The 144,179-nt window shown below is 36.8% G+C and overlaps 7 protein-coding genes across 13 annotated transcripts; 2 read left to right on the forward strand and 5 right to left on the reverse strand.

The window, feature by feature from the left end:
- Nucleotides 1-3,511: 3,511 nt before the first annotated feature.
- LOC129281203 (galactosylceramide sulfotransferase-like) lies at nucleotides 3,512-20,139 on the reverse strand. Its single transcript, XM_054917146.2, has 4 exons — nucleotides 19,913-20,139; nucleotides 12,372-12,567; nucleotides 9,800-10,149; nucleotides 3,512-6,366 (listed from the first exon to the last, which is right to left on the reverse strand). Exons 2-4 carry the CDS (start codon nucleotides 12,539-12,541, stop codon nucleotides 5,579-5,581), a joined length of 1,308 nt encoding a protein of 435 aa, XP_054773121.1. The 5' UTR covers nucleotides 12,542-12,567; nucleotides 19,913-20,139; the 3' UTR covers nucleotides 3,512-5,578.
- A 7,730-nt stretch (nucleotides 20,140-27,869) lies between these two features.
- LOC129281770 (uncharacterized) lies at nucleotides 27,870-38,453 on the reverse strand. 4 transcript variants are annotated; one of them, XM_064113214.1, is made up of 5 exons: nucleotides 38,356-38,453; nucleotides 35,694-35,842; nucleotides 34,476-34,523; nucleotides 33,210-33,320; nucleotides 27,870-32,546 (listed from the first exon to the last, which is right to left on the reverse strand). In XM_064113214.1, exons 2-5 carry the CDS (start codon nucleotides 35,799-35,801, stop codon nucleotides 32,433-32,435), a joined length of 381 nt encoding a protein of 126 aa, XP_063969284.1. In that variant the 5' UTR covers nucleotides 35,802-35,842; nucleotides 38,356-38,453; the 3' UTR covers nucleotides 27,870-32,432. The 4 variants fall into 4 exon arrangements, with proteins under 4 accessions (XP_063969284.1, XP_063969283.1, XP_063969285.1 ...); XM_064113213.1 differs by having other exon boundaries at nucleotides 35,694-35,830; nucleotides 38,309-38,447; XM_064113215.1 differs by having other exon boundaries at nucleotides 38,309-38,447.
- A 9,568-nt stretch (nucleotides 38,454-48,021) lies between these two features.
- On the forward strand, nucleotides 48,022-58,568 carry LOC129281951 (small ribosomal subunit protein eS24-like). 4 transcript variants are annotated; one of them, XR_010296500.1, is made up of 6 exons: nucleotides 48,022-48,084; nucleotides 50,783-50,848; nucleotides 51,253-51,462; nucleotides 53,538-53,648; nucleotides 54,134-54,189; nucleotides 58,455-58,568. XR_010296500.1 is itself a non-coding variant. In XM_064113306.1 (5 exons), the coding sequence occupies exons 1-5, from the start codon at nucleotides 48,082-48,084 to the stop codon at nucleotides 58,455-58,457; spliced, it is 393 nt and encodes a 130-aa protein (XP_063969376.1). In that variant the 5' UTR covers nucleotides 48,022-48,081; the 3' UTR covers nucleotides 58,458-58,568. The 4 variants fall into 4 exon arrangements, 2 of the variants coding, with proteins under 2 accessions (XP_063969376.1, XP_054773852.1); XM_064113306.1 differs by lacking the exon at nucleotides 54,134-54,189; XR_010296499.1 differs by lacking the exon at nucleotides 48,022-48,084 and having other exon boundaries at nucleotides 50,774-50,848.
- A 4,508-nt stretch (nucleotides 58,569-63,076) lies between these two features.
- On the reverse strand, nucleotides 63,077-95,247 carry LOC129281164 (nuclear factor NF-kappa-B p105 subunit-like). The gene is made up of 20 exons (XM_054917106.2): nucleotides 94,795-95,247; nucleotides 90,532-90,796; nucleotides 87,653-87,751; nucleotides 82,385-82,533; nucleotides 81,649-81,938; nucleotides 80,896-81,095; nucleotides 80,444-80,582; nucleotides 80,008-80,133; nucleotides 79,378-79,470; nucleotides 78,308-78,625; nucleotides 77,487-77,621; nucleotides 75,769-75,919; nucleotides 75,185-75,299; nucleotides 74,490-74,712; nucleotides 73,292-73,380; nucleotides 71,151-71,483; nucleotides 70,407-70,650; nucleotides 69,293-69,468; nucleotides 68,862-68,967; nucleotides 63,077-66,555 (listed from the first exon to the last, which is right to left on the reverse strand). The coding sequence occupies exons 2-20, from the start codon at nucleotides 90,748-90,750 to the stop codon at nucleotides 66,461-66,463; spliced, it is 3,300 nt and encodes a 1,099-aa protein (XP_054773081.2). The 5' UTR covers nucleotides 90,751-90,796; nucleotides 94,795-95,247; the 3' UTR covers nucleotides 63,077-66,460.
- Nucleotides 95,248-109,067: 13,820 nt separating this feature from the next.
- Nucleotides 109,068-109,460, forward strand: LOC129281511 (sphingosine 1-phosphate receptor 3-like). The gene has a single exon (XM_054917443.2). The coding sequence runs from the start codon at nucleotides 109,068-109,070 to the stop codon at nucleotides 109,458-109,460; it is 393 nt and encodes a 130-aa protein (XP_054773418.2).
- An 11,222-nt stretch (nucleotides 109,461-120,682) lies between these two features.
- LOC129281510 (D(2) dopamine receptor A-like) lies at nucleotides 120,683-121,598 on the reverse strand. The gene has a single exon (XM_054917442.2). The coding sequence runs from the start codon at nucleotides 121,367-121,369 to the stop codon at nucleotides 120,683-120,685; it is 687 nt and encodes a 228-aa protein (XP_054773417.2). The 5' UTR covers nucleotides 121,370-121,598.
- Nucleotides 121,599-131,309: 9,711 nt separating this feature from the next.
- LOC129281516 (somatostatin receptor type 5-like) lies at nucleotides 131,310-132,780 on the reverse strand. The gene has a single exon (XM_054917446.2). The coding sequence runs from the start codon at nucleotides 132,761-132,763 to the stop codon at nucleotides 131,501-131,503; it is 1,263 nt and encodes a 420-aa protein (XP_054773421.2). The 5' UTR covers nucleotides 132,764-132,780; the 3' UTR covers nucleotides 131,310-131,500.
- Nucleotides 132,781-144,179: the final 11,399 nt, after the last annotated feature.

Here is a 144,179-nt window from a genome sequence, read left to right on the forward strand (position 1 = left end):
AACAGTGCAATAACTTCTATGGGAAACTGCATGGTGAAAACACGTTTATTTAATGAAATTATGGAAATACAAGCATTGTTTCGAGGGAACAGAACATTTTTACTTCTTGACCATTTTCTGTGATTAAGGTATCAAATACAAGGGCAGATATTGAACTTTTTAGGCATGTGATTTTCTCTTTGAAATTCAGATACCCCCCCCCCCCCGCCAAATGAGTTTTGAAATCATTTCTTTAAATTGTTTTTGCTCACTCATGCGTGAATTAGGAATAAGCTAAGTAATTTCAGATGAAAGAGGAGATCCTAAGCTTTATGTTGGTAGGTCATTTGTCTATCGTATTTATGATTAAGTTCCGGGATTAAGTTGTGATAAATCATCGCTAAATCTCGGTTTTTTTTGTGGGACGCGATATATATATGTATATATGCATACATATATAAGTGTATGTGTATGTGTGTGTGGGGGGTGTGTGGATGTATGAATAAAGAAAGAGTCACAAACAAAAATAAAAACATGTTTAATCTGAAAACACCCTTCCCGTAAGAGGGCAGCATATCAGAATTTGCAATATTTCTTATACACTGTTGGTCATAAGGTGGAATAAAATATTTTTGAATAAAAATCGACAGTTTTGTTGGTATTTGAAAGGCTACGCGTAGACAGAATGGTAATTGAGTGCTTACATAATGTTTCCCCATTACACAGGTGAAATTATAACATGAGAAATTTGGATTACGTAATACAGGGATATCTTGGAGTTCCACTGTCTTCCATATGCAAGACGAGTGTATGGGCACAATTTCCGACTGCAGGATGACAACGCTAGACCGCACAGGGCCGCTGCAGTAAGGGAATTCCTGGAGGCAGAGGGCGTCGTACAGTTGCCATGGCCAGCTTGTTCGCCGGATATGAACCCCATAGAGCATGCATGGGATGCGCTAGGCCGAGCCATCAACGACAGAGAGGTCATTCCTCAAAATCTGCAGGAGTTGGCAGATGCTCTGAGCATGGACCTACTCCATGCTCTGAGGGAAGAATGGGATGCTATGCCTGTTGACGTCATCAACAAGCTAGTGGACAGCATGCCACGACGTCTGCATGCGCTGGTTCGTGCCAGGGGTGGACATACCCGATACTAGTGACTGAGTAAGAACAATGACTCAAGTTTGATGCAAATTTGTCCATGAAATCACAAAAAAGAAGTCATCTGGAAAACTGAGAGAGATTGAAAATAAATATCTTATGATCCTTTAATTTACTGTAGGGCCTATATTGTCGTCATTGTTGTTCTATGCTCATGACATCCATCGCTTAGGACATAAACTTGTAAAATATCACTGTCAAGCGTGTGTAAAAGGCAGAATAATAAAGTAAAGTGGTCATCATGCACCATAAATGCCATATTCAAATCATGTTGTAATAATTACGCTGTGAAAATTTGGTGAAAAAAAATATTCCACCTTTATGACCAACAGCTATATTTCTCGAAGGACGCACACTAATAATAGGATCCGGCAAAATCAACAGTGCATTATGGTGTCTGAACATTTTTTTCATATGGGCATCGAGAGGGATTACTACTGGATCTGTTCACTCGACCAAAAAAGTAGTAGGTATGTGCCGCGGGCGAGACAAAAAACGGGGGCCTTGGAGCGGGCTTATTGTAAAAAGACGGGTCCTCGGAACGGGCTTCGGAACTACAATGTTTGTGAAAACGGGGTCCTTGGAACGGGTTGCCTGCGTGTGAGTGCGTATATGCATCCCTATGGAACGTGCATGCAGCTAGCCCGGCGGCACGGGCGCCGGGTGCGCTAGCGCAGAGGCGATGGTCGGACAGCGCTCTGCGGCCGCTTCTCACCAAAATTGCGGCTCATTGTAGCAGATCAATGTGGCCGGTGTAGCGGCGGATTTGGTTCCACCGGCGGATACCGTATCCGCCGGCAGATATGGTTCTAAATGGCCGATATCGTTTTTAATCGGAACCATATCCGCCGGGTTTGACGCGGCTTGATGCTTGCAGATTTGGTTCCTCGGCGGATTTGGTTCTATTGACTATACGTTTAATATTGATTTGGACAGACAACCTCGGCAGCGCGCGCATGCGCGGCTCTGCAGGCAATGTCGATCGCAAGGGGGGGGGGGTTTCGTCCGCCTTTAGTGAATTCTTATTCAGGGGCGGATCCATACAGCTTTTGACAAAGGGCTCGATGGGGATGAGGATTAATAGGAGAAATGATGTCTCGATATTTCATGTATTACATAGACTTGGCACATACGCCAAAACTATGCTATTTATTATAAGATTTTGATGAAATTTTCATCATGATTCTATTTTGTGAATTTTTATACTTTTTTCAGTCCGCAGTATGCATCGACCTCTTTAACTGTGCTTTTTCACACCATGTTTAGTGTCAGTTTGCCAGACTGTTTGGCGAAAATTTGCACTCCATATAGGCCTATAGGTTTTTTAAACTACAAATGTTTAGAAAAATTTCAACAAGTTAAAACTTCATATTTCAAAATAAATAATGCAAATTATGTATGAAAATAATTATGTTTTGCTGTTCGCTCATAATATTATTGCTTGTAGAATGCTAATTTTTGGTAAAAACATAAATTTGATATTTCTAACAAACATCAAAAAAGAATGTCAAAACGTGATCAATTTCTTATGTAGTTAATTGTAAGCCTATTTTTAATTTTTCATGTATTTAAAAAAAGAATTAAAAAAAACATTCTTTTTTTTTCAATGTTAGGGAATCTGAATTAATTAAAGGGGACCGGAAGTTCACCCGGACAAAAGTTTGATACGCCACGTACCGTTTGGTGCTCCCTAATTTACCTCTCAGTCATCTAATTTTAAGATCAATATGGGATCTTTAGTGAAATATAATTTCTCCTTTATATCTTTTGTTTCTCACTATACCCCTCCTGGTTTTCATTTCTTTATTTGTTTTGCCTTTCTTTCTATCCCTGCTCATTTCGCCCCTCATGCCTCTTTTCCAGTTTCGTAACCTTTCTGGCACATTATGAATAATATATCTGGGGCGTATACGCGTGGGTAATATAGCACCAAAAAGAAGAAACAGAAAGAGGAAGGGGAGGGAGAGAAAATAAAAAAATATATACGAGAAAATGTGGAGGAAATAATAGTAATACATTGGAATTTCGTAAATCAAGAATTTCATTTGCAGTGATCATTATTTATACTTCCCTTTAGAAAGCTTAAAGGGATGGTCCGGGCTGAAAGTATTTATAGCTTAACAAATAGAGTAGAATTCACTGAGCAAAATGCCGAAAATTTCATCAAAATCGGATAACAAATAACAAAGTCATTGAATTTTAAAGTTTAGCAATATTTTATGAAAACAGTCGTCATGAATATTCATTAGGTGGGCTGATGATGTCACATCTCCACTTGTTCTTTTGTATTTTATTATATGAAATTAGGTTTATTCAAATGTTTTCCCCTAAGAACTAGAAAAATTGAATTGACAATTGATTTAGTGCATTAGATATTTATTGCTGCAACTTATTTCATTATAAAAGAGACATATTATTCACACAAGTATGAAATAATGAAAAAAATATGATTTTATGTAATAACATAAGAAAACGGAAAGTGGAGATGTGACATCATCAGCCCATCTAATGAATATTCATGACGACTGTTTTCACAAAATATTGCTAAACTTTAAACTTCAATAACTTTATTATTTGTTATCCGATTTTGATGAAATTTTCAGCATTTTGCTCAGTGAATTCTACTCTATGTATTAAGATATAAATATTTTCAGCCCGGACCATCCCTTTAATACAAAATACTGATTTTAATTATCGAACTGCCATTGTTTGCCTTCATTTAATACTCTGTATTAATCGATGCATATTGTGCCCAATTTATCCCTAAAATTGTGATAAGGAGGATTTTTCATACTGCAATAAATTAATAGGTATGAAATAAATTAACAAATGCATGTTATTTGAATACAAGCATTATCTTGGGGGAAAATTCTTTGTATACTAGTAGTGCAGCAGACATTGACAGTTGAATGAAGACTAAGTGTGGACTATTTAAAGACCCAGACCAGACCCCAAAATTTAATTGACAAATCAGACAAATCGAAAGCTAATAATTTAAACTAAAAACAGAAATGCAAGTTTCATGCAGTCATCGCTTACAGCTGAATATATCGGGTTTCGAAAATGCTTTCACCGGCCTCGCAATGTTAGAAGTGGTGTAATTCCATAGAGTTGTAACAAGAAAATGCGTTATTTTCCCCTTTCAGATTACGCATTTTATTTTTTCACTCATATCACATAGAGATAACATAAATATCTTTTTCTGCAAGCTTTAATTGATGAAATCTACCGCTTTTGACTAGTTTTCTCGTACCACGTGACGTATGTGAATGAAGGATATCGCGATAGCGCAAGAACGATATCTTCCGAAGAGAGTGGTACTGAATCCGCCAGAGTAGAATACGATCCGCCGGCGGATTTGGTGCCTAGAACAGTATCTGCCAGGCGCAGGATCCGCCGGTACACCGGAACGGCGTAACGGAAAATATGCGAAGCTTTGGAGCGGATTTCTTTCTTCTTTTTTCTCGATAAGAAGAAAATGCTATGCTTTGGAGCGGCTTTCTTTGTTCTTTTTCTCAATAAGACAAAAATGCTATGCCTTGGAACGGAAATTTGAGTGTAAAAATGGGGGTCCCCTCCGCGGCACATACCCACTATGCATTATATACTGAGTGCCCCCCCCCCCCCCGGAAAACCCCCTTTTCATATTTTTGGCGTCTGAAGGATATTGGATGAACTACCAAATGACAAAGGTTTGGATGGTGTCATTATTATTATTTTTTTAAATAAATCTCCTTTTTAACACATGAGTCTATGGGAAAATAGTTAGTGGTGTGTGCCCCGAAGCAGCAAATTTGGAGTACATGTAAATATTGATTCTGCATGTATATTGACGAGGTCTACCCGTCGTTAACATGGGCGCATGGCCCTGAGAAGCGGGGGTGCTGAAGCACTCCCAAGATTTTCCTGGGGTCGCTGCGTGTATTATTCTCCATAGGCAGCACCCCCTGGAAGTCTGGTAGGTGTGACAAAATGGCGTAATGTAACCAAAATGACCTACATTTTGTGTTGACACCCCCCCCCCTTTTTTTTTGCGTGAGAAATTTGTATGTCCCGAAATGACTTCGATTGTGTCGTGAAACCTTCTATTTCTGCATGTCAAATTTCTCATGACCAAAATGACTTTCATGTTATGAAACCCTTTTTTTCTTGTCAAACTTACGTCAGCACCCCCTGTAAAAAAAATCGTTCCCAGGACCCTGCATGGGCGTCAATCCAGATGAGGGGAGAGGGGGCACGCCCAACCCACCCCCCCCCAAAAAAGTTTCTAATCAATTTGTAGATTAGAAATCAGTTATGTCGGGAGGAGAGACACACAGGTCAGTGACATTTCGCTTTTAATTTTCCAGGCACGTCTCGCCAAATCAAATAATGAAGATAAATTAATGATAATGACAATCATAATAAAGTCAATGGAAATCCTTCCATTATACATTTATCCTTGCAGTCGTGTTTTTTGTTTCTTTCGTAGATGTGCAACAAACTCCGGTTCACTCATTCCGAGTCTTTTGCACGTCATATTGTGTTCTTTCTCTTTCTTTAACACGTACTCTTTTAACCCGATCGGTCCTGACCAATAAGATATATCCCGGATCTTAGTCCCACTCATACATTCTGCTTCATACCTCTGAGTTAGAACATTCAACTCTGCAATTTCTCTTGCCATGCGCTCACGTCCATAAGCTTCAACCTTTTTCCATAAAGTCCGATTGAAATGGTCATACATTTTGTAATCACCAGCATTCCACTCGTTCAGACGGTCCGTCAACGCGTCCGCTTTTGTCGAATTTGTTTGCGAAGTTTTCGCGCCTTTTTCTTTCCCAAGGGGTACCCGGATTTTACTGTTGAGATGAACGATCGTCTGCAGATCCCAACACATAAGATCCTTAAGGAGAATCACTGACTCTTGGAAGAACTCCGTCAGAAGAACAAGATCCATTTTCTCGTCAAGAAATTTGATATAATTATCCACTTTGATGGGGTCATACATGTCTTTCTTATTTAAGCCCAGGTCGTAGAGTTCCGGATCCCTTCCACTGAATCGCCCTTTCTTGTTGAGGTCGTACTTCTCGAAATATAATTTGGGATTTCGCGAAAACTCGTCCAGCTCTACTTTGTATTGGCGCTTCAGGACGCGGTAAGAGTACTGGCTGGAAAAGTGGCTGGCTGCTTCACGGATTAAGGTGACGTACTTGGTGTCCGCAGGCATCACTTTCTTGAAATCTATCAAAGAAATGTGAACAGGGGAGAAAAGATGAGACGTGTTGAAGAATAACGGATTAAGGTCAATGTCTTTACAACAATGGATAGCGTTCGTGAACACCCGGTTCTTACCGAATTGTTTCAAAACATGCCATGGGCGGAAATCTGTCCCGAAAGGTAGGGGGGACAACAGGGGCTGATCCAGCCTTCGCCAATAAGGGGGGGGGGGGGCGAAAACATTTTCAGCCATATGTTAATCCCCGATCGGCCGCTCGAAGGTAATTTTTGTCTGTTTCATTGAAGGAGTAGTCCTCATGGTCACTTTTTAGCTTTATCCTTATAAATCAACATAAATATATGATATCATTGTCCTTATTTATATAATGCGAGCGCGAAGCGCGAGCAATTTTTTGGGGGAAAATTTATGTATTTTTTTCCTAAAATCTGAACATTCTGGGCAATGTTTGTTATCCTGAAAAAGATGTATATACAACTAAATATTTACTACGACCGCGAAGTGCGAGCAGAGGTTAACTGATGGAAAAGGTACCTGTTAAAGACTGCTTGCAATTAGCCATGAAGACGTTACATATTTCAACAATCAAATAATGCGAGCGCGAAGCGCGAGCTGAAATTTTTTGAAATTTTTACCTAAAGACTGGAAATTCTAAGCACTTTTTGTAACTTAAACATATAATAGGTATATAAATAAACAATTGATGCGAACGCGAAGCGCGAGCGGAAATTTTTGAGATTTAGACCTAAGAACGAGACATTCTATTCATGTTTTGTAAATCATGAAAAGGATGAGTAATTGGGGTCTTTCTTAAACCCGGTCCTTACATTAATAAAGCGAGTGCGAAATGCAGCCAGAAAATGTTCATATACGTTTAATTTGAATTGATCGAAAAGGTACTTGTTAAGGACTGCTTGCACTTAGCCATGAAGACGTAACATATTTCAACAATCAATGCTAGCGCGAATCGCGAGCTGAAAATTTTTGACATTTTTTCAAAAAGAATCGAAAATTTTAATCAATTTTTGTAATCGTGAACAGGGTAGCTATATAACTAAACAATTGATGTAAGCGAAGCTTGCGCAGAAAAATTCGAGATTTAGACCTAAAAACCGGGACACTCTACTCATGTTTTGTAAATCATGAAAAGGATGAGTAATAGGGGATCTTTCTACATTAATAATGCGAGCACAAAGCGCGAGCAGAAAATTTTCGATATTGTGATCTGAAACTGGATAATGATTTAAATAGAGAACAAATTGAATATCTGAATAAACATGAGCGTGTTTCAGATTTAGACCTAGAATCTCGGCATTTTACACATCTATCAGCGAGCGCGAAGCGCGAGCTTAAACTATTTGATATTCCGATCTGAAAAAAAGAGTCAATTTCAGCTATATATTTCAAGCACTTTGTAGGAAAATTGTGAGGTGGATATGAATCACACTTAATAAAGAGCTGATATTTTTCATTATTATTTGAGTTTTGACATAGGACCGGGACATCCTTAGGACAAGTCGTAAGAAAATGATGACTATCTTCCTATTCCTCTTACTAAGCGCGAGATGAAACAAAAGGGACAATTTAATCATTAAATTTATATCTTATTTATTAATGCATAATGCGGGCGAGAAATCTGATGATATTATGGCCTGAAAACTGGACATATCAAGCACTTTTGTAATTAGGAATAGAATGCATCAGTTAAAATATTTTTAACCATCAATGCGAGCGCAAATCGCGGGCCACAATCTTTGATAAACTGTCATGAAAATCAATATTGAGACATACATAAATCGCCAATTAAAATACGAGTAGCACTATCTGCTACGTTTTGACAATCAGACTTGAAAAGGGATATTTTCAAACTAAATGGAATACACAAAAATAATAGGTACTGAATAAATCGAATTTTGCGAGCGCTCAGTGCGAGTTGAAAATGTCAATATTCAGACCATAAAGCTGTAACTTTTAAAATCCGTTTGTAAATCACACAAAATAATGAAAGTTTGATTTCCGAGGTGAAACGTATAATGTGTATTGAAAAATCACCTAACAGGCAATGCGAGCGCGAAGCGCGAGCGAAAATTTTATATAGTGACATGAAAGATTCTTTTTATTTTCCAAGTTTTCCCCTCATCTTATTTTATTCACTCTGGAAAATTTGACAAGCAAAAAAAACAAAGGTTTTCACCCAAAATGTAAGGTCATTTAGTCCAAAATACATGTATTATTTCGAATGTGAATGATGCATTTTCTCCATCATAAAAGACCAAAAATAGTAGGGGGGACATTTGATATTGTGTCCCCCCTACTATTTTTGGTAGGGGGGACACGTCCCCCCTGTCCCCCCTGGGATTTCCGCCCATGTTTCAAAACATGCCATCGATTAATTCGACCTTATAGAAACTTAAAAGTGCTACCCAGAAGTTGAGATAACTTTTGGGGGGGAAGTTGATGCCTTACTATAGCGACAGATCAGATGACGAGATCTTGGATCTCCCATTAACTTCCTTTACGAAATAAATTATGATAGGATGGCATGATGCTTGCCCACTTGCTGTGTATGGTGAAGGAAAATTAGTCGCAATGATAGACTTCAACGAACTCGTTATCAGTTCATCTCCAAACAATGTCGACATGACGAGCTCCAAGATATTGTCATCTTCTCGTCACTTCTAAAGAAGAGAGACATGTTGGTGGGATCTGAGATCTTGTCATCTGGGGGGCGTTTCATGAAAGGACTTGTCGGACGTTTTATCCGACAAGTCCCATTTTATCCGACAGTTACCATAGAAACAGTACCTCTCAGCCAATCAACATCAGAGAAAGATGTCAGATCTGACAACTTGTCGGACGAAAATGTTGATGAAACGCCCTCCTGATCATCTCATGTAAAAATCTATTTCACAGGATGATGACGTCACGAGACAATGATCTGAATACACCTCATGTCTGAGTGGCACCTGTAACTACTTCCATACATGACAGTTCATGAGGAGTCAGCGAATTGGACTTATCTTCCTTTTATGTGTCATGGCCGGCCTGCATCACATTCCTTTAATCATCAGTGGTGTCGGTCAGGGGAAAGCATTAAATTCGAACCCCACTACCTGACGCCGAGCCAGAACTCGAATGACACCCCTTCAAACTTTGGGCGTTCGTGAGATGAAAACGTTGAGGGGATTTAACCCCCCCCCCCTCCTCCACGTCCCAACGTTTGTCTTCTACCGCGGGTACATGCCCTGCAGATACGCCACTGTATCTCCAAGATTTTAGTTATATTATAAACAAGACCATTTTTGTCAGTTGCTCTGGCTACTGGTTCCCGGATTGCATAAAAATTTGGGATCAATTCAAGCTAAAGAATATTATGACTCAAGAGCATCCGAAAATAGTGTCATCTTCCCCCGCATCTTCCCGAATCCCATACTGTACCTTCGTAAAAGAATCGTGCATGGTTCGCCAGAATGTTGTAATGTTTTCCCGGGGGCGGTTTCAGGAGTCCCGATGGTTTGAATTTCTCCACTCCCTCGATGTAATAATCCCGCACCGGTAGCATGAAAGTCAGATCCTTCTCATCCCCAAAACGATAGAAGATATTCTGAAGGGTGGAACTTGCCGTCTTATGTACTTTGATGTACACGATGTCATTGGCAGGCGTGCACGTGGAGCCATAGTTTTGTGACGTCACGGATTCTGAGACGCGTTTCGGCGCCATTTCGGGAAGGTCATTTTGGTTGTCGAACTTCGCATCAGAATGCCTATCTAGTGCTAGTGGTTTGATGCTGCGTGATATATAAAACAATGTGAATTAAAACGACTTTATATACCAAAAAAAAAACATTTACTTGTTTATAGGCGACATAATAGGCCTATTTTAGTAAGCATAACCATGATGATGCAGACATTGCAGTTCAGTATACAGGCGTATTCTAAATTAGTCATGCTATATCTCCGGGTAGCCAAATGTGGCACAAAATTCTCCATTATTGTCGATGCCTCAGTTTTGCATGAGCACTGTTGGCGCTCAAAATATCAACGACTTTCTTAGAACAATAAAATCGATTATTTTCATTCTTCATCAAAAGCATGGGAAAATGATTGAGGGCGATATGTGTTTCATAACATGATCAAAAGATAGCGCAACCGTAACACAAAGCTTGGCAGTTGTCGTAGAACATGATTCTACGATTGATTACATTGACTACAATGTACAATATTATTAATCAAGCAAAATCGCTAACCTATTGTGTTACGGGACTCAGATAATGTGCATGCGTTCAGGGTAGCGGATGATTTTATGTTTAGGTCACAGACTGTTAAATTGACAGTGTTATAGTTTAACACCTATAATTGTTATTACAACACCATGTGCTGTTACATTTACACTCTTTGGTGTTATGTTCAATCTCTAGGGTGTAATGTTAACACCTTAAGGTGTGGTCCTCTATAAACATCAACTGGTGTCAGTTTTAACACCACAGTTTTTTTTATTTACAGTGTATATATGTAAATTTTAAATGGGGAACTCCATAAGTGAGAAAATAATGGAAAGTTGAAGGGCTAACTTTCCCATATAGGCAGTAATCTAAATATAACCAAGGTAGCTTGTCGTTTTTTGTCCTCATGAAAGATTTTGATTGACAAAAAACTATATATTTAAACCATTTAATGTATAAGAGTATATATAAGAGTAGTCCTTGCCGTGCATTACTATGACATTACCAATACGACCAATTTGAAGTCACCATATGTATAGTAATTTTTACAACTTTAAAAATTGACAAGTTTCCTTTTGTTTGTCCGACACTAATCAAACTATCGCCTTTCAACTTGCCTGATTTTTAATTTTCCTCTAAAAAACCTTTGCTTTTCTATTAACAGTCAGACCGCAGGTCCCTATGCTAATGAGCAAAAAGGCCAGATTCATCCAAATCATCTCGTGGCTGAATCCTCCTCCTTGCAAAATCTCGTGATTCGTGAGATTTTCTTTCTCTAAGAATTTACCTGTTTTAACCTCAAGTTAAATGAAATATTATTGCACCATCAGATAGAGTAAAAGTTACTCTTTCATATTGGTCATTTATTTTGTCTACAATATTTTGTTAAATAAGTAAATTTCTGGCCTGAAAATGTGCCTCAAAACTGAATTTTCTTCCTCTGTTTTCTTTTGCAAATTGTGTAAAACTTTTTATTTTGAGCCTCAATGATATCTATATCACCATAAAGCTGAACTTCTGTACTTTCTCACAATGCCACTCTTGATATGAGGCACCTTTTAATCGAGTCAAGATCACACTTTTCCCACCAAGGTACAAGACGAGATTTCTGAAATTTTGTACTTGCATGAAATCCAGAGTTCTGATAGGCTGGATAAGGTTCACAGAACAACAGGTGCGGGGTATTTGAGGAGATTACCACATGGGAAGTGTGACCTTCCCACGAACCCAGGCACTGGAACCGTTGGAATTTGCCATTGTGTGGTCTTTTTGACCAATCAGAGTGCAGTATTCTTGTTTTCAAGCTGCTTTATGTACTTGGCAAATGAAAAGTGTGATCTTGACCCGATTAAACCAATCCTTATTTTGAAACCTATATCATTTCAAAGCATACATATTCAGCTTTATCATGATCTAAAAATCATTTGGGCTCAAACAAAAATAAAGTGTGAAAATAGCAGCTTTTGTCAGGTGAAAATATTTATTTTGTAGCATATTTTACATCAAAATTTTAACCTATATTACAAAATCTTTGAATAAATCCAAACACATGACCCGAAAGAATGATTCTTCTTCTTTACAATGGTACCAAATTCATGAAATTCGATGCACAATTAGAGCAGCAATGACCGAATGAAAAGAGGTGTTTTGGTCCGCATCAAGCTCATTAAATATGCAAAACATCTCAAGTCATGAATATCACTTGGATGAAAGATTAAGCCACTTTCTTGGGACCTGCACTCTGACTGTTAATGCTCCGGTTAATCAATTATACGAAGTTTGCTTACTAGTTTGGGCTCTTTTCACTCTTGTAGGACTCAATAGAAGCAGCGATCCCGACGTCGTGTCGTATCGTCTCCGTCGAAGATTGACCTTCGGAATCCGTCTTTAGAAGTATCAATAGGTAAACGACGGCGACGACGAGCAGGGCGATGATTTTCTTCCTATACATCGACATTCTGACGTCGCACGGTGGTCACTGACCTTAAAAAAAATCAATTAAGAGGTGATAAAACGACGATAGCAGGAAAAAAAGCTGATTATAACAAAAAAACTTGATGAATCCTTTTATAAAGTTCCATCCGTCGAAATTGGTTATTTATGAAAGTTTGAAGTCTCAATTTACATTCTATGGCAAACTCCTATATTGACAATAGTGATTACAATGAGGGTTCAATTGTACAACTCGATCTGTACACAAATTCATACATCCTCTTTAATCTCTGAATATGCTGCTCATTTTTATTTCTAAATTCAACACATTATGTTACAGTTCGAAATGTTTTGATACTTTCACCAATCCATCTATTTTTCATGGAAACAAAACATTGAAAATGTACTCGAAATTTTGGTGGTTTAGAAGAGTATACCCTATCCCGGTAAACAGACGTTATTCATCCTAATCTCGAGTAATGCGTCACCATTTGGATAAAAAAAAAAACTAACCCACTCTACATCCTCGAAAAAGCTCAATAAAAACTATTTACCGACCGTCGTCATAAAAAGACTCTCTTACGACACAATTTCCATCGATTTTTCTTTTACGTAAAGATAAGAAAAACCTGATGATTAAGATATTTAAATTAAAAAATTATTTGCTCCCTAACGTTTTAAGCTAAAAAAATATTCGGTAACAAACACTTCCTTAGTCAGAGGCGGCGATACTGGAGCAGGGGACATTGTGCCCCATGCAACTTTTTGAAGCACTACAAAAAAAATTCTACCAAAAATAAAAAAGCCACCTTACAAACGTCTTCAGTGCCCCTTTCATCCTTCTGAGAGAGACCGTTTTATGAGTTATTAAAAGGATGCTCCAGGCTGAAGATATTTATATCTCAATAAATAGAGTAAAATTCACCGAACAAAATGCTGAAAATTTGATCAAAATCGTATAGCAAATAAGACGTCTTTAGCACTATGCATGCATGTTTTGCCCCGGTATCCATGAGTGAGTTTTCGTAATGAGCGGCGGGGACGGATTCTGCAACATAGAAAATCTATTGAAAATGCCCGTCATATCACAATGAACAACGCGAGGTCTTTGTCGAAAATTTGTGAACCGAGACAGCTGATCGTTGTATACGATTCTGAGCTGAATAGAAACTGCAAATATGTCGTTTATACAGGGTCCAGGACGCGGAAACTGCTATTTTGATTCAACGATTTTCGACAAAGACTATACTTTGTCACGAACCCGTCATGAAGGGCTTTTGACAATAGATTTTCTATGTTGTAGCTATTCTTTATCAAGGGCCATATACTACCGCCATCCTCGTAATCAATTTTCTATGTTGTAGCTATTCTATATCAAGGGCCATATATATACTACCGCCATCCTCGTAATCAATTTTCTATGTTGTAGCTATTCTTTATCAAGGGCCATATATATACTACCGCCATCCTCGTAATCAATTATTTTTGGGGGTGGAGCTTTGCTCTGACACTTTTTTTCAATAGTGACACCATCAGCTGTTTCCTAAACAGTGCAACAAAGAATATTACACCTAGAATCAATACAAATTACGTTATTCTCATTTTAAACATGAATAAAGATACATAATACACATGCTATGAGACAAACCACGAATATAAATACATGTATATAAATTTAAACGGCGCTTATCATGAACGCAGAATCCGTTTTGATGTTATTGTCTCTCATATTTTTCCATCCGAACCGATGCTGAAAAAATATACTTAAAGATCCAGACCGGACCCGAAAATGAAATTGATAAATTATATACCAATCGAAAGCTTATAAGCTACTAAATACAGCAAGGTATGCTTTATGCATTTTCACCGCTTCCCAGCTGAGTATTTTGCTTAAGAATATTCCAATTATCGGACTTCGAACCCCGCTTAGAAAATAGGCTTTATTGTGCTTTTCACCTGCCTCGAGACCGTGACGTCACGTTGTGTAAGAAGCGTCGTGATTCCATAGGTTTGTACACAGAAAAACTGGGTGATTTTTTTGCTTTTCAGATAACGCATTTCATTCTCTTCACTTCTATCACAGAGGGATATCACATATATTTTTACCCACAAGCTTGAATTTATGAAATCTACAGTTTTGAACTAGTTTTTGCCATATTCTATTTCCTGCTTATTTGGCGCAGATTTCAATTCTATCTGCATTTAGATTATGTATAACAACTTTTCCTGACATAGCAATTTAGGCCCAATAAGAGCCAAACAAAGAAATCACAAAAAATGTAGTGAATAGTTGTAGGTTTACAACAATTTGAACAGTGAATAATTTTGAGTGCCATTTTCATCTGAAAACGAAGAAAAAAATGGATTCATAACATGGAAAGGGAAGAAAATACCCAATGCTTTTGTACACAAACCTATGGAATCACAACCCTCCTGACACAACGTGACGTCATCATTTCCAGGCGACGTGGGGGTGCTCAATCCAAGCATACTTTGGAGGAGTAGTTTCTTTGATTTTATTTAATATTTTTAACTATTGGAAGGAGATATATGTAATATTTTTGGTATATTTGTATTGTATGAATCATTACCTTTATTTTGATATATGATTGTTTTTACACCGGTCAGGGTCTTTAAAGGATATCATAGAAGAAATTGTGAGGCCTTCTTGAATCTATTCTAAAAGTTGTTGGCGCATTGATTGCAATGAAGGGTGCAGTGTACTCTGAACAATATAATTAATTATGCATCCCTATTTTTAGGGAAGCATACAAGCGTACCCAAGAGAGAGAAAAATCAATATCAATATTTTTAGCTGATAACGTTAGAAACAAAGTTTCACCTCCCTCCCCTCTCTCTATCTCTCTGTCTCTCTATCCTCACCCCTTTCTGGGCTTGGGCATTTTTCAAATTAAAAAGTTTTACATGGGGGCAATTCCATAAAATAACCAACCTTTTTGTACGTCCGACCCTCATTTTTCTCAAGTATTACTTCACTTCATAAACTGACCAAGTCATGGTCATTTGAGAGCATTACAGACTTTCAAAAGAACCAGAAATCAGAGACAGAAAATTTCATGATTAAGGTTCCATATATAGGGGGTCGGACGTACATATTTTATGGAATTGCCCATGGGTATCTGGAATTGACAATGGGTATCTTCAATTCGTAGTGGTTGGGGTGCACTCTGAAAAATGTTGGGCAACTTACTGTCCACACAACAATCGGTTAAAACTTTATCCAATTCTGGGTAGTTTTAAACCAATAATGTGTGCTGTGGGTGAAAAATACACAGTATTGGTTGAAAACTACCGAGAGTTTGATAAATAAGTAGGTAATTTAAAGGTAAAACAGACGACCGAAGTCCGTGGTATTAAACCCAATGAAAGTAAAGGTATAAAGCCGACGTCCGTGATCACGTCCGTGACATTACAATTAAGATATCGTTGTAATTTATAGGGGTTCAATTCAGGGAATACTTGCCAATAATATCGTTTTGTTTCCAATACTTGTTAAGGGGTGCAATTTCAGAGTATGGAAAATACTTGCTTAGGATGCTTTTCGAGACCCCATGGTCGTGCATAGTATCCACTCGTCAATGGAAGTACCCACCCCCTCCGGAGTAGACTACCGCCAAAAGCGGTTGGCCAAGAGCTGGCAACTGTCATGGTTATAGTTTATACACTCTTTTAATTTTCAATTCTAATTTCTTTTGTATTTATAATACCTGGATAAAGAATAATCACAAAAATAATGTGACATTCAAAAAGGTGGTAAAATTAACAGGGCACACCCCATGCGCTTGGTCGCGGGGAGGGGTAAATTTTGAAAAAAAGATAATGCCGTGTATAATAATCATTGACATGTTATTCTACTTAATTCAGGATTTTTTCTTTCTTTTTCCATCCATCTGTTTAGAACTAAGATCTTTCTGAAAGGATTTCTTTCAACAATAAACATAAGAAAATTCCGAGAGAAAAAAATGATGGTCGTCATAATGACGATCATACTACCACCATCGTGATCGTGATCATTATCATGATCATCTTGTACGAAGTAAAAACGCGGTTTATTTTATTTTGTATTATACAACGCGGTTTAAAATATGAATCTTACAGTATGATAGCTATTTAAAGGTCAAGTCCACCTCTGAAAAATGTTGATTTGAATCAATAGAGAAAAATCAGACAAGCACAATGCTGAAAATTTCATCAAAATCGGATGTAAAATAAGAAAGTTATGACATTTCAAAGTTTCGCTTAGTTTTAACAAAATAGTTATATGAACGAGCCAGTTACATCCAAATGAGAGAGTCGATGATGTCACTCACTCACTATTTCTTTTGTTTTTTATTGTTTGAATTATACAATATTTCAATTTTTACAAATTTGACGATTAAGACCTCCTTGCCTGAAACACAAAATGTTAAAATAATGGAATTCCATGTGTTCAGGGAGGAATGAAACTTCTTTTCACATGACAATGACGAGAAAATAAAAATATTTCATATTTCATATAATGAAATACAAAAGAAAAAGTGAGTGAGTGATGTCATCAGTTCCTCATTTGCATACCGACCGAGATGTGCATATAACTGTTTTGTGAAATTAAGCGAAACTTTAAAATGCCATAACTTTCTTATTTTACATCCGATTTTGATGAAATTTTCAGTGTTATGCTTGTTGAATTTTTCTTTTTTTATTCAAATCAAGTTTTTGTTGGGGTGGACTTGTCCTTTAAATAGTTTAAACAAGTGTTTGAAATCTTAATTTTCATTATATAATTTTCAATAAAATTAAGCATGGTTGTTTAAACTGGTCTGAGGTTATTTAGAAAACAGCGTTGCATAAATTTTTAACAGTTTTTACTGTGCGGTTGCTTGTAATCATGAACATGCTTGACATAATTATGGCTCATCATAAGAATGATGTTCGACGATAAATTAGCCTATTGGGGGAGGATTACACAGGCCACCGGCCCGGGTCCCCCTCGAAATAGGCCAATGAGGGATATACTCCCCGATCCCAATTAGTAGTGATTAACAGGCAATTTGTAATGATTAACAGTTGTCGCAGTGAATTTTTGAAGATAAAATCAGGTGTCCCACAAGGATCTATACTGCATGGGTCCATTGATATTTTGTATTTTTATTAATGACATGTGTAATTTGAAATTGCATGTACATTCTAAAATGTCTCTTTATGCTGATGATACCGCCATTTTTAATCACGGTGAATCAATTAAGGAGGTACAAAAGTATTTGCAAGATGATTTTGATTCAATAAGTAAATGGCTAGACTTAAATAATATGCATTTACACCCGCAAAAAACAAAAGCCATGGTATTTGGTCAAAAGAAAAAGTTGAGGGGTGCTCATTTGTCAGTGAAATTCAGGAACATACAATTAGAAAATGTAAAAAAGATTAAATACTTAGGTGTCATGCTCGATCCGGGCTTGACTTGGTGCGAACATATTACTAATATCGTTTGTAAAATATATCGGGCAATAGGTTGTGTAAGGCGGATTAAGCACTTACTGTCCTTTGATATTATGAAGAAGCTGTACTTTTCTATGATTTAACCTTACATTGATTACTGTATTACATATTGGGAAAGCAGTGCAAAAATACATTTAGATAAGATACAAAAACTTCAAAATAAATATGCCAGAATGCTTTTGAAAAAAGATTATAATACATCACAAATTTCTTTGTTGCAGTCACTGAAGTGGCAATCAGTAGATCAGCGTATAAAATATCAGTATTGTGTTCTTGTATATAAAATAATGAATGATTTAGTTCCAAATTATTTAAAACCTTTAGTATGTAAACGGCCCGTGAAATACAGGACATGGTATTCTTTACGATGCCCCCTTCAGCTTCCCAAAGCTAGAATTGAACATAAAAGAAAATCTTTCGCATATGTCGGACCCAAATTATTTAATGCACTTCCTTCAAATTTACAAGTTTGTACCTCCTTGTTAGTTTTTAAAAAAATATGCAAAGCCTTTCATACGAATTGATAAAGAGCGAAATGATATTCCATTGATTTACAATGATATGTATGTTTAAATTGTCACTTCCCACTCTATATTTTGGTGTTAATCGTTTCTGATGTTAGATATTTTGTATTTTGTATTTTTGATGTTGTTTGTTGTTGTTCATAGTTATCTTGACATGTATTTTAAACTGCAGGGCGCCTTTGTAAAGCAGTTTTAAGAACTGAACAGGCCTACCCTGCAGTATAAAATAAATAAAACAAAATAAATAAATAAATAAATCCCTGGTGAGTAAGCTAACATGATATCACTATCTCGCTCTTTCAAAATTCAGCAAGCAACAAGTAAACATAATGAGTAGAACGTAATTGTTTTATCAATTCACGCTATGTAATCAAATTCAATTAATCATTAAGTTTTAAGACCGAAAACTATTTTTTTAATGAAAATAAAAAAAAGGTAGGGCAACATTTTTCTTAAATTCTGTTCATTTATTTTACTTGACTAAGTAGCGTTCTCCGGGAACAGTAAATTTTATTAATTTCTCTCTGAATACGTGTTTCCAGTCTTTGGTCTTCAGACTTCCGTCTTCGTTTTGTGAACACCCCTTGAATAATGATTTTGTGAGTGGGCGAATGTTGATAAAAATAAAAAAACGAAAAATATATCTGGTGGTTATATAGGAAGATTGCAATAAACATCTAAATTGATGGATTTGCAAAAATCATTAAAGGGGAATCCAACCCAAATAAAAACTTGTTTTCATAAGGAAATTAAAAATTAGACAAGTTGAAAGGTGAAAGTTTGAACAATATTGGACAAACAACAAGAAAGTTATGATTTTTTAAATGTTGTAAATATTGGTAATCACTATACCCATGGAGACTTCAAATTGGTCGCATATGGGATGTCATAGTGATGTAAGGCAAGGACTACTCTTCCGTGTACTCCAATACATATTATGGCTAAAATGTCATTTTTCCCAAAAGTTTTATTTCAAATTATATTTTTCTTTCATGAGGACATAAAACAATATACTACCTGGGTTATATTTAGATTACTGCCCCAGGGGAATGGGTACTTGGGAGAAAACCACAAATCCCTGATAATAAAGTACATGGCCTATGGGAAAGTTGTCCTTGCCCCTTGTCATAATTTACTTACCCAGTTGCCAATTTGAAATCTACATAGTATTAGTAATCTCAATTTTAAAGCAGCTATAACTTTCTTATTGCTTGTCCGATTTCTTTCAAACTTTCACCATTCTGTTTAATTTATTTTTCTCCTTCCCAACAAAACATTTTATGGCCAAGGCTGGATTCCCCTTTAACAACCAACTGACCAACTTAGGTGTGTGGCGATATTAGAAATCCGTGAACGTGTTTTTTTTTTCTTACCTTAATCAGTCATGGAGCTGGAGACACCTCAATAAAAATAAAAAAGAGTTCCGCAGGAATTGCAGTTCTTCCAATTAATGTTATATATCGTCACAACTCCCAACCGTACGTTGACGAATCATTGCAAAATATTGACATCCTTGCCAGCGAAGACTCAAGTTTAAAGTGACGAACAACGTTTATACACCAGTTTCTGCTGGCCATTGCATGTATACCAGCCTTATGCCAGCATTCTTACCATTTTATCGATTTGCACAATGTAGGCCTATACAGTGCGTATCAAAAAAAGGGTTTACACTTAGAAATAATCCCGGGAAATAAACCCGTAAATTATATATAGCTGTAATATCCTGAAGCTTTTCCACATTTAAACATTGATACAGATCTATTAAAGCAAATGACGATAACTTTAACTATCGAAAAATCTTTCCGCTTGAGTATAAGCACAAGTTATTTTTGAAAAGTTCGTGAAAAATGATTTGCGCAGAACTTCGTATGACAATAAGTAGACTTTACTCATGAAGAACACATTGACTTTAGCTAGGAAAATGGATTTGAAGATAGTTTAACCTTTTTAACTTGTTTCCTTACCCAAAACACTTCATAGAGCGCCATTGCACCCCCTCCCCTGGAGATATCTGAAATAAACTTTTGTTTACAATCAGTTACATGTAATTGTGTCCTCCAGCTGGCACAAAAAGTAAAATTGTGCTTACCTAAAATGTTAATGTGGGTGACAAAGTTGTTTTAAAATGTTTTTTTTTTATTTCAATTGGCTAAAATGCAAGAGAAATATATGATAAATGTTCCGCACGGTCAACTAATTAGTTTTTGTCTTTTTTTCCTGGACACAGCTTCTGCTCAAACCGATTTCTGCATGCGAGCTTTACAAAAATGGACAGTGCTCACTTAAGTGTAACATTCTGTCAAAATGTTTACTTTCATTTGATAGACGAGACCCAAACCCAAGAATATAATGTGAAAAACTTATCATCCCATATATTGCATGTTTTTCGATTCCCGGGACTTTTTCAGAGTGTAAACTTTTTATTGATACGCGCTGTACAATCATTGATCATGTTACGTAACTCACAAAAGATTGTGTCGGATCAAAGAGATCGGTTATTGATTGAACAGTTTGCCACGGCGAAGCTTTGCTGCCATACAAGCACCGGTTACTTTCTAGTCTAGATATGGACGTAACTCGTAAGTATTATTTTGCAAAATACTACATCAGTCCCCTCTCCCTTTTCACCTAAGTAAAAGAGGGTGGACTGATGTAGGGTTTTCGAAACAAATAACTCCTAACGTCCAGATCTATAGTTACTTCCCTGCAGACGCTGTATATCTCTGGAATTACACGCGCCAAACGTTATTCTGTCAGAAATTCTATTACGTAACATTCGTATAAGTCTTCAGAGGATAGCATTTCCCAGGTGTTAGGCAGTGAAATTCACACAATGCAATTCAAAGCAATCAAAATTCCGCACAGGGCCAGTTCTCTATAAAAGGCCCTAACCAATGAATAGGAACCATCTTTTTCAAGTGTGACGGCAGTGACTACACATCTTTATCTTCATGGTGAGTATTGAGGAGACATGAGCCTATGGTCTCCTTCAGCCCTGCTCTCCGTTGGGGAGCAGGCATGGAAAGCCGCCTGGAGTTGAGTAAAAGCGGCAGCTATCATGGCAGTCTGTGATTTTTTTAGGCATGCGAGTCATGCTGAATTGGGCAGGAGGGCTCCTCCACCCATATTTTTGGTATGTGAGCCATACCTTTCTACATCAGGGCGCTGCCCTACACTGTTTCTTTATTAGGGCGCTGCCCTATCTTATCTACTAGAAATTCGCTGATTCAGCACACCTTCACATCCCTATCTTATCTACTAGAAATTCGCTGATTCAGCACACCTTCACATCATTTTCAATGATTACAATAATTACTCTGTAAACTCTTCGATTTATCGAATTAAGCCGTATGCTGATATGACATCGAACCATGTCATTTGATTTGGATTGCAAGCCTTACCCTTATTACAGCCTTATTTTGACTTCAATTCATCCGAGTAATTGCTTCCAACTTTTCTTACTTGGCATTGCCAAATTTACTACAATACTCGCTCTAATGCATGGTTAGTATACCAACCAATAACAGCAAATGTGCTGGACCAAGGGATTTAATTTAACCCGTGTTAAATTTGTTGTCAAGTAATTGCTACGCCTATATTCCAATCGGATTGTGTACAGAAGAAATACGACCCCGGAGCTCCGATAATGATGATGGTCATGGCCAACTGTGTATTGGATATACTCTTATTAGTTAATATGCTCTGAAAGTCGATTTTGTTTTCACCATCCCAAAGATGGAGAGTTTTTTACTCTACAGATGCTACCATTCCTTTGCCATAGAATGGCATGAATCTTTTGCCATGTAATAATGGGTGACATTCCCGGATATATTATGAACATGTGTATCTATGTATAAAAATTGTTATGCCTACATTTTGAATTATCTCTCATAGGGAAACTTTTAAAAGAACCATTTCGTTAAAACATGTTTAAAAAGCATCGATTTGGAGTACTGACATCGCTATAACATGGACTTGCGCAGGCCTCTCTTTATAACCTAGAGTACATTGTACACAAAAGGCATTTTGCACAACGCAGGGAATCTTCTTCACTGCTTATAAAAACGATGATCGTTATGCTCTTGTGTTAAATTTTAAACAAGTTAAGTTGTACCAGGAGCTTCACAACAGCGATATTATCGCTAGATATCTCACAGCTCGCGTGGATAATGCTTAGACTTCCTACTGTGCCATTTTACATTTTGGCATAACCCGATTGGTTAGTGGCCAATTCACAGTCATTTGATATAGTTTGCTATTAATCTTGGAAAAGTCAAGTTTTGACACGAAATTTAACTATCATCAATTTGTTGCTTGTAATATTAAGCTTTACGTTCCTCAAAGGAAAAAAGCCTGATAAAAATGCTTCATTAAAACATGTTAAATGATTATGGATCTGGAAGGAACTTCATGTTGAAATGAAAAATTCTAATTGCCAAGATGTAAATCTTGTCTGAGGTTTACCAGACAATAGATAATACACGCAAATTTGTTCCAATGAGTAGTTCATCCGTGCAAGGCGCTTAAATGAATAGCTCATTACTATTCTTACATTAAAAGAGGTAGCTAGTATATTTTCACGAGACTTTGTAAATAGGCTACATGCCCAAGCATGAACATTCTTTTGCTGATAGACCTTCCCATTTATTCACGTTGTCCTTGACAACCTACATTGAAGATTTGTCAGACCATGGACCTACATGTATTCTTGTTATCTATTCATTGAACAAAGAAGAAACACAATTTAAACGATTGGATTTTCTAGCTTGACAAAGCACCTAATTATCCTTTCCAACGCAAGCCGTTGATACTAAGAGTATTCCAAATTCCCGAAGTGTACAACAAGTTGGATTAAGTAAACTTTCAACCTTTCACAAGTTTAGAATGTATGCAGACATGCATTCCGACACTTTTGGTATTTGGAAAAACACAGGACAGAGATCCATTGTTAGTCTAATCTGCAAAGTTGAAATTTCTTCCACCCTGTACTCATCTTGTACAAGTCTATCAACCGTGAACCATCATCCTTGTGTCATGCAGAATTTATACAATATGCTACATTTGAAGTAACTTTATATAATACATGGATTCTCAAGAGAACGTATTACTGAATGTTAACAATCAGTCATCTGATATAAAAAATATTGTATAAGCCTTTATGATCCCTAGAGGATGCTGCTTTGATTTGTACATTTTGTATCGCTGAAATTGAGTTTTTTCATTACTAACTCCTCGATCACGAGGGAAATACAAAAAAAAAAAAAAATGAACTTGTGGTGATAAATGGTTTTAAAAATAAAAATGAATAACAATAAAACTGGGATTTCTGGAAGCGAGCTCCCGAGGTCTGTTTTACAGGGGAGAGTTTAAAATACCTGACTTGGCACATCTAGGACCTAACCTGGTTGGTTCTTTTATTGTTTACATTTTATTATTCAATCAGACGACAATGTTATGTCATGTATCAAAAATTGGAGATCGAAGTGTCATAATTTTGGACTCGTATCTCAAATTGATTTCTGACAATTATCAACATAAAGATTCATTACTTATTATTACTTATTATTTTGCCAGTCAACTATGCATATACTCCAACCGGATACTCCACAACTTATGATTAATCTCAATCACTGCTAATATCGTTAGCATGTTAATAGGTGTCGCGATCATGTTTTGTAAGGTATCTGACCTGCCAACTACCAACATAAATGTTTAGGAATCGATTTCTTGCACGGCACCTATGCCCTAGAACAAATTTTTTTTTTAACATGTTTGTTTTTCACAAACAAATGAATACTAATATCATTAACTATTCAAATTGATACGTAAGTTTGATTAGAAGAATAAACTCCAATGTATCTTTGCAAGCTGTGCTGTAAACTACATCCCCGACCTCGACCACCACTATGCTGATAATCAAGTATGATTGAATTAAGGCAATTTACTGCCTACAAATCCTTGTTGAGCTCCTTGTCTCAGTTACAGTGTTTGACAGCAATAGAACTCTTTATCAATTGTAATGATAAAATTTATTAATCGAACAAAATTTGAAACATGAAATTTCATTTAATCTAAACCATGGTTATCAAGTTTATAAATCTTTCAGGAAGCTATTCTTTTCAAGTATGCTTACATCTAAATTCATTACAGCCTTTTTATGGACTTCCAATTCGGGATAATATCCTTTTAATTGGCACACCAAATTACAAGGAAGTTCGATTCAAATTCATTGTACCATTGTTGAATGTTAATCTTTTTTTGGACAATCATAAATTATATCTTTTTATTTTGACGTCAATAATTCTGCTCTTCTCTGCTGACAGCAATTACGTCCAGCGTGCTCAAACGCTGAATGAACCATCCAAATTTCACTTTCAAAAGTTGTCATGAAAGTTATTTTGTACGATGAGAAAAGTATTTGAACATCACTACTTTGTTCCCTTCAACTATGAATTCATTTTTGTTGATTGCTTTTTCTAAACTACTCTTCTCAGGTTAAAGGTGCACAAAGAGTACTTTCTAGTACTCACCAATTGGAACCCCCTAAAAACATCTAGTAACCTTGTCTCAGATTAAAAACTGAATTACAGTTTTTACACTTTATACCATCTGACCATGATGCCTCAGTAATTGTACCTCGTTTCATCATTAATTAATTACCTCCTTCATCACTTAAACTTTTGATTTGATCATAGAGAAATATTTTGACTTGATATCTGAAGCAAGATATTATTATTTTCATCCTACGATGAATCTTCCAACATTAGTTATTCTTATCTTAACGTCGATTATTATATATGGCTCTTTCAGTGAGACCATTTTCGCCTCTACTGCTGATGATAAAATGATATAAAATTATTTGAAAATATTTCACATTTATATCAATGGATTATATAGAAGTATGATGTACTTGATTGGAGATAATTTGCAAGATGAATCGATGAGGAATATTTCAATGATTAATTTCCTCTGATTGTTCATTGAGATACAATTGATTAATAATTATATATATAATCATTGGCTGATTCAGTGTTCCTTCATTACATTTTCATAATGTCAATTCATTCTGAAGTGTTATAAATCTTTCTAATTTGGCAAGTGGCAACATCGTATGTCCATGTTGAGATAATATGATCTTTACGAGATCATTATGGGAGATAACTTTCAAATTGTTTGAAATTGACTTCTGATATGTGGCTTTGAACATGCTATCCTCTGAAGACTTATACGAATGTTACGTAATAGAATTCGTAAATTATACAAATAGTATGAAGTATAATTAGAATTCTATTAGTAATAATGAAGTATAAGTCGAGGAGGATCCCACCCTGCATCAAAACAATTTTATTCCCTCCCGATTATACAGAAGTCAATTTTGAGATGCAGACCTTATTTTGTGGGAATACAGCGCCATCTATCTAGAAATAATCTATTCCGATGCACATTGTTATTATTATTATCCCCGACTTAAGCACGAGCTGCCTTTTAGCGCTCAGTGCAATCAAGGAGTTGATCCTATCGGGTACCCATTCACCTCAACAGGGTTGAGTGCAGCACATGGTGGGTATATTTATTGCAGAAGGAAAACACATCATACCTGGAATTCGAACCCACGTCCGTCTGATTGAAAGACGAGAGTCGTAACCACTAGACCACGGCGCCCCATTAAAACACATACAACAAATGTATACGAACCAAATGATTATTTGGTGTGTACATCTTGAAAAATTACTTAAGTGGATTGGAAAGCAATCCTGTTTTTAGTTGTTTACATACAAGATCTTTGTGTTTTGTATGACCTTAGCCGTCTTTGAAAAGATGGTTCCTATTCATTGGTTAGGGCCTTTTATAGAGAACTGGCCCTGTGCGGAATTTTGATTGCTTTGAATTGCATTGTGTGAATTTCACTGCCTAACACCTGGGAAATGCTATCCTCCTCGACTTATACTTCATTATTACTAATAGAATTCTAATTATACTTCATACTATTTGTATAATTTACGAATTATATTTAGTGCAGTTATTAATAGACTAGCCATTTTAGGTTATTCCTGTGCTAGAGCCGTCAAAATGCTGATTTGTTTTTCAGTAAATTTGCTTGTTTTGTTTTGTTTGTTTTTTGCCGTATAAATTAGAATGAAATCTTTCTTCTTGTTAATCATTCATTTAATTTACTATCATATAGATTTAGATCGATAGTGGTATATCAAAAATAAAGTCTGTTGGCGAAGCTTCCCATGAATATAGCCGATTCTGTGCCTTTCGCTTTCTAGTGTCCTCGGGAGTGACCTCTCTTAGCTTTCCCTCTACTTACTCATCAACGTTACCCTTACAAACTTTCTTCCCCCCCCCCACACGCACTGCCCCTTTCCCCTCCTCCGCTCTCTCTCTGTCCTTTTTTCTCCTCCCCCCGCTACCCCTCCTTAAACTTTCCTTAATTCTCATACCTTCAATCAACCACCCCCCCCCCCCCATTATCTCTCTCAAGAAATGGGGCGTTAAGGGGTAGTTCACCCTCGCGAAAACGTAATTGTAAAAATACCAGAAAAATTGTTTCAAAATGCTGAAGGTTTGAATAAAAATCCAATAAATTTATTAGAATTTTATATTTTTCTTTGTGACGTCATATACGAGCAATTGTCCGTAATTTACATGTATGTAATATAAAATGATGCCTAACATTTTTTTCCCTGGAGCGGGCGTAACATCATGTCTGTTGATATTCTGAACTTCAACATAAACCATTCTCATTTTTAATGACATTTCATTGTTGTTGTTTTTTACTACACGATATAAAATCGGAAAGCTGCTTGCATACGACGTCACAAATTAAAAAAAATCTAGTGACTTTTTCAATCTTTTATGTATTTCCTCAAACCTTCAACAATATATTTTTAGTATATTTTTTTCTGCTCATATCTTTCTACAATAAACTTTTTATCAGGGTCAGCTCATTTCCAAAGCCAGCGTCAGTCCCTCAAATCTAAACATGATTGGGCATTTCAAGAAAGGTGATTTGTAATTAAACTACAAATTCGGATTTGATTGATTGATTTATTTATTGATTGATTGATTCTCTAACACTCTCTCTCTGTGACTGTCTCACTCACTCACTCAGTTACTTCCTCTCTCAAAAACACTATATCATATCTGCTTCTATCAAAACAAATGTATTCATTATAATTGGAGATTTGAAAGTTCATCTTAACCAACATTCAATTATGTGTGGACTTTTTTTGTTCTTCTTTAAAACAATTTTGATAGCACGTATTATCAGGCATTTTCATGAGATTTAAAGACCCAATTAAGCAGTTTAACACTAAAAAGAGGTACAAAGTATTAGCAATTTTTAATGATTCAAGAAAAAATAATTCCCAGTGCATAAAACATCACCATTTCTCATTCAAATCAAAAGCAAACGAACAAAAATGTTAACCAACGAAACATATGGCTAATTATTTGTGACCAAACCCGATGATAACATTTAACAATAAGAGGATAAAAATCAATTTCTTACCATCATTTTAAACAATAACATAGACGATCTGAAAAAGCCTGGTCATGGCAAGTGGCACCACAAGGGATTAATGAATGAGTAGTTTGAACTGAGTAAATCAGGTGTACATGGTTCGGTGGCATATAACAATAGTCGGGGAAAAATGAACATGGGTGTTGCCTTAAGTAAACAAACTGGTTGCAGAGCCACTGAATATAATCAAAGAGTTAGAGCAAGATACTGCCAATTCAATATGAAACTACATGTAAATTGTTTACATTATGGCATTTCTTTCTATTGCACAGGAATCTCCAATTGAAATAATAATAAAAAATACATCAGGACACCGTAACATGCCCTTCCTTTCAAATAAAACTTAGCATTGGTTTTCAAAATCTGGGCAGGTACTCGAACAGCGTGAGATGAAAAAATGTCAGCTTTGACAGTGCTCCTTTGCAAGAATGAAAATAAAAATTATGGAGAATAACTACATGGAACCTCTATGCTATAAATGATCATATAAAAGTCACAATCTTAAAATATAATAGATTCACATTTTATGCATATGTTGCAATATCAATCTTGTGATGCAGGGCCCCTTCGTACATCAGTTTGCTAACTGAAAGGGCTACCCTGTTAAAATAAAACATGAATAAATAAATTCATAACAGCAATATTTCTCTATTTTATACAGCAATAGAATAAATATTATCAATCATTTGGTTTGTCAGGACAAAATGATAACACTTGAAAATTTGAAAGTTGAAAAAAACAATAAAAATGTACATGTACTACTGAAAATGATTTTCATGTAGATTCATGTCTTAATACCTTATGTCAGGAACATATACCAATAAAATATAATTTATTAAATTTAATGACAATAATAATAATTATAATAATATTCCGCTTTTATATAATGCTTAATACATCGGACTGATGTCTCTAAGAGCTTTACAGATACACTATTACCCCGGCCATCGGGTCCTTGCATGCCCGCATACAATGTGTACCCTTTCTCCACTCTCTGGGGAGCATTCCAACAAGAGTTCCAAGACTCAATTGCTAGGCATACTACATAGGCTTTCGCATTCTACCGTGTACCCATTTAACACCTGGGTGGAGAGTGGCAAATTGTGGATTGACGCCTTGCCAAAGGATGCTAGGCCGTGTTGGGATTTTAACACACGACCCTCTGATTGCGAGGCAAGAGTCAGAACCGCTACACCATGACGCTTCAGCATGAAAATGGAGTATCCAACACATTTTACAAAATACCTCTTGCATATTGTCACTCCAAGGCAAATGTGTGTGCCAATACTGGTGAGCATTGGACAAAAAATGAGGAAGTAGTTTGCTCTGTACTTTTTCCAGAGAATTTCTGTCACAATATGCTCTAATAATGGAATCCCAGTGCCCAGAACATTCAAGGCAATGCAGTAATTGTTTTCAATATACAATACTTCACATAGACTACTACAGTTTAAAGCCTTACAGAAAAATAATTAACTCTTTGAACAAGTTAGCTAGTATGAAAACCGCAAACTCAAAGAATAAGACCGGCAAATGTTTCAAACAATGGACAAATGATAAGAAGGCTATGAACATTTTAATGTTTGATCATTAATGATATGGGTATCTTTCTATTGGCAATGTGGCAAACGTGTGATTTTGGGGTATGTTTTCAATCTACAAAGAGGAAATTTGTATGTGTGCGACATCACAATCTTTCGTCGCATTGCCAATAAGAACTTCTCCATGGCAATAATGATTTTGACATTCAAATGCTCCTAACTTTGATACTGTTGTTCCAATTGTGCTCAAACTTTTATTGATATTATTCTTTTGATTTGTCTGCTTTCATACAAGCTTTCTTGTTCCAAGAGAATATTATTTTATCATAAAACTTGAAACAATTCTAGTCACTGTTCTACATTTCCAAAATATAGATTTTCACTAACCTGGGTCCTGTAACACAAAGGCTAAATCGCTAAATGAAATGACCTATCAAGATCATCGTTGCATTCGCATTTTGCTCAGTAGACTGACTAGGAACCAATCAGAATTGTTCTTTCAAATTAGCGATTAATCACTAACCTTTGCGTTATGGAGCCCTGATCACTTTCTCTACACAATGTTTACATTTAAATGACAATTGTGACCAAAAATCAATTTTTACATCAGTCTACGTTTGTGTAAAAATAATTTAAAAAATTTGCAGTGATTTTGTGAACTATCATTCTGCCACAATTGCAAGCATTTCCCATTGGAAATTACTGGTGTTAATGATCATGAAAACAAAGGTGATGTCAAGAATATAAAAAATAACTTCACCGTTTTTTGGGGGGTGGGGGGATAATTCAATACCCATGACAACATGTCTACCAATATTGCCTATTTAAATACAAAACATATGTGTTCTTTATTAGCTGACAGATGTTTGGAGGTACTAGAATTTGTTTATGAAATTGCATAAAATTTCAATCAAATTATCTGATGTCTGAAACAACAGTTTAAAGGAAAAGACCACCACAGCAAAAATGTTGTTTTCAATAAATATAGTACTAAGCATTATGCTGAAAATTTCATAAAATTGGATGTTAAAATAGAAAAAGTTACTCTTTTAAATTTTCTATGATTTGTTTTAAAAACATAGTAATGTGCACAACATGGTAATAAACAAATGAGCGATCATACGACGTCAGACAGATAAACAGACATCCATGATTTCTTTTGTATTTTATTATATGAAATAATGAAATATTCAATTTTGCAGATTAACCATAAAGAAGCTCTTCAATGAAACACAATAACTTGTCACAATCGCAATAACACATGTTCAGCGAGAGATAAAACATTTTCATCTATAAAGAGCATTTTAGCCATATATCAAAAACGCGAATTTTGGTCTGCATCAATTGCCTGTGCAGTATCAAAGCTTATCGCTAAAATGACCGAAATCCGACAAATATCCCATAGGTTCCTGTACAAAATTTACCGTTGAGTACGAGACCATATATTTAACAGTCTAGTGCGCATGCCCGAATGTGTGAAATATACAACGCGTACAACATGAAAGCAATGTGATGAGCAGTGTAGATCACAATTAAGTTCAATGACATCATAATGAACTACAGAACTACATGTAGGTCGCATGTCAATGACCAAAATTGATCCTAAAGTGACAATGCCATAATGTGATAAGTGATATGACTTATTAAATCAAACTTCTCCCTCTTTTTTTTTGGGGGGGGGGTGTATAAATGATAATAATTATATTGGATGGTTTTACTTCATGAAATACCAGAAATATTCCACTCGTTAGGGCAAATATTCCAATCATCTGCGATTCGTGGAATATTTTCCCAAACTTGGAATATTCTGAACATTCTGAGCCATCCAATATGATATAATTGTTTCACATCATAGCAAGGAAAAAAAATGCAACATTCCATGTTATTCACATGATAAAATACAAAAGAAATGAGTGGGTGACATCACAAGTTACTTCATTATTATACTGATCATGATGTGCATATTACTTATGGGGGAGTGTTTCACAAAGACCTAATTGTGTAAATAAGAGTTATGCTTAAACGCCAACGCGCACATGTAATTTAATGTTTGTTCAATCTGATTGATAGATACGCGGTAGTGTGCGTCCCGTGCGCATGATCTGACCAATGCGGTGATGTGTTTTGCATACGTGTGACTCATCAAGCCACTTAAATCTATGTGAAACACCCCCCATCATGGAATATCTTTAGAAAGGTAAATTTTACTAGAAATAATGAAACCATTTCCATATTTTTTTCCATTACTACTATGAAACAATGAAAATGGTCTAAAAAATGAGCATAGTTGCCAATTTGAGGAAAAAAGAGGATCTATGCCATCTGAATGTACTACGAGTCTAGTTCATTACCGGAATATCTGTAAAAATGTATTGATAATGAAACCATTTCCATAATTTTTTCAATTTTAACTATGAAACAATGAAAGTCGTCTAAAAAAATAAGCATAGTTGCCAATTTGAGGAGAAAATGGATCTATGGCATCTGAATGTAGTAGGAGTCTAGTTCATTACCGGAATATCTGTAAAAATTTATTGATAATGAAACTATTTCCATAATTTTTTCAATTTGAACTATGAAACAATGAAAGTGGTCTAAAAAAATAAGCATAGTTGCCAATTTGAGGAGAAAAGGGATCTATGTCATCTGAATGTAGTAGGAGTCTATTTCATTACCAGAATATCTGTAAAAATTTATTGATAATGAAACTATTTCCATAATTTTTTCAATTTGAACTATGAAACAATGAAAGTGGTCTAAAAATAAGCATAGTTGCCAATTTGAGGAGAAAAGGGATCTATGTCATCTGAATGTAGTACGAGTCTATTTCATTACCAGAATATCTGTAAAAATTGATTCCAGGAGGATGCAGAATCCAAAGAAGTAAAGAAACCATGATTTTTCTTTCACCAAATCTCCTCTTCTCAACATAGGTATCTACAGGAGAGAAATAAACAGAGGAGATAGATAGATATGATTTATAAAAAAAAAATTTTGTCCCCCTCCTCCTTCTCCTCTACTACTTCTCCCTCCTTTTCTGCTCCACCTTCTTCTCACTCTCCCCCTTAGTAACCCCTTCTCCTTCTTTTCCTCTTACTTCACTTCCCTTCCTCTCCCTTTCTTCTTCTTCTTCTTCCTTATCTTCTTCTTCATCTTCCTCTTCTCGTTCTTCTTCCTCTACTTCTTCTTTTTCGTCTTCTTCTTCCCCTTCCCCTCCACCCCTTCCTACGCTATATCTTATTCTTCTCCTTCTCCTTTTCCCCCTCCTTATTTCCACTGGTTTAGTACCATTAATGTAATTACATTTAAATTTTTGTAAATCATCATCAATCTATATCATAATCATCATCAACATCAATATCATCATCATCATCAACATCATCATCATCCTCCTCCTCATCTTCATCCTCATTTTCACCTTTTAATAATCACATTTTCTGTGATGGCCAAAAATAATTTGATGGTGGTAATTTATCTGATAATTATGTATAATTACTCATAATGAATATTGTTAAATTAAAATCACTCATGGCATAATCATCAACCAATGAGCATTTTGTTACTACCCTATCATTATCATTGTAATCCCATAATACTTACTAGAATGATTTCAGCTGCTACGAGACCGATCAGACAGCAAGCCATCAAGAAATACAAGAAACCATCTCGTTTAGTTCTTGCTCCTTGATAGAAGCATAAAATCAGTGCGATCTGTAGGAAATTGTAAAAAAAAATTAGGAATAGTCTGAATTGTTGACATGGTAACAGCAAGTGATAGTATTGCTTCTCTCCCCCCTTTCCCTTTTTTCTATTCCTTACTGAATCCTTCTCTTTTCCCTGCCTCCTCTTTCCTTTTTTCTTCTTTTTTTATCTTATATTTTCCTTTTCTTTTGTCTCTGTTTTTTTTTTTTCTTTCTTTTGGGAATTACTTATTTCTTTACTGTTCAAGTTTGAACTTACACCTTGCACACATTTTGCCATTTATCTCCTCATGTGCAATAATAATCACAGTATGTACCCTTCTTGCATGACAATAATAATGGTGATGAAAATGTTAAAATGTTTGTCCGTTTCCAGGGAGTCTCTATCTTGATCTCCATTCTCCCTTTTATTTGTTTTTTTCAATTACTATAGAACTTACATTGCTAAAAAAATGTTGCCCCCCCCCTCCTTTGGTAATCAATGTTAAATATCTTGTATTGTACAATACAAGACTTATTGTTTGCTTGCCTTTTCTGATCCTCTTCCTCTCCTCTCTCCCCTTTCATCCTATACCTTTTTCTTCTTTTTTGGCACCTCCGCTTGGTTTTCTTTAGACCAATTTGGGGTTCTTGTTAACAGTCAGTTTTGAGGTCCGGCTCCCCCCCCCCCATCCCCTCTTTCCTTTTTCTCTTTGGGTCTCATTTCCATTCCTTCATTTCAAGTATTCACGATACAATTATTTTTTTTCATTTGTATGAATATGTTTATTGTATTTGAATATTTACTTATAATGTTTACTTCATATTTTTGTTATGATTCTAGTTGTAAACAGTCACATATTCCAGTCTTTGGACTGCTTGCGATTGTATATTTTTGATAGTTTTATTGCAATAAAATCCAATTATATATAGTATGCTACAGCCAAAAATGATCCAGTGCAGTGCTGAGGGATTACAAAATAACTGTCACACATCCCAAAAGAAAAAAAATCATTGTGCAAAAGAATGTCCAAAACACATGTTCTTCATTTATTAAATATAAAAACAGCCTAATCAAAAGATATTTCCAGATTTTCTTTTTTTTTCATCTTCAAATCATGTAAGATGTATGTTAACTGTCATGAAATAATTGCATGGTTCTTTTTAAATCAAGGAAGATACTCACAAGAACATTGATGATGATGACCCCAACAAAACTATACAGGATACATTTCTGTAAAGGAAAGCAACAACAAAACAGTTGATTAATTTTCATTGCACAGTTCAGAGTACTGTCATCATGGGAACAATATGGTGTAGTGGTTCAGGCAGAAGTCTATGAAGTTTCTTTTCTGCCCACTGAGGAGTGAATTTCCTTGAACAAGAAATTTTCCCTCATCGTTCAGCACTCAACCTTCAAGACGTACATGCACTGTATATCAGCCAGGACTAATTCCTTGAATACACTGAACACTGAAAATCGAAGTTTTAAAGCTGGATAACTAAATATCCACATAATTTGTAGCACAAAGAGAAGTTATATCATGTGATATTGATTGTAGGCACTGCTGAAGGACTGGAATCCATTACACAGGATTGCAATCACTGATACTGGCATACAGATTTGGGCTGGGGGGCATGCTTTCCCCAATGGTTCATAAACTAGAAAAAAAAATCATTGTGAAAGTGAAGTAGGGGACTAAGAGCTAACCATTTGTAGGCTATATTGCAAGGTCAACCTGATTTTATGGACACGATTTCAATTGTTTTGAGTAGATATAAATGGTTTTATTCATGTTCTGATGATATAAAGTTGATAAAATCTTTCTAGATGAGTAAAAAAAATAAAACTGCCACAAAAAAAATTGTCAATCATTGTACACGTTTCAATGGAAATGATTTAAATCAATTATTTTTTTTTAAATCAGAAATTGAAATCGCGATTTAAATCATGATTTGAATCAACGTGATCTAAATCAGCCAACTTGGGTAAATTTGGTGTCAAAAATAATTCAAAACCTTCTGGGAATAATCATTACACTTCTTCATCATCAAAACATGAGGAAGGAATAATAAAGTAAATATAGCAAATAAACAATGTAAACAAAACTGAGATTTTGACTTCCTATAATCATAGCAGAGTTACACCATGGCCATGTTATAATACAAGTTAATATGACCAATATACCACTCAATTTAAATATACAGTCAAACCGGTCTATTGAGGTCATCCAGGGGAAAAAGAGGAAACGAGAAAAAGTGGCCACTGCAAAGAGGTGATCTTTATAGACAGGTTCTTGAACACATTCCTTTCAATTTCACAACAGACAGGTGGCCACTAACTAAGACAGATTTGACTGTACCAGTTTCCACCCCCTCCTCCTTCAATTAGACTACAACTTACAGCACGAGGGCTCTGCGTAGAATCGTAGTACATGGGCGATTGTGATGGGGCTCCCTCTTCTGCCCCCTTTGGGGCACCAAAGATCGGTTCTTTTTCTTTCTCGCTCATGACTGAATCCTCTCAAAACAAGAACAGCTCTGAAAGAGAGTCTTAAAAAGACAACAATAAACATAAAAATGATGTAATGGTCACAGAAGTGCAAGAATTAACAGAAAGCTATCCCAGAGTAAATCAAATATCAGCTTCCTTCGAGCTTCTAAACCTGCTGATTTATAATAATTGGCATGTAACAAACTTTAAGTTTGTATGTAAACATTGGATGGGTGGCAGTTTCCATGAATATATATTAGACTTCAAAATGTATATGTGATAGACTGAAAGAAAAATGTTATTTCGACTGGGGATATAATTACAAATATTTGACAGAGCTTTATAGACAATATATTTTGCATTTTTGACATAAAGTTGACAAAAATAAAACCAACCAACAAAAATGTACTCTGATGTATTTTGAATAGGGCTTTAGGGATACTCTCTCTTTTCGGTAGTATCTGTAAAATTTGATTACTTTCAATCAATGATAAAGAAATAAAGATCCATACTTCACTTGTAGCAAGTCTGAACTGAAAATTTGATCTTATGGCATGGTTTCATTCATGCAAGTCAAATAAATGATTAATCTGTATTTTTCATTCAAATCGAATCAATTCTGATTTAAATAGTGGCCTGAAATGATCAATGAAATTTAATGACCTCCATTTTGTAGTGAAAACCTTTTGTTTTTGCTTGTCAAATTATTCACGACATAAATCACTTTTTTTTTTGGGGGGGGCTTGTTAATTTTATTTGTAAAAATAATCCCCTCCCCCCCCCCCCCCCGTTTGAAAATCCTGGACCTGCCCCTCTTTCAGGCCACACGAGGTTAGATTCCTGTATAATAGCACAAATGATACAAATTATAAAAATGGCACAAAAATGTTTAAGTCAAATGAAAGGGGCAATGACTGAATGAAATTGAAAATTAAATAGGCATCTGACTTCTGAGGCCTCGCATTGATTTGAATCTAGATTCATTGCTTATTTCAAAGCCGTTTAAGAAACGGCAATTTGCAGCTCACTTCGCAAGTTATTACTTTTTTAATTTATTACCCGATGATTTTGTTGGCTGTTGCAAAATTGTTAATCAGTTTTACGTAACTGTAATTTTGACATATTTTAAAGGGCCTGGCAACTGACAAATCATGGGGAAATTGAATCAATATGAAATTTGCAAAATTCAGACAGCACACGAATTTGACCGATGGTTATTTACTTCGGGTCGTCGCAGTTCTAGCTTCCAACAATCCCAATTCCTAGACTCATAGCAGGTCTCTTGATTGCTAAAGCAAAATAAACAATGGCGCTAATGCAGTTTCGCACCGGCCGATTACCAGCATACCTCGACCTCGTCACCAATACTTGTTCCCAAATGTCATGACAAGTCTCTCAGTCACATTTCGAGGTCAATACAATATACCCACCTCTTTTCAAATATCGCGATCGGGAACGGCTGTATTTCAGCTTTGATCTCGATGTCGTTGTTCGAAACCTCAGACATCACTTCACGGATCGCTTGGATTCGCCGTGCGCCGTAATGTTGATAAAGACTAAAGTTATGCGACCAAAAGATTCGCCTGCAGCATGCTGGCAGTTTTTTCGCCACATGTTCGCATGGTTTGGTTGCTAACTTCAGCCCATATCAACATTACGGCGCACGGCGAATCCAAGCGATCTGCGAAGTGATGTCTGAGGATTCGAACAACGACATTGAGATCAAAGCTGAAATACAGCCGTTCCCGATCGCAATATTTGGAAAAGAGATGGGTATAATGACCTCGAAATGTGACTGAGAGACTTGTCATGACATTTGGGAACACGTATTGGTGATGAGGTATGCTGGTAATCGGCCGGTGCGAAACTGCATTAGCGCCTAAATAACCTCTGTGAGTACATGCTTCAAAGTGAAAACATGCAGTTTACTTCTGGTTGGTTAGTCTACCAACTATTGCTCTCCTAAGATTAGACCTCCCAGACACGCCGGCGTCTATAGTATTACATAACACCCCAGGCATGCAGCCGAGTGAAAGACTAAAATCCCTTCTCTGTTTTTTTAGATTAGCCTTGATTTCCCCATGATTTTTCAATGTAAAGTCGCTTTAAGAAGTATCTGAAACAATACAATCCCGGTTGGTAATCTCGAAACAAAGTTGACAAAAAAAAGATTGGGGATTTGGCTCCTATTAACGCTATGTTCAATGCCATGGGCATGGCATTGCCAGCTCTCTGTGTCATCGGTCTTTAGCGTTAGCCTCCATATTGCAAAGAATTACTAAACCAAGAACGACTAGTTAACACACAGGGCATGAAGATCGAGCCCTGAAAAAATATATAAACGAAGTGAACTAAAAAAGTGAGCCGTACCCACGCGAATATTCATGCGTGGGACTAAGTCTTACTGGGGAAAGCAGCACTGCAAGTGCAGCTGCACTGCAACTAACATTGAAAGTGTGACGGCAAATTGTCATAAAATAAATTGACTCTGGCCCTAACTCTCAAAAGATCGAGTCTGTGCTTACTGTAAGTAGTAGAAATGATGTTAAACTGCCTTATTTCATGTCCATACCTCACAAATATGCAAATCGTCCGCTAGCTGAGCCTGATCTGAGAGCGAGAGTGAAGACAAAAAGGCAAGGGTTTGTTTGGGTTCCTCTGCACGCACGTGACACGTTAAAATCACGTGACACAGTTCCGCAATGAGAGGGGGGGCCAAGGGGGGGGGGGGGGGTGGCACGGAAATAGAAGAAAGGTGCATAATTCCGTGAGGGGTCCGCAAAAATTTCGTTCAGTGCCATTGGAGGGTCCAGCCACAGAATTTCGTTGATGGGCGCTTGCGAGATATGGAATAGTATCAGGGTCCCTGGGCGGGGAGGGATCGAGAACTCAGTTTGGAAAAAATTTAGTCTGAAAGAAAATGTATATATCGATCTGTTCGGGAGTGAATGGGAGATATAGGCCCATATACAAAAATCATGACCCCCTCAATAAAATCTTGTTTAATTCATCGATCGCTGACCATGCAACCAATTTAGCCTATATATGAGAGTATATATTTGTACTATTCCTGTAGGCATGCATATGCTGCAGTATATCCATAAATGGGGCCGGAGAAGGGCGGGGGTGGTTAATGCTGCACATTTAAGGAAATCCCATGCTTCAAGAAAAAATAATGTGTCATTGATAATATTTATCAAATCATTTGCATTGAGATACAAAGGATGACTCCATATTTTCAACAATATAGACCTATATCCTATATCATGATGGCTATAGGCCTAATTTTAATCAGGTCTTTCACTGCACTCCCTATAGATCTGATTTTTTTTCAGATCAGTGTATACCCTCTACTAGTGCCAATTTTTACCAAAAATGCCTCCTCTCGAACGTGTTATGCGCCCCTTTCTCCTGAATCCACGTTTTGTGTGTGAGCAATTGCCCACTTGCCATCTTGTAAATGCCCTTTCTCGAACCAGCTGATGCCCCTTGAATTTTACCCAATAAAAGTGCCCCTCACGAACATGTTCTGTGCCCTTTTCACCTGAGAAGGACCCGTTTTATGTGTTAACGAGTGCCCCTATATGAAACAAGAAAACAATATTCTCACGTTTACGAAAATACCTGTTAGAATAATTCTACGTACCTTAAGTTTCATGAGTCATGTGAGTGGGGACATAGATAAGCAATGGCGTACAGATGGGGGGCACTCCCCCCCCCCCCCCCAAAAAAAAAGGGGGGGATCACAACCAAGAAAAAAAAAGAGAAAAGGAAAGAGAGAAGGGTGAAATGCGATTATTTTCTTTTGAATATGAATTTCAAAATCTATCAAATCACATTTCATTATAAGACAATTGGGCACAAATTCATTGTTAGTTTTTAAACTTGAAAAGGGCTTTTCCAAAAGTAATGGTAAATATAATAAGAAAAACAGACTACGCAGCACTAAACAGAAATTGAAGGAGAAATGCTTGATATCGTCTGGTGATATTATCAAAGTAAGCACATCAGTGAAAGCAAAACATATACTGACTAGCTTGATGACTAAGAACAAGAGAACCCACTTCAACTGCCATTATAGGTAATGAATGGAAGTGCTAGATTTAAAATCGAAAAATATCAGAGATAACAAAGCAAGACAATTATTTTGATTTCAAATTAATCTTTGAAGATCTCGTCAAATATTGTTTGCTCACATTGTAATGAAGCTGCATTCTCTATTCGTTAAAATGTCACCAGATATATGATTTTGGGGAAAAGATTCATAAATTAGTATTATAGGTCCTAAATTGTTTTCAAAACGAAATTGTAATTGATTTTAACATCAGTGAGTCTAAATTTACTGTGATCAACCTATAATATATACTTTATGCGCAAAATGCAGTTGACAAGGTATACATGTTAAATTACTTTCGAAATAATAATAATATAGCCACTCAGTTAGGACGGTATTTCAAAACGATAAGAAGGAAATCTTGCTATGTTTCTGTTCTAGATATTCTGCAATTTCTGCATCTGTATTATGAAGAGTTTAAATTTTGTAATGTAAAAATACCGTTTTTTGTTGTTGTTTATTTTGATTCATAGGAATGTTTTTCAGTTTTGGACGCGGGCAGCGCGTGCACCCGTTTAGGGTATCAAAAACACCAATTTTGAAAGACTGCATGGTCAATGGTCCATCGCAAGGTCAAAACGTATATATAGGGTATGTTTTTTTTTCAAAGCTTTTTTTTAAGACTAGCCAAACACGTTTAGGGTATTTTTCCCCCAAGCTTTTTCCCCGGGGTCATGTCTGGCGACAACTTGTTTAGGGGCCAAACTGTATAAGCCCGCGAAAAACTTGTTTAGGGGGTGTTTGGAAATAATTTGGCCATACGTGTGTACAGCAATACATTTGACTGGCCCCCGGGATTTTTTTCGAGTACGAAATTCCTTAAATGTTGGTTTAAAACCCTTTTTTTTTGCTTGTCAAATTTTTCATCGGGAAATTGTGCCCCCCCCCCCCCTTTTGGAAAATCCTTGATCCGCCCCTGAATGGAGTGATGATGTGAACTTGTATCAACATGATGTGGACCTACAAAAAAAATTAAATGCATATCTTTAGTAAAATTAATCAATTTTAAATGACCCGGTAGTGGATTTAGCTCCTTTTGGAATAAAACTGTTTTTGATTTAGCTCCTTTTGGAGTAAAACTCAAACTTGCAATCAATTTTTTACCAACCTTCCAATTTTTTTTCTAATGCAGCTACTTGGTGCATATTTTGATTCCCACGTATGCACGTCTAAGATATATAGGCCCGTGTGCCTACATAATATATTAAAAAAAATCAATATTGGTCAAAGGTGGATACAGCGGGGACATCCCGATAGACCGCGGGTCCGATAGACCGCGGGTCCGATAGACCGCGGGTCCGATAGTCCGCGGGTCCGATAGACCGCGGGTCCGATAGACCGCGGGTCCGATAGACCGCGGGTCCGATAGTCCGCAGTGTGTGTAAAATTATGATCAGATGTATCAAATGTCATCGAGAGGTCCAAAGGTCAAATGATACGAGACCATGGGGTTCTATCAGGTGCGGATCCATGGGGGGCCGAGGGGGAACTGCCTCACCCCCCCCCCCCACCCCCAGCTCAAAAAAAAAGAGGGGGAAAGGGGGAAAAGAGAGAGAGGAAGATGGGAAAAGAAGAGAATAGAAAAGAGAGTAAGGGGGGAGGAAGGAAGAAAAGAAAAAGAGAAAAGAGAGAGGAAAAGAGAGACAGAAAAGACGGGAAAAAGGGAGAAGAAAAGGGGGAAAGAGAAGAGAAAAAAGAGAGGAGGGAAAAGGAAGAGAAGAAAAGAAAGGAGAAAGGAAAAGGAGGAAGAAGAAGAAGAAAAAAAGAGGAAGGAAGAGAAGAATATTTAAATAGAGAGGAAGATGGGAAGAAAGATAAGAAAAAAAGAGAGAGAGAGAGGAAGAGGGGAAAAAAGAGAAGAAAAAGAGAGAGGGGGAAGGAGAGGGAGAGAAGAACAAAAATTAAAAGAGAAAAAGGGGGAAAGGAAAGAAAAAGAAAAAAGGGGGAAAAAGAAAAAAGCGGAAGAGGGAAAAGAAAGGACAAAGAAAAGGGGAAGGAAGAGAATAATATTTAAAAAGAGAGGAAGATGGGAAGAAAGATAAGAAAAGAGAGAGAGAGAGGAAAAGAGAAGAAAAAAGGAGAGAGTAAGGGGGGAAGGAAAAGAAGAAAAAAGAGAAAAGAGAGAAAGAAAATCGGGAAAAAAAAGAAGAAAAGTGGGAAAGAAAAGATAGGGGAAAAGAGAAGAAAAGGGAGAAAGGAAGACAAGAAAAAAGAGAAGAAAAGGGGAAAATAAAGAGAAGAAAAGGAGAGAGAGAGAGAGGAGGAAGGAAAAGAAGAAAAGAAGAAAAGGGGAGAGGAAGAGGGGGAAAGAAAGAGAGAAAGAAAGAGAAAGGAAGGGGAATGAGGATAAGAGAAAGAAAAAAAAAAAAAAAAGGAGATGGGAAACGAAAGAGGGAGATGTTGACCCGGACGTCGATTTGATGTTCGAACTAGGCGGCGCCAAAATAACATTCGAACTATGGGGCGCCGAACTGATGTTTGAACTGGGAGGGGGGCGCGAAATTGATGTTCGAACTATGGGAGCGCCGAATTGATGTTCGATCTAGCGGGGCACCAAATTGATGTTCGAACTATAGAAGAGCGCTAATTTGAATTTTGACCATATTGCGACAAATACATGTTTCAGAGGGGGGGGGGGGGGGAGGGCAAAGTTATATTTCACATGGGGGCGCCAAGTTTATGTTCAACAGAGGGTGCCAAATTGACCTTGAACTTAGGGGGCTTCATGCAAATTCATTTTCGACCGGGGGCGCAACATTGCTCGTATTGCCTGTTTATAGTGAAATATATGTCCTGCCCAAAAAGCTTAAATTAATGCGGGTAATTAAAATATCCCGTTTTTACGATAATAGACAAAAACAATGTTTTCGAGTTTTAAGTCTGTTTAGCGAGATAGATATCCTGTTCAGGGTCACAAAAAGGGGTTATTATCAAATTCAGCTCGCGCTACGCGCTCGCAATATTTCATCAATGAGGTATGCATCCTCTGCATCAATCTATATATACATGTAAGTGTTAGTGTTCTTCAAGTCAAAATACATAGGCCGATCCACGGGGCAAAGATTTTGCCCCCCCCCCCCCATGGTGGCGCAAAAAAGGGGTAAGAAACAGAAAACGAAGAGAAAAGGGACAAGCAATTAGAATAGGAATTATACCTTAGTCCATCTTAAGTCAGTATATAAATAATTGACCTCGCGCTTCGCGCTGGCATCAATAAATTGTTTAGTTATATACGCATCCCGACCTCACAGTTTTTTTTAAGAGAACGAGAAGCACAAGCTGAAAATAGTTGATATTCTAACCTGACAACTGAAAATGTATTTTTAATTTTATCATTATAAAAGTTTTCAGCTAGCGCTTCGCGCTCACATTCATTTCTTAATAGATATGCATCGTGTTCATCATAACAACTACTAACATAGGCGAATCCAGGGGGCCCGAGGGCCCCTCCCCCTATTGACGGAGCAATTGGGAAAAACGGGGAAAGAAAGACAAAAAGAAGGGGAAAGATAAAAGGAGGAAGACGAGTGAATAAAATAAGGTCAGGAGAAGACTTGAAAAATAATTTTTTAAATTTTCGCTCGCGCATCACGCTCGCATTGCCTGTTCGATGAGATACATATCTCAGTCAATATAGGCTGATATATAGTTCAAAAGATAAAGTTTTGAAGTCAATATACAAAACATAATTCAGCTCGGACATCGAGCTTTCATTTTTTTTTGTTTTATTTGCCAATTTGTTTTTTTTAAGTGCTCTGGAAAATGTCAATTTTATGGTGTAAATCAACATTTGCAACATTTTGTGCGCTCGCATTATTTGCTATGTAGGCCTACCTTTTGCCTTTTTGTATTTCATATAAGATTATCTAAATATTCCTTTTCAGGTGTGTCGATTAAAAAAAAAATGAAGGCCTATGCTCACGCTGTGCTCTCGCATTTTGGTGAGTTATGTACACCTATACTGTATATTAATTCTATAACAAACTACTTAAATCCCCCCCCCCCTCATTTAAACATTTCGGATCGCGATTTGCGCTCGCGTTATTTGCTAAAAATATATCAACCAATGAATCCTATTCATGATTGTAAAAATACTTAAAATTTCCAGTTTTCAGGCCACATACACTGTCAACAAATTTCACACACTCATTAGGCTTATTAGATTAATAAATATGAAATAAAATTTTTATGAATTCATAACTAAATTGTCCCTTTTTCATAAATAAATATCGACACGTTTTAGGAAAAGAAATAGAAGATATTCATCATTCTTATATGATGACAAAATATCTTTAGGCTTAAAATGTCTCGATCCTAGGTTAAAATAATAATAAAATATCAGCTCACGATTCGCGCTCGCATCATTTATTTAGTGCTATCCACATCGACGTCACAATTTTCCTATATACAAAGTGCTGTAAATAGTGCTTAAATTGACTCATTTCATATCGGGATTTCAAATATTATTTTCAACTCGCGCTCTGCGATCGCATTATTGATTTTCATGATGAAAAATGAAATGTATTCAGAATGCAGATTCTGTCTTACTCTAAAACACGCGCACGCATGTTTTTTTTTTAGATACGCAGCTTGATCTTATTCAAAACGTACTAAAATTATCCAGTTTCAGATCAGAATATCAAAAATTTTCTGCTCGCGCTTTGCGCTCGCATTATGAAGACACTAAAAATTACCCATCCTTTTTCATGATTGACAAAACATGACTCGAGCGTCCTGTTGGGGGGTTTGAAATCTCATCTTTTTAGGTTGGAATATCAAAAATGTTCAGCTCGCGCTTCGCGCTCACATTATTTAATCGTTGAAATATATATCGTCTTAATGGCTAACTGCAAAACGTCCTTAACAGGTCCCTTTTCGACTAGGCCAGAATGCATATTTAAAGGTCAAGTCCACCCCAGAAAAATGTTGATTTGAATAAATAGAGAAAAATCAAACATGAATAACGCTGAAAACTTCATCAAAATCGGATGTAAAATAAGTTATGACATTTTAAAGTTTCGCTTATTTTTCAAAAAAACAGTTCTATGCTCAACTCAGTGATATGCAAATGAGAGAGTCGATGATGTTACTCACTCACCATTTCTTTTGTTTTCTATTGTTTGAATAATACAATATTTCAATTTTTATGAATTCGACAATTAGGACCCCCTTGCTTGAACCACAAAATGTTAAAATAATTGAATTACATGTGTTCAGGGAGGAATGAAACTTTGTTTCACATGACAATGACGAGAAAATCAAAATATTTCATATTTCATATAATAAAATACAAAATAAATAGTGAGTTGGTGATGTCATCGGTCCCCTCATTTGCATACCGACCAGGATGTGCATATAAATGTTTTGAAAAATTAAGCAAAACTTTAAAATGTTATGTGTTATGTTAACTTTCTTTTTTTACATCCAATTTTGATGAAATTTTCAGTGTTATGTTTGTTTAATTTTTCACTTTCTATTCAAAGCAACTTTTTGTTGGGGTGGGCTTGTCCTTTAACACTTCTGATCGCGCTTCGCGCGCATGGTAATTATCTAGTTACATAACGCGTTCTGTTCAGGTTCACAAACATTGCCCAGAATTTTCAATTTTCTGGACAAAATACATGAAATTTCATTTTTTTAGCTTGCATAGGGCTTATGAGATTATTACACATTTATGTTGTTTATAAAGTAAAGCTAGGAAATGACTGTTAGGACATGGGCGTTTTGCCCCCCCCCCCCCAAAAAAAAAAAAAAAAAAAAGAGAGAAAAGGAAAGGGATTAGGATGAAATATGATATTATTTTCCAAATATTATGTCAAAATCTATCACAACCTTGTATTTTTGTAATAAAAATGTCAGCATATTTGCTTGCTCGCTTCGCTCACTGGAAACTTCTTATCAATTTTATGCGATACGCCATATCGAGCCCCCTCAAAATTGTTGGCTCATTACGCCACTGGAACAACCCCTTCAAAGAAACAAAAAAAAAAATCAACATTGAGCGGCCGATCGGGGAAAATATGGGTGAAATTATTCGCCCCCTCATTTGCGGAAGCTGGGTCCGCCCCCGGAATTAGGCTTTCAGGATAAAATACATCAAAAATAACAAAAAATCAGATCGCGCTTCGCGTTCTCATTATATATTTAGGCCTTGTGAAATACCTCAATGTGTTTTTTAAAATAAAATATCAGATATTCTTTAACTTCTACCCCCCCCCCCCCATTTCATTGATTGTTGTTATCTTGGTGCCCTCTACAAAAGTTCAACAAGACCCCCCCCCCCTCGCGCACCCATGCTGAATAAATACGCCACAAATGAGGAGAATGAGTCGATTGCTTCGTGATTGCATTATTCCCAAGAAGCTATCATCAATATTATTGAAGGCTATTCTAAAACAACTAGCAAAGAAACTACAGCTCCCGTTCACACAATATTCTAGTAGGGCCTACTCTCGTGAGAAATTAAACCAAATTGAACCCCCCCCCCCCAAATCGCTCGCGCTTCGCGCTCCCATTGATATTTCATTATTATATTCATGGATTTTTTTTTTAAAGAACACATTAAAAGAGTGGTCTTTAATTACCTTTTTAAAATGTGATTATAAGATAATTCAAAATCCATTTAAGGCACTTAAGTTAGCCTGGCTGGAAGGGAGTGGGCGCAATTTTTCGAAAAGTACACATGGGCGCCAAGAATCAGGTCAAATTTGGGCCCCCCTTCTCACCAAATCCTGGATCCGCGCCTGGGTTCTATAACAATAACCAAATTAGGGCAATCATCCACTGACAACTACTTCAAGGAAAATATGATCCCCATATTTTTACCGCCGGGGACTGTTACCCCCAGAAATTTACCCTCGAGACAATTACCCCGGATAATTACCCTTAGTACGGAGCCTTTAAAATGCCATCGACGTGACGACATGGCGTGATACTTTATCTTGCCATGTATAATTAATAAGCTTATTATTTCGACATGGCGATATATTCTAGCTTGTCAAGTCGATATGTCGACATGGCGAGATCTGAAGTGTACAAGTCCCGGCCAGAATCCCGATATATCGCCATGTTGACATATAACTTGTTACAAGTCGACTTGGCAAGATAAAATATCTCACCATGTTGACGTATAACTTTTATATGTGGACTTGGCAGGTATCTCGCCATGCCGACATAAGCTTATTTAGTGGATATGGCAAGATAAAGTATTTCGCCATGTCGTCAAGTCAGTGGCATTTGAAAGGCTCGTACTAGGGGTAATTGGCGTCTATAGAGGGTAAATTTCCGGGGGGGGGGGTAACAGTCCCCGACGATAAAAATATGGGGATAATATTTTCCTTGAAGTAGTTGTCAGGGGGCGATTGTCCATTCGGTCATCGTTATAGAACCCCATGGACTCGTATCATTGACCGTTTGACCTCTTGATGACATTGGATCTCACTATATCCTGATCATAATTTTACACACACCGCGGACTATCGGACCCGCGGACTATCGGACCCGCGGTCTATCGGACCCGCGGTCTATCGGACCCGCGGACTATCGGACCCGCGGTCTATCGGACCCGCGGACTATCGGACCCGCGGTCTATCGGACCCGCGGTCTATCGGACCCGCGGACTATCGGACCCGCGGTCTATCGGACCCGCGGACTATCGGACCCGCGGTCTATCGGACCCGCGGTCTATCGGGCTGTAACCGGATACAGCACCTTTGATTGGAATCAAGCTCTTCATATATTTACCTTACTTTTTTATATATTTTTTACACCTGATGACTGATTTTGTGTACATGTAAATTATATTGTCATTTGATTTCATGGCATAAAGTACCTCGGAAGAAAAGAAAAAAAATACACTTTTGATAAAGTACGTTTCGCCCTTTTTTTTTTTTTTTGCTTTTCTTTCTTTTTCTCATTTTTTTTAAATGATGTTTTTTTTTTTTTTTTTTTTTTTTTTTTGGGGGGGGGGGGGGGCATGGCCCCCAAACCCCTCATCTATACGAGAGTACCCCCCATTTATTCTGTTATTTTCGGTGGGGGGGGTGAGAATAATGAAAATGAAAACAGCATCGTGGAAAGCGCAAAAAACATTAGTTTTCAGTGGAAAAAAACGAAATACACGCCCTGGCCCTCTATCGAACGGCAAAAGACAGTCTCTTTTCGGTCACTCAGATTACCGTGAAAATGGTAAATGAACTCATGAAAATATATCAGTAAAATCACTTGTAATCTTATTACTTAAGTTATGTTTGAATTATCGATTGTAGAGATAGAAATATCTTGATATATTTTAAGTGGATTTTGTCCAATGTCCGTGCGTTTGTGGACTAGAAAAATTCTGGTGATTTTAGTCGCTTTCATTTGACCGAATGATATTATACAGTTCGTGGATCCGAGTCTGTGGGACTAGGCAAACACATTTGCACATTGCGACCATTCCAGAATTAATCTAGCAGGGTTGTCTTTATTTATCGCACTATGCGGGGCTTACCCTAAGGCCCCTAACTGACTAGAAGGCATTTAAAGAGTCTCCTGAACTTTCGTGATTTTCTTGTGTGTTAGCACCGTCTGAGCTGTGTATGTGAAAGTTTGGAAGAAGAAATCAAACAATTTACAAATAGGCTACAATCAACAATGTCGGTCAACTCGACCGACCATGTCCATATGACAGCAGACATCTTTTTTTTGTTTTGAGAAACTGCCTGTTTAGTGTTGAGTTGATTAAGTAGTGCACACTGTACTACTACTACTAGTACTACACTGCAAAAACAGTATAGGCCCTAGGTCTAGTGAGTGATTGTATTAGTTTACGACCGGCCTTGTAAATTGTAAATTGCTTTGCAAAAGAACAAAAGAAACAACATCAACAAAATACAAATGCATGATTTTTTCCACCCAAAATTTTGTCTCGCGCTGAGGTCAGAAGCCCATTTGTTTTGTGTGTGGATGACAACAAAAATCCTCATCAAAACAAAAGTAGATCATTAGATGGTGAAAAGGGGTAGGGCCTAGGCCTAATTTTTCATGAGGAATCTGCTTATCAACGTTTTTATTTGCCGCCAAACCAATCCTTTTTGCAGCAAATGCAAACAAATAAAATTGGTCTCCCAAACTGGAGACTATCTCTGAAATTGGATACCTAAAAAAAGGCTAAATTCTTTACAAAAGTCTATTGGAGATAATCTCTCTCCTGGGAGACAGTCTCTCATATTGGCCGTGCGCCTCTACTGACTGGTATTCAATTACCAGCATGCCATCTGGTAACCCAGGGAGCTCCTGCCCGCGCAGCGGGCAGGAGCCCAGGGGCTTACCGTGTATTTTACCATACTCACGGGACTAGGGTGAATTATGGTCTGAATATTTCTCCAAATGAATTGTGAAAACAGAAATTATGCACTTACCACGATTATATGGATGAAGGTCTAACGAGTGGCAGTTTCCTGACATCTGGGCACAGACTGGAACCTCAAAAAACGAAAAGTTCTCTCCTTCTACCCCGTCTCGATCGGCCATTTTTGTTATGAATTGTAATCATCATCCATTTAAGTACAGTAAAAAAATATAAAAAAATAAATAAATAAAAAAATAAAAAAAATAAAAAATAAAAAATAAATTAAAAAAATGCGCAGTCTTAGCGCAATTGGATTTTCTGCACCTCAGCCTTGAAGCTGGCTACTGAAGTGCAGTTAACTGTAATGGCAGGGAGAATATTCCACAGTCTAATGGCATCGGGAATAAAAGTTTTCTGATAAGTAACAGTGCGAGCATGTGGGATGTGTAACCTCATCTGATGACCACGAAGCGAATAATAAAATGGCCGATCGAGACTGGGGTAGAAGGAGAGAACTTTTCGGTTTTTTTAGGTTCCAGTTTGTGCCCAGATGTCAGGAAACTGCCACTCGTTAGACCTTCATCCATATAATCGTGGTAAGTGCATAATTTCTGTTTTCACAATTCATTTGGTGGAATATTTAGACCATAAATCACCCTAGTCCTGTGAGTATGGTAAAATACACGGTAAGCCCCTGGGCTCCCTGGGTTAGCCATCTGGCTGATCATTAACCTTGTAAGCATATGCGAGATGTCTCAACAAATGTTAAAAACTTCAAAAACGTCAACAAATGATCTTTGAAATTTGACCTACAATGCTTGCAATATAAACCTTATTTATTATTAAAAGCAAAGGATTATTTGCCAATTTTTCCGGGGGGGGGGGGGGGTCACTGACTTTCATTTTTTAATTCAAATGCTGTTATTTATAACTTATCAGGATAGATTTCCCCTATATTAACAATTTTGGAATTCCACAGCTCCTGAGCAGCATAAGTCAAAACAAAAGTATGCATGTAAATACAAAATTTAACTTGTGTTTTTTAATATCTAAGTAATTAAAAATAAAAAAAATCACAATTTGGCAATTTTATTTCAAGAAATTATTTTAGTAGACTTCAAATATGTAGGCCTATTCAAGAATAATGAACCACATTTCAGGGATATAAAGTTTATTTGAAGGATTGCAAGATATTGAGGTAACATGTTGCTGAAAAGAAAATAGAAAATTTTCATGAATTGGAGGTTAGATCTACTATGAGATACATTGTTTTTGTTTTTTAGAGACCTGTCATTTATCAAAGAAGATGATCTAGATTTTAGAATAAATATGTTCTTGGATTATCTAAAAATTAGATTATATTATTTTACTTTTTTGTGCACTGGGACATGAACCCCAATGATGACTATATATTAATAAGAGAGAAGTTAGATTCATAACACATCAATGCTCTTTAAGAATACAGGTATTGAGCAACGGTGGAAAATCTGGAAGAAGTTGTGATTGGAATAATTGTTGAATTATTTTGTTTGTATCTTCTCTATTATGCTACAGGGGGAAGCTATCACGATCAGAACAAGGAAGTTTATGACCAACCGCCTTCTCAACAGAAGGCAAATGGTAAGTCGAACTGGAGAATACCTGGGGGGGGGGTGGGGATTCCTCCCTTTAATTTACACATTGCAGATGTCAATCTATGGCTGATGTGTCATTTTCTTTGTTAAGCCAGAAGTGTTAAACTATCAAAACTTTTTTTCTGGAGCTTTCTTTCCTGGAAGCATAGATATTAATGTAGACATGTACATAGGTCTCATTTTACTAGTACTGAGTAAACCACAATACTTTGAATCTGGTTTGCATACTTATTGCTATGTCTGGCAGGCTCATGGCAAGTTTAGTAAAAAACAACTTTGTTTAATGATTGCATAAAATCCTAATGTTGATAGACATTTTGTAATAAGAACATGGTGAAAGTTATCATAATTGTCTTGATGTTTAACGTCCTCCTTTGATTGCCTCGATAGGTTGTTGATGTGATCCATCCAGGCCAAGCCACCGTCAAGAAGACGGAGATCCGCGAGCGCCTTGCTCAGGCCTACAAGACCACACCCGATGTCATCTTCGCCTTTGGCTTCAAGACCCAGTTTGGTGGCGGACGCACCTCAGGATTTGCCCTCATCTACGACACCCTGGACTTTGCCAAGAAATACGAACCCAAATACAGATTAGCCAGAGTAAGCTCTTGTTCCTCACTTGTTTGCGTTAGTTTAAGCCTCATACCTTCGCTATGGTGTTAAAAAAGCAGCGGAGAGGCAGGGTAGCCCAGTAGGTTAGAGCCCCTGCTTCAGATAAGATGGTAGATTTCAATGTGAGGCATCATACTGAAACACGTCTTACAAAACTATGATGCTGTAGCATTGTGTGTGAGCATGCCTCATCGCTGAATTCATTGCAGGTGTGATTGTAGTTGGAAAGCACTCCGTCCATCGGAAAGAAGGTAGATGTTGGTCGCACGTATGGAGAGTCACAACGTTAAAACCAATACACTACTCGTCAAAGAGTAGGGTTAGGGTGTTCATGCACCTGCCGGCCCCAGAAAAAATCTGTAGGTCAAGTCAATCTTGACGTTTAGTTGCCATAATAATCAATATAATGGTTGTGGGCATTAAAGGTCAAGTCCACCCTAGGAAAATGTTAATTTGAATGAATAGAGAAAAATCAAACTAGCAAAATGCTGAAAATTTCATCAGAATCGGATTTAAAATAAGAAAGTTATGACATTTTAAAGTTTTGCTTATTTTTCACAAAACAGTGATATGCACAACTCAAATGAGACAGTCGATGATGTCCTTCACTCTTTCTTTTTTTTATTGTTTGAATTATACAATATTTCATTTTTGATAGACTTGTCAATAAGGACCAACTTGACTGAATCATAGTATTATTAAACAATGCTCATTCCACATGTTCAGGGAGGAATTAATCGTTGTTTCACTTGACAATGAGGAGAAAAATTGAATATTCCCTATTTCATATAATAAAATACAAAAGAAATAGTAAGTGGATGACGTCATCAGTCTCGTCATTTGCATACCCACCAGAATGTGCATATAACTGTTTTGTGAAAGTAAGCAAAACTTTAAAATGTCATAACTTTCTTAGTTTACATCCGATTTAAATGAAATTTTCAGTGTTCTGCTTGTTGGATTTTTCTCTTTTCATTCAAATCAATTATTTGTTGGGGTGGACTTGTCCCTTAAGGGAAAGACAGACAAAACTTTGCCAAAAAATGGTACCCAAATTACAGATGAGCAAGAGGAGCTCTCTTTTCTCACTTGTCTTGGTCTGAGCTTTCTAAAAACAACCCATGAATTGAAGTTCACCAAATATTATCTGCAGCCGGTGTCCTGCAAGTTTAAAGGCCACAGCTGGCCGATAGATTTGTATTCTAGTTTGGAAACAACCCTGGCACAACTGAAACCATAAGCTAACTTTAAAACCTAGATGTTAGAGTGTAAGTGGTTAGGCAGACCTGCCAACCAGTACGTTTTAGCCGTATTTAGTACGTTTTTGCAACCAAAATACGGCAGTACGTTTTTTCTTTGAAAAATAAGTTTTTTTTTTTTTTTTTAACTAAATCGTAATTTATTGAGAAAAATAATCTCTATATGTCTCTATTTCATAAAACGTGCACAAATATGGTTATTAGATCAATGTAATTTCAGGTAACTTGTTTTTTTTTTCAATCATTTTGTTCAAACCAGGGTGAAGATATACACATGTTTTAATGTTTTTTTTTTCATCTGCAAGAGCAGTGCGCATTTTAGCTTGCATGCAGCTTGAGCGCCGCGATGAGCGAGTGCGCCAAGCATTTTATTATGAAATACCCTTTTTTGGGGAAAAATACAGTTTTTTTATCACAGAATACAGTTTTTCATTCCCAGAGGTTGGCAGGTCTGGAATGGGTTTAATATGCATTCTGATGTGATTAACAATCCATGTGCTATTTTGACCCACCTTTGTGAATAAAGGAAATTCTGACACCCAGGGATTGAAATAACCCGGAGCATCAAAAAATGTCATTTTAGCCATACCTTTGTTATTTTGGATCTTGAACGACAATCACAATGTTTTGGAGTCCTCATGGGAACTTTATCACACTTTTGATGTGCTATTTGATTTCCAAATTATTGATCAGAATCTATCACCTTTCTCATTGAAGTTTGTACTGTAGACAGAAATGGGAAGGGGGCCTGAAGAAACCTGTAAAGATAAATTTTTATTTTCTTTATTTCTCTCTCTCTCATAGCATGGACTTTACGAGAAGCCCAAGACCTCGTCCAAGCAGAGGAAAGAAAGGAAGAACAGACAGAAGAAGGTCCGCGGAACCAAGAAGACGAAGGTGACGGCAGGCAAGAAGGTATGATTCACGCTCCATTGTTATTCTTTATTTCTGAACTTAAGCTAAAACTGTTGTTGCTATTTTGAGGAAAATTCTTAATTTACGAGTAAACATTCAATTCTGGAATAGTTTTGAGTTTTTAATCATTTGTTCAATTAAAAAGCTAATATTTTCCAAATGTTACTTTGGGCACAGTAGTACAAAGATATGCTATAATGTAAGTGTATAGTATAACATTTAGAAAACATTACAATAGATTGTAAATGTTTATTGATTAATGGGTTTTTCTTATGTTTTTGTGAATCAAGAATTTGTTTTGTCTGCGATTAGAAATTACGCATCATGTAATTTGATAAGGAAGAAAGTAAACCCTGGTAAAAAGTGGAAATAGTGAATTACTTTATAATGAATACTAGCATTTTCATTTCAAGAAATGTATTCAGTGGGTTTTAGTTTTGTTTGAAAGTGAAGTTGACAAACTCCCCTTTTCTCTCTTTTTATAGCGTTGATCATTTTAGAGTTTTGAATATGATCACGGACTGTTCCTATTCCACTTCAGGTATAAGTCTATATTTGCATGACAGCTATTGGTGTATAAATTTATATATTATATTGTGACAGTGCGTCCATCAACCTGCAAATTAGTATTGACACAACTGCAATACTGGCACAACTGCAATGCTAGCACCGCAGTTCATGTAACTCAGTAGGGTGGGCATTGGTGTACATGTAATCGTGTTGGGTGCTAACCTCCCCCCCCCCCCCCCCCACTTAAGTTATCATTTTTGTAGTAAACCCCGTGACAATTGTGTACAGCATACAAGGGCGGCTGTTTTTGACACTTTAATTTTGGCCTACACCTGAAAAATGGCATTATGATTGGGGTCCATATTCGTCTGTGTCTTGCAAAGATAACCCTGGGGGAGGGAGGAGAATTGTTCAAAAGAACCCTTGGAAATACCATAAGAGCCCAGAAAAATCCCCATTCACTTTAATGCTAAAACAGGGTTCCCACAGTCATGGAAAAATCCTGGAAAAATTTGTGGTCAGGGAATTTGGAAAATTTGTGAAAAGTCATGGAATTGCATTTGCTTTTTGGTTATGGCAGCTTTCCAGTTTGTCGTGTCTTGCAACTCTCATACTCTGTGATCATACTCTGCTATCATAATTGATGCTCATGATTACCATTTTACCCAGTTTTGTGACATCCCAAATTCTACATAACTCCCGGGACGTCACAGGAAGTCATGGAAAGCAGCAATTTTTTCATGAATGGAAAAGTCATGGAATTCTGTTTTCAAATTTCTGTGGGAACCCTGTAAAAGCTTATCCATCGTTTCAAATTCTGGCAGTAGGTTATTTTTTTTTTGCTTGATCCTAGTATGGTGAAATATGTCTTTAAAAGGCCCCCCCCCCCCCTCTCCCCTATCTCCAGTAGACAAGAAAAATGATCTGTGTTAGCAGCTAGAGCTAGTCTAATGGCCAGGTTAATTGTGAAATTTATCCAAGGCAAACCAAACCTTTGGTCTTTATAGACAGGTAGTTCTTTCTCTACAGGTGGTTACTAATTTTCAAAAATGCAAACTTGTCCACAAAAAGTAAGAAATGCTGCACAATAACCATGCTGAAGTATTTGCTTGCAATGGCAATTTTTATTCACCCCTCAAGTACAAATGTTTAATGGGGTTTCGCTTTTTAAGCCAAGTATCCAATCAGATGAATACATGTGTATTTTGTTCATTATTGCATTAAAAGATTAATACAAGTTTTTATTTCAATATAATTTCATATTTTGTTTAAATTTTATTTTGTTTTGTTTTGTTTTTGTTTTTTTGTACTACCGTTAAAGTGAGACCAATACAAAATATGTGCCATTGTGGACTCGCAGGCATGAAATCTAGTAATTGGTCTTGTGCTATAGCCCATGGTAACATTGAAAGTGGTCCTGAATGTTAACTTGACATGAAAAGTGATAAATGCAGTACATGTCCATGTACAGTATAGGCATGGAGCTACTACGGATGGAGATCTGGCTCTCTCGAATGCTTTGCCCCATGCGCGGCACTGCTAATCCCCTCACAGCAGGGTGGTCCATCACGGCCCTTTCACACTTACAGGCGCAGGCCGCCTGTAAATCAGCCCTAAATCAGATTGGGAAAGTTGATTGAATGAAATTTAAAACGCTGATATTCGGGCCCAATGGGTAGATCTATCTTTTCAAATGCGTCAATTCTAATATTTTTCCGGAACGGTCCAGAGCTGAGGCCTGTACTGTGTGAATGAGCTGAGCGCACAAGCTCGGAGCTCTGGCATCACACTCACCTTCAACTTGAGTACATGGGGCACCGGAGGATACTCGACGATGCGACAGTCGCCATAGAAATGCCTCGTATATTAGTAGTTTTATTTTCAAGGCGAACAAGACGGAACAAATAATCTTAGCATCGAAATCAAGTTCGAAGTATGCTTTTTCTCATTATAATTTCTAAGACAGGAGCGTACAGGAAAAGGTTTAAATAAAGAAAGAAAGACAGACATGTATAAATGACTAATATCCACCAACTTTCTCCGTTCGTACTGTGGCTGGATTGAATCAGATTGTAACGTGTTTGGTATGTTTGCAAAAGGGATCATCTCAGAAGTTCAACCATCAAAGACCTACATCAGGAATCCGTACAAAGAGATATGGACATTGGAAGAACAGCAAGTCGGGTCCTGATTTTGAAAAACTAAAGCTTCGAGATGAAGTTGTGTGGGAGAATGTCATTTACGGCGGTGCATCGCAGAGACTTTCAAAGAATCTGTGACCTCAGATTTTACGAGCGGGCTTATCGTGTTACGTAAGCAGGCTCTTATTTTCGCCTGGCGGCTCGCCGATTGGTGTTAGATCTCGTTTCTTCGCCTGAAAGAAGCGATAACAAACGATTAACAGAGGAATTGGAAGAAGGATCTCCATCTGTGTTAGCTCCATGGTATAGGCATTGAAAAGCTTCATGGTTACATGTGTCTTTGACTGCCTTTAATTTTTTTTTTTTTTTTTTGTTATTATTTATTAATAAGAGCAGGTGCCCATTTGATAAAGAGTTCCGACTATATGGTACCTTTACCATTATGGCAGTTACTATGGCAACACGGCTTAGCGGCCAATTACTATCAAGATTTCCATGGTAGTTACCTTAATGGCAAAGTCACCACAGTTGTAGGTCTGGATGAAACATGGCACAGCAATTACACTTGTCGTTTTTTATTTTGCTCTGCTCTTGACGATGAATATTATGCTTTTTTATTTTGGCCATGGGTTTTACGCTTCCCTTCGTGTATACTTCATTTCATTGAATGCAGTCTATGATTTTTTTTCCTTTGTAAATGCATGGTGATGATTTAACTAACCCCAGGGTAACCAGGGCCTGTATTCAATTCGATACTTCCGCCAGAATTTTAAGTATTTTACTCAGTATTGTGCTTGAATAAATTGCTTAACCATTTTTTGTATTTTGGCTATCTAGTTTTTTGCTTAAATCAGCCGCCTACCTGGCTGAGTCGCGCGTCTGTGCAGTTTACAAACTTTGTACACACACAAAGTCAACCATGCTGCGCACGGCTGGGTACATGCATTGTGCTTTCTTTGGCTTATGACGTCACAGTAATTCTGCTTAAAGTTGGCTCGATAAAGAAGTGAATTGAATACGACTACATGCATTTTGCTTAGCCAAGTAAAATGCTCTTGGAATTGAATACCGGCCCAGGACCACATATTACAAAACTTAGCAAAAGATCATACATGTACTCAGGGTGCTACATGAGCACTTGCCCGATTGCCCAGGGCAAGTTAAAGTTAGAGTCGGGCAAGTGTTTTGAAGTAAAGACCAAAACTACTTGCCTGAATTGGGCAAGCAAAATTCTCACAGTAGAATGACCAAAATAAGGGTCAATGATATGAGATTGACCCTAATTTTGGTCATGGCAAGCAAGATAAAATCACTTTGGAAAAAGAAATGCAATATTTAGATCAGTTCATGTCAAAAGAGAGAAAAAGGTCAATGGTTTATAAAACCGCAAAACTTTCTTTTGAAGAGGTAAAAACTTTTTTTTCAAGGATTTTTTGGGCAAGTGAAATAGATTTTTGGGCAAGTATATTCCAACTATTTAAAAATTGACTTGCCCGACTGGGCAAGTGCTTCTAAAAAGTTATGTAGCACCATGCATGTAATACTGATTTCTTTTTCTATAATTGATTATATCGATCATTATCAAGCAATGAATTGTTCAAGAATCTCAGAATCAATTGCTAATCTATGTTTTTGCCAGATCCTTGATCCCGTAGAATAAAGGTTTGTATTTGTAATCAGTTGCGAAATCAATATGGGATTAATTACAAACCCACATTACAGGGCCAAGGCCCAAGGGTGTTGTGCAGTATAACGTCGACAGTCACTGGTAAAAGAACTTTTTAAATGTCTCGCAACCCCAGTTGTGTTTGATTTTTCACCTCAAGCTGGTATTTAAGTCTTTGAAGTCCCTGACACGTGGGGAAATGAGATGCAAAGAAAATTTTGAAAAAGATAAACATTCACCCCCCCAAAAAAAAAAAAAAAAAAAATTGACACTGATAAAATGGTGTGAAGTCTAAAATATCAAAATCCCTTAGCAGGGCCCATTGCAAAAAAGTACCATGAATAAATTACAACTCAATTTGAACTGGTCAGTTGAAAGCTTGCATTTAAGCACAACCATTTCTTTACATACCCCTACTACACCTACATGTATTTGTATATCAGATGCTTATTATGTATTTTTGTTTCTTTTTCTCTCTCATTTCTGCAGTAAACTGGCATTCCCCCTACACATCATGCAGCCGTATTCTGAGATCGACACTACTCACCACACATCACTCAAAATCAATGTGTAACTGTTAATAAATGGATTAACTAGCAGGAATACTTTGTCTTGTTTATGTCCTTTTTTACTGTGTATATTCGATCGGGATGTAGTTTTTGCCCTATTTGCCGGCCTCGGCCTTGACCCGAGTCACGTAATGTGTACGAAGTCTATGGGAGAAAGTTTTCTCCAGCGGCCCGTGACTCGGAAGTACCGGCCTCAACTACATCCACAATTATTGGACTCCAAGGCCCCGTCCTACAATGAGTTGCAATCGATCTGATCAATCACAACTATGGAAAGCCAGCAATGTAAACATCTAAACTGCATGTTTGTTCAAAATATTTTCCAGATATGATGTATATTTATAGTACATCATTGTTTTCTTGAAAATTCAGTATGCTTCTCTTCATTTACAAAGAACATTGTGCAAAATTTCCTGTAGTAGAAATTATGACAAGAATGGGTTTCCATATAGCTGAGTTTGATCGGATCAATCGTAACTCTTTGTAAGACGGGGGCCCCAGCCACTTAAAATTGTAGTATACATGTAGTGTCAAATGACAGTGCTGCAGAAGTCAAGTCCAGGGGAGTGTTTTCATGAAACATGATTATCACAGATTAATTTGATGTGAGCCAATCAGATGCTAGGATTGTAGTAGCTTATAACAATAATCACTGAAAATCACTTTTTGTTTCATGATTCACTTGCCAGATTCAAACTCTGACCCAGCTGGTCTCAAATCCTTTTATATCACGATTTACTCTTGAAGTGGGGCTGCAAAATCCCGGTTTCAGATGTAGACTTCGACGAGTGATTCACTTTTAAAAATAAGCTGCATTTTCCCTTCTCTTTTAAATTTCAGCCCATTAAATTAAGTTTCAACCAAAATCAGGTTACATTTTATGAACAGTGCTCATGTTTATTCTTAACATCCATTGGATGAGTATTCAATGTGAATGATGTGGCATGAGTATCTGCATTCTAAGATTTTCCATGTTTGGATTTGGTCTTTGAGTTTGATGGAAAGGACTTGACTACTGCACTGCGGTATTGGATGCTTGGTTTTCCTTTAGCAAAGTGCTAGTGCCTTATTGTTGAGATTTTTGTTTGACAGCGATAACAAAATAATTTGGGAATACATGTGTATGAGCTGCATGTGAGAAGGCAATGATACTGAACATCGATTAAAGAAGACTTGGGTGATGTTTGAAGGTTTGTACAGTGGTATGAACAGTGGCGGAATTGGTTTACAGTACACCACGTGTAAAGTCCTTGAAGGACTGAGATAAAAGTGAAATAAAGAGGTGAGAAAGTGGATGTTAGGAAGTAGAGTATCTTTTGGACAAGAGTGCAGTCCTGAAAAGGACTCTAAACCAGGAGGAGTGGAAAGCTTGAGTAGTAGGCAGGATGAGAGGCTTGAGTAGAAGGCTGGCTTGAGTCGGTAAATGGAGTTGTGGAGTAGGAGAGAAGACTCGGATGTTTCGGGCAGGTTGACTTGTCCGTCTTCAAATCCGTTTGGATCTTTTGCATAATTCTACTTTAACACTTGCAAAACTGACTCAAAACTTGCAGCAGACCTTTGGTTGGTTTTGGAGTTTGTTTCATTGGCTTGACTAGCATGAAGATTGAGGTGGTATGTGTATGAGTGACTGGTGCAATGGAATATGTTTGTGTAAGCTGCTAGTATCAAGGGGGTACTCGGCTCAGAAAATACATCAAAAATAAAGTAAAATTCACTGAGCAGTTCTCGAATTTTAAACTCGAGAAATATTTTGTGAAAACAATTATATGCATAGATATGCAGTACATGAGCTGATGCCCCGATTTCAGTTTGATAAAGTTTATTACATTAAATATTTTCATGCATATCTCCCTTGGAACACTCCCATCATCTCTCCTAAATATTTCTTAAAACCTCTCAAAACACACCTGTATAAACTATTAATCATAGCTTATGTCATGTAGAGAGCTTTGTATCCTCTGGAAAAAGTGCTATATAAATCCAATTATTATTCATTGACCGATTTTGATGAGACTTGGCCCGAATTTAGTGTTGTGTTTTGTCTGATTTATCTTTTCTGTTCAAATCATATTTTTAGCCTGGAGTACCCCTTCAACTATTAGATTCCATATATGTATTATCAATGTCCGGGATGATTCCAGAGGAGATGAGGTACAAAAACTCATGAGAAGATGGCCCAAAAACTGTTCTCTCAAAAAAGAAGTGCACTGGGTGCAAAAGAAACTTACAAATAAATGGGCTATTTTTTAAAATCAAGTATTACTGAACATCATGCCTGAGTTTCAGGTCACATGACCAAGTTCAAAGGTCATTTAGGGTAAATGAACTTAGACCATGTTGGGAAAATTATTTTCAAAATCTTAACCAATTATGAGATACAATGGGAGCACCTTCCCCACCTTAATTGATTCGTGTCCGAGGTGGAGAAATATGCATTATGGTGTGCACAAGCAGTCTTGTGGTTGTGACAACCCCCAAAAGAGGGGGGGGGGGAAGAGGCTTTGTCTTTTTTATTCTTTCTCATTTTAATGTTCTCGATATTTGTCAGTGATCTGTATACCTTTACTTCCCATCTACCTTCTTTATTTTCTTCTTTGTTCCATCCCCAGTATGTATTCTCATCCACCCGCATCTTTCTCATTCTGAACCCCCATCTAACATGTCATTCTCCCATTCTGTCCTCGCATCCCCTCCCAAAGTTACTCCCTAGTTTAGTTCCCCCTATCCTCCCCCCTTTTACCATCACCTTCAGCTCTTCCCCACCCCCAAATTTCCCTCTCCCCTTATCCCCCTAACTTGTTCATTACTTTCACTGTTGCCCGCCCCCCTTCTGCACTGTCTCCCCCTTTTTCTCACTCTCTCACTCGCCTTCTTTTCCCTCTCCTTTCCCCTAGCCTAATTTGGATCCTTAAAGACCAACATTGAGGGAGACTCACAACAGTCGCTGCCCCCCCCCCCCCCACTGCCAGTCAACTCTGCTACTTAAAGGTCAGGTCCACCTCAGAAAAATGTTGATTTGAATCAATAGAGAAAAATCAGACAAGCATAATGCTGAAAATTTCATCAAAATCGGATGTAAAATAAGAAAGTAGTGACATTTTAAAGTTTCGCTTATCGATGATGAGAATCGATGATGTCCCTCACTATTTATTTTGTTTTTTATTGTTTGAAATATACAATATTTCATTTTTTACAGATTTGACAAAAAGGACCAACTTGACTGAAACATAAAACGTTTAAAGGAGAATGAAACTCTTGGAGCAAGTTAGCTTTTGTGAAAGCAGAAAAATCAAAGAATAAGATCAACAAAACTTTGAGTAAAATAGGACTAGCAATAAAAGAGTTATGAGCATTTGAATGTCGAGATCACTAATGCTATGGAGATCCTCCCATTGGCAATGCGACCAAGATCTGTGATGTCACACACGTACAACTCTCCCATTTGGACACTGAAAATATACCCCAAAACATCTCTTTTTGCTCATTCTAATCATATGACAAACGATTCATCAATGATATAATGTTGTGAAACCTCTGTACTTGTCATCTCATAAAGAGAACATCTCACCTTGTGATAGACTCTATAAAAGTGAGAATATAAGTGAAATACGTACTAAAGTAATGAGGGAGTTGTACGTGTGTGATATCACAGATCTTGGTCGCATTGCCGTTGGGAGGATCTACATGGCACTAGTGATCTCAATATTCGAATGCTCATAACTTTCTTATTATTCATTCAATCTTCCTCAAACTTTCAACAATATGTTTCTTTGATTTTTCTCTTTGATATGGATTCAGCTGGTTTCAAGGGTTTCATTCTCCTTTAACAATGATAATTCCACATGTTCAGGGAGAAATAAAAAAAAATTTACAGGACAATGAGGAGAAAATTTGAATATTTTATATTTCTTATAATAAAATACAAAAGAAATAGTGAGTGAGTGATGTCATCAGTTCCCTCCTTTGCATACCGACCAGGATGTGCATATAACTATTTTGTGAAATTAAGCGAAACTTTAAAAATGCCATAACTTTCTTATTTTACATCCGATTTTGATGAAATTTTCAGTGTTATGCTTGTTTGATTTTTCTCTTTTTATTCAACTCAACTTTTTCTTGTGGTGGACTTGTCCTTTGTTGAGTGGATGGGTGAGGGGGATAATGTGACTTGCGAGTCTCTCGATGTTGGGCTTTGAGGAAAGGAGCTCCCCTTTCACAAGGATCCAAAGTGGGGCGTTTCACAAAAAGTTTGTGACTTTTTAAGTCGCTCTAAAGTTCTGTTGCTTGTCGTGTAAACGACGTCACTCATTGGTCAAATCCTGCTATGAGAACGCACACTACAGGGAATTACTCAATTGCACGATACATATCACGAGCACGTCAGCATTTAAGCATGAATTAAATCACAACTCTGAAACACCCCCCCCCCCCCCGACTATCTTCCCCCTCTCACTCGCCACCCCATCGCTGTCCTCTACCCCCTCCCCATAATCTATTCAACCAATGAAATTCAGCAACAAACTGGGTATTTCCCCTCAAATGTAGTTTTTTTCTCAAGCCTTTAATCTCAAGTTACAGAGTATCAACTTTACAAATCAGCATAGCTTTCTTTAAAAAAAATTAACTGATCACATAGAGGAAATATATATACAAACAAACATCCAAGAAAATCACCCCAGATGTGGATTTATATGACATGATAACATGCATCCCTCAGAGAAAAATCATAATTTCCACTTCTTTATTAACACATTGCTAATATCAATGTATGTATGCCATTTGCATGTTCATCATAAACACTAATGCCCTATTCTGAAATGAACATATTTCTCAAGGTTTCAAAGCAACCTTACCTCATCTCTTGAATTTTTTCTTAAATAATATTTGTTTGTTTGTTTGTTTTATTTTATTTCTGCGTTCACAATACATTATAAAAAATTATTTACATTGTTTGCAATATATAAAACAATCCATAATGTTTACAACATAAACATAATAATTAGAAGAAAAAAAATGGTTTGGGTATATACTTCACATTACATAATTAGAAAAAAATGGTTTGGGCATATACTTCACATTAGGATGATAATAAAAAGCAGCATAAACAAATGAACGCAGGAGACCGCCATCGTGAGCGGTTAAGCTTGTAGTTGATGGCGGCCTATTTGTTCCGATTATATTTCAATTTTAGCTTAACATATTTTTCAAATTAATGTTACTGAATTAGGTGCATCAATATAGGATAATAAACCACTAAGGCTTTTTAAAATATTAATAAAAAAAAAATTGTACACGAATGTCTGAAATCGAGAATGTAATGTTTATAAAAACACACATAAACATTACTTATTCAATAGCATGTAAGTGGAAATGCATTTAAATGATATCATTCCATAAAGGCCTTACACAGTATTGTATAGATGCTATGTATACAGAAGGTTCCAGAAACTCAATTTCACTATTTACATAAAACTTAATTTTGAATTTAACTCACACATGCATTCACCGACATACCTTACGAAACCCGGTAACAGCAAAAATAGTATGTCCATTTACATGTAAATACAAAGGCATTCAAAAACCAAATTAAACATATTTATACATGTAAATGAATGTCTTAATATAATTTCATTAACAAATATAGATATATTAACGTTATATATCTGTTGACAAACATATTCATTCAGTTCCCTAGTTGGCTGTGTGCATTTACTTTATAAACAGAAGATTCTCTTGAAGGAAGGCATGTACCGGCATCCCGGTAGGATGCAAAAGATATTGTGTTTGAATTTGCCAGCGCCATAATGAGGCTGCGATGAATGCAAGGAATGCTCCCCAGGGAGTGGAAATTGTGCACTTTTCTTGCGGGATTGAAATTAATCCAATGACCGAGGTAATAATATGCTGTAACGCGCTACGAGCCATTCTGGGAAAAGCGCTATATAAAAATTTACTATTATTATAATTATGTAATCTGGACAATTCAGCTGAGCTCTGGCAGCAGCTCAAGCTAAATCTTGGGTAATAAAAGTGTGGCTTGGATTTTTTTCCCCCTCAGACAAAAGGTGCAATATAAATGCCTGATATCATTCATAATGATTATACTATCATCATTAATATCAATCGGGAAGGGAAAATGATATAATGCAGCTTTTAATAAACAATATCTCTTATTTCAATTTAAGCAGTTTTCTCTCATATTTACTTTATACCATCATACACAAAGATCATGATTGGAGCTCTAAAAGTACAACTATATACATTGATTTGTCATAATATACTTCATACATAACATGTATTTCAATCCATAACAAAAAGCAAGCAACAACAAAAGTTGAAATGCACTATATATTACACGACGAAACAAATAAAAACAGAATAATAGATTGGAATTTAAACAAGTCTCTCCCAAAACCTCAATAGTACTGCTTTAACATTTCATCTTGTAAAAGACCTTGTCAACGAACGTCATATCATTTATAATTATTTACATATTTATCACATATCGGTTGCTATTAATGCACAACCTTTCAAGATTGATTTACAAGTCAAGGTAGACTTTTACAATTCTACTCTTCAAAATATTTTGCATATTACTACATGGGGCATATAGCAGATAGAGTTGCATTAAAACTTTAACTTTGAATATCAAGCGCAAGACCCAATGCACGATTTGGATTGGTTGAAAATCAATTTGCGAATGAGACGATCCATTGCAACTCTTTCTGCCAAAGGGCCACAGGATAAGATTTTCAAACTGAAAATTTCATGATTTCTTATCTCTCCATGCATTACACAATGTTAAATATATATGCAATGTAATTTGTTTTGGCAAGTTATTATACATCGATCATCATTTATCAATTTCCTTCCCTACTATCAAAAAATTAAATTCAATTTTTAGAAACTGTCTTGAAATTACATTTCAACAAATGATACAAACAGTAAACATTACAAAATCTCCAATTTAAGTATCAGATAAAGAAATAATATCCACTGGATTCTAAAAAGAATTTGTTAAATAACATCTTTTACAAAAAAAATAAACATTTCCATTAAGGAGTTTGACCTGCAGCTCAAAGAGAAAATCAAAGGAAATTCATACATGGAGATCATCGTACAAATAATTGTCCCCACTCCCAAGCCGTGAAAATGCAAAAAATGGGGAAAAGTTCTTACTAATTTTTCCTTATCGCTTGAGAGCTACAACTTTCCCTATTCTACATGTCTAAAATTTGTGCAACATGTACACTAAGCTAAATTTTATTATAAGCATAAACAGGATAAGATCAATGATTCGTTCTTCCAGTAAATTCTTAAAATCTCTGATAAACTTTCTACAATGTACATTTTCAGTTTAAAATTTATATTTTCACTATCTTAAGTGAACATCACAAGTGAGGTAACGAATGTCTCTTTTACAGCATTCAAAGCACATTTCATTTAATAAGTATGACCAACAAAAAGTTGTCTGCTTAAATTCACAAACTTAGAAATGCCAACCTAGCAAACAAAACAGCAGTATTTTGAACAATAAAAGCATAAATTCACCCTAATGATAAGGATGTTTTATCAGAAGCAGAAAAAAAATAAAGGAAATATATTGCTGATGGTTTGACGAAAATCCTCTACTATCCAATAAAGATATGTAAAAAAAAAACTGAAAATACAGGTCATTTCAAACCAAATTGTAGAGGTGTCGTCACAAGTTTGCTATAAGCTGCATTCACTTTGCTCCTACCACAGGGCTTGCAGCAAAGCAGATTCTTGATTTAAGCATTCCTGGCATTATTCAGAACTTCAAGTAATTCCCTTGTTGTACTTTCATATTAAATGCAAAAGGTGATTTGCTAAAGAAATTGGGTTCTAGTCTCGGATCGCATATTGTGTAGCAACTCAATCGTAACGTTGGACAGGATGTACGTCTCAATGAACGGCTTGATGTTGAAGCTGATGACCGTCGGATAAATTCATCGTTGCCAAAGACTGATGCATTGAACTGTACCTCTGAACCTCTTCAACTGTGAAATCAACATAAGAGAAAGATAGATGAGTCAACATACAATGATAAGATGTTTAATCAAGTGGAGTGCCATCGGCAATCTCATTTGCATTGTCCAATTCCATATAGCCGGATTAACAATTTTCTTGCATTAAAATGCTTATTAGTTTTTTTTAATCTATAACCCTTGTTGTGATGAAACTAATGTGTGAAATTATGCACATAGACTTGATTTAAGAGACCCTAATAATTTTATAATATGGACATTCGTAATGCGCCAGTATCTATCACAAGAAGATGTTCATGTCCAAGATGCTCATAGCGCAGTAAAAAAAAAAAAGAAATAACATCTATCTTGTTCTTACACAAGTTTTTTTCCCCATTAGAGCTGATCAAAAACTTTTGAAATCATAAGACCTCAATTTTTTTATATGCTTATGGACCTGAATTATAAATACACTGTCCAAGTTGCACAGAATACAAACTTGGGATTTCAAAATTAATCTAAAGATTTAAAATCTTAAGGAGTACGAGGATGAAAAAAGGTAGAAATAGATCAAAAACTTTTGAAATGATGATAAGACCTCTATTTTTTCCATGCTTATGGACCTGAATGATAAACACCATGTCCAAGTTGCACAGAATACAAACTTGGGATTTCAAAATTAAAGGACAAGTCCACCCCAACAAAAACTTGATTTGAATAAAAAGAGAAAAATCAAACAAGCATAACACGAATAAAGAATAAACAAGAGTAAATCTGAAAATTTCATCAAAATCGGATGTAAAATAAGAAAGTTATGACATTTTAAAATTTCGCTTAATTTCACAAAACAGTTATATGCACATCCTGGTCGGTATGCAAATGAGGGGACTGATGACATCACCCACTCACTATTTCTTTTGTATTTTATTATATGAAATATAAATATTTCAATTTTCTCCTCATTGTCATGATAAACAAAGTTTTATTCCTCCCTGAACATGTGGAATTACCATTGTTTTAACATTTTGTGGTTCAACCAAGAGGGTCCTTATTGTCAAATCTGCGAAAATAGAAATATTGTATAATTCAAACAATAAAAAACAAAAGAAATAGTGAGTGAGTGACATCATCAACTCTCTCATTTGCATATCACTGAGTTGTGCATATAACTGTTTTGTGAAAAATAAGCGAAACTTTAAAATGTCATAACTTTCTTATTTTACATCCGATTTTGATGAAATTTTCAGATTTATTCTTGTTTGATTTTTCTCTATTGATTCAAATCAACTTTTTCCTGGGGTGGACTTGCCCTTTAATCTAAAGATTTAAAATCTTAAGGAGTACGAGGATGAAGAAAGGTAAAAATAGATGATCAACAACTTTTGAAATTATGATAAGACCTCAATTTTTTCCATGCTTATGGAACTGAATGATAAACACCATGTCCAAGTTGCATACAATACAAACTTTGGATTTAAAAATTGATGTAAAGATTTAAAATCTTAAGGAGTACGAGGAAGAAAAAAGGTAAAAATAGATGATCAAAACTTTTAAAATTATGACCTCAAATTTTTTATACGCTTATGGACCTGAATGATAAACACCTTGTCCAGTTTTACAAAATACAAACTTTGATATCAATATTATTGTAAATATTTGGAATCTTGAGAAGGATGAGTAAGAGTAAGAAAAGAAGGAGGAAATGGAAGAGATGAGAAAAGGAAGGAGCAGGGTGAGGAGGATAATAAGGTTCCATGTCATTAATCGAATCGAATGACCAACTTCAACCCTGGGTTGAACACTACCCTACTCTAAAGCTAACCCTACAATTAAACCGTATTGCAACCCTAACCCTACATCTTATGACGAAATTAAGCCCGTAGCAATTGTCGCATGAGCAAATGTTGTGTCACCAATAAGAATAATGGTACATTCATGTGAATGATCTTCCTTTACCTTTCTCTTGCCTCCAAGAGATGGCCTGGGGCCCATTGCTGAAAGAGTTGCAATCAATCGCAACTCTAAAAATCATGTGCAACTTGATTTTCAACCAATCAACAGCACGCATTTGGGACTTGGATTGATGTTTTGACTTGCGTTTAAACGCTACTCTTTCTGCAACGGGCCCCTGATCTAGTAAGATCCACACACTAATCGAATGACCAACTTTAACCATGGGTTGAACACTATACCCTACCCTAAACTTAACATAAAACCCTAATGCAACCCTGACCCTACATCTTAGACAAAATTCAGCCCGTAGCAATTGTCGCAGGAGCAAATGTTTTGTCACCAATAAGAATAATGGTACTATATTCATGAGAATGGTCTTCCTTTACCTTTCTCTTGCCTCCAAGAGATGGCTTGATCTAGTAAGGTCACGGCTTCAAAGTGATTCATCGATGACAGGACATCTCGCAGCTCTTTGATTGTACCATCCATAGCCTGTATCAAAATAAACAACACAGCTACTGCTCAGGTCATATCTGATTGAAGACATCATGCAATAAAACCCAGGAATTGGGGGAACAATTTTTTGGGGGGGGAGGAGGAGGGAGGGTTGTAGAGACCGGTGTGCCCGAGAGATTGCATGATCTGTGACGTCAATGATGGAATCATTGACGACAAGGAATAGTAAATTTTCTGCAGTGGGCATTTCATTTTCAGCATCATCGCAAAATAGTGAGTATGTTTGGTCACATGATGTTATATCAACCAATCATCGTACAGGACTTAATTTATGTAGGATATAATGCAAACTATTACTTACCTCAAACTGTTTGATGATAACTGCAGTTGGGCTGGGGACGTGTTTGAGGAAGTCAAGCATGTTCGAGAGTCCGAGTCGATTGGCTAGGGTGAACCAGCTCTGAGTGGTTGGATAGTTCTCATCTAACATGGACGCAAGCTTCTCAACAGTGGTTTCTGACAACAGGCCAATATCTCCTGCAGAAGACAAATGGAACATTCCTTGGATAGAATTAAATTATATTTTGCTTGGCCATGAATAATGCGTAGGGGGTGAGGCAAGAAAATATTTGCAATCAATTTCAGCTGAGGCAAATCGGTTTACACTCCTTTTTGCAAGAAGCAGGGCCCAATTGCACAAAAGTTACTATTATAGTAACTTTGCCATCCAATGGTAACTACATGTACCATGGTAACGATGCTCATCAGCCAATCAGAATCAAGAATTTTAGGGAAGTAACCACTAGATGGCTATTATGCAATGGAACCCTGATCAGGGCCGCGTTTCATAAAACTAGTCATAATAACAAATTTGCAATAACAGTTAAAAGCTACAGAAATCCTTCAGTCTGAATGGCTGATGGTAAATTTGTTATAGTAATTCTGCATTTGTTGCTATAACAAATCTTTATGAAACAGGACCTTGTAATCAATTGCAAGGTATATATATGATTGATTCGGGGACCTCAAATATCTTTGCAACTGATTGTTAAGTTTCTTAAAATGCCCCATTAGTCAGTAAAAGTTTGACCATGGTTACGATATGAATTTTCGACATAACATTTTTACTACATTTGACGAGTGTTTTGGTACCAAGATTGGGGGGTTAAAAGAAAACCTAGCCAGGCCAAGGGCGGTGCTCGATATATGCCCTAGGGGCAACAGAGCCAGTGCTTTTGTCCAATCAGATATAAGTGCTTATGAATGGCTACCACTAATCTCAGATTACTGAATTTTGTGAGAGAAAAAGAAAGCATTTCCTTAGCTGGGGTTAGGTAGAAAATATGGCCTGTGAGAAAAGGAAAATTGTAGTACAAGGTTAAGCATAATACGAGGTACACTACAGTATAGAGGTTAAGAAAACGTTATGAGAAAAGGGCATAAGGTCATTTATGGAACCAGTCATGAGTAATTACCTTTAGATGTGATCAGTGAGCTTCCTAGCATTCGGCTTTTCACTCTGGGCCACATTCGCTTCAGTTCCAGGCCCGAGAAGGAGTTGACCTTCTCCGAAAAGTACCCTTGGTCCCAGCTATTGATTTTTGCATGGTCCTCGGACTGGATGGACCCGATGGAACTGGTGGTGCTTCGAGTCTCAATGTAGTCATAATCATCTGAGCTTATTTTCCTTGTCATATGTCCGGACAAGATTTCTTTCATCTATGTTGATAGAAAATACGTAAACAAAATTTTTAGCTCACCACACCAAATTGACAAACTAAATAAGTCATTTAAGGTGCAATTTACACAGGAGAGTTTTCAATTGTAAAAAAAAAACGTTCCATAATAGCCTCTGCCGGCACATTTGCAAGCAAAAATTTTATTTCTCCAATTCATCACTTCATTGTCACTCCCATATGCATACATGATCCAAATATGAAGTCAATCCGTGAAACGGTACTTGAGTTACCGCAAGAAAGAAACGGGACATATGGACGGACAACACTCTAAAGAAAACAGACAAATTGCCAGATGAAATGCTCCCCAAGGCTCCGTTGCATAAAAGTAACTATTACGGTAACTTTGTCATGCAATGGTATCTTTCATGGAATCCTTGATTCTGATTGGCTGTTGATCATTGTTACCATGGTAGTTACCATTGAACGGTAGAGTTACCATAATAGTAACTTTTATGCAACGGGAGCTAGATCTCAGGTTACCTTTGCGCTACTAGCCAGCTGATAAGGCGTTTTCCCATGCTTCTCCATCTTCTCCTCCTCCTCCTCTTTATCCTTCTCCTCGTCCTTTTCATCCTCCTCACCATCACTGTCGTCTTCCATGTCGCCATTCTCCAGCTTCGGGTCGGCTCCTCCTGCTATGAGGAGCGTGGCCATAGCCCGGAGGTCAAGGCTGCTGGCCAGGTGAAGGGCGGAGTCACCGGAGAAAGTGACGGCATCGACGTCGACCTTGGCCTCGATGAGGAGGTACCCCAGGATCAGGAAGCTCTCCACCTCGACGGCGTAGTGGACGGCTGTCCGGCCAGTCTTGCCATCCTGGAAGGCAATCAAGGTCAAGCTTTTATTAAACACCAATTCCAGTTGTGATCACAATTTGAAAATGAGCTAAAATTGTATCCAATAAAATGGTCACCAAGTGTTTTTAAGTATCGATAAAATATGTGCCCAAACGATCTTTTTCCAGGGAATGAAAATATACTGTCCAACATGCGCTATATATACCTGTGTTAATGACCCCAGAGTGATTTAAAGATAAAATAAAAATTTTCATGATCCATCTCTGCTTTCTCCTTCAAACGAACAAAAATAAAGAGATGTAAATTTGCTTGTAAAGTGTTTTTTCCAAAGAACTTCAAGAATCCAAAGAATTTCAAGACGAGGAAAATATGAAGAACAAGTGGAATGCCTCTGGCGGTCTCACCTGCATCACGCGATTCAATATAGCAGCAGTGCTGACTTTGAAAACTACTATAACTCGCACAAGATGTTCAGTGATACTTGGTTACTCTTATGTCCACGTTTTATGAACTAGACCAATACACTTACAGAGATATAATGGTAATTCCACAAATACCCCCAAGGTGACCAAAGTTCATTGACCTTACATGACCTTTGACCTTGATCATGTGACCTGAAACTCGCACAGGATGTTCAGTGATACTTGATTACTCTTATGTCCAAGTTTCACGAGTCTGATCCATAAACTTTCAAAGTAATGATGGTAATTCAACAGATACCCCCATTATGGCCAAAGTTCATTGACCTTTGACCTTGGTCATGTGACCTAAAATGCGCACAGGATGTTCAGTGATACTTGATTACTCTTATGTCCAAGTTTCATGAACTAGACCAACATACTTTCAAAGTTATGATGGTAATTCAACAAATACCCCCAATTTGGCCAAAGTTCATTGACCCTAAATGACCTTTGACCTTGACCATGTGACCTGAAACTTGCACAGGATGTTCAGTAATACTTGATTACTATTATGTCCAAGTTTCATGAATCAGATCCATAAACTTTCAAAGTTATGATGGTAGTTCAACAGATACCCCCAATTCGGCCAAAGTTCATTGACCCTAAATGACCTTTGACCTTGGTCATGTGATGTGAAACTCATGCAGGATGTTCAGTGATACTTGATTAACCTTATGTCCAAGTTTCATGAACTAGGTCCATATATTTTCTAAGTTATGATGACATTTCAAAAACTTAACCTTAGGTTAAGATTTTGATGTTGATTCCCCCAACATGGTCTAAGTTCATTGACCCTAAATGACCTTTGACCTTGGTCATGTGACATGAAACTCAGGCAGGATGTTCAGTAATACTTGATTAACCTTATGGCCAAGTTTCATGAACTAGGTCCATATACTTTCTAAGTTATGCTGTCATTTCAAAAACTTAACCTTCGGTTAAGATTTGGTGTTGACGCCGCCGTCGCCGCCGCCGCCGTCGCCGCCGCCGCCGTCGGAAAAGCGGCGCCTATAGTCTCACTCTGCTATGCAGGTGAGACAAAAATGTGGTTGGACTACCAAACAGTTGATTATGAGATGAGAATGCCCCAAAGTAATCTCTAATAGGTGTAGTAATTTAGCTGTTCACTCCCTTGAATCAATGTCCTTTAATAAGACACTAATCCACAAAAGCCACTCTCCACCCGGGTGGAAAACCAAGATCAGTGAAATTTTATTGGCATGTGTGCGTTTAGCTGGAATGCTCTGTGGGAAGAACTTCATAACCGGGCCAAATGATAGTTGCATGTTAAAACGTGTGGAAACACAGTGCCGTATATATGTCATCGGTATTATTATCACGAAAAATTGTAGAGGAAAGTACTTACAGGTATGTTTACATCTGCCCCTGCAGACACAAGCATCTTAAGAACATCGAAGTTCTTTGAGATGACAGCCAAGTGAATCGGTGCCAGGCCTGAAGAAGAGGATTGACACAAAAACAAATAATTTATCGATCACAAATGACACGGTCAACAGGTTTGAGTCCCACCACAGCACTGAACCTATGACAACAAATATTGGGTATATCACTGGATCATGCAATTCTCTACATGAGTGCAGGGGAGCGTTTCATGAAACGACTTGCCGGAGGTTTTATCCGACAGGTTGGTTTTTTTATCCGACAGTTGCCATAATGACAGTACTCCTCAGCCAATCAAAATCAGGGAAAGTTGTCAGATCTGACAACTTGTCGAATGGAAATATTGATGAAATGCTCCCCTGAATTCCATTATTCGTATATGACCTCAATATACTTTCATTTCTGTGATTAAAAGGATCCTTTTTAACATTGACATACAAGAATGAATCCCAATATAGTTTTCATTTGCTCTAGGTCTACAAGCAGTTGGTATACTTCTCAGTTTGGCCTAAACCCATATGGTATACTATCAACTTGGACCAATTGCCTTTTGGTCTGCACAGCACTTGGTCTAAGACCCACTTAATCTATTTCTCATTTTGTTTAACACCTAGATGGTCTAATTTCCAGTTTGTCAACTAATCAATTTTGTACTTTGTCAAAATGAAAATTTGATTCATAAACATTTCATCTAATCATATGGACCAAGTGATGTTAGAAGAATGGGTATACCCTGACTGAAAATTCAACAAAAGTGATCAGCAAATAAATGGGGGAACACTTTATGAAAGGACTTGCCATATAAAACATCCAACAAGGTCTGATTTATCATAAAAATACCATAGCAACAGTCAAGCCTCCTGCGATACTTTTTTTCTACATAATGCTCACTTAAACTCTTTAATTTTCTTTCCACAGTTGTCAGATCTGATGACTTGTCAAATGACAAATGACCGGAGGCCCGTAACACAAAGCTTAGCAATGATCTTAATTGACTCCATCGACTACAATGTGCAATCAATCGTGAAAATCGAGTGTACGATTGATCACTAACCTTGGTGTTACAGGACACAGGTTGTAGACAAATTAGGATTAGACCATGTGGGATGAGGCCAAATGGAAAGTAGGCGAAGTGGGTATAGACCAAGTGACACAATACATACCATCATAGTTGGTTGGGTTAACATCGGCTTTGATCGGCTGGACGGCCGCCTTGGCCTTGGGGCCGTGAACCAGGAAATTGATGCCCTCCGTCATACCGGTCCTGGTGGCCAGGTGGAGTGGGGTGTTCCCCTCGTGGTCCTGGAGGTTGGGGTTAGCACCGCATCGCATGAGCACCTCCACCATCTTGGCTTGTTTGGTGATAACGGCCAGGTGCAGGGGAGTCTGGGTGGGGAGATGCAAATAATTGTTTTACCATATCCTCATCTACAACCACAATTGTTGTTATCATCAATCAACACTATTATCATAGTAATCATGGTCATAATCTTTGCCTTCACCTATAACCATCAACACGACACCATCATCGTCATCATGAACACGTCTAGCACGATTACAATAATTTTCATTGTCATCATCATCATCACAACTGTTGCTGCCATCATAATCATCATCACCATTATATCAAACCCCATCATCACCATCATCCTCATCATCACCACCATCCTCATCATCACCACCATCATCATCATCACCACCATCATCATCATCATCATCACCACCATTATATCAAACCCCATCATCATCATCATCATCACCTTCACCATCACCATCACCATCACCATCACCATCATCATCACCACCATCATCACCACCACCACCATCATCAACATCATCATCATCAATGTTGCCTCACCTGTTTCATATGGTTGGTCTGATTAACAATGGTCTGATCTGGAATCTTGATCACAGCGGATAGGAGGGCATGCGTCACATCATATTTCTTATTGATAATGGCAGCATGAAGAGGTCTAAAAAAGTATAAAGTCCAATAAGAATATGCATATGAAATGAAACATAAAGCAAAATAACAATATCAATATGACTAAAATGTTTTTATCGTCCTTTTAAGAATCCCATTCTATTCTTCCACAAACATATCAAATATCGTATTCTTAATCAATGTAAATTGTGAAGAAAAAAAAAATTCAAGGAATATGGAAAAGGCATTATAAAATTGGTAGATTATAGTTGATAATGATATGGAGTTAAGTTTGAAGGGCAATATATTATTATGTGATTCAATGAATGAACATCTGTTTCACAAAAGTAAAGTCCAAAAAATACATGAAACATGAAATTATTAGCAAAACATTCATCTATTTATCCTGACAAGATGTATGATTTGATTAAACAGTACTTGTAAACGAGACCTCTCGGGGTAACACAGTATCTCACAGTATATTCAGAAAGACTATATTTAGTCAATTCTTTACTCACGTGTCGCCATTATCATCCTCGACCGCAATAAGATGCCTCTGCACCGTGAGGATCGTTTTGATGTCACCTGACGCTGCATAGTCATGAAGAGCATTGGCCGTTACCTGGGCAACATGCCACGCCATTGAATCACTGTCAATTGTGATGTCATCTGGAATGATAAAAGGGCGTTTACATTACAAAGATATATAATCACATAGAAGTGGCCACGGAGGACCGAGTCAACATAAAACCTTGATCTCTTTCAAAGTCAAAGAATACCAGCAAAGTCGATAAATGATGATTAGACATCAAATACACTGATAGAGGAGGAAAATAGAAATGCTGCAGAAGTATGTGGAAATTATAATCATATCACCAATTCCATATAGTACATGTGTGAAGATGTACATGTATGTCAAACCTCCTATATATATATGGGAGTTCCCTAGAAATTATTGGTCTCTGTTTTCTAGTCCGTAAGGAAAGTTGTAATGCTCTCTTAATGCTCTGTCACACTGTTCCATGCAAGCCTTGCGTGTGACTATGTTTGCTACCCCAGGGTTGCCCACAGGCATCCCGCATTGACAGTTTCTCACATGTATCTCGCACACAGTTGCCCGCAAGCCTGATTTGCACCCAGAAAATTTTTGAGCATGCTCAAAACTTTGTTGCGGGTGATTGCCCGCATCTCATTCCGAAGGGCTTGCACAGGACGATGTGACAGGGCCTTTACTATCATGGCTAGTGCATTTCATAGAATAAGGAAGACATTGAGAAAAAAACGGGGGTTAGAAGTTGATTATTTTATGGAATAACTGATTTTCATCCCGACTTGGACATTCTGACCAGATGGGTGTGTCATGAAGCTGTTCAAAGATTAAAGGGGAATCCAACCCAAATAAAAACTTGCTTTTAGAGGAAAAAGGAAAATCAGACAAGGTGATAGATGTAGGTAAAAGTTTGAACAATATCGGACAAACAAAAGAAAGTTATGAATTTTTAAAAGTTGTGAATATTGGTAATCACTATACCTATGGAGATTTCAAATTGGCAACAGATATGATGTCAAAGTGATGTAAGGCAAGGACTACTTTTCCATGTACTCCAATACATAAAATGACTAAAATTACATTTTTTTCAAATGTTTTACTTCAAATTATATTTTTCTTTCATGAGGACATAAAACAAAATACTACCTAGGCTATAATTAGATTACAGCCCCAAGGGAATGGATACTTGGGAGAAAACCACAAATCCCTGATAATAAAGTACATGGCCTATGGGAAAGTTGTCCTTGCCCCTTGTCATGATTTACTTATCCAGTTACCAATTTGAAATCTACATAGTCTTAGAGATCTCAATTTTAAAACAGACATATCTTTCTTATAGCTTGTCCGATTTCTTTCAAACTTTCACCATTCTGTTTTATTTATTTTTCTCCTTTCAAACACAGCATATTATGACCAGGGCTGGATTCCCCTTTAAGAGAACGACTTTGAGAACGACTGGTGATCCTTTCTTGAGGTAAATGGTATACACCAAGTTGTTCAATGGTGATGGTTTAGCGCGTATGAAAGGTTCACCAGTCATTCTCAAAGCCGCTCTTAACTTACGAACAACAGGGGGGGCGTGTGGCAGAGGGTAACCCTCCCCCCCCCCAATCAAAGTACCATGGAACTTCTGACCATGAAAATAAAACATATCGCTGAAAGGTAATCAGAAACAAACATTCTCACCAGTTTGGACGTTTTTCTCCTCTGTGTCCTTGGGTCTTGATATACCCTTTGGGATGAGGTCCAAAACAGTGGTGTCCTTGAGCTCTGGTGGTGAACCGCAATCATGTACGATGTCGGAATCAAGCTCAAAACCATCTGAATCATGGAATTCAATAATCCAACAATAATATGCATAAAGCTATTAATGCAACATACCTGTAGTTGCTCAGTTCAGTTCAGTTCGGTTTTAAATTCCATATACCCCCCCCCCCCCACATATTAACATGAATCCACACACAATAGGAGGGCAATGCTTTCACTCCTCTACGTTCATGGTATATACAGTGTACATATAATAGTATCAACATAATAAAAGAACCCAATGGTTTCATGAGAAAGTTCTTAAAATCAAGGTTAATTGTCGGTATACCATTATAGATCTAGATCTTGTTCATTTACATAAACCCAACTCTGTGAAATCATGAAATCTAAGCTGAAAATGATCAGACTGATGATCACCAACACAGATTAAGCACATATGGTATAGTGTATTTTCTTGCATAAACCTAATCTGTGAAATCATGAAATCGAAGCTGAAAATGATCGGATGTCCATTTATAAGTAATTACACATTCTCTATCAGAATCATTCAGCACATATTTTATATTCAGAAATAAACAAACACTTGGGTGGTCATTTTATTGGATTCTGTTCAAACTCGGTTTAGATTGTTACCAAAACTGTGTTTGATCGTGATACAACTGGGATTAAATCGTATAACAACTAGAATGAAAAAACGTTGTTAGGACTGGGGTTAAGTGGTGCCGAGACTGATGACTCACCTGAGCTCATACAGTAATTGTTCTGTCCCTCCATCTTAACATGCTCTCCACTGGCCTGGCCTGCCATAGCACTTTGCATCGGTGGCATCTGGAAATCCATCTGAACTGGCATGCTAGCTGGCTGCTGCTGCTGCATTTGTTGCCGGTGTTGCTGCACCTGAAACTGTTGCTGTTGTGTCACTTGGGGTTTCCTCAGTGTTGCTATGCTAGGCAAGGGCTGGTGGCCCTGTGAGCCTGTTGAAGTTGTGTATACCATCTGCTGAGACGAGTTGCCGTTTGCGACAACCCCTGACTGGTGGCTGGGGATTTGTTGCGCCCCTGTGAGTGAACATGAACGTTTCATAAAAATCAGATGAAAACTGACAAGACTTTGACTCGTTGCACTACAGTATTGACGGAAACAGTTGAAATGCAATCCTGCATAAGCTGAAAGCAAAGAGGCGAGTCATTGGATTGGATTCATACGTGCTGCATACAGGATAAACAAAATCTCCACTCCCGAGGAAGTATTCCCACAATGAGCCATCAAGACATTCTAATGGCTAAGCAGATGAAATCGACGTTTGCATCCTAATAGGTAAACTTTATAACAACTGGGTTGGGAATGGCCAAGTGTGAATGATACATTGTCAAAGGAGTAAGAGTAAGATCCACTAAAAAAATTAGCTTATCTAAAAGAGCAATTATTCTTCTTCAAACTATCAAAATATTAAGTTGTAAAGTTGAATAAAACAACATATGTAGTGGTAGCTGCTTTTCTATGCGATCGGCATACTACCTGGTATGCATTAGTTCCCTGCGGGTGGATTGAGACTTTGTGTCCGGGTGCTTGTTTCATTGGTATAATCATGATTGTCGTGCGTTTTGGCGCATCTAATTCATCAAGCCTCAATAGCTTTTATTGATGCACCCATTTCCATTGTTGATTTTATTCTAATTCATTATTTATATGTTATGTATGTTTCTATTTCATATTTGTATTGTTTTAATCAGCTTCATTGGTATTTCCATTTTTTATCTGTACATAGTATATTTCCAATGGAAATAAATAAATGGAAAAATGTCCTCACCTGATTGTGGCTGTGAACTGGAAGTGTTGGTCTGGTTGAATTGATAGTTGGACCCACCATACCCCATGTTAGGGTTGTCGAACCGGAATGATGCTGAAAAGATGAATAAAGAGTGAGATCAAATAAATACAGACTGAAAACGAGCTGAGGGTAGATCCACGCAGGAAACAGAACAAATATATTTCATATTCTATGGAACTGCCTAGCAATTAATAATAAAATAAATAATATAGGATTTGTATAGCGCACGTATCCACCTTGCTAGGTGCTCAAGGCGCTCCTATATTATCCCGGCTAAGCTAATCTACCGATTCTGGTGCATACAGCTTTTTGAGGAATTACTTCCTGCCAGTACCCATTTACCTCACCTGGGTCAAGTGCAGCAGTGTGGATAAATTTCTTGCTGAAGAAAAACACGCCATGGCTAGAATTCGAACCAACGACCCTCTGTTTGAAAGGCGAGACTCAGAACCACTAGCAACCACTAAGCAAGTGATTTGCTTGAAATCTCGGGTTCCTGGCTGACGAAAAGGTTTGCAATGATTACAGCATAAGCTGCAAGAGATCAAATATTCTTAGATCCTGAATGATGTTACCGGTAAGCAATCTCTAGGAAGGAATACCACTCACTTGATCCTCCTGCTCCCGCTCCTCCCATGCTACTGTTTCCTCCTAAACCACCTTGGTTGTAGGGACTGCTGTATTCATTGAAGTGTGCCAAGTGCTTCTTCCGCTTCCGAAGGATCCCTTCTCGATCTGTAATCAAGGAACAAATTCATTCTCACCTTGGATTTTCTTGTTATTTTCAAAGATCAGTCACATGCACTATCAAGGATATTCCAACCTGCTAAAATCCCATTTGCGACAAATAAGCTTGGTATTTGATTTTGATTGGGATCCCGACCACAAGAAATTTCACATAAAATCACAACAACAAAAATTTTTCATTTGTATCTTTCCAAGCATAACAGTTTGAGGATTATCATTAACCGGTTGAAACCAGTTGTAACCGCTTGGAACCAGTGAAAGCCAGTTGAAACTGGTTGAAATATGATGCATCATTTACCTGGAACCTGAGGATGGAAGGTGAATGGTTTGGGATCACTGGTCTCATTATCCGACCTCCTCTTCAGCTGAACGTGGACATACACTGGCTTATCGATGTTTATATCTTTATATGCTGGTGTTTTAAATACAATTGCATACTGCAAAGAGAAATGAAAAAAAACACAAAAAACATAGCATATTGAGAAAAAAAAAATCAAAATTTTATGAAAAAGCACATACAATGTAAACAGACTTTAATATCTTGTATCTAAAATACAATAACATAGAGATAGAAAAGAAATAAGAGTATATTAAAATTGATGATGGTGATGAGGATGATGATGGTGATGATGATGGTGTTTGATACAATGGTGATGTTGATTATGATGGCAGCAACAGTGATGATGATAATAGATGGTGATGATGATGATGAGGAGGGTTGTGAATAACTACCACAACCACATCACATACCTGTCTGTGTACATCGGTCGGACCAAACTCGGCCAAACTCTGCCAGACCATCTGTCCGTCCGGCGAGATCTCAAAGAACTTCACCTGGATATCTTCCTTCTGTACTTTATCACAGAGCAGATAGACCTCCTCTCCCCCTGTACAGCAACCTGCACTCTTGTCCATGCGACAGATCTTGAGGGTCGTTGCGTTGGGTGCCTCTGAGATGGACAAGGACACAAAGAAATTCACAAAATATGAAGCTTAGCATTGGTAGTGTCTATGTCAATCAGACAAATTTTGCTCTTTTATAGGAAATAAGACTTGTTACTTCCTTCCATTTGTCCAAGAAGGGATGTATGGATATTGACTAGGAACATCTTCTGAAAGTGAGGGAATATATCAGAAAATTTGGTTGTCAACGGTTCTTTAGTCATGGCGGCAATGAGCCACTTTCAGGTACAAAGTTTATAATGATTTCTATAATTGACCTGTCAAAGACTGCCACCAAAATTATTGTTAGAACAAAAACTGAAGGGACAGATAAATGACCCCAAAACATCCTGCCTCTGGCAAGGGCCTAAGGTGTTTGAGAGGCATAAAAATTGAGAGAAATGGGGAAAATTCTTAGTGCTGTCAAAGACAGCACCAAAATGATTTCAAGAACAAAAACAAGAGAGATACGCATGAATCCAAAACATTTTGACTCTAGCAATAACAAACGTAAGGTGGGGAGAGGGATACAGAATTGAGAAAAATGAAAAGGATTCTTACTGCTGTCAAAGACTGGCACCGAAATGACCGGGTCAAGAGGCTGGGTGAAGTGGCCCTTACTGTCCGGAAGGTACGTCTGAAAGCAGAGACGGACGACGCTAAGGTCCATGTCTTTAGCCATCTCCTTGGCTTTCTTCTCAATCTCCGCGTCCGACGGCTCCATCCAGCGATTCTCTCCTTGGGAGATGTTGATGAGGTCTTTGTAGAGCCGATGCTGGGCCAGGATCCGGGTCTTGAGGGTCGGGACGACGTCCTTGCGCGTCACGTGAAGGATGCCCAGGTTCGGGAAGCTATGTAAGCAGAAAAGCGAAAAAAAAAAATTTAACAGACAGGAATAAACTGCACAAAACTTCTTTGTTGTCTGCCAGGCAGTTGTCACTAAATTCTAGTTGTTTTGAAAGAATACAATATTATCTAATATTTCTGTTCATCTTTGTTGTAAGTTATGTACATAAATTAAACAACCTGTTAATATTTCAATGAGGAAAAGTATCATAACTACATGTATGTTATTGTTACTGTGTTACATCACAATCATGATCCCTATTCTGGGGGAAAAGAGGGGCTAGATTATTTGAAATTTCATCACTTCACATTTTAAAATTTAAAAACATGAATGCAGACAAAAATGCATGAAAAATCTGGAAGAGAAATACATTGTTTGACGATACATCAAAGACAGAAAAAAATATTTGAAATTTTTTGGAATCCTTGAATATTAAGCATTAGATATTACCTTGCTGTCATATCCTTGGGCCCTACTTGCACTGTGCATAGCCCGTCCTTACAGTGCTTGCCAACTAGAGAATGTGCATGGGGGCGGGGTGTATCTTCACTGGTTACCAGGGAAACAACTATACGGGCAGGTCCTTTGTAATTACAAATCTGCAATGAGAAGGATGAAGATAGAAAGACAAAAATTACAAGTGGAATGCCTCTGGCAGTCTCGCCTACATTATGCAATTCGATATCAGCAGTGCTGACTTTGAAAACAGTTATTGAATAATTATTCACATAAGAAACATTCATATGATAATAGAATACTATGTCCATTGACCCAAAACAACCTTTGACCATGATCATGTGACCTAAGACGTGTGCAAAACAATCATTCATACTAGTTTACCCTTATGTCTATGTTTCATGAACTAGATCCCTGAACTTTCTAAGTCATGCCAATTCATAAATACCCCCAACACGGCCAAAATTCATTGTGACCTTTGATCTTGGTTGCTCTTATGTCTAAGTTTCATGAACTAGAATCATAAACTTTTAAAGGTATGAGGACAATGCCTCAAATACCCCCAACATGGCCAAAGTTTGTTGACCCTAAGTGACCTTTGATCTTGAATTTGACCAGAATGTTCAGTAATACTTGATTACCCTTATGTCCAAGTTTCATGAACTAGGTCCATAATATACTTTCTAAGTTCTGATGACATTTAAAAAACTTAACCTTGGTTAAGATTTCAATGTTGATGATGATGCCGCCACCGCCATCATCGGAAAAGCGGCACCTACATGTACATGTAGTTTGCTCTGCTATGCAGAGCGAGACAAAAATGAGTTGTACATGCATTAAAATTAGTTATGGGTATTACAGTATATGAAATGTTTATCATAAAGTGAGTGCTTTAAAAGTACAGATTTCAGGCCCATAGTTTTTAACTCTGTTTTAATTCAAATTCTGGTCTAAACTTGTGATTTTTAACTATCAATGATTTAAATTTTTGTCCCTCAAAAATTGAACAAAATTTAACAAAGAATATTGACTATAAAAGAACATGAACATTTGTTTCTAATAATCATTTTTTGGGAGGCAAAAATACATTGAGATCACATCTTCAAAATGTAATGGTAATACATAATTATAGTCACATAAGATGTACAATGCACTCTACATGTACATAAAAAATATGTACAAGACCTACATGTACACATAAATTGTCCACATATTCAGTGCATGTCATTATTACAGAATGAAACCTCTTAGCAACGAATGATGTCATGAATATGAAACCAACACTTGATACGCTCCCACAATTGCTTAATATAGAACATCAACTACATCTAAAGTGTACTAAGAGTCTATAATATTGTATTTACACGTACATGTACATTTTTAGTGTATACATGTACACCAAAAAAAAAATAAATAAATGCACACTGTGTTTTTCAACCATTGAGTAAAATTGTCACTGTGCATGAGAGTTTATATTAAGATTCATAATTCTTTTTCGACTAAATTAAGATATCAAGTTTTTAGGGATAAAAAAGGGTTATTTAAATGTGGCACATGTACATGTGGCTCTGTTGCTGTCACATCATTTGAGCTTTAAAAAGTTATTTATTGAAATTACAATATGTACATGTATATATGTTTATTGAACAGTGAATTTTACAGGCAGCAACAACAAAAGTAATTATGTAAAAAAGCAACCTGTACACTCAGTGTGGAAATAACAATTTGGTGATTCTACGATTATTATAATGATATACATGTACATTCAGTTTTTCTTTCTTTTTTTTGTTGATATTTTTTTTCTTTACAATACACCCTAAGACTTACCAGGTACTGTAAATGCACCCTTTTACCAGACATGTCCATACAGTGTACATTTTGAAATCATACATTTGAAGCGGACAGTGGTCCTTCAAAACAAACACATATGTGAACTTTGATCTTGGAGCTTCATTCAGAATTTCAAATAAATGCAAACAATACTGTCAACTCTTCATCAGGAAATGGCATAGGAATAGATTTTACTACAAATTACTGTTGATAGCTACAGACAGTGTACATGTATGTCTATCTATAAACATGCATTTATTGACTCAACTCTTTCTTTTGAGTACCATTATGTACTGTACATCATCATGAATTCATGATGACTTTAATACATTGGATTGGTGCAAAATGCCCCATGCACTGTATACCGTATCAGTTAAAGGGGGGAGTGAACTACATGTACATGTATGTGTGGTCTCCCATTGACTGTGTGCTTTAAATACATATTCTTAAAATGTTTTCAGACAGAGAATAAATTGACCTACAATTGTATTTGTATAGCGAAACTAAAATGTTTTGAGAGGAAAAGTAATTGTTTTGCTACTTGGTAATATAATTATTGCGGTATAAATGTATTGAGTAGTTAATTAGCATGTTATCATTCAAGTGGGTCTACATGTATATTACTAGACTACACTAGCATTATGGGTCAGGAAACTGGCCAGGTATGAGTAGTTGAGGACTCGAGATGGCGCTATTGGTTCGTATCTGCTTTAACAAGGATCTTTTCAATTCGACCGATTATGATTCTGCCAGTGGATGTGTCTTTTTCCAAGCAACAATACGTACATGTAATAGTACACATGCCCATGAAGGCTTATCTGAATAGCGATTTTCAGCTTCATGCAGTGTGCTCTGATTTTGGTTCCAAGTCATTTGCTCCAGTGACAATTGCTCCGATGGAAAATCCGCATATAAAGCCAAATCTATATAAAATCTAACCTCCAACACTATACCCTAATCCTTATCTTCACATTATTTTGAACCAAAAACTCTACAAGGAATGATTTTGCTATACAAATTTGAATAGCATTTTTGGTCACTTGACAAGAGAAAAGCTCTCAACTATTTTAATGTACAGTCCTGTGTAAAAATATACAAAAGACTTTATGCATAGCAGTCTGTCAAAAATGTGGAGCAAATTGTGATGCGATACCAGGAAAATTATTCCCCACTCTATTATAATCCTAACTTTAACTGCATGTACTCTGATATATTACAACCAGAGCAAATGTTGAAGGATCAAATGTCGTGTCACTCTGATTTCAGCTTCACAAATCACAATACTAGACCTACATGTACATGTAGTTCTATGATGATATGGAAACAAATAACATTGATTTAGAAGATATTCTTTCGAAACCACATTCATTGGGACAACTCAAGTCAGTTTTCTCTATCAACAAAGAATGAATAAAATGCAGTACAATAAAATCAGTTTCATTTTTCATATTTATATTATAAGAGGGATCTGCCAATCAATACTTACAATGCAATGCAACTAAGAAAGTGAACTCCAATATGCAGTCCATTCATAAAAGAATTAGAGTTAGATATGTAGGCCTACTTGTAGTTCCTGTTTTAGCGGTTCAATATATTTTATTATTAATGCACAAATAAGCATACACTGTATCACATGTGTACTGTATAGTATTAACCCTTTGCGCGCTGATTTTGCCAACTTGCACATTCCTACAATTAAATTCAACAATTGTAATAATTAGTTTTCTCCACTATACCTTCAAATTAGATAGATGGATAAAAGGCAATAGTTCTTGCATAACATCTATATAATAACAAATATCAATGACCAGTGCAATATGGATATCTCGAATTAAAGAAAATAACATGGAAACAATCGTCATTATTATCCCCCAAAATTAAATCAGCATGCAAAGAGTTAACTATTAAAACTTAATGGTGGCATGAATGTTTGCCTTAAAAAAAAAACAATTTTTTTCTCAACATACAGTAATAATCCCTATACTAATTTTATCAGGGAATAGAGGAGTAATATTTTGTTGAGGAAATGATACTCAAGATTCCTTTGTGGACATAAAAAGGAATGAGACAGTAAAACAAATATCATCAATAGAGTTCTAATTTTTCCTGTTCTTGCATAATTCAACTTCAATTGTTATGCTAGTTATTCCATGATAAAGCTGAGTTCTGAGATACCGGTATGTCACGGTATGTCACATCAGTTTTACATGAGTACTCACTGAGACTGGAAAGAAGCAAGAGCTATAGAATGTATACACTGTACATTTAAAAAAGCCTGAAAAGCTTCAAATGGGAGTTTTTCAGGGCCTGATTCTTGGTATCTTCACAACAAAACGGCGAAATTTTAGTAATTTTTATATATTGGCATTGATTATTATACCCAGTTGTTGTGTGTCTGGACGGGTTGGGTGTCCGGACGCATGACTTTTTAAGTTGATTTCTACTTTAAAACAGAATGTAAGAAAATATTATAAAAAACAAATATTGATTGTGATAAGAACTATTCAACATATATTTTTGGCTTATTCCTGGGTTAAAAAACACAAGGCTTCAAGGTGTCCAGACACCCAACCCCCATCCTAAAACAATTTTTCTGCAACATCGCCCTGAAATTCAAGAATTTTACAATGTATACACTGTATGTGCTGTAAATACGATTGATATGAAGTCTAAAATGCTTGAAATGGGAGGCTGTCGGGGCCTGAAGACTGGCACCTCTGTGTTAAATGGCATGAATTCAGTAGCTTTGTATCTTGCCAATATTAATAAAACAAGTCTTTAATACACAACACTGCGCTGATATTCAAAATGTGTAAAATGTGCTGTACATCATCTTGAAATTGGTGGCTGTCAAGGCCTAAAGACTACAGTAGCATCTCTGTATTGTAATGCACTGGTGGATCCAGGGGGGGGCACAGCTGGCCCATGTCCCCCCTTTTGAGAGGCATAATTAAAATTTGTAATGTAAAAATGCCGTTAAAAAAGAAATATGCCCCCCCCCCCCCTTTGAAAGTGAACACCTTTTTTTTTGGCTTGTAAAAAATTTTCGTGGACGAAATGTTATTTTAGGTTAAATACCTATTTTTTTGCTTGCTTGTCAAATTTTTCTTCGGGAAAATGTGCCCCCCCCCCTTTTGGAAAATCCTGGATCCGCCCCTGTTGTAATGGCATGGTACCAGTCACTTGTAGCAATATATCTTGCTTCTAATAAACAAGTTTTACACAACATGGCCCTGAAATTCAAGATTCATTCAACAACCATATATGCACCTCTACAGAAGGAAAAGATCTGTTTTCCTCTCCAACTGTTCTTGCATTGCATCTCTTTTATAAATGGCATGATTTCAGTAATTACAGTACATCTTGCCATTGATTAAACAAGTTTTATCCAACATGGCCCTGAAATTTAAGATTGATTAAACAACACTTTACCTCAACAGAAGGGAAAGATCTTTTTCCTCGCTGGCTGTTATGACCTGGCAGACCACCATGAGACGGACCTTCACAGCCATATCGAAATCGAAATCCTCGCTGTAAAAAAAATATTAGCATATTTGTAAAAAATGACCACCAAAAAATGTGTGCAATAGTTTGATGTTATCCTTCCTAAATCGAAAATGTACACAAAGGAAAGGAGGAGTGCTGTTTTAACGGGGGGGAGGGGGGCAAAAAATAATCAGTTAGGGGGCACCTTTTCACAACCTACTGGCTCATCTGCAATATGGTGGAAGCTTTAACATTCCAGTGAATGGGAATTTTCCAAGGCTCTTGTGAGCATTCAGGGGAAAATTGCCCCTGGGCCCGGGTTAATTTTTCCCGGAGGTTCCCCGGGTTGGGGGAGGAAGCCAATTTTCGTTAATGTACATGTACATCTACAATATCTACAAAGATGCCTGCAGTATTACAGAGCAGGCTGAGGCAGTACTGGACATTACTCTACAATGTAACATTAACATTTGGATAATCTTTAATAATCAAACTCCTATTTAGAATAATTCAATCATTTGAATACCAACCAATACAAAATATGTTCTATAGTAATATAATACTCTACATGCAGACATGTAGTAAAAACATAGATTGTTAATTTCCTTCTTCCTTTTTATACATTGCGCTGTCGGAAATGAAGTGGGAAAATAACAAATCTGCTAATTATCGTGTCAATGTGTCGTTAAAGAATAGCATACGTGCAAAGAACTGCCCCTTCGTACACGGTGATCATCCTATGGAATGTTATCATGTTGATTTATTTCATAATGTGTTATAATTTATTAATTATGAGTTATAATGAGTTTCTATTCTAAAAGGTTGCCTCTTTTTCTCTTCCCACCTTTCACTTTCCCATTTCTTTTGATGATTTACACGTACAGTATTGCTTCCGTTTTCTCATCCTCTTCCTCTCTTCTCTCATATCTTTCATTCCCCCTTTTCTTCATTATTGGCACCTCCGCAGGGTTACTGGTATTTAATTTTAGTTATTTGTACTTGTGAGACCCCCTGAGATTTTAATAGAGTAGTTGTGTGGGGTTTTGGTTTTCTTTACATGTAGATTGATTTGGGACTCTTGTTAATGGTCAGTTTGGGGGTCCGGGGGGGGGGGGGGGGTGTTTCATGAAAGTTGTCAGCACTGACTAAATTGTCAGTGCTGACTGTTTCAGTGAAATCCTTGCTTTTGATTGGCTGAGAAGCTCTGGCCTCTGACTGTTACTATGGTAACTGTCGGAGAAAGACATCTTACAGTGCTGACAACTTTCATTAAACGGTCCCCTGGTTGCCTCCCCACCCCTTTTTCCTTTTTCTCTTTAGGTCCTCATTTCCATTCTTGCATTTATATGCATTTATGATACATTTTTTTTGGTATGAATTTGTGCATTGTAATTTGTATTTGAATATTTATTTACAATGTTTGCTTCATATTTTTGTTGTGATTCTATTTGTAAACAGTAGCATATTTCAGTCTTTGGACTGCTTGAGATTGTATTTTTATAATTTTATCGCAATAAAATCCAACATATATTACACCTATTTTTCAAATACCAAAATAGATAAATAAAAAATGAATTATCTATATATTATTTCTGGTGTTGCTCCTTCATCTATGTTGACATGTCTAACAAAAATGATAATCGTTGGCAAAATAGGAAAAGTAGTGAGAGGTCATATCACAATTCTTTCGAATTTTAAATAATATCTCACGTTATTATACACACAGTTATGGGTGGCAGAGCAGAGAATTGTGTTAGGGGAGGGGGAGGCAACAATACTGTAGATCCCCCCAATTAACAGAGGATAATCCTCTGCCTCGCCGCCCATGCCCACAGTGAAATTAAAAACTGACTCTCTCATGCTACCTTTAAAAGAAAATATTTAAAGAAACTGTAATCATTTCTTGAATATACATCTTCTCTTGCATTTTATACTTCTTTTTATTCAAAGGAGCTACTATAGCATCAGCAAGGTTTTAGCTTTTGGTAGTTTCCTATACTCTCTTCAGTTACTGTTATTATGTAGTCAGTCGTATACATGCATTTACATTATTCAAGTTGTATTTTATGTTTCATCTTTTCTAATGTAATATCTTCCCCCAGACCCCTCTGATTATTCATTGATCACTTGATTGTATTGTATCATATGTTTTACATAACTTTATATCTTTATGAGCGGAAAGTAAATTTGAAACTATAACTTGGAACTTAAAGGGATGGTCCGGGTTGAAAATATTATATCTTAATACATAGAGTAGAATTCACTGAGCAAAATGCCGAAAATTTCATCAAAATCGGATAACAAATAATAAAGTTATTGAAGTTTAAAGTTTAGCAGTATTTTGTGAAAACAGTCATCATGAATATTCATTAGGTGGGCTGATGATGTCACATCTCCACTTTCCGTTTTCTTATGTTATTACATAAAATCATAATATTTTCATTATTTCATACTTGTGTGAATAATATGTCTCCCTTATAATGGAATAAGTTGCAGCAATAAATATCTAATGCACTAAATCAGTTGTCAATCTAATTTTTCTAGTTCTTGGAGGAAAAAAAATTGAATAAACCTAATTTCATATAATAAAATACAAAAGAACAAGTGGGGATGTGACATCACCAGCCCACCTAATGAATATTCATGACGACTGTTTTCACAAAATATTGCTAAACTTTAAAATTCAATAACTTTGTTATTTGTTATCCGATTTTGATAACATTTTCGGCATTTTGCTCAGTGAATTCTACTCAATTTATTAAGCTATAAATACTTTCAGCCCGGACCATCCCTTTAATACTTGGAAGAGAGCTTTAATCACCCACCTGTCTGGGTTGTTCAAGTATTTTAAGATGTGGCCTGGATTCCTCCTCTTGCAACCCCTTCATGACTGGGAGCTGCATCAGATCGCTGCTGTCAAATTCACCCTCGCCTCCGATGGGTAGGCCCACCTGACCGTTGTGGTTGAGCAGCTGGTTGAACATGTCCGGCGGGATCTCGACGGACTGCATCGAGTCGGACTTCTCCTCCGCCATCGCCGCCATGTCTGTACGCGAACGGTGCACTCCGACTTTATAATGGTATCGGATACTGGTAACAGAGAACAGAAATAGAACAGAGATATATGAACATATTAACCAGTACCGTATCTGCATGTGATAGCATGCATGTACAGTACATGCTCAGAACTTTGCCAGCCAGGATAAGTTATTGAAAAAGTACTGAAATTGAATCCAAGAGTATTGAAGCCCATTACAATGGATGCCCTTAATGTGGATTTTATGCCCTGACCATGAGCTACATGTACATGTACAGCACAAATGAATTAAATATGTAGGCCTATGCATATGACTGACAATCTTTTTGAACATGGAAACTTGCAATGTTCTGCATCCATGTGCGATGTACAGTGACAATGTGTGCATGAGTTGATGCATTGAAGAGTGTCTAAAATTAGAACATACTTACATGTACTCCACACACAGTATGATAGGTGAGCAGGCACATTAATTGAAAGTAGCTAGAGAAGTTTCTTGAAAGTGCTTGCAAGATGTCTATATTTTTTAAACTCAACAATCCTATAAAAATAAATGGACTATCCTAAAAACCTATTTAAAGCAATGGTACTTTAGCAAATAATTTATTGACAAACATGGAATTGAAACCGATTAAAATTCAGAGTCAGATTATTCATGTACGCACTGAACGCTAAAGGAACACAATGTGAGATAATCTATATCTCATGGTCGTTTTAATACTTATGTAATGATGCATTGAAAAATTTGGTCTGCATAATTTGCCTATGGACGCGTACAGCACAAGCACCAAAATATGTTAAATATAGTCTCATGTAAAACATGCTGTTCAATATGGTACAATACTGTATGGTCTCCACAAATGAGCAAATTGCAGTCAACGCATGCAATAAGGAATGTAATCATGCAATGCGCAATGATAATGTACAATAAGCTACATACAATGTACACCACTTTTCTATGATCAAAATGATTGATGAAGTGGGGAAACCGTCCTATCAAACTGAGTGTGAAATTCGGTCAGTCAATTTGGGGCATATATAGAAATACCAGTAATTATATGGCTTTTTTTGTCATTAGATACCAGAAATATTCCACATGTAGATGTACATGTAGGCCAGGGGTAGGCAGATTTCAAAGCTGGCTTGCCTTGATGTAGAGTGCTACATGTACATGTACATGTACCTGTATTAGATTTCAACGACCCTAGGCCAATGATCTTCATAATCAGGAAATAGTTTTTTTAATTTGTCAGGAAGAACATTGGGTTGCAGTGACCTTAAAAATGGTAGCAGATGCTGAGAGAGACATGAAGACAAAGTCAGCAGGACTAACACAGTGAGTACTGTACATAAAAAACATTTTTAACCATCTCTTTTCTTTTTGAAATTTATTTTACAAAAATAGAATTAAACCTGAAATGTTCAAATATCATTTAATGTTCACTACAACCTATTTTAACACTTTACTGACACAAAAAGTACAACATGGGACAGCACTGGGTTTTTACAGAAAGCTGTTTTATGGTGAAGAAATAAAATATGCATGCGAGTTGTGACCGGCCAACCCCAAACAAATATAATACATGTATTGTAAGTCGTCAAAAGTTACATTTCCTAAGCGTTAGAATGAAGATTAGTTAGAATGATATATCTGAGTTATACTCATCAAATTTAATTGTCATAGAATGTAGTTCTAAACAATTCAGTGAGAGGTTGAGACCTTCATAGAATAAGGAGATACATGTATGTGTTAGGTATTCACTCAAGGAAGACATGCTGTGCAATCTCACTTGAACTTCTCAACAGTTTGGAGTGGTGTTCACGAAAGAATCTCTTGTATCTTGTTTTTATCTATTTAACTTTGAAACTAAAAATTTGACAGTCGAACAAAGAAATTGTACTTTCAGATATAAAGCTAATTTTCTAATTCTTACTTTATTATAAGACCACCAAAAGGCAAAGTACTTTTTGGGCAATTTACAGAGATCCTTCTCTTGCAACTGATAGACTGGTTTGGGGGTGGCAGGTCAAATACATGTTTCATCTTTGAAACATCAAAGTAATGACGGTATTTAATGCCAGTGACAAATGGCTCCAGGTCCCAAAACTTTTTTTTAAAGAGAAAACATAATTTGAACGTGTCATAAACATGAAGCGCAAGCACAATTCCGTTTGGCCAGGGAACCTTGCCTGGAAGTTCTGGGGTTAGATTCTCTCGGTTGCATATCTGAAGGACCTTTCCTCTCAAAATTTCAGGTTATTGATTCTGAAGTACTATGTACATGTAGGCCTATGTACATGTACAGTACATATATGTAAAAATTATGTACCGGTATGCAAAGTCTCACCTGCATTTATGAGCTGACTTTGAACACAACCAAGATTTAGGACTACATGTATAATTCCCCCCCCCAAAAAAAAAAATGAAAAAAATAAATAAATAGAATGAAAAAATTAATAAATATAAATAAATTGAATAATTTTATTTATTTATATTTATTCATTTATTTATTTATTTATTTATTCATTTATTTATTTATTAATATTTAAAAAATAATTAGTAATAAAATACTAGATTTGTTGACCTTTGACCATTTCCCAGTGACCTTATAAATTGTTTTTGATGAGCTCCACCTTGAAATAAACAAAAAAACAATATCCAAGTAAGGACATACATGTAGCTCATGGTGCCCATTGGTATAATAGTATACAGTACATGTATTGTTGGCTTTAAGCACCAGCTGTATTAAAAATGTATGTTCTGGATTCCTTGCTGTACATGTACATTAATCCATTTTCTATTCAATGGACATTCAGGTCACAAGCTTCATTGTTTGTGAATGAATTTGTTTCATTCAAGTGCCACATCAATTTTTCCCCAAACAACAATATTCTATTTTAAGAAGCCTTTTCATGTACGGCTCATCATTTACATGTAGCATACACTATAAGTTAATGTAGACTTGGATTGGATACACACACAGAGGGAGAAGCCAGGAGAAGAGGGAAAGAAAAATAAAAGTAAGAGAAGGAGATGAAGGAGAAAAAAAAATAACAAGAAAAAGACAACTGATGGAAGGAGGAAAACGATGAAGAGGAGGGGGAAAAAAGAAAAAGAATCAGGTGAGATGTGGGAGAAGAAAAAGGATGATTAGGGCATAGCAATAATAAAAAAGTTTAAAAATACAATTTTGGCAGAAGTATCTCTAAAATCTATTCTAGACCTCTAACTTATCTCAAGAGCCAAAGCAAAGGCAAGGACAGATCAAGGAAGATCAAGACAAGTCAAGAATCACAAGAAGACTCAAGACTCTCTCACAGTCTCACTCTAAGTAAAGTTAACTTAGTTTTTACTTTTTAGTTTGACCACCCACACACACATAAATCACAATGTCAATGCTTTTTTTTTTTGGGGGGGGGGGGTGGGGTTGCCGGTTGCGTCTACCATTTCTGCCAGCCTGGTACTGGGGTCTAGTGGAATTTGGCTAAATCTACCCCTTCCCTACCTCAGGTGATGTTCGTGCAGGCTCCACTCCACTTCACTAGCACTACACTACGCTCCACCTAGTGCCTACCCGAACATCAAGCCCGAGAACTCGCTCTGATGCTCCGAGTGACAAAGGTGGGAAAAAATGCATATTTATTGTAAAAATCCTACACTGAAAGGAGCTTAACAAGAATAAGAAATTAAGCTTCTTGTTCTTTTTAAATTAAGCTCGTTTCGGTGTAGGATTTTTACAATAAATATGCATTTTTCCCCACCTTCATGACCTTTGTCACTCGGAGCATTCAGAGCGAGTTTACGGGCTTGGTAGGTGGAGCTTAGTGTAGCGGTAGTGAAGTGGAGTGGACCCTGCACAAACATCACTTGAACTTGAAGTTGAGGTACACTCCCACTTTTTTAGTTTTACCAGTCACAATTCTTCGACTCACTAGTATTTACTGGTACATGTACGGTACCTGTTTTAGCCAGATAATAGATTCAGTGGACCGAATCTGAACTGTGACTGGTACCCCTTCCCAAGTTTTGTCCATTGGCATTATTACTCACTAAATTGTCTTCAATCAAAGCAAGAGAGAGGTCACAGATATCAGATCAGATTCAGAGACTGACACAGTCACAGTGACAGTGAGACTGAGAGGCTCAACGACAGCGCCAGAACTTCAGAAGCAGAACTTGGCAGAAGCGAGGCCGAGGGAATTCTACTGCACTGTACTCCACTCCAAAGAAGTGGAGGGATCAGTTAAGAGAGAGTTGGTAAATTCGTCGTGGCACTCGTCCGGTCGATCCAGATTCACAGCACTATTCTCGTAATTATCCTCTAAAAATCGCTTGTACTCCAAATGTCACTACCGTATATTACTGCAAAGTGTAAGTTTATGAGTGATGAGTCAGTTGAGTTGGTAATCTTGGAGCTCCAAAATTCCCTTTTCTCGCAGGCATGCAGGAAAGTTTGCTAATAATAGCATACAAAGTGACCTAATGAGACGCGTCCAGAAAATCGGGACTTTCCACCTTTGCTGAAATAACGGACCGAGAAAATGATGTGTTATGGTACGTAAGGTAGCTGCTATGGGCATTGTTGAGGAAACCAAGGGGGTCACGAGGGGGATAATCAAGCTTGGATTCATATCGCCGGGGGAGGGGAGCAGACAGCAGTAAAGTATTAAGGAAAAAAGGGGAATATGAGAATAATGGAGGAAGTAGAGTGAAGGAAGAATGAAGAATGATATAAAAAGTTGCGGTCACTTTTAACTCTTACAACGGATTTACAATGTGAGAAAACATTATAGTTTCCTCCCCCTATCAATATCCTGCCGCCCCGCCCTTGGGAGTGATCTTCGGTCAACTCTCTTCAAGTAGGCCTATCCCTTCAATCTTGCAGTGGCGTAAAATGAAAAAAAAGATAGAACATAATATAGGCCTACACAAATTTCTATACCACCACTTGTAGTGTGGATGACACTGATAGATTAATCGGGGAGATTTAATCTAATTAATTTTCAAAAAGTGAAAGCGCCAAGGGCTTGAAAATTTTACCTTGAAATATAAGAAATCAAAATGGAGGGATTGATTACAATCATTTGCAAATTATTTATGTACTAGCTCGTTGAATCCATGCAAACTAATCAAACCGTGCCAGAGCTCACATTATCCTAAGATGGTCAAAGAAACAAAATATCGCTATCGTGGATCTGGGGGTGGAGTATATATATTGAGCAAGGGACGACGGAACGTATCGGGGGGGGGGGTGCAAAGTGAAAAAAGGAGGCAAATTATATAAAAATTGGCATTTGGGCACAAACATCAGATTACGTTTCTGCCTGAACCTATTTGCGTTTCGTGGTAATTAATTTTAACAAAATATTTCAAGGGAATTCTGATTGATAATAATTAGGCTTTAATTATTTGAAGAAGAAAAAATTGAAATTCAGTGAAGTTGTAAAACTTGCCGGCTTTGTGGTCAATTCTGGCTCTAAATACTGTTGAAAAGGGCACTCCTGGCCCCTTGAAGTGATTTTTTTTTTGTTTTATAAAAAATGACCATCGACACTTTTTATCGCATTTAGAGAACATAAACTAGGCAGGGATGGATTTAACTTTTACAAAGGGGGGGGGGGGGCTGGCCCGCCTGGCCCTAATTTTTTTTCATTCAATTCCCCCGTTCGGCTTAAAGCAAAATTTTGTTGTTCGGTTGTTTTACATGTAGGGGTAGTCCTGTTCCATAACTAAATAGATCTTAGTTTTACTCTAACAAACATCTCATAAGGGCTAAATAATTATTGCGAGGGCGAAGCGTGAGTTAAAATATGCCATAATTTTTTACCATTCGGGTATCTTATGAAAGAAATCGGCGGGAGCGCAAAGAGCGAACAAAAATCATTTAACCTAAAATGCGTTATTTCAGAAAGGGTATTTCATTTGGGAAAAAGGGAATTTTTAGTTTTGAAGATTAAAGGGTATTTTCTACGGAAACTGTGCCCCCCCCCCCCCCCGGTTCTGTCGCCCCTGGATTGAGCATTGGTGTAATGTGTTTAGATACATGAGGGGGGGGGGCAGAAAATAATGACAACAACAATCTTATTTTGTGATAGCAAAAAAAATAAAATAAAATAAAAGGAGGGGAAGAAATAAAGAAGGAAAATGGAAAGTAGAGGACGAAATGATTTTTAAAAGATGAGAAAAGGTGAAGAGTGTACGAAGCAAGGGGCATCGCCGGGGCCCTGGAATATGAGAAAATTTAATAAAAACATATATCCCCTTATACGCTTTGTATATCAAACCTTTTCAGCTTTTTGCACTACGCATTAAGATACTCTTCTTGTTCATGATTGCAGAAAGCGGTTAGAATGTCCCGGGGGGGGGGGTTTCTTCAAAAATGCGCCAAATCTAGCTCGCATCATTGTAACAACAATCATTCTTATTATCGTCCTATGTTAAACTATGTTCTTCACGCTTTCATTAAAAAAATACTAGATCCACATCTGACTGCACAAATGCATACGAGGTCCCTACGAACCTTTCTCCTTTGGGATTTTAATGCCATTTCTAAATTAAATCAAAACTGGCTTAACGCTTTACATGACTGTGTACCACGCATGTTTGCGGGTGTATTTTTTACACGGTTCGGTAAATACGGGCGTCCCCAGAATGGGCGATAATTTCAATATTATAACAACGACCTTGGTCTAGACTTTACGCAGGCGTTTCTTAAAATTATTTCATATCCGGTGTTATCTTTTTCGAATAAAAAATGCTTTAATTGAAATTTTGATCACATGTTTCATTTCAAATAAATATTATGTTGCAGTGCTGATAATATTTTGATTATGAAGGCTTTTAATTGCTTATTTTCAAATGATTACAACAATCAGTTGACTGGTACGAAATTCAATCCAACGCCCAATCTCGGCGCGCGCGAGGAGGGGAAACTTTGGGGGAAACCCCGTCTTGGAGTGTGTAAAGCGTTCTCTACCCGTGTTTTCAAAACCAAAATTCTGATCTAAAACGATATCGTAATACATCTCTATGTCTAAAACTTGTTATTCAGCATGCGGCGTAAAGAACTCATTCGCAATTCGTTTTCATATTTCATTTTCAATTTCACTGCATACAGGATGTATCGATCACTTTTTTTTCATTTGCTTTTCTCCCACTCTCCACCTCCCTCTCTCTCCCTCTCGCTCTCATCTCTCAGCTCTATCCAAGAAGTGTCTGTCTCAAATTCAGTTTGACCCTAACAGGCTGGGCTTTTTGGGGTGTTATATGACCCGGGGTGGGGTTGAATCAGCCCCCCTTGAGATCCCGGCCGCCGATCGCGAATCTCGTGAAAATTGTCAAGATAATAGTGTGGGATGTGATCTGCAAGGCTGTCTGGTTAATTTTTTCGAAATATTAAGATTTTTTATATAAATTAATTATTCTAATTTATGCGTAAATCATACTTTTTGCTCTAATTCACTGAAAAAAGGCTCCTAAAATGCTAATTTTGGGTGTTGGTAATCTTTATACCATTGCTAACAATTACAAATGAAAAAAAAAATCTGGTTTGAAATGAATTTCTTATGTATTTTATTGTTTTATTAATTTCTTATGTATTTCTTTGTATTTAGACCTTTTGTTTTTATTTTTCGCCAAATTTATAGCAGAACCTTTTTTGAAGCATAATATGCTAAAATCAATTAATTCAGCCTATGAAAGTAAAAATAATAATAAGATGGGAAAGCTCAATTTACATTGACTTTATACACAAAATCACGTATTGGAGCAATTTGGGGTCTGACATGCGCTTTATACGTAGGCCTAATGTTGCGCAGCGGAATGGTCGCGGCTGTTTTAGTGTTAACAGTAGAACAATATTAATCAGTACCCTACTCTTTTAATTGATCGTTAATAATCACGATAGATAACTTGACTATTCATGTAAATTAATTAGAGATTCTCTTAGAATCAGACACACCACTCTTGCACTTCCCTTGCTCTCTATAACTATTACAATTGCACTTGCAGCAGCTTCGATCTTCTTGCCGATAACTACAACCAAACATGATTATTCTAGAATATGAACTATTCTCAAACCTGACTTAAGTTTTGACTTTATTTCAAATTACAGGGTCGTGTGGTCCAGTGGTTAGAGTGGTTAGAGTGGTTAGAGTGGTCCAGTGGTTAGAGCATTGGACTCATAATCGCAAGGTTGTGAGTTCGAATCCCAACTATGCCATTGTCTCCACTTTGATAAAAAGGCCCAAGAGTGATATCTGTCGTCTATTACGTCAGCTACTATGACTGATCAACCTAGACGTAAAATGTTTCCAAGGTAATTGGTTATATACCAGCTTGGTGTTTACCAGCAAAATGCTGTCCTGTCGAGCTTCTATACGGGAGTTATACCACAAACAGAAACAAACAGAAATAATTGTGTATTGAAAATTTTGCGTGAACCATATATACCTGAGTTGGAATTATTTCCTCATGTTGACATGTTTTCATCATTTTTTTTTCTGTCTATATACATTGTATCTACATGTGTGTAAACCAGTGGAAAAAGAATTTTCTTTATGGACAATAAAGTTATTCAATTCAATTCAATTCAATAATAGGTAAAATAAAGTGCCAGACTAAACATTCAGTTTCATTCATCACATAAAATTACTAAAACGCCAAGCAGGAAAGATCAACAATCCGGATGTACGTGACCGGAAATTATTTTCAACTAACAAAACAAAATATATCAATATTCTTATGATGATAGGGGTTGCCAACTCTCATAGTAGGTCTATGTTGATAGTGAGCCTCAATAATTTTGGTCCCGTTCTCACTCGAAAATTTTGTTTCATTTGAATGTATTTTTACATTCAAAATGAGTGACCAGGACCCAGTGGTCACTCATTTTGACCCCCAAATTATATAATTGGCCTCTGGGACTGAGTCACTCTCAACTGCATCCAACAAACTAAGAAACAGATGTTCAAATTTTACTGAACCCTAAGAAAAAAGGTTTTCTATTGATCTTCCACGTTTAAGGTCGAGAAATTGAATGAATTAAGGGATGAAAATAATGGAACATGCATAGTAAATTTGGTCTGAAATAAGTTTATATTTTATAGGTTAGATGGGATTAAATGGGATTAATAATAATTTAGATTTTTAGATTTAGATTTTATTCATTTTCCGTTCACAAAGCACAACAAAATCAGAGTAACAATACATAGTCAAATTTAAAGTACAATATCAATCGGAATATGCATAAGAATTAGAAGGTATAAACGATGAGAACTAATGTGTGCGTCCTTCTGCCAGCCGTGCGACGAGTTATCAATCCACTTTTTTTAGTTCTAGGGGGAAAATTTTTGAATAAACCTAATTTCATGTACATGTAATAAAATACGAAAGGACAAAAATAACGGGAATAATTATGACATCATCAGTTTGCTCATTGAATACGCACGAAGACATGCACAGAACCGTTTCATGAACGAAATAATGCATAGGGGCATATCTTTAAAATGTCAGAACTTTGTCATTCCTTGTCCGATTTTGATGAAAATGTTCACTGTTTTGTTTGTCTGATTTTGCTTTATCTGTTAAAAACATATTATTTTACTCCATTAAGTACTGGAAATGGAGATGACGGACGAAGGTGGTGCATGTGACAATGGTAAAGATATAAGCAAGATGATGATGATTATGGCACTGACAGAGATATTCATTTGATGATGATTTTATAGGCAAATGGGGAATGATTTCATGATAATTCAATCCAATGCTTTGTTTCATTAACATTCAAACATGATACGAATTGATATAATTTATATATAAATTGATGTAAGGTTGAGAAAATTATATGTTTGGAGGTAGAAAATAAATGAAGTTCTAAATCAACAAACTCAATCAATCATGCTGAAGGGGGAATAAGTGAAACAGACGCAAAACGAAGAGAACTTAAACCGAAGAAGTTTGGTAGTGCACTGTTTAATATCTGGGCTGCTTTGCCTCAGCTAAAATCAAATCATTCTATAATTTACATAAATATTTAAATTAGAAATAGCAACCAATCAAACTAAAGAAAATGGAAGGATCGAACTAAAATGTAAGAACCCAATTCATAAGATAAACCAATAAGGAATGAGATGAGATGACAAAGATGTCTGGTGATTATGTAATAATGGAAGTAGAAACTAAGGAGTCAGGTGAGGGATGGAATGAGTGGAACACCTGAAGAGATAATAGAGAAGGAATGAAGATGACAAAAGAGAATTGGAGGAAAGGCATTCAGAGAAGAATGAATGAATGACAACTGAATATCATTAAACTCAAATAACCTTAGGCTGAAAAGAAATGCAAATGAACATAAGTCTAGACAGAACGGAAATGTACAACAGCTGAAGAATAAAGGAAATAGACAAAATAGCAAAATGACAAAATAACCATCCTACATTGATATGAATTGATATTTACGCGTGGGCGCGTCGTGCCTTTCAAACAGAGGGTCGTGGGTTCGAATCCTATCCATGGCGTGTTTTCATTCAGCAAGAAATTTATCCACACTGTGCTGCACTCGACCCAGGTGACGTGAATGGGTGCCCGGCAGGATTAATTCCTTTATTGCACGAGCGCTGAAAGGCAGCTCGAGCAAAAGCCGGGGTAATAATAATAATACAAGTTTGGGTTCCCCGTTATGCCTTGAAAATTAACAAAATAATAATAAATTTGTGTTTTAGGGTGTGAAAGTTTCTCATTCTCGCTGTATATTGTTGTCATAAATTGCAAATCTGGCCAGCTGGGCCATAAACCTTATCACCGTTTCACAGTGTGGTAAACAGTATCTAGGGACAGGGGCCGCGGAAGCGGGGGGGGGGGGGGGGCTGGGGGGCTTCAGCCCCCCCCCCCCACTTTTTTCAAAAACCGTGTACAAAAACGTAAAAATTACCATGATTGTGGTCTTTTTGCATGGTCAGCCCCCCATTTTTGGCTCAGCCCCCCCCCCCCCCACTTTGAAAACCGTTCCGAAGCCCCTGAGGGAAAGCAGAGGAAATAATATACACATCACGCCTCAATAACACTTGATCAGATATAGGAAACTTTTACACCACACAACACAAATCATTGCCACGCACAACCCACTTCAATCTCCCGAAGGACTGTCGACTCGGAAGAAAATGCAATGATATCTGGACTCGAGCTCATGAATAGCAAGTCACATACACAATCCTCCATACTAGAGAGTCATTTTGGATAAAGACTTAAAATACTCGGGAAAATGCTTCACTCACCCGGTGTAAATGTTGAGGAATATCTAGAGAACCCTTGCCCTATTTATTGAGTATATATAGATGTTGTCATTAATGAATTGATTGACGATTTACACCCAACGACCAATAAATTAAAAATATAAATATATTATATATATTTAAGATCATGTCATGTTTATGTACTGAGTTTTTACATTTCCTAACTTCGAAACACCTAACCATTGTTATCATCGATACTTTAAGATTGGTATTGACTTTACGGGCATCTTTCACTCTTCACGCTCGCATCATTTTGTTTAGCAAGATAATATACCCATCCTTTTTACGATTATAAAAAGTTAATATAATGCCCCATTTTTATGATTTAATCTAAACAAAAAATCACTTCATCACGCTTTGTAGACGCAACAATAAGGTGGTCTATCATAGACAGATCACCTCTATTTTTCGTCAGAATTTTCTTTCTTTATTTTATTTATTTTCATAGGCAATGATTGTCGCCGGGATTTTCTCGAAATCATCAGATATAATGATTTCATCCTCACTTTTTTTCAGAAAAATATTTGTATTCATCCTTTTCCATAATAATCATAATAATTGAGTGTGAAATTTATTTATGTGGGGTAGTTGCTCGCATATTTTTTCTTCCTCTCCTTATTAGAACCAATTTATCGTCAAGATGAACATCCATTTTAATATGATCGCATGTTGATGATGAAAAAAGAAGATAAAGATAATGATGATGGTGATGATCAGGATAATGATGAGGGTGGTGGTGGTGATGGTGATGGTCTTGGTGATGATAATGATGATGATGATGATGTTGTTTTTGAAGATGATGACAATGGTGATGATGGTGATGATGACAATGATGATGATGGTGGTGTGGTGTTGGTGGTGGTGATGATAATGATGATGATGATAGTGGTGGTCATAGGCGGCGGAAGCGGCCCCCCTAAATTTGAGGTGGGGGACGATCCCCCCTAAAATTGTTGTTGATGACTTTTTTTTTTTTTGCTTGTCAAAAATTGTTGGTAGTCCCTCCCTGAAATTTTGGTTGATAACCTTTTTTTTTTTTTGGCTTGTCAATATTGTTTACTTCGTCCCCCCTAAAATTGTTGGCTTCCGCCGCCAATGATGATGATGACGATGATGATGATGGTGATAATGTTGTTGTTGATGATGATGATGATGATGATGACGATGATGCTTGGAAGCACGGGATATATGAAAAGAAATATAAATAAAAGAAGATGAGAAAGAACAACAAAATAACATTCAAATTCGTAATTAAGAAATACGTTTTACAGGAAACAGAAAGCATGCAATAATGAGTTTACATCACGCTTCATATTTTATTGAAAAAATATATATTTCTTACTAAGTTATAGGCCTGCCAATAATATAAATAATTAGTTTGTTTTTTTAAGAAAAGGAAAATAAAATTATTCATTAGAGAGGAAGTGCGGAAGTGAAGAAGGCAGTTGTATAGAGGAATGTTTTTCAAAATATAGATATGATATAAATAATTGAAGGTCACTTTTTTATATCAATGGAAAAATTGGCTGGTAAAATTTGAGCCCCCATCGCGATTAAGAAGAATAATATCATGCAGTCGCTTGGTGAGCGAAATGAAATAATTCATGCACATGATATTTTTTGTATCTAAAACGGAAGCATACAGAGAAGCAATCGCAAAAGGGAGTGAGAGTATCCAAAGCTTGCTACGACAGTTATTGAAGTATAATAAAACAGTGGGCGAGGTGATTTTTTAGTACTTCACCATGATATCCCGTGCCTTTTATTCACATTATTTCCTGATATTCTTAAATGTCTCTCGCAACTTAATTTACTATCAGTCATGCAGATATAATTCTTGGATTATATCAATATCAATCAGTATCATATAATTATGCTTTACTTTTTTCAATATTCTGTAAATTAATAAAAGTCGTTTTAGATGCCGACCCCCCTACATTTTCTTTGCTTTCTAAAAAAATATTTTGTCTGTATTTTCTGTATTTTGAAAGTCATTCTTATATGTTGACGCCCTTACTTTTTTCTTTCCGTTTCAATGAAAAGTGTTTTTTTCTGTATTAATAATAGTTGCAACGAATCCTCTGTCAATTAAACAGTAAATAGCTGCAATTACTTTTAACAAAATTATTTCATGAGTCAAACTATCTGTGTATTTCTATTTATTACACTGGCGTAAAGGTGGCATGCCCCCCCCCCCCCCCCAAAAAAAAAAGAGATGAGAGAGATAAATAAGTATATACATATATATATATATATATATATATATTTCGACCACGAAGGAACAAGGGAGAAGAGAGAGTGAGAGAAAGGTGAAGGAAAAAGTGCGAGATATGATATTATTATGGAATATATTGTCAAATCTATCACCACAAAAGCTTTTGTACAGTAATAATGTCAACATTTCTGCTCGCAATCTAATTATGTGAAATTTTGGTTCATACACCAAATTTTTGGCCGTCCCATTTTTTTTATCTTTACGCTATTGATTTATTATAATATCGCGATTTTAAAAAGCACTAAATTTTTTTTTCTTTTTTTAAATTCATGAATGATGATGACCACCCGTGACAATTTATGCAAGGGTTAGGGGACAGGAGGAATGGAAGCTTCAACTTCTAAATTTGTCAATATATGTGTTAAAAATGTAAAACTATGATTGGGTTTTTTGTTTGGATTAGGTTTTTTTTTCATGGCAAGCCCCCCCCCCCCCCACCTCCGAGTTAAGCAATGTTTAATTTCATTTAACTACCCTTTTCGCTCAATAAACATTGATTGCCAGTTAATCTAAGAGCCATTTCGTTCACAGGCCACTTCGTCTATGAGCCATTTCATCCAATAGCCACTTCATCTAAGAGTCGCTTCGTCCAAAAGTCACTTCGTCGAAGATTCACTTCGTCCAAGAGCCACTTCGTCTAAGAGCCACTTCGTCCAATAGCTATAGGCTCCGTCTAAGAGTCTCTTCGTCCAGAAGCCACTTCGTCTATAATTCACTTCGTACAAAAGCCATAAGAGCCATCTCGTCTAATGTCCACTTCAATGAAATTAAACATTGCTTAACTCGTTCTTCACGCTCGTATTAATTTGACGTTTTAGATACACAGCTCATTTATTATTTAAAATGACGCTTAAAATGTCCTGTTTTCAGATTGGAATATCAAAAAATTTCGGCTCGTGCTTCGCACTCGCGTCGTTTATTTAGCAAGGTACTCATCTTTTTCATGATTTCAAAAAGTTAATAGAATGACCAGGTGTTAGGTCTAAACCTTAAAAAAATCAGCTCGTGCTCACGTTCGCAATAAATCGATCGGACATATATATTGTTTTTCATGTAAATAGAAAATGTCCTTATTAAACTGTCCATTTTTTAGATAGAATATCAAAAATTAAAGCTCACGCTTCGCCCTCGAATATATACTTTAATTAGATATTCATATCCTGTTAAAAATTTAAAGTGTCGTTTTTTTTTAGGTCTCCATCGCTAAATATTTCACCTCGTGCTTCGCGCTGGTATACGATGTTCTTTATCTAAAATGTGCTAAAATTGTCCAGTATGTTAAAAACGATTTCACATCGCGCTTCGCCCTTACATCATTTGTACAGTTAGATATCCATCTCCTTTATCATTATTATGCCATGCTTTACAAAATGTGCTTAGAATGTAAAGTTTTAATGTCAGTCAGAATGTCAAATAAAAATCTCAGCCCAAGCTTTGTGTTCGCATATAGCTTATTTAGATACCCATATCCTGTTAAATACTATGCAAATGAGAGAGTCAATGATGTCCATTACTCAATATTTCTTTTGTTTTGTATTTTTTTAATTATACAATTTTCAATTTTGACAGATTTAACAATAAGGACCAACTTTACCTAACCATAAATCTCCCCTCATTTGCATGCCGACCAGGATGTGCATATAACTGTTTTGTGAAATTAAATAAAGCAAAACTTTAAAATGTCATAACTTTCTTATTTTACATCCGATTTTGATGAAATTTTCAATTTTATGCTTGTTGGAGTTTCCCCTGTTATTCAAATCAACTTTTATTAGGGATGGACTTGTCCTTTAAAGTTACTGATGAAACTCTTTCCAGGAACAATTTGCTTGTAAGTATTGAATTTGAAGCCAGGAGATCGATATGGGATTATGAAATGCTTGGCTCACTGTTCTAAAGAGGAGCATGCAGTATATAGAATCAGACTTTCTTGGAACCATGGCAACTGTACTGTTGGTCATGTATTAACGAAATAGCACTGTACAAGAAGGAGGAAAATAAGTATCTGATCATATGGCCCACTGATTAAAAATGTATTTATATTAGCAATTCTCTATAAAAAAAAAAAGGCCCCTGGATGAAATTGTTAATATCTTGCCATGATAGCTCCAGATATTGTTCAGATAAGGAATATGAAAGCTGCCAATTAAATTTTATTTTAAGATGAAGAAATCTGTGAAGGACCTGAAAGCCTTTCCAAGAGACACACCTGTATCAAAACATAGTATGACTGATGACATTGGCGCTCTGCTACCAAATGTAGTGTGAATAATACACGAAAGAAAATGACATCGACGATAAATATGGATTTTTTTTTTAACAAAGAAAACTCGAATCAATCACGTGCATGCTATAGGAACATCATCAAGGGGGAAAAGCAAATCAATACGGGTACGGTCAACGCCTGATGAAAAAAAAAATCTTGTCTAATTATCATTTTTGGCTGTTTTATACATAATCAAAAGAGTGTTGTTGTTTTTTCTTTGACATGGTAGCATTCATTAAACTGTGTTCCTATTTTCTTCGTTGACCAAAGACCATGGACCTCTGGATGATAGTGCATATGCTATGCCTAGCTCTCCGCTTGGCGATGTTTCTTGGAACGTCCAACGCCGTCTCCATATCGTCCTCGACACCAGGCCAGCGGCGTAACAGGGGTCGGTGGCCAGGGGGGGGGGGGGGCAAGACCCAAAAATTTCCCGGTCATATATCATGGAACAGGCAATGGCGTCATAAGGCAAAAATTTTGAGGGGGCGATATGGCGTATCGGGCAAATATATATATATATATATATAAGCGAGCGAAGTGAGCGAGCAAAATTTTTTGACATTTTTATTGCAAAAATCAAATTTTGTGATAGATTTTGACATAATGTTAGAAAGATGATATCATATTTCACCCTCCTCTCTTTCCTTTGTTTGTACGCCACGATGAACAGGATTTTTGTTATGATTGTGAGCATCAGGGCGAAGATCTATATGCTCGAGGGGGCCGAGTATGGCGCTTCTGGCAAGAAGTAGCTTAATATAGGTCCCGAGCGAGCGAAGCGAGCGAGATAAAAAAATCACCTTTTCATGAGAATCTAACATGAAGATAGATTTTAACGTGATATTCAGAAAAATATAATACACTTTCCTTTCTTTCCTCATTTTTTTTGGGGGGCCATGGTCCAACTCATCCATATGGGTGGGGTCCAGGGCAGAGCCCCGGAACCTCTTGATATCAAAGCCATTTTAAACCTTACAGATGGCCACTTATTTCAATCAAATTGCGTGTAGGCCTATATTTATATAGCTTTAACACAACACATAAATTCAATGCAGTTGTGTATCGTAATCATCCAAATATGTGAGGGGCACACCATAGCAAATGTGGGAAAATTTGTAAAAAGTTGCCAGCGAGCGAAGCGAGCCAGAAAAAAAAATGGCCTGTTAAAATTGAATTCTAATTATGTGATAGATTTTTACATCATTATAGCAAATATCATGTCATATATTTTATTTCATTCATCTCATTTCGCTGCCTCCTTTATTTTCTTTTATTTCCCCTTGGCTGTGGAACCACCCCCCGGTACGCCAGTGCTTCAACGTAAAGCTTAATGCAGGAAGGGTCCATATAGGGGCCCGTTATAGAACCCATTAAAGGTTACAGATGAAGAGCCCCCACTGCACGGGGTCTTGACTCTTGGACAGAGCCTTTGGAGATTTAGCAAGTTTATGATAGACTTTCATACGACATTATGCTAAGAAAGCTAATCTAAACCGATTTAAATTACTCATCAAAAAATTTATTCTGAATTCTTATTGATTCAATCAAACATTTTGTGAACCTCATACTTACCCACGGTAGTATTGATTATTTTAAAGTCAATATTTAATTTTGTATATAGTGTAAATACATTTGTGTTACAGTGTTTATATATAATTTTATAGAATTTTGCTGATTATTTTACTCTACTTATATCATATTACCCTTGTATAAAATTTTGATAGGGGGTCTACATTTTACAAGCTTTGCTTTTTAGTAGGCCCCTCCACTTTTTTCATTTCATTGCTACGTTTCAATCCTGTGTGTTATGCATTTTTTTCAGTGTTAAAATGATTTATTATAAATGTACTTTGATGATTGTGGAATATGAATATATCAATAAATAAAAAAAATATATATATATACCATCCATCTTTCTTCCCGCTCGTTATCTCAATCCTCGGCAGCCCGGTAGTGTACGTTATCTTGTCCCTATTCTTTATTTTCCAATTTAGATTTTGGCTAATTCCATTCTGCCTTTATTTCCCGCTTTTGTTTGCCTTTTTGTCATCTTTAATTTATTTCCCTGTCTTACTAATCATGATAATGTATTATATCGGGGCGAATTGTTCTTTCTCACTTGTTCTCTTTTCCTTCCTTTTCCCGTTATCTTTCCATTTTCCCTTTTTTATGTTTTTTCTTAGCTTTCTTTTCCCTTTTCCTTTCCCCATCCCCTTTCCCCCTTTTTCTTTTCTTTCCTTTCGCTTTCCCTTTCTCCCTCCCTTTTTTCTTTTTCCCGTTTTTTTTATTTTCCCGGTGAGCTCCGCCAGGGGGGGGGGGGGCAGCTTGGATCTGCGCAGTAATAGCCACCGTCCCTTCTTTCTTTGTAATCGAAGTGGACAATGTCCGTCATCGATGCACCATTGCACAAAGTTTAAGGTCACCTGCAATTCAGACAGCTTACGGCGTCTACGTTACATCCATTCAGCTGTTCATACCAGCAACCATCATGGCCGTTACTCAAACCTTAATCGCCATCAAGCTCAAGAACCAGTCAAAGCGCTTTGAAGGTTCTAAATCGTATCACCTCGCCGCTAGTAGAGCCATCATCAAAATGATGCTCGTCGTCATCATCGCATACGTGGCCTGTTGGACGCCGAATCGATTGCTCTTCTTGCTAACTAGGCTTCTCCGTATTCGGACCGAGGTGAAAAGTCAGATTTCCGAGGCCTTCTTCATCCTTGCTGCTGTCAACTCCAGCATCAACCCAATCATCTATAGCATCCGTTACGAGGACTTCCGCAAGGCCGTAAAGGAATTGTTCACCGGACAGAAAGGCCAAAGCAAGGCGATGTTTGAAACTAGCGACAAAACTAAATCTAAGGATAACGGTACTGCTTAAAACCAATGCAACAAATCCCTTTGCACTAAAACACGGTAATTTTAGGGTAAAAAATGCAAATGCGATTCCCTTGGGCATACTTCAAGTACACCCCGACCCGTCGAAATGCACCTGGACTTCTTTGAAAATTCCAACTTTCAGTAATCAAGTTTAACCCTATCTCGAATTGTACCAGTATAATTTTATGTAGGATGAATGGCATAGTTTGACTCTTATACTAGCTAGTAGAGTGAAGGAAAGAAAAGCATGGATTTGATTGCTATAAACTGGGGCATAGATTGCTTAAAATCTATGTTTATTATCCAGGGTTTCTCTGTCGTACAGATAGATTTTAAGCAATCTATGCCCCAGTTTACTGCAATCCTCACAAAGTTTTACGACCAAGAAAAGAAAAAGGGAAAAGGAAAGGAAAAGGGAGTAATATGATATTTACTAAATATTATGTCAAATCTATCATAAGATTTGATTTTTGTATCAAAAGGGTCACATAAAAAATATCGATCGCTTCGCTTGGTAGCAGATTTTGATTTTTTTTTTGTCAAACATGCTATTTCTGCTCAACGAATTTCGTCACGAACATGGGCGGATCCAGGATTTCCCAAAGGGGGGGGGGGCACATTTTTCCGAGGAAAAAATTGACAAGCAAAAAAACAAAAACAAAACAAAGGTTTTAACCAAAAATTAAGGATATTTCGTCCCCGAAAAAATTTGACAAGCAATAAAAAAAGAAAAAACGAGGGGCACACTTCTATTTTAATGCCATTTTTACATTACACATTTTGATTTTCATTCTGCCCCCCCCCCCCATATTCGCCGGTGGGCACAAAATAGTTTGTAAATAATATCTAATAGAGCACCACAATTATTGATAATTTGCTAATTCAAAGTGTTATAAAGACATGATCACAATTTGGTGTTGTGTGGATATATATATATATATATATATATATATATATAATCATAAATGGTTTGGTAAATGCCGTAGAAATAAAATCGTAGATTTTAAAAGGAGCATAGCTCTCAAAAATGAAAGGTAAAGTCACACTCTTCGTCAGTGCCCATGATGTGACAAAAAAGAGAATTCAAAATCCGTTTCTGAAACAGTCGTGAAAAACACGTCTGTTCATATATATTATCTCGCTAATCTGGCTATTGTTGAGCAATTCACTCTATCTGTTGAATATCAAAACACTTATTTCTTTGTTCTTTGTACAGTTATTGATCAGGGGCGGTATTCTGAAAACGTTCTTATCTTAATTTTGTTCTTATCTACGTCACGTTCTCAAATTGGTATTCTGAAAACGTTCTTATCTTTTTCTTATCTTTTGTTCTTATCTTTTTCTTATCTTGCTTTCCATCGATGCTGAGCGCGTAAATTTATAATTCGCGCATATGATACAAAAGCGCGCTAAAAGATAAGAACAAAATAAAGATAAGTGGTATTCTGAAAACGTTCTTATCTTTTTTCTTTCTTATCTCTTTACGATATTTATGATAATATTTAAGATAGCTAGAGGGTTATCACATCTTACGCTGTCCGCCTTCTTTCTTGCTAAAAATCGATGGCCACTGGTTGTAACAAGTATTCCTCCCAACCTTTTTTTCATTCACCCTTTATTTTGCCTGTCTCTTTTTTCTATCCCTTTTTCTTTCTTTCTTTTTTCTTTATTTCTTTCTTTCGTCCTTCCTTTCGTTCTGTCTTTCTTTATTTCATTTAGGCCTATTGCTTTTCGCTTTTTCTTCCTTTCTATCTGTTTGTCTTTTTTCATTTCTTTCATTCTTCATTTTGTTTTATTCTTTTGAATCTTTTAACTTCTTCCTTATTTTTTTTTGCGTTATTTTATTTATTCTTTCTTTTTCTTCTTTTTTAATTGAATTTATTTCCGTTAAAAACAAATAACAATACATATAAAATTATACATGTGAATTGATAAATGAAAAACGGGAGGATGGCCCTGCTCAGCAACATCAATCATGGTGCTGCTGGTCTACCGAGGGGTCCTTCCTTTTTTATTTTCCCTTTCTGATTTTTTTCCTTTTTTTCTTTACTAAATTTTTTTTTCTTTCACCTTTTCTCTCTTTCTTTCTGTTTTTTTTTCCTTTCTTCCTTCACTTTATTTATTTTTGTAATCTTTTTATTTCTTCATTTTTTAGGGTAAATTATACTTCACTTTTTTCTTTCCATTAATCTTTCTTCGTTTTTTCATTCATTCTTCATTTTTCCTGCCTTTTTATTTTCCCTTTCTTTTTCTTTCCTTCTTTGAATTTTCCTTTCTTTTTATCTTTATTTAGTTTTCAATTTTGCTTTACTTTTCCTTTCATCTTTTATCTTCCCTCTCTTATCTCTTTCTTTCTCTCCATCTCTTTCTTTGTTTCATTTTCCCTTTTTCTCTCTTCGTTCACTTTTTACATATTTTTATTCCTTCCTTTTTTTACTTTCTTTCATTCGTTTTTTCTAACTTTTTTTGGTTCTTTATTCCTTCATTTTATCCCTTTTAATCTGTTTATTTTGTACTTTTTCGTTTTTTCCCCTTTAAGTTTTTTTTCCTATTCCTTATTTATTTCTCCTTCAATTTTATATTCCTCTTTTTATCATTGATTATCATTCTATGTATTCCTCCTTTTTTTTCTTGTATTCTTTCCTTTTTATTTCTTTTCATTTTTAAAATTTTCTTTAAAGTTCCTTTTGCTTGCTTTCTTTCGTTTACCTTTTCTTTCTTTCATTGTTTTCTGCATTGATCCTTTTATTTTTTTAAATTTCTGCTTCATTCTGACCCTTTTCTGTCTTCTTACTTACCTACTTACTTTACTTCTTTCTTCCTGTTTTATTCTTATTCGTAACTGCTTTCTTTACCTTTTTTCTTTACTTTCTGTCTTTCTTTATTTTGTGCACGTGTCTCGAAATAATAATCAGTCATTGCGTATAAAATGCCTATTTCGCGCAGTGCGCAAGAAACAGTGCACGCGCAGCGCCCATGATATTCTCTTCACATAAGGAACGCTTTTATTGGTTAAACTGCCAATATAAAGCGCATTTTTATTGGTAATATCTTAAAAATGGGCGTATTGAAGAAAAGAAGGAGGCAGTCCTTACAGAGATAAGAACGCGTTAAGAAGATTTTCAGAATACCGATTTGCAATGATTTTAGCGTCTTCTTATCTCATTGAGATAAGAACAAAGATAAGAACAAAGATAAGAACGTTTTCAGAATACCACCCCAGGACTGTATTGAATCTCAATTCAGTACACTTAAATGTAAACTGTTCCGATCCGAATTGACATTAATCAAAACAACATTTCCTTTGAGTATTAATATGAGTGTTAACCACGGGCACAGGAAGAATACTTGCTTCATGGCTTTGGATTTTTCACATAAATTTCCTTTTTTGCCTGCGCCAAGCTACAACATATCTATCATTGAGAGAGTTTTCGAACACGGAAAACAGATAATATACCATTCTTTCCAAAGAAGGTTTTTCTTCGCACCTTTTCCTATTTTTTATTGGGGGGGGGGGCGGGGATGGTGGGGGAAATGTATCCCCCCCCCTCCTTTGACAGGGGGCGACTCCTCGGATTTAATCATAATTATGTTTTTCACCATCACATAGCAATAAACAAAATGGCTGACAAAGAATACTTACACATACACATCCCCCAAAAAATATTTGAAAAACGCTGTTAAGAGTTTTTATGCACGCTATTCAAGCCCGTCACTCTAACAACAGGTTTTCTTTCCTTTTTAAGTTTTAAATGATTGTTTGAATTTCATTTCAAATTACCTTTTAGAAACTTTAAACAATAGTTGTTAGAATGACGGGCTATAACAGCGTGTTTACATTTTTAAATATCGTTTTTACAGTATCCTCACGGGGCTGATTAGTGAAAGTTTTCTATCTTATGATCCATGTCAGATGGGACTCTTGGTTATGTTCTTACGGACTTGGTGGGTCAGTGGTAGAGCGTATATGATTGAGAGGTCGTAGGTTCGATTCCCGGTCGAGTCAGCCCCCAAACATTAAAAATGGGACTTTCCGCCTTCTTGTCAGGCGCTCGACAAATAGAATGGTATTAACATTGTTATGCAGGGACCGCTGGGAGATCGGTTCATCAGAACTGACGTGGCTACCCTGGGTAAATAGAAATTGTTAATATTATTATTATCATCATTATTATCATTATTATTGTTATCATCATTATTATTATTATGATTATCTATTGTCATTATTATTATTACTAGTACTATTATTATTATTCATTAATGTTTTGTCAATATTAGCTGTTTGTGTATATTTTTGTGGTCTAAAAAAGAATGTTTCAACAGTCGTGTATATCAACTTAGTTATAAGGTGATTCGAAGAAACAAAGGAGGTGATTCGGTAAAGAGCAAAATGTAAGTATAAGAAAATTGCCCCTGAAGCTAGTAATGTCATTATTAGTGCGATGTTTGTTGTTTATCCTATGTATTCAAAACACTGTTTAAACGCTCTCGATATCAGCCGTTGTGTTGTTATTCAGCGAATGCGTTACAAAATCATACATAAAATTAAAATAAATACAAACATGATAATACGAATACGAATCAACTTTCAAGAGGGATTAAAAAAGTAGTACAAAAAATTGGAATAGGATAGGATAACAAACAAATAGAAATTTATACGTGAACAAGTGGAAGGATTTGTACCGATAAAGTTTAGGGTTAGGGTTACAGTACATTGTTTGCAATGTTGTGTAAAAATTAACCTCTCACAATAAAAAAAAAACCTGCACCGTATTCAAACTTTATGTGTATATAAAATATTTGCTTGATTTGAAGAATTGTCAGACATGCTTGTTTGCGATAATGATGATCATGATGATAAAGATGATGATGGAGATCATGATGATGGCGGTGGTGATGATGATGGAGGTGGTGATGGTGATGGAGGTGATGATGGTGGTGGTGATGATGGTGGTTGTGGTGATGGAGGTGGTGATGGTGGTGATGGTGGTGGTGGTGGTGGAGATGGTGGTATGGAGGTGGTGGTGATGGTGGTAATGGTGGTAATGGTCGTGGTGGTATAGAGTTGGTGGTTGTGGTGATGGAGGTGGTGATGATGATGGTGGTGATGGTGGTGGTGGTAATGGTGGTGGTGGTATAGAGTTTGTGGTGGTGGTGATGGCGGTGGAGGTGGTGATGGTGGTGAGGGAGGTGGTGATGGTGATGGTGGTGGTGGTGATGGAGGTGGTGGTGGTGGTAGAGGTTGTGTTGCACAGGTGGTGGTGGCAGAGAATGATGAAGATAATTATGATGGAAATGTAGAAAGGAAGTATAGGGGCACATATAGCGTCATAATAACCCCTATTATTCTAACCAATAGAAATAATTAATTTCAATACGATTCTAAAAATCAATCCAATTATAAACAAAAGAAATATGGATAATTATGAGATATGGATAATAAATTTATGGATTAATGTTGAAACAATACAAATGTGGATTAAATGTAAAAATAATATCAATATGAATTATATACTAGTATGTACGCTACTGGAAGAAGAAAAATAAATAGTTTGTGATAAAATTCTCCATCCGAGATGTGATAAAGTACAGGGATTTATCCCCCCCCCCCACCCCAACACAAATATGGAAGGGTGTGCATTGCAGACATTGACGGATGTAAAGAACTTCTGATAATTGTTTTCAAGATTATGCACAAAATTAGTTTAAAAAGTGGAAAATTTGTCCTCATGACCTCGGTTGTTTTATTGTAAGAACACAAAAAAATAGCGAAATCACGACACAGAAGATAATTAAACTAACCTTTGTGAGTTCACACGATGGTAGTTACCGAGTCACGATTCTTTTTTATTTTCTTGATTTCGCTCGCCGTAATTATTTTGATTCTTAAATCTTGATATGATAGGCCCTACATGTAAATTCCGAGTCAAGGCTCAGGATGAAGCAAAACATAACTCGGAATGATCATGAAGCGAGAGTGAAGAGCTCTTTGGCCCTAATTTCCCCTCTATTATTCTGACCAGTCAACTGATGTTGTCATGGTTTCAGGGCCCTGGGGATGATTTATTGAGCGGGGATGCTGAGGTAAAAAAAAAAAAAAAAAGGTTTCCCCTCCAAAATGTAAGTCGGTTTTTTCCCAGGTAATTTGACGAGCAAAAATAAAAGGGTTTCAACAAAAAATGTTGATCATTTTCCATACATTTCTCAGATTTTACACACCTACCAGAATTCCGGGGGGGGTGTTGCCTAAGGAAAATAATACACGCAGCATCCCTGGGAAAATATATGCACCCCCGCTTCCCAGGGCCATGCATGGTTTGTACCAATATACGATTTGGGGAATCTATAATTCATCAGGTCTTTTTTTATATATATATTTGTGTACCCATGTATATTGTTAAGTCATATATTTCAGCCATTTTGTGCAGGAGGCAGTATATAATTGTAGAGATTTTTATAACATATATATATACATATATATATATATATATATATATATATATACAGTGCGTGTCAAAAAAAGTTTACACTTTGAAAAAGCCCTGGGAATTTAAAAATATACAACATGTGGGTAATTTTTTCACATATATTCTTGGGTTTGGGTCTCATCTATCCAATGAAAGTAGAAGTTATGACAGAATGTTACACTTGAGTGAGCACTGTCCATTTTTGTAAAGCTCGCAGAAATCTGTTTGCGCAGAAATGCTTGTTTTCACGCTATGTCAAGGGGAAAGGACGAAATCAAACTTACCCTGCGAAACATTTCTCATACATTTCCCTTGCACTTTTAGTCAATTGACATAAATTGATACATTCAAGCATTTTGTAACAATTTTGCCACCCAAATTGAAATTTCAACACTTAGTAAGCACAAACCTTACCCTTTTTGTGCCAGCTGGATCTGAGGACATAACTGAATCTGAACAAAAGTTAATAGCAGACATATCCAGCATTTTTCACTATGTTTTTATCATTTAAAGTGGGTTTACATTTCATTTTTAATGTAATACTTGTTTCTCCACACTTTTCCCAAGCTTGACAATGATTAACAAAATAAAAATCAAGCCCAAGCCATTTCATGTAAATCACAGCTCAGTGTAAGGCAAATATCCTCACGATGGCCTCGGTGTGTGGGGAGTGGATGGGGCGCAATGCACTCTCTGAAGTGTTTTGGGCAAGGAAACAAGTTTAAAAAGGTAAAATATATCTTCAAATCAATTTTACTAGCTAAAATACACGTGTTCTTCATGATTAGGGTCTACTTTTATTCGCATAACTATTTCAAAGTTCTACGCAAATGATTTTTCACTAACTTTTCAAAAGTAAGTGGTGCTCACTCAAGCGGAAATATTTTTCGACATTTATATCGTCATTTGCTTAAATGGACCTGTACCAATTTTAAAATGTGGAAAAATCTTCAGGATATTACAAAAGTATTATTTTACAGGATTTTTTCTAAGTGTAAACTTTTTTTTGATACGCACTGTATATATATATATATATATATATACTTCGGGAATTCTATCCTTGTATAGAGTGCTCGATGTCCTTCACAGGAAGAGCTTTGAATAATAAACACAAGTTCACAAGGTTGACTGGAGGTTCATCAAATTTAATTGCAACTCTGAGTTTCACGCAACCTAAGTGAGGTGCGATCTTCAGGCAACTGATAAAACTTTTCAATACCATTGAACAATGCATGTCGCGATCGCGCGAAGCGCGTTACACCAAACACGCACATACTGGGCGCAGGAAACTAGGTAACCAGTGCGCGCTGAGGTTTTTATAATTTGAATGTTTTTCAAATGTTTTTCAAATAATCGATACTCCGCGATTAATCGATAATTAGATGAGATGCCATAGAATTGATAATAATGAAAGTGAAAATGAAAATTATGCCTATAAAGGCTGCATCACTAGTATTGGTGATGTCACTGCATTATACGATGTGCGTGCATGGTGATTACGGAAGATTGTCTTTGAAACACACATATATATACATATGTGTGTGTTTGTGTGCGCGTGTGAGAAATACATGTACAACAGCTTTGGCAACTCTTTTATTTAAATAATTATGTTGTGGAAGAAATGAATGAAGAGAACAAGGGTATATTCATCTTTGGGAAACTGATGATTTAAGCTACGCCTACCACTGTTCTCTTCATTCATTTCTTTCTCTCTCTCTCTCTGTATATATATATATATATATATATACAGATATATATATATATACATGTATATATATTTTTAGAAACATGAACATACGTTTTTTTCACAAGTGTTTCAGAAACATAATATACAAATAATACACATATACTTATATATATATAGAGAGAGAGAAAGAGTAGGCTCCGCATCTTTATCTTCAGGGGAAAAAATATAGTTATCACCAACAGCCAGTCAGAGGTCATTCAACTAAAGGTCTGGAATAATCTCAAAGTACAGACGAAGAACCCAAGAAAACCAACCGAGCATGACACTGAACCATCACAGCACGCCAACACAACCAAGCCAAGTCAGTCTCCCTGAAGATCGTCAAGGGCGGTAAATTATTACATTTTAGCAATCACTTTGCAGACGATTTCTATAACGCACAGAATCTTTCGTCAAAAGCCCTTCACAAATCAGCCACGCATAAATCTTCGTCACCATATTACAAAAAATATTCTGAGCGTTAAATTTTTCAGGTCTGAATGCATAAAATATCCAACAATTTTATCTTGCCCTCGCATGATTTATTTAAGCGGCCGATCCGGGAAAATGTAGATGAAGTCATCCCCCATATTGAAGAAAGCTTGATCTGCCCAGGGGAGTAACAGAACTGATCATGAACTAGAAAGGGTTCACTCTTTATCATTCGGAACCCCATCATAGAAAATCCTGGCTACGGCCCTGAACAGTCTGCAGGATACCATACTATGGTGAATTCGAACTGAAGTATACTGGAGTGCTTTCCATTATTTTTTTTTAATTCCTGAGCATTCTTGTAGAATTAATTAAACTTTTTCAGACCTATTGTAAAATTGATTTCAAGTAGGGGCAATTTATCTTTACCTCTACAAACATGCGCGCGACAAAAGTTTGTTGTTTGTTTAAGGGGGGAGTCAACACCCACAAAAACATTTGATTTGATTCGAATAGTGGGAAATGGCCAACGGACTGAATGTGATAAAGCACTTGGTCGGCTTTTATTTTTTCTTGTCTTCATAATCTTCAGGAGCGTGTCCACTCGACGCCGATAAATTAGACTGGGATTTCTGCAATATCTTAAATAACATGTAGGCATGCACTCTAAAAGCCCCCAAAGCTAATCTGGTCCCTAATCATGCTCCTCTCGGAATGAGAGGAGGGACCAATCATTTTGGAGTGGGCTTTGCATCTTTTGAGAGGGCATTATAGCTCCTTCTGGAGTGAAAATCTGTAAAAATATACACTGTTCACTCCAGAAGGAGCTATAATGCACTCTCAAAAAATGTAAATGCTACTCCAAATGACTGGTCCCTCATCTCACTCTGAGAGAAGTGTGATTATGGTTATGAATACGTTGCAAAGACGTCATAAAGACGTCATAGTCTACTATTAACGACGTCATAATCACGTCATTATACGTCAATATGACGACGTACGTCGGTGCAAATACTCGTCTTTAAGACGTCTTTTTACGACGTCAATATGACGTGATACACGTCGTAAAATGACTTAAATAAGACGTTTTTACCCAGTTTTTGCTATCAGGGTAGGGATTATTATCATATAGCTCTTTTACATTTAGAATGTAATACTAAAAGGATATCCACATTTGATTTGAAAAATGTCTAATTTGTTCCTTAAGACACTATTGCAACCTGTAGAACCTAGGCGTAAACAAATGTTTAATGTATTATTTATTCATTTATTACGTCTTATTTTACCAGGGTGACTCTGTCAGTGGTTCAAACACTGTTATACTTAGAGGCCCAATACACAATATGTATTTATTCACGTGTGTATACTACATGTACAGTATAGGCCTATTTTTAAGACGGTCAGAGTGGAGTTTTGGGCATCTGGTATTCAGGGAAACCTCATTATGAATCACATACCTCTTTCAAATTTGCTTCTTTTTTAAAGAGCTTCCCCTCGTCTGCCGGGTGCTCTCTCCCCTCGCTATGCCTGCCCGTCCGTCCACAACAAATTATGTGTTACATATACATTATTCATATTTACAGCCGCAGATGACCTTGCGACTTACCCGACTACTATAATAATAATAGGCATATAGCGCCATCTATCTAGAAATATTCTATTCCGAGGCGCGATGTTATTATTATTATTACCCTGGCTTTAGCTCGAGCTGCCTTTCAGCGCTCATGCATTCAAGGAATTAATAATAATAATAATAATGAATATAATCCTGCCGGGTACCCATTCACCTCACCTGGGTTGAGTGCAGCACAATGTGGATGAATTTCTTGCTGAAGGAAATTACGCCATGGCTGGGATTCGAACCCACGACCCTCTGTTTCAAAGTCAGAAGACTAATCCACTGGACCACAACCTCCACAACTATATAGTTAATAGCATACGGCAAAACATACTTTTCCCCTCTGATGAATTTTTAACTTTAATAACAATAATAACCGGGTCTGCTGTGTTTTTCTTCCTTGTCTTTTCTAGTAGTCCCCGTTCTATATACCACTCTTTGTTTTCGTCTTTGTGCAACTCTGTTACTTTATATAAGTTTTCATTTCCAGCCGCTTTCAATGATCATGCATTTATCACGACTTGACCTTTCTCTATTCATATAACTACAAATAACACTGTGGGATTATTTCCAACAAAGTTTTCGATAGACATGTTTCTAGGTTCCAATGGACACATCTCTTTTTCCGTAATAGTTTTCAGTAAAATATGATAGTCTTGAATGCCTTACATACGTGATGACGTAACGGATCCAGCCCCCCCCCCCCCCCCAGGAAAATATGTTGGAAAGGGCAAATAGTTCAAGCGAACAGTGGGTGAAAGAAAAATTTGGAATCCCTGTCGTTAGGGGATAGGAATGTTGATTGCACTAATGACATCCTTGGTCTGTCGAGAAAAAAATATCACTGAAAAGTGTCGTGACCTTTTACTTCATTTTTATTATCTGTGCTTTTCGGAAAATTTTGAATGAAAGTTGGCTCCTTGTTTCGGCCCCCCCCCCCCCCAGAACACTTGATCCGCCACAGTGGTGATGTAACAGTTTTAAACAGTCCCATCACTCGTGGAGTCTGTATTGATGTCAGTATCGAACATCGCTTTACTTCGAACCTTCCCTCCTGCAAACAGTACCTTGACAGCCTTGCGGAACTCCTGGTAACGGATGCTATAGATGATGGGGTTGATGCTGGAGTTGACGGCAGCAAGAACAACGAAGCCCTGGGAAATCCGACTTGAGGTTTTTGACTGAATACGGAACAAGGTTGTGATCAACAGAAAGAAGCGGTTGGGTGTCCAACAAACAATGTACGCAATGATAACGATGAACATCATCTTGATGACTGCTCTGCTGGCGGCGACATGGTACGATTTAGAACATTCGAAGCGCATTGACTGGGCTTTGAGCTTGATGGCGATTAGGGTTTGAGTTACGACCATGATGACTGCCGGAATGACCAACTGGACGATTGTAGCATAGAAAGCGAATGCCTTCTTAAAGACAGGCGATCTCCTAATTATGCATCGGCGATTGACTTTGTCCACATCAGTTACAAAGGCAGAAGGGATGCAGACCAACATAGATAAGATCCATAAACTGACAACCACCTCTGATACTCGCCGTCTGGTCAAGATCCTGTTGAAGTAGATCGGGTGCGTGACCGCGATGTAGCGCTCAACAGAGATGGCAGTCAGCACGAACCCTGACATATAGGCCCACACCCACATGTACATTGGCAACTAGACCATTCTGCAGTAGACCTGTCCGATCCAAGATACAGGAACTGTTTTAGCGTACGGTACAGCAAAGCGAAGTAGTCCAACCGAGGTCAAGAGATCCGCCACAGCAAGTGCGCCTATGAGGGTATCGGTCGATCGGCTCTTAGCACGCCGCTGAAAGAGAACAGTGATTACCAAAAGGTTTCCGATGATGCCGATGACTCCAACAACTAGTTCTGAGATCACAACCCATGTCCAGCGAATCGGAAACCAAGACCATGCAGCAATCCTGACGACGTTATCACCGACGTAATCAGAACTCCTCGTTGTTTCTTCGTCAAGTTCATCAAGCAGCATTTGATTCAGATCACTTACGAAAACCTCGTTGTCATCTTCAAGCGTGAACCCTTTGGTCGCATCAGGATCCTCCGAAGAGTTGGCGCGAGACCCTAAACTCTCTGTGACCGTGCCCAGTGCAGTGGACGTCATCATGGTCATGGAAACAATGTCGGGTGGTTCCAGATCCAGACATATGCCTATTGTAAAGTTGAGAAAAATACAAAGCAGTTGCACCATCCTTGTCAGATCCATTGCCAATATCCCAACAAACTGTTACCAAAGCAGAACCTAAGAGTGGGAGAGTGAGAGAAAGATAGATTGGCATATATATGTTTATTGTATATATTAGAGCGAGAAAGAGGAGAAATGTCGAAGTTAAACATTTTTAAAACATCTTTTTAAAATAATCTAGGAACCGATTGCATTGCAGCGTTGTAATTTAAGGTGAAAAATAAAATTGAAAGGAATTAGATTAATCAGCGGTCCCTTTCTACCCCAGTTTTGTAAATTATGCCAATTTTTTTCTATGGCTAATTTTTAGCTATAGGAACGTTGGTCTGACATCAATTATTTGGTAATAGTTCGTTAACTTATCTTCCTCATTTTATGATGAGTTACAAACAATTATGTGAAAATTTATCAATTGCTGGGCCAAAATAACTCGGCCGCACTGAAAGAGGGCGAGGTTGCCTCAAATGGTTGTCTCAATGTGTTTGTTCGTAGAGTTCGGCGCGGACTCCACGATCCGACTGCGATCCTACTGAGTTTCGGTTTCAGCGACCACTGAATTGGAGTGTTGGAAGCACGTAAATACTAGGTCCAACATCAACAAAAGGCTCTAAAATAATTGATAATGTGGTCTCAATTGCTGGTGTGCTGTTTGAAACAAAAAAGTTCAACTGATTTGTTATAGGAATAATGAATCTATCAATTTCAAATTTGCATCGTAATTATTTGCAATTGATTGCATTTACTTTCTTGCAACACCCAATTAATCTCGTTTTATCATAACGACTATCACTGGCAGTCAGGTGTTGACTATCTCAAACTTTCACAGGATCTTAAGAAGAACTACATAAATTTCATTGGTTGCTTATTATATTAAAAACTGCGTTGACTTTATCTTCTTGGTTCGATAATTATATCGATAGGAAAAATTCTTAGCTGGAGCTTTGATACAGTACACGTATGGGAGAAAGTATACAAATGTGTGAAATTATACATGACTTGTACAACAGCTTTGGCAACTCTTTTTACACATTTGTATTCTTTCTCCCATACGTGAACTGTATCAAAGCAATAGCTTTGATCCAGCTGAGGCATGGCGGCTTGTCATTGTTCAATACTCACCTACACCCGACAAAGGAAATAATAATTGGTATAGTGTCAAAAATCTGTCTATCTGACGGTCAATCGATCGGGGTCGCCCTAGCCACTAACCCGTCTCCATGTTCTAGAGGTTAAGGCACCGGCGTTCAAAGCTGGGGCCCGGGTTCGATTCCCGGCAGAGACATTTTTCGGCATCACCATTTTTTCCAAAAGGGCAGATGGCTCTGGGGAACCTTGATTTGAGCTATGCCTATACCTTGTACTTTTCATCCATTTCTTTCACAAAATATTTGAATAAAAGAGTTGCCAAAGCTGTTGTACATGTATAATATCACACATTTTCAAATAGATATATACTTGAAATATCCATACATGTTTAATGGGTAATTGTTTTCATTACTTTTTGTTATCCCAAATAACACTGAGATTGATAATTGACAATAATGAAAAAGCAACTTACCTACGGTGTGTGTATCACAGGGATCAAGTTGTCGAGAGGTTAAGAAAAAAAAAACCGAAATATTCGAAGGTGGTTTCCTCAGTGTCAAAATCCCATCTTCGCCGATGTGTCCGTCTTTTTATCATCTCTGGGGAGCATTTTTTCCTACTAATGTCAAGGTTTTTCCCGATTCCACATCATGCGTCTCATTTTCGATTGACTAACGTAAATGCGCATGCGCTTGGCATTGATGCACGGTCATTGAGTCATTTTGTGTTGAAGGACATGACAACTACTATGGTAACAGGGCTCAGCAGCGAACCACAATCAAGGTTCCCAATGGCAGTTGCCATAGTGACGAAGTTACCATAGCTGTCCGTCTTTATGAAACCGGTCCTAGATAAACCAGGGGGTCGGTCGTTTCATAAAGCTGTTCGTTAAGTTAAGAGCGACTTTAACGACTGGTGATCCTTTCTTACGTACTAATCCATCACCAATAGGCGATTCCATGCTAGAAAAAATCAACCATTTTCACAACATTTTTCAACCTGCTGTCCAAACGAACGAAGAACTTCAATTTGCTTTGTGGTACTAGTAATATTAAAGTACTACTGCATGGGGAGACATGCACAAAACTGACAACCAACAAAAATATGTTGTCCATAGGTGAATTAGAGCTTAAAATGTTGCGTGTCGTACGGGACATTTCTCCGTCCCGTTCGACACACAACATTTTCACCTAAAATTTACCCATGATCATTTTTTTGTGTGTTGGTTATTAGTTTTTCACCTGACTACCACACTAGCTTTATCATTGACAAAAAAGAATATTTTATTGCTCAAGCATTCGGCTAGGAAACTAGAAATTGTTGTCAAAATGTCCCGTACGACACGTATCATGGTATGGAATCGCCCCAATTTACCACACTGACAGGATCACCAGTCGTTCTTAAAGTCGCTCTTAACTTAAGAACAGCTTTATGAAACTCTTACCAGGAAGTTTGCAGAAAATAGAGCAGCTTCTAGCGAGTGAAAATAAAAACCCAGAAGGGAAGATGGTATCTCGGAAATAAAGAAAGTTTCTGAATCTGTCATATCCTTAGATGCTTTTAAAATTCCTTTTTTAATAATTTTTATGTGCATTCTTTTTTGTTTAACATCTATGAATTGATCGTACGGAGAAAGAAGTGCTTTTATGTTATTCTGGCAGATCTCTAACGAATTATTAATGCTTGGCATATTTCCAGCTGCATTGCAAATTTATGCCCTTGATATTTTAAGAAATATACGAAGGGTTGTTCTGATGAAATTTTATCAAGTATGGAAAAAAAAGTGTGCACAAAAATATTTTATTTCTTAGGCCTCTTCCATGAATTACGATTGCATGACTGAGTGTAAATAAGTTGGTAGACGCGGAAATTTTCTTCAATGAAAGAAATCAAAGAAACCGCGTAAATAATAGAAAATGATAGGCAACATCAATTCAACCTCTTTTTTTGTTTCGTTCTTTTTCTTCTATCTCTTCTTCGTTGCTTTATGTTTAATCAACACAAATCTTCATTTTGTATGATTTTTATCGCTCTCTTCCAGCCTGTTTCTAAGTATTTTTCTCGAGGACAGTGGGAACTTAAATTCAACTATACCTTTTTTTTCTAATGCCGAGTCCATTGATTGCTATTACTATCTATTTTCTATATGAAAGGAAATTTAATTTTACTTAACTTCATTCGGCCTTTATTCGCACAATGGTTGTTTGCCCTTTTTTATCAGTTCATACCATCTCATGTCAAAAATATTTCCTCCTTGTAAATACTGACGTGTTTTCATCCTGCGTCTGTTATTTCTAACGTTATTATTTTCTTATGTTGTGCGTGCATATTTCTTCACTCATTTGTAATTTTATTTTTCTGAATGAATAATTCCCATGCCGCGTAAAATGTGGTTGAAGTGAACAGTATTTGAAATTCAAAGGGAGGCAGTTTTTTTTTTACCTAGACTGTCTCATAGCGGTTGCGTAATAAGCCAGAAATTTAGAAGGGCCACAACATGGCGTATGGGACAAAACCTCCATTTTTAAATAAAAGAGTTGCGACGAGCTAAGTGAGCAAGCCATCAATTTGACATTTGCCAAATGAAAATCTACTGTTGTAATATATTTTGACAAAAAGAGAATAACATTTCAGCTGGAAACTTTCTTTCATTTTTTTTTCATTTTCTATCCTTGGTGGTGGATTTTTTTTTGTCATTATCATTATTATTATTATTTTTTTTTGGGGGGGGGGGAGTGAGGTCGATTGCAACCAAAAATTAATTACCTTTACTAATTACCTTTAATTACCCGTCTAGATGCTTGTTACAACCACGATTTGGATTTACCTAGATCCGATTTTAATTTGAGTCATTTAATGAAAATCAAGAATATGATTTAGTACACAAGAAATTAAGAAGTCATCTTACGCAAATAAAGTCGTGCATAAAATCTTGCGTAACTTATGCCTATGAACAACTGTGAAACGTGACCCTGGTAATATTTGAAAGTCAAAACCACCCGCATCTTGCTTCATTATGATTTGAATGAATTTATAAAATTAAACAAAAGTGAACAAAATGACAATTTAATCGTAATCGTATCGTAGTTTTTTTTTTTTTTTTTTTTTTTTTTGGGGGGGGGGCTTTGCTTCAGAAAATACATTGAAATGAATTGAATTGAATCTATTTCATACTTCATAAAATATGTAACTAAACATAATACAAGAAATACATTTGATTACATTATTATTATTATTATTATTATTATTGTTATTTGTTTGGCGTCACCTGTGCCTGGGAGGCGAAAAGCGAACTGAATCACTATGACCCGCAGGTCTCTCCTCCCGATATAACTGATTAGGGGAATGCAGGTGGACCACTACACCGGGGTTTCCCCCTACTCTTATACGAATAGTGCAGTGGGTTCTTAACGTGCAAAGGTGGTTACTCTCCTCTACACGGGGCCTCCATTTAACGTCCTATCCGAGGGACGGAGTGTTTTCCATTGTAACATAGCCTGCATCTATGAAACATAAAGAATACAGAAGATTATGTCAATGGCAGTAAATAAAAGTGAAATATGAATGAACCTGCATAAAAAAGCAGAGCTTGTAATGTCTGCAGGTTCCTTAAAACAATTATGAAATTAGCAATCATGGAGAGATTATAAAGAAAAGCCCAAGATTAGCGTATAGAGAAATCGCGGGGTAAAAAAATGAATGGGAAAGAGGACAATTAACATGATTAATGCACAGCATTGGTGGTGTGCAAATGAGGGAGAGTATGATGCCATATAGGCCTACTCTCTATTTTATTTTGTATTTTGCTACATGACTAAGAAATAGTCGAACATTTCTTACGAGGAGCCAACCCCCACATTAATAGAGGACAATATCGAATGTGTTCAAATCAGGGGCGGGTCCAGGACTTTTCGAAAGGGGGGGGGCGGCACATTTGACAAGGAAAAAAAGGGGTTTCAACCAACCAAAAATTAAGGGGATTTCGTCCACAAATAAATTTGACAAGCATAAAAAAAAGGGTTTCAACCAAAATTTATTGGGATTTCGTCCACGAAAAAATTTGACAAGCAAAAAAAAAAGGTCTTCACTTTCGAAAGGGGGTGGGGGGCACGGGCCGGCTGTAATAATTCATTCAATTGATCAGAGAATTGTTAGTTTTGTTTATTCGTACGATGTTGTTTAAGCTTGGTTAGTGTACATTGAAATGATTGAATATGAGCATGCTCTTCCCATGGCTTGGTGCTAATAGTGTATGCATCATGTTCTAGGAAGGGCATTCTCCGTTATACCAGAATGGAGATGAAATAAGTTCGGGAATTAATTATTGACTGGCAAAAGAATTGGGGTTATTTTAGAGATCCTGTTGCTATATTTCCAAACAAAGTGAGGCGGTCGACGTGTCAATTGATGGTCAGTTTTGAAATGTGAGATATATTTTTCTGTCTACTGGGTGTAAACATTCAACTTAATCCTTATTTCATAAGATTTTTCATAAGATTTCAGAATAAACTGTAGTAGGGTTTGAAGCTAACATTGAGACTTGGAATATCTTACTGTGTAATGTTCTAAATCATCGTACGAATACCTATGTTCAAATCTGTAACTATGCTATCATCCTTCTTAGAATAAAAGCGAATTTAATATCTAGTCGTAATGACGTCATAGCAATCGTACGATTGGCTACGATTTGAAACTAATTTGGCCTTTACTCCGAAACAAAGGCTTGCAATCTTTAAAAATGATTATATTAGTATTCTTTCAATTAATTTTAAACCTCAAATAAAATGATATGTTCCATTCACATTTTCAGAAAATGAGAAAAATGCGATTTAACCCAAAATCGGATCGCAAACTGTGCGGTGGCCTTTATACAGGGGCGTAATGAGCCAAAATTTTGACTGGGCCAGATGTTGAATGTGGGGCAAAACTTCTAAAAAAGGTGCGAGAAAGAAAAAATAGAGCAGTGATTTTTTTTCACCTTTTTTTTCAATACAAATATTGAATTTTATGATAGGCTTTGATGTAATATTTAGAAAATATTATCATATTTTACCCCCTTTTCATTCATTTTCTTTGTTTTTCTCCCTCCTTTTCTTGATCGTGATTTGTGATTTTTTTCTAGTCCTTTGCCACCTACTCCCCATCAGTACGCCAATGATGGGAAATAATTATAGGTGTGACACCTATATCTAACATATTTTGCTTCCGTTTTGAATATAGGTGGCAGCAGACCGATGCCCGGTATTTCAATGATTCACTGCAGGGTTCATATATGGGAGCAAGACGTGCCAAATGTTTCATCCGATAATTCTCTGTTTATCCGACAGTTATAACATAACAATAGTCACACATAACAAGAAACTTTGAAGTTTAAATTTACTAGAACCGCCCAATAGGGTAAAGAGCCAAAATTTTGAGGGGCCAGATATGGCGTATCGTATCGGGCTAAGATGATAAAAATTAATCGCTATATCAATGTTGCATATTATTATTGCTATCAATATTACTATTACCATAGCTCAATCGGTAGAGTGGGGGTTTCGTATTCCAGTGACCCGGGTTCGATTCCCAAGTGGTGCGCTAGTGCCCTTTGGTAGGGCAGTTGAATCCTCATCACCAAGTACCTCGGAGAGGGCCCTAAGCCGTCGGTCCTATTGTTACTTGTTTACAGGCATTCTTGATTTCTTGGCAATCAGGTAAACAATCACTACCATTTGCCAAATTATGCCATTGTTACATTTGCAGTGTACTAACTCTTTGTGTTAAAATTGACACCAGTCGGTGACCCTATATACAGAACCACACATTGATCATGGGGTGTTAAAATCACACCCTATATTGAGTGTTAGAGTAAAATTCAAAAAGTGTTGTATTAACATCCATGGGTGTTGAACTAACACAACAGATTCAACACCGAAGTAGAATGTCCGGTATATTAGGCCTAATCTAGTAATCACCATAGTTTCTTAATATATTGCAACTAATGTACACTCCAAAAACGCCGGGGTTAATTTAACACCAGCCTAGTATCTATGTCGTTCAACACCAGAGAGGTGTTGAATTAACACCGGTTTGGCGTTAAGCTAACACCAATTTGGCACTTTTTAGGCAACACCAATTCGTGTTAAACTAATATAGGTTTGATTCTTAACTGGTGTTGTTTCAACACTCCTCTCTTGCATGTGGAGCGATATAGATACCAGGCTGGTGTAAAATTAACACGGGTGTTTTTGCAGTGTAACGACTTTGCTATCATTTGTATTATTTACAGATGACACAAAAATATGTTGTTCGCACAATAGCTCAGAAACTTTAGTAAATGCAAAAAAATAGTAATGAATCGTCAAAACTATGATTTTGGTTTAAGTGTAATTACTTTCTCTTTATACATGTATAGATAAAAACAAAGCACTCAAATTCACACGATGACTCAAAAATATGTTGTTCGCACAATAGCTCAGAAACTTTAGTAAATGCAAAAAATAGTAATGAATCGTCAAAACTATCATTGTAGTTTAAGTGTAATTACTTTCTCTTTATACATGTATAGATAAAAACAAAGCACCCAAATTCACACGACATATCGCTGTATTTTCTTACAATATAACAATCCTTACAATATAACAATCGATGATAACATGTCTCGAAAAGGAAAAACAGACCCCCAAAAATTGTTATGTCACAACAGACGGAAAATGATTGAAATTTGAAGGAGCATATAACTATCTTGAAACGTAGGCGTATATTTAAAAAAAAAAACACATAATTTTGCAAACTGCCCTGCTCATAATTATATACGTCATAGTGAAATTATGGGTGACGTGTGCAAAAACTTAAGTTAATACAGTATATACTCAACACAAAAAGCAATTGGAATGTGTACTGACTCGTAGATCCGTTATTCAATAAAGTAAAGACTCTAAAAGTCTTTGACAGATTTGAATTCACTTCACCGATTACTGCTTATGTTCAAGTGAATAAAATGATTCCAACGTCATTCTACCATTTTTTATACCATAAATAGATTTATTTCTTCAGATCCTGCCGTGAATCTTTCAGTTTTCATCTCGTCAAACCAAAATTGCTTATAGCCAGGCGCGGATCCAGGGGGGGGGGGGGCACAGGGGGCATGTGCCCCTCCCCCCCCCTTTGAAAAGCAAAATTAAAAAATTTTAATGTAAAAATGCCATTAAAACGGAGGTAAAGACCTTTTTTTTTTTGCTTGTCAATTTTTTTTTGCTAAGAAATATCCTTTATTTCTTTATTTGTGGTTGAAAACCTTTTTTTTTTTTTTTGCTTGCTTGTCAATTTTTTTTCGGGCACGAAATATCATTAATTTGTGGTTGAAAACCTTTTTGGGGGGGCTTGTCAAATTTTCCTCCGAAAAAATTGCCCCCCCCCCCCCCCCCTCTTGGAAAATCCTGGATCCGCCCCTGCTTATAGCGCAGAGATCCATAAGACACAATGTTCCTAATCTTCAGAACTCTCTCCCAATCTTTCAAACAATGTTCCTCCCTTACTCGACCAACGCTAAATGCATGGTAGTATCATAAGAATATTTGAAGTAAAATTTATGTGTCAATGTTCCAACTTATCATAAAACAATTCCTCATTCGATTTAATCATCACAAGTGCCACCACCACGGCTATCATCATCTCCACCGCCTTCATCTTCACCATTGTCATCATCATCTTCATCCGTATTATATTCAATTTCAGTACACAAAATTATGTATCCAATTAATTAAATTATCATTTCATTTAAGTTTAAGTCTATAATGACATTATGCACACCAAGTGAATAAATAATGTGGGCGCGAATCATGTGCATAAATTTTCGAGACACTGACCTGTAATAGGACATTTTAGTGACTAAATTCCACGAAATTAATTACATGTAATATGATACGTATCTCACTAATCAAATAATGCCAGCACATAGCGCGAGTGAAAATTTGTGATATGCTGACGCGAAAATGGGACATTTAAATCTATCCTGAACGAGATTTTATCTCACGTAACAAAATAATGAAAGCTCGAAGCACGAGCAGAAATACATTCTTTATGTAAACTTTAAAACGATATATTTCAAATAAAATTTAATGCTTTTGAACAGGACATGCGCCTTTAAGGAAAATTGTGCGAGCGCGAAGCGGTAGCGGATTTCTATTTCATATACTGATCAAAAGTTTTTATTAAAAATTGTCACTTCCCTTAGTTCATTCACTTTTCTTCCTCCTCTTATCTTTTTGTTTTCTTTCCACTTCTCCCCCCCCCCCCCACACCTTGGCCGTTAATAGGAGGCCATGATCACTCAGCTTCTCCTGGATCCGCCAATTAAAAATGCATTGCAATGAAGGGACTATTAGATGTACGCGAGTGATCGTAACGACCGAGCAAAAATATGTTTCTATTTGAAACTAAATAATTTTGAAGACACAACAGGATGTAAAATGAGACAAAGGGGTGAAAGGCCGATTGAGTGCGATTCTAAGCAGTACCATCGTTCGTAGAGGCTGTGTTGATATCAGTATCGAACATCGCTTTACCTCGTACTTTGCCGCCGACGAACAAATCCCTGACGGCCTGGCGGAACTCCTGGTAACGGATGCTGTAGATGAGCGGATTGATGCTGGAATTGATGGCAGCTAGAACAACGAAGCCCTCGGAAATCCTTCTTTTCGTCATGGTTTGAATACGGAACAACGTTGTGATTAAAAGGAGAAATCGATTTGGTGTCCAACAAATAATATAGGCAATGATGACAGTGAGCATCATTTTGATGACTGCCCTGCTGGCGGCAAGGTGATACGACTTAGAACCTTCAAAACGCTTCGACTGGGCATTGAGCTTGATGGCAATTAAGGTTTGGGTGACGGCCATGATGATGGCTGGTATGAACAACTGAACAATTGTCACGTAAAAAGCGTACACCGTCTGAACATCAGGTGACAGTCTCTTAAGTATGCATCGACGATTAACCTGATCGACACCGGTTATAAAGACAGAAGGAATACAGGCCACTACTGCGCAGATCCATATGCTGACAACCACTTCAGATACTCGCCGTCTGGTCAAGATCCTGTTGAAGTAGATCGGGTGGGTGACCGCGATGTAACGCTCAACAGAGATGGCAGTCAGCACGAATCCTGACATGTAGGCCCACACCCACATGTAGAGAGGTGACCAGATGATTCTGCAGTAGATGTGTCCAAGCCAGGATACCGGGACGGTTCTAGCATGTGGTATAGCAAATCGAAGCAACCCAGCCGAAGTCAGGAGATCCGCCACAGCAAGTGCGCCTATGAGAGTATCAGTAGATCGGCTATTAGCTCTCCGCTGAAAAAGAACAGTGATTACCAAGAGGTTTCCAATGATGCCGATGACTCCAACAACCAGCTGTCCAATTGCGGCCCATGTCCAACGAACTGGAAACCAAGACCACGGACCTGTATTTTCTAAACCTGTACTACCAGAAACAGAGTGTATTGTAGTGATGTACCATTCTTCATCAAGTTCTTCTTGTTGCGTGTAGTCATGATCGCCAACATCTGGTGTGAACCCTCCAGTTACATCAAGATCTTGAGAAGAGACAGTGGGTGTCCCCGACCTCTCCACATTCCACTTGACCATACCCGGCGTCGAGGACGGCGTGGAGACAGCATTAGACGTTTCTGGATTCATCACTAACATGGCTAAGCTTAGAGATAGACACGGTAGGTACAAAGACTTAGACAGTTCCATAGTCCACATGACAAGTGTTACTGTTGCACTACCTGGGAAAAAAGACAAATCAAGAATTGCAATAAAATTCACTGCTTCTAGACACTATTAAATAATTGCATTTCTGTGTGGAAAGTATGAAACCAAAAACGCAAAACAATGCCTTATTATCAGGAAAACGAAAAATAACATGATATTGAAAATACTTTCTTTCAACGTTTTCCATTATTAAAGGGAATTGAGCAGGATACTATTCCACTACCATGATCTGAAACCCCGATCCATCCCGATTATAAGATCGGCGAAGGGCGGGAAAGGAGTCGTTGAACGTTGTGAAGACGGGGCAACAGCGGGCATAAAATTCAGATCGGCGAGATCGGCAAAAATTTTTGAACATGTTCAAAATTGAATCGTGGGGAAAGCGGGAAAAACGTAAGCAACACGGCGCGCAGTCGTATGATGAGCGTAAACAGGTCTTTACGGGCGTACTTACAAGCGGCACGCGGACGTAGTGAACCCCCCCCCCCCCCGTTCCTTTGGAAAACTTATGATACTGCAAATTATTTTTCGTTGACCCCAGTAAAGTGACTCATTTATCCCCGATCCTACCCGATCTAAAGGTTTCTCAAATCCTTATCGTAGCAACAGCGGCAGAGTCGAACGGGGGCTATAATTATAACCCTGTTCCAATATGCCGATAGTACGCCATGCCGGAAAGACCTGGGGGGCATTTCGTGAAAGGACTTGTCAGACCAGACGTTTTATCCAACAAGTACTGTTTTATCCGACGGTTACTATGGAAACAGTGACTCTCAGCCAATCATAATCAAGGAAAGTTGTCAGACCTGACAACTTGTCGGATGAAAATGTTGATGAAACGCCCCCCAGATTATACGCTCATTCCACGACGGCGCGCCGTGTTGCTTACGTTTTCCCACGATTCAATTAAAAATGGGTGTTTTCTGATCGGGAAGATCGGCATGAAATTTTGAACGATTCAAAATGGGCGTTTTCTGATCTTGAGGATCGGCATGAAATTTTGAACATGTTAATTTCTTTTAAATTATTTTTCATTCAATTGAGAAAAAATGAGATGGCTACCCTTGTGTCATACCTCCTGTGGCATGGCCGATTCTACCTATGTTTTATTTGCTGTTCCAGGCTTTGTTGGTGAAATAATGGTCCGTAATGCGTATTATTCATTTTTTTTTCAACCCCGGCCTATGCAGTAATGTTTATTTTAACGAAATTTCTCCATTCTAATCTCATTTCTGACCATGCGTACGCGAGTGTTAATTTCATGGGCGTAAATTCAGGAGGAGGGGGTTATAATAATTAGAAAATTAGACAATCTGTCAGTAGATTAGTAATTCAAAACCATAGCGAGGTCCATATTTATACGCTATCTAAGATACAACCGATACAAGTTTACTGTAATTAAATAGTAATAAATACTTACTAGTAACAACTAAAAATAAATAGATAACGAAAGTACTTACCGCCAATCTCACACTGGCACAACTTGTTGGGAGATTTTCAAAACCCGAGGAATGTTCGAAAATTATCTTGTTCTCTCTTAAAAACTCCTTTTTATCAACGTTTGCCACTTTTATGCTCTCCGAGATCAATTTTTTTGTTTAATCTAATTCGTCTCCTTTCTGATTGGCTGATGCATGTACGCATGCGCATGACAGGCACACGCATTTGAATAAATAATGTATAAAAAAAAATCGGAATTATATATTACGGCCTATAAAAAGAACGAAAACTTTCTAGAAGTGTGAAAACTTCTCGTTAAACGACACAAACAAACTTGAATATAATAAATGTTTAAGAAATTATTCAGTAAATGTTTGCTGTTTGTTTGTTTTAAAGCGGATGGAAAAAGGTATTGTTACAAACTTACAATGTCTAAAAGCGTTATGATCTTGGATTTTCCTCTTCATGCTTTTCTAAGTTTCAATGCACATTTTCCTTTTCGTCGGAGTATACTCTTTGTCTGTGAAATATGATAAAATAGTGTGAATGACCTACTGTAGAGTAATGAATACTCTAAAAATATTGATTTTCGGCCACCAAAATGGCAAATGACGGTATATCTAAAAAAAAATTACTCCGGGTTTGCATTATCTGATTATTACTGCCTGACTGAAGTTTATGATCACCAGTTTTGCTTCTTCTATCATTTTCTTTACTGCTTCTTCTTAACGCGTTGCAAATACGAGGAGGCTTTTAGTATCCACAAAATTATATAGCTTAAACAAAAAGTGTTAAGAGCGTCTTTTTTCTTTATTATGGGAGGTTACCTCGAATTAAGAACGCATGAACGACAACAAAATAAAAAGGGGTTAAATTCAGGATTTTAAAGAATATAAAAGGTGAGTGGATAAAGAAATGAGATTCACGGAAAATTAACTCTCAATTAATTCCACTTTCCCTGCCAATTCGTACTTTTCCGTTATTTTTTTCTTTAAATATTCACATTTTGTAAGCTGATATTTTGTTGGTTCTTTCACCCTCTTCATAAATAAACGATTCTGTTCTTGAATATCGGCAAGGAAGCTCAATTCGAAAAAAGAGCATTTTTGTTCTTCCCCTGGAATGACCACGACTGCGTTATTAATCTTGAAAAATAATATATATATGTAACTCCGTTCGCCCTTGCACTTCCTCCACTGTAATTATATTTTGTCCTCTTTTATTATTACTTTTCTCGGGTTCTATATTTCATTTGATTTTGCCGAGCGAGGTTCTCCTGAATTATTTTTTTCTATTATGTAGACTTAAAAATTTCATTCAAAATCCATCTACGCGCATCTTCTGTATAGTCTATGGCGAAAATTGAAATTAATGTATCTTTGAATTATTTTTCTTTTTTTAATTTATTCTTTTATTTTTTGCTTTGCTTTGAAGAGGAAATACACTCTGAGTGTGATCCCTGACCATTTTGAAAATAAGACTTAAATATATCGGAATAAAGAAAAAAAAAATTATATATGACATCTACTCGAATAAAAAGCAATGAAAAGAAATAATAATCCAGAATTAAGAAAAAAATGAATCTGTTATCATTTTCTTCTACTTTCAAATCACTCCTTTTTTACAATATTGATTACTTGTATTAAATTGACCAAAATCTTTAAAATAAAGTTAATGAGGTAAAAAATGAGAAAAAGTGAAGAAACTCACCCTGACGACAAGTTGATTGGATACCAACATAAAAAAGTTCGAAAAACTTGTAACAGGATCCGGAGCTCCGACGAAAATCCACCAAAGCAAAGTAGAATTATTGGGATTTGGCCGGTATTTTGAATTAGGGTTTAATTCAGCCTCTGGTATCAAAATATTGTTGAGCGATATTAACCCATGGATAGCCACGGGGTTGGATCCAGCATGGTCCAATAGGGAGCGGGGGCGGAAGATGATGATGATGATGCACAGCATTTATATAGCGCCATTATGTCTGTAAAAGGTATTCAAAGACGCATTTTTGGAGGAGCCAGCCAATCTGGGTCGCCTAGAAGGGCGCGCACACAGAACTGTGACCCACAGGTCTCTCCTCCCGATATAACTGGTTTTGGGAATGCAGGTGGACCACTGCACCGGGGGTTCCCCCTACTCTTATTCGAATAGTGCAGTGGGTTCTTAACGTGCAAAGGTGGTGACTCTCCTCTACACGGGGCCTCCATTTAACGTCCTATCCGAGGGACGGAGTGTTTCCACTGTAACATAGCCTGCATCTATGAAACAGGGGAGAGACGTTTACACACAACGCACTGGCTTCAGTCATCCGCCCGGGGTGGACTCGAACCCACGATCTCTGGTTCGACGGGCAGACCCTTTCCCGACTGAGACGTTTTCGCTCTCTTTGAAAATAAAATCATTCACATTTTCACTGATGCTGCTTGAAGAGCTAAAAGCCGGGCGATAGGAGGGAAATTGGTATAGTGACTGTACACTGAAGTTTAGTATACATTTTAGCTTTATTTTGACGAGTACAATATTTAATTTCATCATGAAATAGATATTTCATTATACCTAAATTTCATCTCACCCCAATTACTAATGCGATTACGAGCTGAAATTTTTGAATGTATTAACCTATAGAAATAGAACACTTTTAAAGGGGTACTCCAGCCTGAAATTTATATGATTTGAACAGATAAAGAAAAATCTGGCAAACAAAATGCTGAAAATGTCATCAAACTCGGAAATGGCATATCAAAGTTAAAACATTTTAAATATTTGCATTATTTCGGTGAAACAGTTCTATGCATGTTTTCATGGTGCCGGGTAAAAATGGCAAAAAGTTAAAAATGGCAGAGGTAAAAATGGCAGAGATAAAAATGGCAAAGGTAAAAATGGCAGAGGTAAAAATGGCAGAGGTAAAAATGGCAAAGGTAAAAATGGCAGAGGTAAAAATGGCAGAAGTAAAAATGGCAGAGGTAATAATGGCAGAGGTAAAAATGGCAGAGGTAAAAATGGCAGAGATAAAAATGGCAAAGGTAAAAATGGCAGAGGTAAAAATGGCAGAGGTAAAAATGGCAGAGATAAAAATGGCAAAGGTAAAAATGGCAAAGGTAAAAATGGCAGAGGTAAAAATGGCAGAGGTAAAAATGGCAGAGGTAAAAATGGCAGAGGTAATAATGGCAGAGGTTAAAATGGCGGAGGTAAAAATGGCAGAAGTAAAAATGGCAGAGGTAAAAATGGCAGAGGTAATAATGGCAGAGGTAAAAATGGCAGAGGTAAAAATGGCAGAAGTAAAAATGGCAGAGGTAAAAATGGCAGAGGTAATAATGGCAGAGGTAAAAATGGCAGAGGTAAAAATGGCAGAGGTAATAACTGCAGAGGTAAAAATGGCAGAGGCAAAAGAGGTAAAGATCATGACATGCTAGATCAGCAAGGAAAAGATAGAGCCTTTCTAGTTAATATCAGTCATAATTATTGACCATGAATGAACTCCTATCGACAAATTGAGTATTATGAACTGATGAGATATTAGTCTTTTTTTTCATCATTTTAGGTCTATACTTTATCGTTGATATGATTAAACTCAAACATTTTCATGCCAAAATGATTTCAATTAGTGAGCGATGAAAGGATTTATCTTGGCCAGTTCGTAGAGTAGAACAGCACTTCATCACATACATACCAAACGAAGTGTAATGTAAACACCAATGCATGCACTACCATATAACACACTGAAATAGACGAGTTCGGGATTTCTTTGAACCACTTGCAGAACTTGGATAACAGAAAAATAACAAAACGTTCTGTAATAAAAGTAATTTTTCATATTTCAACATCATAATGGATCCGAATAGATATTGATATGATACGTATATAGTTTAATGTAAATGATATAATAATAGCAACTAGTGTTCATTTTTTCAGAGTAATACCTCATTGCAGCTAGTCCAAGTGGATATCAGGTTCCTTAACTAGTTTCTATGGTAACGGGTACCGCATGAATTTTGAAATATGTAGCGAATCAGGGATTTAAATTTATAGGTGTTTCTTAGGTACCATTCTTTCGACCTGTTTTTGAGGGGGAAATTCACCCTGACAAATGGTTTACTGTAAAAGTAGCAGAAAAAATATTTTGGTGAAGCTTTGCGGAAAACCCATAAAAGATTAAGAAAGTTATTAGAAGTTTGAGTTTTTGATCTGTGACGTCATACCCCTTATTTTAGTCACCAAAATGTATATTTTTACATTTTTTTAATCAGTGGTTCATGAATGCTAAAAATAAAAATATTTGTATGTTAATATACTTAAGGTACAATTAAAACCATTTTTTTTTCTTTTTTTAGAAAATGACATTTCATTGATATTTTTTTTATTACACCATATATGGGGAAAACTGCTCGCACGTGACGTCCCCATTAACATGTAAAATTTTAGTAGCTTCTTAAATCTTTGATGGATTCCCTAAAACCCTCACCAATATCATTTTGATAAACTTTATGTCAGTGTGAATTTCATCTGTAATGAATTAAGTACAATATTTGGGACCCAAAGTGTTCTTCAAATTTGAATATTAGAAGAGCGATTTGACATGAGAAGGTCGTGCATGTAAGTTCAGGAAAAAAAAAGAAATACCAACTCAAGTGTTATCAGTTTTACCTCTGCCATTATACCTCTGCCATTTTTACTTCTGCCATTTTTACCTTTGCCATTTTTACCTCTGCCATTTGTACCTTTGCCATTTTTACCTTTGCCATTTTTACCTCTGCCATTTTAACCTTTGCCATTTTTACCTCTGCAATTTTCACCTCTGTCATTTTCACCTCTGCCATTTTTACCTCTGCCATTTTTACACCGAGCCGTTTTCATACCAAATTGATGATGTCATATCTCCACTTGTTATTTGGATTTATTGTATGCAATTATGTTTATTTAAATTTTGTCCTCTATGAATAATTATTTAGAAATTGAATCGACAACTAATTGAATGCATTAGATATACATTGGCGCAACTTATTTCATAGAGGAGACATACACACATGTATGATTTCATGTATTAATATTTAAAGAAAGGGAAAGTGGGGGAAATGTCATCACCAGACCACTTATTGAATATTCATGACGATGTGCAGATGTATTGCTAAACTTTAAAATTCAATAACTTCTTTATTTGGAATCATCTTTTGATGAAATTTTCAGCATTTTGACTGATTAACTTTACTTGATTTATTTAGATATAAATCATTTCATCCTGGGATTATTGTACCCATTCAAGCACCGTTGTATTTGTAATGGGATAATATATCTCACAACGAAAAAAATATACGACGGAGAAGCGAGAGCCAAGTCTGCGCGAGCTTTCATAAATCACACTGACCTGAAAACGAATATGAAGACTGTTTCAAGCGTATATAGAATACCGAACTAAAGGAGATTCAATATCACTAGATTCAATATCACTTCTTACACTCTAAAAAATGAAGTGCTAATTTAGCTTGTATAGTGACTAGACTTTGATTTTCTAGTTCAAATTTGAAAGACTAAATCAGCACTCAAAGTGCAATCACCATACTAGGACATTAAGTGCTAAATTAGCACTTCATTTTTAGAGTGTATGGTGGAAGCATGATTACAATACCTATTTCACTAAACAATAATGAGGGCTCGAAGCATGAACTGACATTTTATGTGATACACTGCAAAAACGCCGGTGTTCATTCAATACCAGCCTGGTATCGGTAAACACCAGGGAAGTGTTGAAACAACACCGGTTTGGTGTTAGGCTATAACACCAGATTAAAGCATTAAAGCAATATCGGTTTGATTCTCAACTGGTGTTGTTTCAACACCTCTCTGTTGTTTACCGATATAGATACCAGGCTGGTGTTTAATGAACACTGGTGTTTTTGCAGTGTATTAACAGGAAAAGGAAATATACCGTACATCTCACAAATCACAATAGAGACAAATTTGTTCATTTTTATTTTTTTTTCGATTACAGTTTTGCTGATGACAATTATTTTAATCAATGATTCCTTTCGCTTGTGATATTAAAAAAATATCATTAAAGAAGAATTAACAACAACAACTAAGGCCGAAACTTTAAAATAAATGCATAAAAAGATTAAAGTGAAGCAAGATTCACCACCACGGAAACTGAACGTCCAACTATAGCACAAGAAATGGAATGAAATGATATGAACCACTAAAGCAACATTACGTCAAGAAAACACTATACTCCCTCTACTGTCTAATGTTATATAGTCGCGGCGACAATAATTTGTTTATTGAACCTTTTATGAACCTTATAACCGAATGCACATAAACAAATATTTGAAGAGTGTAACCCCTTTAATCCTCCAAGACCAATGCCAGGATTTACTACTAAATACCAAGACCGAGTTTAACAAAGACCTGTAAGCGATTTTTAAACAAGGGGTGCTGGGTTGTTGTTTTTTTTAGAAAAAAACTGATAGCCCCCCCCCCTTCCCCAAAGGGTTTTCCATCCAAAATGAAGAAAGATGATTTTATTAAGAAAAAAATTGACTTGCAGAAATTACAAGAAAAATCTTGGGGGTGCTTCAGCACTCCATTTATTCCCTCCTCATGAAGAAAGGGTCTTGATGTTATGCATGCATGCATCCATTCTTTCAAATAAATATTTTGTCCCCATGTCACAAAATATAAATTTTCAACATAAATGGTAACAACTGATAACGTTTTGACTTGCAATTCGATGGTCAATGAAAAAAATATCGCCTCTAAAGCCAAATAATGGAGTACACAAGCCAATAAAATGATAATTGCCGAACTCATTTCTTTTAAGATCAATCAATCAATTTCTTTGACTGAATACGACAAAAGAAATGGATGGTTTGGAAGCGTATAAGGCACAACTTGCCAGTAAAAGTTTTGACATTTCTTGTTAATGCAGGTCGTGACACGGTAAACACAAAAACGAATCTATTGAGATAAATCCACTAATAATAAAATTAATGTAAACACTGCAGTTGTGTCAAGACACTCATCCACGTCCTGAATAATTTTTCTGTATTTCTTAAATGTTTTGTAGAAGTAATCACAGAAAATGTCTTGCTTGATACAAAAATCCCCCACGACATTCAGTTCTTATACGGCAATTTCCCCGTCTGAACAATCTAACTGTGTTTTACCCAAACAACCCTAAAACCTGACTTATGTTTGTACGATGAAAATTGAAAAAAAATTATGATCATGGAATTGACAGTTCCATTTGAACTTATAATAGACAAAGCACACGAATATAAATCGGATAAATACTCGTTCCCAGGTCACATGAGTTATGAGGCAGGGCCCTTGAAACGATTTGTTTCAGTGGGGGTGCTGATATAGGTTGAATCTCTCCTAAGAGGCGGGGGGGGGGGCACAATTCGGAGTATTCCATTGTTTTTACATATACACACACGCAAGGGCACCCCATGCACATATATATACAGTATCGTCTTAGCATTATTTTTATAAAAGAAAATAGATATTGAATAGTGCGAACGCGAAGCGCGAGCTAATTTTTTTTTCGAAATTTCATGTCTTTTGTCATGAAAATTGAACATTTAGAGCAATGTTTGTGATCCTTAACAAGATGCGTATGTAACAAATAATTACTGCGAGCGCGAGCAGATATTTTTAACGTTCTGACCTGTTACAAGGACTGTTTGCAGTTACCCATGAAGACGATACATATTTCAACAATCAAATAATGCGAGCGCGAAGCGCGAGCTGAAAATTTTGACATTCCTACCTAACAATTTGACATTCTAAACACTTTTTGTAATCATGAACGGGATAGGTATATAACTATACAACTGATGCGAGCGCGAAGCGCGAGCGGAAACAAAATTGAGATTTCAGACCTAAAAACGGGACACTCTATTCATGTTTTGTAAATCAGGAAAAGGATGGGTAATTTGGTACCTTCTTTCATTAATAATGTGAGCGCGAAGCGACCTCAAATTTTTTATATTCTCATCTGAAAACTTTAGAATTTAAGTACGTCTTGAATAAAAAAAAAACATGCTGCGTATCTGAATAAACCTAGAATAGGGCATTATAAAGACATATTTCATAATGAAAAATCAAACATGCGACCACAAAGCGCGAGCTGAAAATATTTGTATATTCCGATCTGAAAAAGGGTGAATCTAAGCACTATTTCAAGCACTGTATAGGAAAATTCTGAAGTGGGGGGGGGGGGTTTACAAAACGTCATTCATTTTCATTAAATTTCTGTCATTCGCCATACCTATGTCCAGGTTTTGCAGCAATGCGTCATGACCTGGACTGCTTTAATTCCTTTGTTAATTTTTTTTGTAAATTAGTATGTAAATGTTTTATCTTACATGTCTTTTGATCCTCTATGAATATTTGAATAAGGTGATACAAAATCAAAATGACGCGGTGTCATGCCTGGCAGGCCCTCGCACAAATTTTGTACATTTTAGTAGCAAGCGAATGTAATCTTACGAAAATTCGAAAATTATTGATCTTTTTAGCACCTCATCACTGTGAGAAAAATGACTATTCAACAGGGCCATATAGCTGGGAACGATTTTTAACATGGGTGCTGGTTTAAATTTGACAAGCAAAAACAAAAAGTTTTCACTTAAAAAAAAAGTTTTGCGTCAAAATGATGTGATTTTGGTTCGATTAAAAATTTTACAAGAAAAAAAAAATCCTAAAACATTTTTTACTACTAACGGTGATTTTGGTTGAATTTCTGTTATTTAGTATACCTCTCAGATTTCCAGGGGGTGCTGCGTATAGTAAATATCGCAACCATAATTCGGCCGGAAATCAGGAAAGAGAAATTGTGGTCCTTTCTGAGTTTCTGCATCTAATTTCAAGAAACTAACTTGGTTTTAAAATATTTCATCTATTTAGTTTGCTTCTAATTTCTAAATACCATTTCCCTCCAATAAACCAAACTTAACCAAAATAATAATATGTGTGTCTACTTTAAACTGGCAAAGCAGGGTCACGGTACATTGTAATCATGAAGGCGAAGACTTTAACATCCAATGTCAAGGCCAAAACTTAAACTGTACACTATAAAAAAGATTGAGTAAAAATTCACCCAGTATCGGGTAGAAAGGGATCATGTATGTTTGTTGCGTAACCCCCCCCCCCCGTATTGGGCAAAATGCATGTTTTAAGGGGAAATTTCAACGCAAGATTTACAACGTATTCGGTATCATTTTACCCAGCAAACACGCATGTTCCCATTTTACCCAATATTGGGTAAACTTTGTTAAAGGTCAAGTCCACCTCAGAAAAATGTTGATTTGAATCAATAGAGAAAAATCAGACAAGCAAAGTGCTGAAAATTTCGTCAAAATCGGATGTAAAATAAGAAAGTTATGACATTTCAAAGTTTCACATTTTCCACAAAATAGTTATATGAACGAGCCAGTTACATCAAAATGAGAGAGTTGATGATGTCACTCACTCACTATTTCTTTTGTTTTTTATTGTTTGAATTATGCAATATTTCAATTTTTACGAATTTGACAATTAGGACCTCCTCGCCTGAACCACAAAATGTTAAAATAATGGAATTCCACGTGTTCAGGGAGGAATGAAACTTCATTTCACATGACAATGAAGAGAAAATCAAAATATTTTATATTTCATATAATGGAATACAAAAGAAATAGTGAGTGATGTCATCAGTTCCCTCATTTGCATACCGACTGAGATGTGCATATAACTGTTTGTGAAATGAAGCGAAACTTTAAAATGTCATTACTTTCTTATTTTACATCCGATTTTCATGAAATTTTAAGCGTTATGCTTGTTGGATTTTTCTCTTTTAATTAAAATCAAGTTTTTGTTGGGGTGGACTTGTCCTTTAAGGATGTATTCAAGTGAGAGAAAATGTTCGTTGCTTGCACCATCATGATTATAGTAGGTGTTATGAAGGGAATGTTTTCACCAGGGTCCTGCC

The sequence above is a fragment of the Lytechinus pictus genome, chromosome 18 (genome assembly GCF_037042905.1).
Source record: "Lytechinus pictus isolate F3 Inbred chromosome 18, Lp3.0, whole genome shotgun sequence".
NCBI classification, from domain to species: domain Eukaryota; kingdom Metazoa; phylum Echinodermata; class Echinoidea; order Temnopleuroida; family Toxopneustidae; genus Lytechinus; species Lytechinus pictus.

Coding starts and splice junctions, on each gene's coding strand:
- LOC129281951 (XM_054917877.2), top strand. CDS start 50,774: ATGCTACAGGGGGAAGCTATCACGATCAGAACAAGGAAGTTTATGACC. Junction 50,849..51,252: donor TTCTCAACAGAAGGCAAATG/GTAAGTCGAACT, acceptor TTGCCTCGATAG/GTTGTTGATGTGATCCATCC. Junction 51,463..53,537: donor CCAAATACAGATTAGCCAGA/GTAAGCTCTTGT, acceptor TCTCTCTCATAG/CATGGACTTTACGAGAAGCC.
- LOC129281510 (XM_054917442.2), bottom strand. CDS start 121,369: ATGTACATGTGGGTGTGGGCCTATATGTCAGGGTTCGTGCTGACTGCC.
- LOC129281511 (XM_054917443.2), top strand. CDS start 109,068: ATGGCCGTTACTCAAACCTTAATCGCCATCAAGCTCAAGAACCAGTCA.
- LOC129281203 (XM_054917146.2), bottom strand. CDS start 12,541: ATGTCGATGTATAGGAAGAAAATCATCGCCCTGCTCGTCGTCGCCGTC. Junction 10,150..12,371: donor AGTGAAAAGAGCCCAAACTA/GTAAGCAAACTT, acceptor TATATCACGCAG/CATCAAACCACTAGCACTAG. Junction 6,367..9,799: donor TGCACGATTCTTTTACGAAG/GTACAGTATGGG, acceptor TTTCTTTGATAG/ATTTCAAGAAAGTGATGCCT.
- LOC129281770 (XM_064113214.1), bottom strand. CDS start 35,801: ATGAGCGAGAAAGAAAAAGAACCGATCTTTGGTGCCCCAAAGGGGGCA. Junction 34,524..35,693: donor CTACGCAGAGCCCTCGTGCT/GTAAGTTGTAGT, acceptor TTTCCTTTACAG/AAATGTATCCTGTATAGTTT. Junction 32,547..33,209: donor TAGCAGCTGAAATCATTCTA/GTAAGTATTATG, acceptor TCTCTCCTGTAG/ATACCTATGTTGAGAAGAGG.
- LOC129281164 (XM_054917106.2), bottom strand. CDS start 90,750: ATGGCGGCGATGGCGGAGGAGAAGTCCGACTCGATGCAGTCCGTCGAG. Junction 81,096..81,648: donor GGTGCCAGTCTTTGACAGCA/GTAAGAATCCTT, acceptor TGTCCATCTCAG/AGGCACCCAACGCAACGACC. Junction 75,300..75,768: donor GAGGATGATAATGGCGACAC/GTGAGTAAAGAA, acceptor ATACTTTTTTAG/ACCTCTTCATGCTGCCATTA.
- LOC129281516 (XM_054917446.2), bottom strand. CDS start 132,763: ATGTGGACTATGGAACTGTCTAAGTCTTTGTACCTACCGTGTCTATCT.